We start from the raw sequence: 144,179 nt of genomic DNA on the forward strand, positions 1-144,179 counted from the left end.
CATATTAGCTACATAACTGTTTCAATAAATGCGTGTATTGCCATGCTATTCATTAATTTTCCTGTATGTGCACAACTGTAGACCGGGGGTTCTTTAACGTAATCCTCTTCGCCATTAGCTTAGCTAGCTAATAAAGCTAAGCTAGTTAGCCAGCCTAGCTAACTAACTGATATGTTTCAATGTGGAGACGCAGTAAGAGTGTCTCTAATAATTTGAGTTTGTTTTCAGTCGGTACGTACACTCAAACGGTGTCATACAGTTATTGAATAAATCAGCAGAAGCTGTTGTTAAAATAATTTTCTGCGTCCTTTTGAGGTCTTACCTTGACAGTGGTGAAGCTTAGCAGTGGTAACCTACATACGATTCGCATTCAAGAAATTAAATACAAAAAAAAACATCTTTCTACGGTCAACTGAGAAGTCCATGTCTTTGCGAAATTTATTCTATGAGAATAATTTAAAACTACTTGCTTTGGAAAAAGCAAACACTTCATGCCAAACTTAAAGTGTGCACGGCACAGTAATTGCTGTAGAAGACACATACATGTATTTTCACAATACACAGGCTGTTCATGTCTGTTCAGTACATATACATCATAAAATCAAACACAATGGGTCGTGTGTTGTTTGATATTTGTTTATTTTTTAAAGAACTGTACATGCGGGCGTTTTCATAATCTTCATGGAGAGGTGTCCGTTTTAAAATCAGGTGCGGGACTCGAATTTCCTCCGTTGTTCCAGGCGACCAGGGTGCGGTTCTGCTCACAAATCACTGCACCAGGTAGGTACCAGTCAAAATACGTGGTTGCAGATACCGTGAAGTTGTTGGTTTTTGACGGTACTGATGGAAAGGTCAACATGGCACCCGGAATAATGGCGTTTTCCTCCACAGGTGTTCTTATTAGGCCTCTTGGAGAATTAATTGTAGAAGTGCCTGATCTTCGTGCTGCGAACCTCCAGCTTTGGACACGTTCTGCCCAGAAATCTATCCGCTTCAAGATTGGTCTAATGGGCCAGTCATTGCTCATCCTCCGCCGCTCTTGTTCAGTCGGCAGAGGGTGGATTTTCGTCCTGCTCTGTCTCTGTCCCATTGTCAAATGCGCTAACATTTGCTGAACTTGAATGTTATTAATTCGGATGTCAGCAGGGGTAACATTTCAGAACTGTTGTCAGTGTAGATCATTTGAATAAACGACTGTCCTGTTTGTATGCTACGAGCTGCCATAGCTGCAGGTGTTTGGTGACTAGACCAGTCAGCATGCAGGAGTCTGCCTATGTTCAGTTAGAACAGGCATCAGTAAGACAAGACTCGCTGTACTCACTCATTATCTTAATACTGTTCATTAAATTAAGTCAGCGGTTTATATTGAGTTTACGTCATTTGGTACGACGAATCTACAGCCTTGAATTGATTTCTGCAGTGTAATATGGATATAAATGTTAAAATGTTCTATTACAGAACACGACACCTGTTGCGTTTTATATTGGTAAATCTCTGATATGACCGCTGTAACATAAAGTTGCGGTTATAAGTGCGTGAAACATTTTGATCGACTGAAATGTAGATGTATGTACATGTAATATATTTGTGATTGTGTAAATCATACAGCTATTCTTATTCTTATGGCTAGCTAAATAGATTGCAATTTCGTCGTCTTCAAGGCATGGCATGGTGTTTATTCATTCGTTGGCATACAAAATGACGCCTTTTCACGTTGTGGAACTACAAATATGGCGGCCTTTTTTCTTTAGCGTTTTAATGACGTAAAAGCAGAGGCTCACCGTAAAGTCGGGCAGGAGGATCTGGACTCATTTATTTTTTCGTATCTTCCGCCATCTAGCGGTCAATAACGGGTAGTCTTGAATTGATTTCTATCGCGTAATACTTTGGATATAAATGTTTACATTTCCTGTTGCAGAACAGACAAAGTATAGTCAACCAGTTCTAACCTTTTGATAAAAACTTGAACTTCAAAGTAGGTGAATCTATTTCCTTAAACCAATCAGATCACAGTTCATTTACATAACATCAATGCTTTGAGTGCTTTAGATATGAGAACATCACAGTGATCTTTCTGCTCACACTTCAGTCAGTCTATAATTCTGTATTATGTGTTTCTATAGCTTCCAACTTTCATGAGTTCCTTGAATCTGTGGAGAAAAGTGCAGACCAATGTAGTTTCTTATTTGTGAACATTTATACATTTTATGTAATTTATTTATCATTTAAATGTTTTATTACTTTTAGTTTATAGACATAAGGACAGAGAAAACAGTTCATATACTGAATGAATTGTTACAAGGTAATATTTTCTAGACTGTGTTTACCATATGTTTTTATTTCTAAACGTTAATGCAGTGTGTTAATCTGTCACTCCGAGGCAGAAGGGGTGAATCTGTTATACCCCTCGTCCATTGTCAACTATTCAGAGTCCTCCAGTGGAGCTCATACAACTAAAGATACACATACAGAGGTCACTGGAGGTTCTAAGTTACATCTAAAGTGGTCTAGTTGTGACGTTGCGAGGATAAGCAGGATGCGGGAACGAGGCACGATGAAACGCACTTTTATTTTTGCAAACATGCAAAACATACAACAAAGCTCAAACACTATGCACATCTCAAACACCAACACACGTACTATGACACACGAGACATATATACACCCAAGCCTATTACACATAACAGAGAAGAGGTGAACGACACGAGAGGGTGTGGCAACACAGACGAACACACACACACCAAGATGTTTGAGGAGGGGGCGGGGCCACAACATGACACTAAGCCTGTACACACTGTTCCAACACTACACTGTAGGGCACCATCTCCATGGAAGTATATTTTTAAAAGCATGTTTGATAACCATATTTATACTGGAACAATTTAATCAAATGTGTTGTGTTTTTTGTTCCTCTCTAAGACCTTTCGGACGCCGATATTCAGATTTGAGTCTGAGCAAGTTGAGAAACCCACTATGAGGGTTTCTGGGTGCTCTGGAGGAGCATCCAGAAGTTGTACACCTGCAGCAAGCCTGAGACCCCTCTGGCACTGACACAATTGCCCAGGAATTTGGGCATGTACCTAGACTATGAGAATGGGCAGCTATCTTTCTATATTGTGCTAACATATCTACATATTTATCGGAAACCTCCAGGAGAAGAAGCTGTATCTCCTCTTTGCACTGCTGGACAGACACACTCATGACACTGTACTCATCAAAAGCAGCACCGGAGATGCACTGAGTCATATCCCGCTACACACCTCTCAGGCCAGCTTGTTTGCACATTTTGTCATAAAACTTAAGATGTCAGTTGTTGCTGTTATATATAAAATTACCAAATTAAAAAATAAATAAATAAAAAAGTACTTGTGGCTAGAGAAACACAGTCAATCACATAAACAAGATATAATGTCAGTAATGTTTGCGGCAGGTGTTTCAAATGTGCCCAGACTCATATTCAAAAATATCCATGTTTCAACAGTTTGAAGGTGGCCATGACACTAACAGTCTGGTGGAAATTCCACAAGATATCAAACTCCACACTCACACAAACTATTCATTCTCCCATTTGGAACAATCCAGGCTTTACCATGAACAAAAATATTAAACTTTACATCTTGGATAGAAAAGGGCATTACACACCTTAAACATATTTATCATAAGACTTCTTTCATGTCACGCCCACAACTAGCCCCAAAATACGGTATAGAAAGCACCCAGTTCCTATAATACCATCAGCTAAGATCGCCTATGTGTTCAAAAATCAATTCCGATACCTATATCCATATCAGAATTTATAAACAAACATTCTTATTACAAAAACCTATTATCTAAGATATACAAAATAATAGTGAAATCAAATCTCACAATTACCCTACCATCGAGACAATGGGAGGAAGATTTATTACCAGCCCCCGGCGCCGCAGTTTGGATTAATCATTACCACATGACAGCAACACTAACCTACAATGCATTCAGTACAAAATAATACAGAGTACATTATACTACACATTGGATGTTTAAAATTGGTTTCACAAGCTCAGCAATCTGTACATACTTTACTCAAAACACAGCTAACGATTACATTCACACCACTCGGCAGAGCACACCTATCAAGCAATTTTGGCAAGTCGTCATCACCAACATATCCCATGCTTTAAATAACCATATCCATCCAACACCATCTTTATGTCTCCTAGGAGACATATCATCAACCAATATGACAGGATATTATGTATAACATTATTATATTGATATAATAAAAATATTATTGCAAAAAAACAACAAACAAAAAAAACATACTCAAGAACTGGAAAACAAAAAATTATGTTATGTAAAAATCTATTGATAGACTATATATCAATAGAATAATTCTCAGAATTAATCAATAACAGAACCAATAATGTAGACTGGACACCTTTGATAAAATCCATACAGAGCGAATCAATAAACGATAAATATCACACTCTAATACGTGTACATATACAATCCAACATACATGTACTCGCACATAACCACACATATATATATACATACATACATATATATACATACATACATACATACATACATACATACATACATACACACACGCACACACACACACACATCATTCCTGTAATGGTGCAGATGGCGAATACTTAAAAAATATTCTATATACATTTTGCGTTTGTCTGTTCATCTGTCTGTCTTATTTTTAATAATAAAGCTCTAAAGGTCCTCTGATGGGGGGTAATAAATTAATATATTTATTTCTCCAGATTTCTATCTCTGAGAGAAAAAAAAATATCCTTTTACAAATTGCACCTCGTTGTGGACCTCGGCTAGGTTTACATTCCAAGTGATTATTTTAGAATTCAAGGGGAGGAGCTGCAGGAGTTGGAAGAATTAATTAGAAAAAAAGAAGTTATCAGAGCAATAGAGGAATTAAACATACGCAAGACTCCAGGAGCCGATGGTTTACCTGCTAAATTTCATAACGTGTGCGTTAGTGAAATTGCTGATCTTCTAGCTGATGTTTTTAATGAAGCATTAGATGGGGGGCAATTGCATGATTCATTTTATCATAGTGTGATATCATTAATATATAAAAAAGGAGATCCTTGTAAGTTGGATAATTGGAGACAGGTCAGCCTATTGAACTTGGAGTACAAAATTTGTGCAAAAATAATTGTTAATAGGATGTCAGAAATATTGAATGATATCATAGAGTTGGAACAGATATGTGCAATAACAGGAAGATACATGTGGGATAGTTTAGGAGTAATAAGGAGTTTGGTTACTGAAGGATTATATGTCTGCATTATATGTCTTGCTGCATTATATGTCATCGCTATTAGCCCACTATTATATAAAATTAAAAATGATCAGCAATTACAAGGTGTTCAAATGTTAGTTATGGAAAGATGGAAAATATCTGCGTACGCAGATGATGTGACGGTTTATGTCAAGAATCAAAATGAGTTTCATATAGTTAAGAGACACTTTGAAAAGTATGAAGTTGTGGCTGAAGCGAAATTAAATGAAAGTAAAAGTGAAGGGGTATGGATAGGAGATGGGCAACCTGTACCAATAAATTTAGAAATAAAAAATGAAATTAAAATATTAGGTTTGATGGTAGTAAATGGTAGATTTAGCGAATGGAATTGGGAGAAGAAGGAGTGTGAAATTAAACTAGAATTGGGAAAATGGAGGGTGTCAAACTATAAGACTAGAAAACAGGAGGTTAAGACCATTGTTTTGTCGAAATTGTTGTTTTTGACTACGGTTTTCCCTCCGAATGAGAAATGTATTAAGAGGTTGAATAAAATGTGTGTTTGTTTTATTTGGGGAAATAACAGAGAAGTGACAACACGGGAAATTATGTACAAGTGGAAAGATAAAGGCAGATTAGGGGGAGTTGAGTTAACTCGGAAATTAGAAAATGCTTTTTGCAAAAATGTAACGAAAGCTATATTTCGGAAAGCAATTTGGGTAGGAGATGTAAATCAGTGGAAAGAAAAGAGGCAAGTCAAGGAAACATGCTCCTTATTTTAAATTAGTATATGGAGATTTTTTGTTTAAATATAGGCAGCTTAATATTGATTGGAATAAGTCCCCAAATAAAATGATAGATAAAACAATACAAGACTGTGATTTTGGGGGAATGTCAATTATAAGGGTCTGACAGTGACAGAATGTGAAACCTGTGTTAAAAATGTGCAGTCTAAAATTATCTCGGAAAATGTTCGAGATACTGCATGGCTTATATCTGTTGGAAGACTGCCTGTACGATGTATTGTCAAATGGAGTTGTTTTGTTACAACAAAGGAATGTCCGATGTATAATTGCATAGCCGATGAAACGATATAACATTTATTACTGCAGTGCACAAGGACTATTGAAATTTGGGAGAAAATGAAAGGTATTGGGTTTAAATGGGATCGTAACAGGAAAAGTATTAGGTATGGAGTGTTTAATGAGAATTTGACTGAGAATGTGAAGGACAAATGTGACAAATTCGAAGATTTGGAAAACACGATGTAAAATGATTATTGAGCAATGTATAATACCTGCAGAAATAGTTTTTAAACAGATTGTGTGTGAGTTAAAAAGGTTGAAGACGTTTGATATGGGAGGAAAAATTCCCTGGACTCTTTTGGATATATAAATGGATGATGTATACCTAATTTACAGATGTAAATTGTGTTGTTAATTATTATATGTATAGAGTGAAGGTAGTCTGTGTCCTTTGGTAGATATTGTTTGTGAGGTTTTTGTGATGGAGTGTTTGTATTGAATTGAATTGAATTTTCTTAATAAAGTCAATTTAAAAATGGAGAAAGGCGGTCCTAGAAACATTATTTATTTACGTGAGTTTCGAACGAGAGGGTGGGATCCATAACTCCAAGATCTTTAACCGTTAGATAAGATGTGATTGGGAGACCATTGAGGTTCATTGAGTAATTAGAGAGTGGGGACCTAGCTGACTCTGGGCCTAATAGAAACACCTCTGAATGTCTCTGAATGTTAGAAATTAATTAAAAATTCTAATGTCAATGTATTTACAACACATGCATTTAGGACATGTAAGTTTTTCAATCACAACAAAATATGTTGTTGTATTTTTTGCATTATGCTTACTACAGAATTAACAGTCAAAAGTTCAGTGACTTTGCATGCAGAGTTGTAACTCTGCTTATTACTAGAACTGTGGCTAGAATCAAAATCAGTGTCATTCCTAAATCCCCAATCAGCTAGTCGTGAAGTTAACATTCAAATAGAAAATAAAAATGCAGACTTCAGAATTAGTTAAATAGCTGAGGGAATAGAATAAATTATCCGTTGCTACCCCTGTCTTTTATCATCCCTCCATCCCTCCATCCCATGCCATTTTCCTCTATTATTTGCTTTTCTATTTTGTTCTGGTATCTCCTTATCTCTTTTTTAAAAAAACATTGGCCAAAAGCAGCTGCATCATTACCTGGTTTGGGAACTGCACCACCTTTGACCGCAAGACCCTCCAAAGAATAGTGAGAACAGCTGAGAAGATAATTGAGGTCTCTCTTCCCTCCATCACGAACATCTACCTAACACGCTGCATCCGGAAAGCCACCAACATTGTGAAAGACCCCACAAACCCCTCACATGAACTGTTCACCCTTTTGCCATCTGGAAGAAGGTACCGCAGCATCCGGTCCCGCACCTCCAGACTGTGCAACAGCTTCTTCCCAGAAGCCATTAGACTCCTGAACTCTGGCTAACTCCAATTCCAATTCAGATTCCAAAATGGGCACACACACACACACACACACTCACACTCACACACATACACACACACACACACATACACACACACACACATACACACACACACACACACACACACACACACACACACACACACACACACACACACGTACATACATACATACACACATATATACATATCTATACACACACTCACACATTGTTTTGCATTGGACCAGTGCTGAAGTCAAACGTCACACAAATAAACTATGCACTCCTGTTGCAGTCTTGCACATTATCCTACTTGCTGCTAGAGTACTGTACTAAACCAACACTGTACTCTGAACTGTTCTGGCTGCTACCGGTGACTGCTATGTTCAGGGTAGCATATCACTGATTGCTATGCACAAATCGCTTTACATATGCCCAGTACTGTGTACTGTAATAAATTGCACTGTCTACTCATTTTCTATTTTTTATTTGTCCTGTCCTGTGTTTATTATTGTTTATTTAATGTTTATTTAATGACATTTTGCACTATATTGGACTGTTTGCACTTGTGTAGCATGTTGTCTGTTGCACTGTTATTTTCAGGTTGCACCATGGTCTTGGAGGAACATTGTCTCGTTTTTGTTGTGTACTTCTATATAGCTGAAATGACAATAAAACCTCTTGAACTTGAACTTGAACTTAAAGTCCCTCCAGACAGGCCAAGCCCTACAGCCTTGTACTGGGCCGCAGGATCAAGCAGCGCCTGTGGGAAGCGCTCTTCTGTCCGACTCTGCGAGAGGAAGTGAAGCCTGATGGACAGTTCGACGAGACTGAGAGCTTCTCTACTCCAATTTTCAACAGCTTCGTGCCGCACTTTGAAGTGGACATGAGTGGAGAACCCATGCCTGAACAGCCTAAGAAGAAAAGCCAAAGACACTGACCATTTATTTCCACTGAATTTAAATGACCATACTCCATAATGTAAGCTTAATTATTATTATTGTGATTGTTATTGTCATCCTTGTTTGTATTATTACTATTATTCTTATTATTATTGTGATTGTTGTTATTAACTTTTTATATTCTATATGTAGAGTTTCTGTATAGTTTAAAATTGGTTTAAGCTTTTCTTAATTTTAAATTTAGTCAATCAGTCTGTCCCTTGTAAAATAATTGTGTAATAGTACATGAGGTGTCATTGTAATAACATTTTAAAATTATTTTGCATTATAATAAATTTACTGTAAATAACAATAACTTTAAATGTTTAAGGTGTGGCATCTTAAATAAACTGATAGAACTGGACATCTTTTTTCTAACGTTACAGTTCGAGTCTTAATTTACATCTCTTATCAGTGGAAGATGCATTTGCTCACACCTTTCCTTTAGATTCCTTTTGTACACACTACAGACTGTGACCATGAGATGCTTGAATGAAAATTGAACATTCACCCTTGTGTATGAGTGCCGATTGTTAGCTAATGCATCATGATGAGCCTATCCTTGTTGAGTTACTTACTGAGATCATTCTCTTAGCAAGTTCATTACACCTTGTGTACTTGTTGTAGTGCAGTGAGCAGTTTCAATCTTAGTTACAATCTTAGTTATCAAAGACTCATTCCACCCAACCACAATACATCAGAGAGCTGTTTTGCATGTCAGTGCATCTTCACCTTGAACCACAAAGTTAAATAGCTTTTAGGCCTGGTTCAGGCTTCCGTTCTTACTTCACAGTATTCTCACTGCTGAGCTGAGTATAGAATTCATTTTGTGAAAATAAATGTTTTCCCTCAGAATAGGGAGACATATCTAGAGTTGTGGGGCACAGCAGAACCACTTCAAACTGGCAGTGTTTGAGTGCTGTCATATGGCAGATTAGGTCTAGTGGAGCTCATTTGATGGTGCAGATAAGAAATTTGGGTAACATTACTGAAGGGCACTGTTCAGAGTGCTAGATGACTCCCACATAAGCCCTTAATGACAATTGACATAAACATACATAAATGTTTATGCCAAAAAGCATCAGCTGACATTAAAAGCTGCTTTTGACATCTTTGATATCAAGTTAACATAACTAAATCAAGTGGCACATTTTTGGTAAGATTAGGAGATATAATAACGCTAGGTGGGGAGAAATTACATCACACATTATAACAACTGACTTTGCAGTTATGTGGTTTTTTTTATAACTAAAATGAAATTAAATTTTAACAAAATGTTTAATTAATAAAACATTTTATTCTTTAATCCTTTAATGAGGCATCATGTTCTTCAGGTCAGTGAAGACCTGCCAAAAATACTGCGGGTCATTGTTAATCTGCAGCATCTTGCCACTCATGCGGTTAGCAATGTCCAGGGATCGGGCCCAGGAGGCCCCTTTGTTTTCCTCCACCAGCAAAGCTTTGGCTGGGTAGCTGATCTCCTCACACATGTAGGAGCAAGACACATACAAGCATGTGAGCAGCACGGCCTGCAGCTCCTCCTTGGTGGCCACCTCAGCTGAAATGATGTCACGGCACAGCATGAAGAGAAAAACCACGGTGCCTGGAATGAGGAAGCTTTGCTCCTGCCATTCTGTCAGTGTCACGTAGCGGTCCACAATGCGCAGCCACTGCACGGGCTCGTCAGCAGTCAGGTCCTTCAGCAGGCAGCAACGCCGGCACAAGAACGCACCCAGGCATGTGAGCAGCTCGCTGGTGGAGGACTGCATGAGCAGTCTAGGCATGCTTTCAGTGCTGGCCTGGCCCAGCCTTTCAGGCTTACTCGCAGTGGCGGACTGGGTTAAAGAAACATCACAAAAGACAGTTCACAACTGGAACCGGATTATGAGTGATAACAGTGGGCTCAACACCTTCCTGTCTTTTGTCCTCATGTTGGTTGATAACGGTACTCACAGTAACTCCATCCATGCCTTCGCCAGAGGCAAGCTTCATGGACCGCTTTGTCTTGGGTGACAGAGCTTTGCCAGAATGTCCTCGGAAGAGCAGGGTAAAGAACTGGCATTTCTTGACTCTGGTTTTCTTTTTCTTTTCTATCTGAGATGCTGTCAAATCCAAGACGCCATAATCCTTAACACAGATTGGTATGGACAATGCACTACCCATATTGTATGGATCAAGTGGAATGTGAACAGAAGAGAGTAAGGTGGAATTAGTATTTGCGGAGAAAAACGGTATATCGATATTATTACATCCATGGCTTATTAAATTCCATTTAATTAAATTCCATTTAAATTCCATTATGTATTCAACACTGGCTACAGATGTTATGTAACAGTCACCCCAAACGCAATCCACGCGCTGTCTTTTCCCCTTTACCGGCACGCGCGCACTTAAACGTTCCAGTGGAGCAAGGAGTAAGCATAGTTTAGAACATGCGATGCTGATCCTTGCGTTCCGTGGATCAATTACTTTGGGACAAATATGTTAAATATGTCATACCTGAAAATGTGTGTGCTGGTTTTCTAATCAAACAGCAGGCTCCAATGGATAGCAATGCTGACCACTTCAAAATGCAGCCATTCTCTTGTTTGACGGCACTTGTTAAAAGCGTTGAACTAACAGAACAAATGAGGGCTGACGTTCAGGTAGTCTGCCACATTAATGTCTAAAGAACCAGTCACAAAATGCGACAAAATCTGTTCCTCTTTGGCTAAATTGACTGACACTGAACTTTAATTTTTCTGTTGAGTTATCGTTAGCTAGCTAGCTTTGCGAATGAACCTAGCTTGACTATCATGTTAGTGTTTTATTTTCTTTATTTACTATAATTTTTTAACCAACTAATTGTAGCCAGCTTGCTGTGAGACACCAGATCTAAAATAATGGACCTGCTGCGTTGTATTTGTAGAAGCAATGGCAAATATGACAGGAAACTCGCTAGTGCACCCGGGTTACCTTGCCTACTGTTGAAAGTACAATCGACCATGGCAGAGACATAAAACTAGCAATCTAGTTAGTTATCTGATAATATAACTTTACCCCTCTAATATTAAGGGATTACCATCACAGATGCCTGTATGTTCAGAAAACCCATACCCAATTAGATAGTTTTAAGATTAAATATTTAAATAGAAAATAAAGATGCAGATTCCAGAATTAGTTGAAGAGAATAGCTGGTCCCGTCGTTTATTGCAACTTAAATATAAACATGCTTTTGAGGGACCCTCCGGAGAACGTCTGAGGGGTACACAAGAGTTTAATTCTTATAAATTTTTTCAAGGGTAATTATGGAAACAACCCTCCTTTTTTCCATTGTTCTTTGTAGTTTCCACCATTATGCTCAAATTACACATGCCATTATAAAAGCTAGTCACCTATGAACCTGCGGGCTTATATAGAAGGGAAAATAAACTATGGACTATTCCTGCTCTGCATTCTTGCGTATTTATTTATGCTAGGCTGTACATAACGCAGCCTTAAAAACATGGGATAAAAATACCCATGTAACACAATTCAGGTTCTGTCTAAATATATGGCTAGCTAGCTAGTTATTTTACAATCCCATGTAGCACATATATCGTCGCGAATGTCCTGAACAAAACGCGCTGTACCTAATCCCCATAAATGACATATCTCTCAATGAATAAAAACTTGTATGCTTCAACAGTATACAGTGGGAGAAATGGCGATCACCTTTAAAAGGAATTCTTACTGTAGGCCTATTATAAACAACATGGAGGAAATTAAAATAAAAATACTTGAGTCAGACCGTGAGCACAGGCTGCTAATAAATCAGGTAAATGAAACTGGATGGACTGCTTAATTTTGTAACAACACAACATTTATGGTGACAAGGATGTTTCACACATACACTCTTAAGTGATGCTGACCTCAATATCCATATTTCACATTGTTACTGTAACACTATAGATGAACCTAAACCTCACATTCTCGTCACGTTGATAAGCTTTTTGAAAGTTCCGCTCTGCACGTCTCTGAAAGGCAGGTGAGTTAATCTCCTGGAAACATAAAAGCATGACCCTAAATCTTTCACTTTGTTCTTATATGCGAGTTGTCAATAATTCAAAATTCTTGTTAAAACTCTGGAACTCTGTTGCAGCTCACTCTCTCTGTTTTGCATTGCCAGATCGCTGGACAGGAGTATGTCCAGCTTTGACACACGTGCCCTGCGCTGACCAGTACCACCAGCAACCACAACACGTGGAGACGTAATCCTCTTTAACTACTTGTCCTTCCTCCACGTATATACACTCAAAACTCCAGTTTAGAGTGGTTAATGGCACTTACGCCAGCACACTGTACCGGTTTGTTCACCTGTAGTCAGAGATGCACGGACCCGTTGGTGCGTATGCGTAACTCGGAGCAGGTGCTGCTCTACAAGGTTATGCTGCTGCTTATTGTCACTCTCTCACGAGCACAAGCCCTCATCTACTTTAACAAGGCTAAGTCACTGATAATATAATAACAAACATGTTTGACAAAATACTAGGTCATGGTTTGCAGTCTGAAGTACTTCTGACCTGCTGAGAGTTAGCCTGATTTGATTTAGCTTGTTCTTAACCTTTGTTTAGTATGTTACGTAAAAGCTCATTCATTAGGGTTTTTTTAATAGGCTGTAGTAATTTCAGGAGCTCAGGCAGGGGCATATTTATATTTATGAGTGGCTATGCAACACCCACTGAAATAAAAGCTGAGGATGTCATTGCAGAGGTAGGAGGAGCCAGAGCAGAATATTACATTGCTTGAATAGTGGCTCTGTCTGCCCTGGGGGTATTATTGAAACCCAAAGGCTGAAAGGATGGGGAGAGAGAGAGAGAGAGAGAGAGAGAGAGAGAGAGAGAGAGAGAGAGAGAGAGAGAGAGAGAGAGAGAGAGAGAGAGAGAGAGAGAGAGAGAGAGAGAGAGAGAGAGAGAGAGAGAGAGAGAGAGAGAGAGAGAGAGCGAGTGAGCATGTGTGAACATATTGTTGTCACGGTACGGCCCCTCCGCCCAAACGTCTCCCCGTGTGTGTTTGCTTGTGTGTGTGTGTGTGTGTGTTCATCCGTGTGGCCACGCTCCCTTGTGTTTCACGCCTGCTCTTCGTTGTGTTGTTAATGTTTGCGTATATAAGTCCTTTGTGTAAACGTTAACGTTGTCAGTGTTTGATCCCACGATAGCCTTAGTGCTACGTTGTCTTCCATGTCAATAAATAAACATCGTTGTATGCATCACTGCTCCTCTTTTGTATCCTGCCAAGCCTCCCTGCGTTACAATTATGATAAAATTTGATAAAATACTAGATCATAGTTTGCAGTCTGAAGTACTTTTGACCTGCTGAGAGTTAGCCTGATTTGATTTAGCCTGTTCCTAACCTTTGTTTAGTATGTTGCGTAAAAGCTCATGGAAATATTTCAGATGTAACATACATGTAACTAACCTAGTAGAGCAAAATTACAGAATTGTAAGGAGGAAGTGACGTTCTTGGGGCATATCATTAAGGGAAATACACACAAGCTGTCTCAAAACCGACCACAAGCCATAATTTCGCTACCTAAACCATAGTGGCATACTCCCCTCTTACTGTTTTAGTCCCACACGCAGTACACCGAATACTGCAGGACCAAAGAGTGTCACACTTATCAGCCCAGTGGTAGCTGAGATACCACACCACCCTCTTAGATATGCCTAATATAACTGTCAAAAGGTGTATAACACTGAACCCAGCTACACTCCTTCCTACGGATGAGGATGGAGATCCACAAGACTGCACAGCAGTCTTAGCTGAAGTATATATACCGTGGGTTGATCTCTTTGAAGAAGCCATAAGTAACTCAGACCTATGCCTCTATGTGGATGGGTCAGCAAGCAGGGACGACACAGGGGTCAATAGGGCAGCATACGCGGTAGTAACAGATCATGAAATACTTAAAACAGAAGTATTACCATCCTCCTATTCAGCGCAGGCTGCTGAACTAGTAGCACTGATGGAAGCATGCAAACTAGCTGCAGACAAAACTGTTAATGATTTTGGAGCCATATGGAAACATAGGCAATTCCTGACAAGCTCGGGTAAATATATTAGACATCACCATCTTGCTAGAAGCCATTTCGCTGCCAAAGACAATTGCAGTTGTAAAGTGTGCAGCTCACAGGACTACAGAAGACCAAATCAGCAAGGGGAATAATTTTGCAGATAGAGTAGCAAAGGCAGCTGCAACTAAAACCGCTGTGCAAGCAATACAGGAAACCGCTGCTACCCCACAGGCCACATTACGGGAGATTCAATCAGGGGCTACCGCCACCGAGCGCTGCAGGTGGAGACAACTAGAACCTCCTGTTAACAACCCACACTGCTGTCAAAATAGAAGAACGAGGAACCTGGGTACATCACACACACTGTAAGAAGGCTCCGACACCAGCCCCAACTCCAAGCAGCAGCACCCCAACAGACTAGGTCGGAACTGTGTTGAGTAGGGTGTTAAAGCCAAGGCCTACCCTTTCGACACTCGGAACCGTCAAGAGACGGTAGAGAAAATCAGACACAACTAACACAGTCAGAACATAGACTGCATATTAATATGGATGAAGAATCCCATGACTTATCAGAAGACTTGTTACCATTTCAGGGTCCCAACGCCACTGAGGCAGAATGATTAGCAGCTAAATGCCAACAAAATATAGCATGTATGTCAGCCATTGTGCATGCCCAACATATCGAGCAAGAGTGCCTGGTGTGCCAGCACACCAGTGTTCCAAGGACTGTAATCCCTCTGAAAAACGCAGACGTAGGAGAAGTGAATATGACAATCTCTATGTGCCAGGTTATTAACCAGACCTCAAACTGTCCCAGTCCCACTAACCCCGCACCACCGAAAATGATGCTACATGTGGCAGCTAGAAAGGGTGAGATATTTGTATAGCAGATGAAGCAGCAGGTGCCGGTAGGCTGGTCCAGATACGTCGACTATGTGCAGGTGCACAGCAATGGCACTTGCAGTGACTCCAATAGCAGTTCCCTGTGGAATTGCTCCATGACAACCCTGCAGGGGTATTGGAATGTAATGTGGGTCGGTGGTTCGGTGGTCTATGGTGAATTGCCACAGAACTGGACTGGTTGTTGTTATCCAGCTGTAGTGCGCCCAAGGACGCAGGTGTATACACTTCCCCATGCCAAGCAGCACAGGGTGAGGAGAGACATAACCAGCACAGACTATTGTGGTAGAATTCTGAGGGACCCATGGACCATTCCGGGTGAAACCATTGGTTGGTCCCTTTTCCTGGGCGGTGGCACAGTAGCAGACCTGCAAAAGATCAATGGCTTAGCTTATCAGTTACTGCAAGTAGTTAATGACACCTCAGCAGCAATAGGTGCCTTAAAGATAGAACAACAAGTGATAAGGGCAGCAGTGCTTCAACATAGAATGGTACTAGATATCCTAACCATGAAGGAAGGAGGAGTGTGATTAACACTTCCTGCTGTTTTTACATTCCAGATCTCAGTGCTAATATTACTGATTATATGAATCATATGCGATCTGCCTTCACTCCGCAGCCTACAGTTCCAGGTGGATTCTGGGACTGGCGGACGGCCTGGTTGGGCAGTTGGGCAGCGAACCTAGCAGCTGTTGCGTTGCCCATTCTGCTACCCATTCTTCTTCTTCTTCTGTGTTTACCTCCTTTTTTGTCATAGCGTGTCAGACATCTTTCTAGTGTGTTCACCATGCCAGGGCTCAGCGGCCATGCCAGTGACCAACACCAGCTCTTTGAAGATATTCTGCTCCCCAAGATGGGCGGTGCTGGTGATCCACATGAAGACATCATAGTGCTATTTGCTGAATTAATGTGTGATAATGTGTGATATAGAATAAAGGGGGGAAATGTTGTGGAAATTTACTTTGCTTCATTTTGTGGAAATTTACTTTGCTTTATTTTACTTTGCTTTATGTTTCTATAGTCACAGCATAACAGTCTGCAGATAAGCGTGTGAGTCAGGGACACCAGCTGCTCACACACCGTTCTAACCATAGAGATAGAAGAAGCCTTCAGCGCTCAGGCTAACCAAAACATGAATTAGCAGATACTCTGTAGGAGTTGTTTTTCTTTTTTTTCTCTTTCTTCTGTTCTGTGTATAAGGGGAGGGGGACCGTACTGCGGGTCAGTCCTCTTACTCTGTTATACAGGGGACAGAACTCAATAAACTTTTACTCTTTACTACTCAATGCATAAAGCTGTCTGTGTTTGATGTGCTCTCATTTTCCCACCACATCCATTTAGCAGTACTTCTGAATAACCGAAATGGCTTAAAACAGCTGAGGGGATGTTTGAAACTGAGTGATAAGATGTTTAGCAATGTATATATAATAATACAAGGCAGTAAATTAAATTTGGCTGAACTGGACAATAGTACCTGGCATGAAAAGTATGTCGTAGAGAGAGTAACAAAAAACTCAACCTCTCACCTCGCGCTCTGAGATGTCTCCGTCACTGTCTGTAGTGTCCTCTAGGATACTGCTGCCCTCACTAAAGTGTGTCACCCTGACCGGGTCAAACATCTCTTGAACATAATAACTACACAATGGAAAATCAGCTTCAAGTGCTGCATTGAGCAAGAGTGCACTGTAAATGGCCAGATATAAATGGCAATGTCAGTAGTAAATTTATATATGCAGTCATGAAACAGGACCTAGCTGTAGAGCACAGCTTTAAGGTGCATATATTAATCTGCTCTTACCAATCATCCTCCTGGCTGTGTCTTGCTCTTTTGGCCAAATGTTTCTCTTCCAAAGCAGACAGACCAGACTTGTTGCTTATTACTCCATGCACTATAAATAATGTATAATGCCTTGTAAACAATGGAACAAGGGAAATTTGAATTGTGACTACTCTGTTAAAGGGGCAGATAAGGCACACCACCCAAACCCCCCAAAAGCTGTCCTGTTATCCCTAATTGCTATGCAATAGTCCTGTGATTAACTCAAAGGCTGGAAACGTTTCACGTTTCTCTATTTGAATCCTGAAGGCTGTTCGGTTCCGTCGCCCACAATCCATCCTGTGTAATTAAACATTCACATCATAACTCGACCCCGTGTAATAGGGCAAACTCACTCGGATGGGGGAAAGGATTACAGACGACCTGTACTGCTGCCGCAACTCTGCGGCCATTTCAACAACATCCACATACATTCCAGCAACATCCTATTATAGGACACAGTGGGCTTAAGTACACCCATTTAATAGCATGTTGGACCTTCTTTGGCCTCCAGAACTGCAGCAATTCTTTTTGGCATAGTTTCCACTATGTGCTGAAAATACTCGGCAGGAATCTTGGTCCAATCTTCATAGGATATTTTCTCTCAAATTACATGGAGGGACTGACATGTTCTAAACTGCCTGTTATACTCTTACAGCTGCTTTGAAATACAAAAAAACATATTTATCTTCCACTCCACTCAAGGATGGCCACACTTGGAATTTCCCTTGGCACATTTAAAACATTGTGTGAGCCAGATAGCTTCTGTTTTCAACCTTCCAATGCTCTGAGTAGTAGTGTTCCATGCATATGAGATGCTTCAACACGTCCATGCGTGTTGTAAAGAAACACAGTGTAAGCAGTATTAATGAAAGTGCATCTCTACCTCAAACTCACCAGTGTAACAATTACAGTGTGTAGAATCTAATTTTAAATGGCGATCAGCCTTCTTAACAAATATCCAATAACAAATAAGCAGAACTCACCTTGTTGAGTGTTTGTGTTTGTTTGTGTGTGTGTGTGTGTGTGTGTGTGTGTGTGTGTGTGTAGTTTTAAGCATTGCAAGGCACTTCAGGGTTGCCAGGTGGAGCCTTCCTGAAGACCCTGATACTGAAACAGCATTAAAAGCTGCAATGGCACTGTAGTTGTATTTATCTGCACTAATACAGCTTTGAACTATTGCACTCTTACATACAATAAGTTTCTGTGTACCTATGTACATTTCTGTGTACCTTTAGTAAATAAAGGGATTCTATTCTAATATTAAAAGTGCTAGAAGTGCTGAAACTCCAAACAGTGAAGAAACCAGTGGAGCTTAATGACTGGACAGATGAAGAGAGTGAAGTGAGGAGTTTCCTTCAGTGTCTGCCATGTCCCAGCTGAGGTGAGTGTGAAGCTTTTATTAGTACTATAGGAGTTGTGTTTAACTTTGAAACTGATGGTGTCACAGCCATTTGTGCCTGGGAGTCTAAAAGAGCATAATTGGCTGTACTCTTAGGGAGAGAGAGAGTGGCATACGCTCTCTCCCTTGTTAATTACAGAGACACCGTGCAATCAAGGGCGTCTATAAGTTCATGCGTCAGAAGGGGGAGGAAAAGACTATTTTCCGAGTACTTAGAATAACATTCCGTACTTTTTGGAGAAAATTTTCTAGAGTGTTTTCATGTAGACAGAGAAATGAGCGGCTAAAATGTCAGAAACATTAAGGGGACAAATGGGGAATACTATAACAGCTCTTTTCATGTGTTAGTGACACCAGCGTTCCCTCTTTTCCCAGATGGTAAAAAAGAGCCCTGACTCTTGCAAACTTCATTTTTTTGTAGAACAAAGAGAAAGATAAATAACTCGCTTTATGGCCTTTTTCCACTCATGCATACCAAGTCCAGTATGCATCCAAACATCAGAATAGTAGGAGTGCAGACGTTGAAAATTGGTTGTCTAGTGGTTAGTAGTCAGTGCTTTCACTGCCGTGGCCCAGGTTCGATTCCCAGTCAGAGAAAAATCTTTTTTTTGCTCATATAAAATGACAGATTCTGCATTAAAACATAAAGTTGGTGGGAGTCAGAGTTGAACCGACAGCCTAAGAATGACAGTTTTAACTTCTACTCTACCAACTGAACTATTGAAAGCGACATGCAAGTAATCCCACATGTCCAAACACCAGTAGGTTGGCAAGAAACACAGCCAGTTTTGGATGTTTCAACTGTTAAGTTCATTTTACTCAAAGAAGAAAGATCGCATTGTATAAGTTGTTCAGCTACAAACAGATATATCTTTTGATGACATTTGGAATCATACTGGACTTTGTGTACATGAATGGAGAAAGGCCATAAATGGTGAGAATAACATTCAGTGCTTTTCGAGAAAAGTTTTGAGAGTTTTGTCATGTAGTGAGAGAAATGAGTGGCTGAAATATCAGGCATTAAAAGTGCAAATTGCAATCATGGAAAGAAAATTGCTTTCATGTGGACCGCATTGAGATATCAAACTGCCTGTGGAACATAACACCTCTTAAGAGGCTAGATTTGTGCTCTCAAGCTGCGATGGTGGTTTTCTCATGGCTTCTAAAAGAAGAGGCTGTCGTCAGGGTGGAGTGAGTCTTTGATAACCAAGATTGTTGTTGTTTTGGCCTTCGAATAGACAACGGCATTACCCAGTGTCAGGTCTTTCTCTGTAAACTGCAGAGAATGATATAGAAGGCAAGAAATGGTCAAGCACAGTTTTATTGGGTGTGTGTCTCTAAAAAACACTAGAGCTCTCTGATACATTTTTGGTTCAAGATTTAATCATCATGCAAATGATTGTGATTAACGCTTTGTCTGTTTAATTCAAATATTATACTATAAACCTAATATTGTAATAGGGTTGGCAACTTTCTAGATCCGATTACTACATGTGTGTGAAGTACAGGTGCTGTAGCTATATGGTATACAATTGTTCACAGTAGCCTAATTATAATATATACAACCAAAAATGCATCTAAAATAAACACCAGAAACCTGGACTAAGGGTGATGTACATAAGTGCATTAAATCTATGTAGGACTGCTCGATAGATAGGATAACAGCAGAACAATTGTCCTGCCATATAAGCAAAATGAGAGCCTGCTAGGGCCACCAAGAGGGTGCCAAAGACCATGTATTTATTTATATTTGTTTTTTTACCTATGTTATGTTATAGGGTCCCACACAGGCTTGGGCTAGCCCTGGTATAACAGTGTCGTGCACTGGAAAACCATCAAGCCTGTTGACTATGCTACCAGTGTTGTTCATGTAACTGTGCAAATAAACTGCAAACACAATTACTTTTAGAAGTATCATCCAGTTTGTTTTCACAATTGCCAAAATGTAATGAATCACAGTCAGTGTTCTAAAACAGACCTGGAATGTATTCCTGGCTGACGTTAAAAATAATTAATTGGATGAATTTTCAATGAAAGTGCTTCACTCAGCAGCCATTAATGATTCTTCTGTCCAGTATGAATAAATTGGAATTCCTATCCTTGTATCGGGTGTGGCAATTATGTGTAACAATTGTGAAGCACAAAAGCAATAGTGAAATTTTAATATAACAATATAGGTACTATAGAACATGATCTGCATCCATATTAATTAGGCTATGCAAATAACACAACTACTTCTGCAGCACATCATTCATGCCTGTTGAATAGGCAGTTTTCTGCTTTGCAGATACTTGAAATCTTTTACTAATCTTTCCCCAAATCCACTAGGAGCTGCCTTTTACATTAACATGCCAGGACACACACTGACTGGATGTTTAATCTTTCTAATGGGTAAGCTATATTCTTATAGTCAAGAAAAATATTTTTTTAATTATTAATCAGTTAATGAAGTCAAGCTATTGCATTTTGCTGAGATGAAGAAATATTACATAACCCTGTACTGGCCAAATAATTAGATTTGATGTGCTATTTTGTGGATTAATCCCATAACTGAATTATTCACATGGTTTTATAGCCATGGCTAATACTTGCTGTCAAAATGCTGAGGTTCATAAGAACCTCTTTCCTTCATAAAGAAGCTTCCTGTTTTTGAAACTGTTTCAGCATACTAGCTCTTACTGCTCTCTATCTGTTTAACAAATTTTTCGTTGGATTTAATTACTTTCTACCTGGAAACTGGCAACTTCCATGGAAAACTACTTTATCATCACAAACTATATCTAAGGAACTACCACAAACATAAGTAATGTTAACATTTTGCTTTTTCATCATGACTTATGTTCTGCTTCAGAGCACTGAATGCAGAATGTTTATTCTTCGTCATTAGTGGCAGTTTTATCTGTGAGAAGTGTAGATGAATTGCTAGTCTGACAGAGAAGACTAGCACCAGAAGTGCGCATCCAGACAGCAAGGCAAATGGGTGACGTTACGGCAAAGTAGACGAGCTTCGACCAGCTCATGGGAGTACTACACATTTCCAACATTAAGTAGCAAAACCCCAGAGACCTTCTGCCTGTACTGGCCAGACTTCAGATCAGAAGGTGAGAGAATACAGTCATGTGTTGTGTGGCTCAGATTCTTCACACAGTTTGTAACAGTCCAGACACTTAAATTATACTGTACAGCATGAGACCTGGAAATGTGTGTCTGTGTGTGTGTGTGTGTGTGTCTTCTCCCCAGGCTGAGCTCCAGCTTTGTACTGTCCATCATCAGAGAGATCTATCAGACTGGCTCAAGCTCACTGTGTGTCCAGCTTGTTGAATTCAGCAGAGAACTGCATCAACCTGAACAGCAGAGAGCTGGACTCTGTCCACTGTGCTGCCCTGTGTTTCACCCTCCAGCACTGCACAGCAGTCTCTCTCAGCCTGCTGTTCACCTCCATACCAAAGGCGGAGCTGGAGAGCATTGAGCCTCTGCTCTAACACGTCTGCCGTCTCAGGCTTGAACTTTTCTTACAATCAGAATTTTAACACAGAACTGGTCTGTTTAGGGAGTGTTATATAAACGTTTATGTATGTTTATGTGTTTTTCATGAGTTTCCTCAAAAGTCATTTTGTGCCAGTATCATTTAGGTTTTATTGAGACTCCTGTCAGGTAATCAGCAATATCCATGGATATTTACCTCAGGTGTGTTAGAACAGAATAAACTGACTTTCTGGAGGAAATTGGTCAATTTAGGTGAAATATTTATATTAATCTGAAATTAAATGCCCTGCCACTGTCTGTGTGTGTTTTGTTTCCTCCTTGTTGACAGGCTGCTGTTGCTGAGGCTGCTCCACTGCTACAGTGTCTCTGAACTACAGCAAGGGGCAGCAGCAGCAGATCTGCTCTTCGCTCTGCAGCACAGACTGGATTTCTCCTGCTGCTCTGCTCTGGAACTCACAGCAGACAAACAGACACACACACTGACTCTGAGCACTGAGGACTGCAGAGTCGTCTCCATGGTCATCCAGAGAGCGAGCTCACACACACACACACACACACACACACACACACACACACACACACACACACACACACACACACACACACACACACACACACACACACACACACACAGCTCACTCTACACGGCTGTGAGGGCAACTCTTCCCCATTTTACACACAGTCACCCTTCAGTAAGCCACTGACTCAACACCACACAAACTAGGGAAACATTCTGGAAAAGGGGAAATAATTTTATCATTTGAAACAAAATGTGTGTAAATAGCATTAATGTTAGTAGTTATGTGAGTGTGTTAGTGTTTTGTGACTCTACATGTTGGTGAATGTTGAGTGTGTTCAGCTGCAGTAAAGCCATGCTCTGGGTAAGATGGTGGACCACAGTCAGACCCGGCTGGAGCAGCAGGCCTGTAGGTCACTGGCGCTGTTTCTGGAATATTTTGAAGGGCTGTCAGAACTGGACCTTAGCCACTGTCAGCTCACTGACCACTGCCTGCAGCTGCTGTTCCCACACCAGCACAAAGCTCACATCCTGGAGTGAACACATTTTACTCTTTTTCTGACAATTTAATACAAAATCCGGCATGTGACTGAACATAGAAGCTGTGTGTGTTCATTGTAAAGCATTGTATGTTCCTTGAAAGGCTCTATATAAATGTAACTTTGTTCATTCATATCCTGTGTTCCTTCAAGGACTTATTTTTTTCAAAAGCAAACAGCAAAAAGCCTGATTTTCTTGGTGATTTTATTTGGAAATGATCACTGGCTGCCTGGTTCACTGATCACTTCCTGTACTTGGCAGGGTGGACCTCTGTGGTCTACAGAATATCCAGACTGCTTGTAGAAACACATGTTCTCATTAAAAAGAGAAATAAGGCATAACAGACTCTTTATGATTTACAGTTTCATGCCTGATAGATAACAAGTCATGTGTACAAGAACTGAAAGAAATGATATTTTGTTTAAAATGTCAAAATGCATAATTATCTGGCCATTAATGACTCAGGTCCACTGACACAAATATACTATTTATTTATTTGCTTATTCATTCATTTGCTAGTTCAGTCATTCATTTATTAATTCAATCGTTCATTAATTTAATTCATTGATATATAAATCTACAGGTGTTTGTACTACTACACGGTGATTTAGTAGAGGGAGGTGTGTTTGGGAATCCTGAACAATGTGGTAATTATAATCCATCTAATTTCAGCCTCAGTCACAATGACATCACTGATGTGTCAGCAAAGAGGATCTATGATACTGTCTCCACCAACAACAATATTCACACTGTGAGGTAACTGTGTGTGTGTGTGTGTGTTTAGGCATTTAAAATAAGGCTGTATTTATTTGAGTTTAAAATTTCAAATTTAAAAGCCTGTTTTGATTTTATAGGCTCTTCAACAACAGAATTACAGGCATACAAATCTTCCTTTCAGACAAGTGCTTTGTTTTACGTGAAAAAATTTTAGTTATCTTATGAACTTTAAGATTACATATAAAAATCAAATACTCAAAATGTATTTATAAAGTGCTTTCTAAAATTTTATTTTATTTTATTTTATTTACAACAGGTGTTGTTACAAAGCAGCTTTTCAAATGTCCAAGTCCAAGCCCCCAGTAAGCAAGCCAAGGGTGACAGTGGCAAGGAAAAGCTCCCTAGAGCATGAGGAAGAAACGTTGAGAGGAACCAAGACTCAAAGGGGGCCCATCCTCCTCTGGCTGTTAAAGAGAGACATAAATAAAAAAATTAAATAAGCATTTAATGTTTAGTCCAACTTTCTGGAGGTTCTAGTCTTGTCCCGTTAGTGTGCATGTGTCCGAGACCCAAGTCACAAGAGAACGTCCATTAAGGTCAACAGAGAGTAGTTGGTTGGGGTGGAGGTGGTGTGGGCTACAACAGGGGACATCAGGGGATGATGGGAGTAGCCAAGGCATCTGAGACAGGATGAGGCTCAGTAACATCACGACATCAGGGGTAGGCATACCTCGGCAGAGTCCACTATCAGTCCAGTGTATTAGTGCAATGATGTTTGATTCCTACTCAAAGAACATGTGACATTTCCAACATTTACTTTAGGTATCAATGAAGTTGTGACATCAAGCAAAGGAGGACAGTGAGACATGAGTAGACGAGCACAAGTTGGACTTATTAGGGACAATGAAACAAAACCTGAAGACAACAAAACAGAAATGAAGCCTGAGTGAGCTGAACTGAACTGAATCAAACTCCTACCGCTATATGGACCTAGCTCTGTAATATAGTTGAAACTGTAAGTTGCTATAGATAAGCGTGTCTGCCAGATGTGAGCAGGAGATCACATTAAGCAGTGCAGTTGTGCAGTGTGAACACGACATCTGTCTTTTACAGCAAAATCAGGGTCAAAGACCTTTATAGGCTTTATAACTTTAAAAACATTTTAAGATTATTTTATTATTCTTTAAATGTCTTCAAGGCCTAGCAACCCATGATGGCATTAGCACTTGAAAGGAAAAAAAACCCAAACAAACAACAAAACAAAAACATCTCAAAACACATTTATTGCATTGAGTTCTCTTTAGATGACTTTTGATTTTATATTAACACATCTACTGTTATCTATTTACTTTTTCCTTTTATCATTATATATGTCATTTTATTTTTTATCCTTTGGGCAATTAGTCTCTTCTCAATGCGTTTTATTTTTTGTGTGCAGAGAGAAGGGGTAAGAAGATGCATACAGAGGTCTGGACTAGCCGTGCTGTCAAAGGTTAGGGGAAATTAAATAAATAAATGTTTCAAAATGTTTTTTAAATAGTTTAGTATCCAACATTGTAAATTCTTGATGTCTACTTACAATGTTTGCATGGCTTTATGTTCCAAAAATAATCCTAATCTATTTTACACAAATATTTTCCAACCTGTTTATCTTCTAGAATTAAATAGGACATGTATTACATTACGAATAAAGAATTCTGCGCTGCATACACTTAGTCATTGGTAATATAACTTGCAGTTATATAACTTCTAGTGAAAATCCTTGAAGCAGTCAGCACCATCATCTGAGCGAGCTCCATTTAACCCTCTGAGGTTAAACAAATAATTGCAGCTAAATGTGTGAACATTATCACATGTGTCACTTCATAACAAGTTAAGTTTCATAATAGGTCACGAAGTCAAGAAAATTCATACCTAAGCATTATTTTGTTTGATGTGTTTATTTGATGTATTTGGGTATAACAAGGTCATTTGCCTGTTTTTATGTATTGATCTTTATTGCTCCAAAATACTACTCACATCTTCCAATGTTCTGGATCCCCACTTCTAAGAAATAGTAAATAGTAAATCCTAGTTGTGGATAAGTATAAGACTAAACAGCTGTGAACTAATTCCACATGAGGGGAGGCATCACTGGAAACGTGTCCTGGTGTGAGGCGTGCAGTGGTCCCTGTCCTGCGAACACAGTGAGACACAGAGGCGAGATATTAGTTAAAAAGGTTTGAGAAAGTACATCCTCCACTGACAAGATTCTGCTGTTAAAATGTAAATGGATCTGTGACTTGAACAGGTCTGCTCCTTCCCTCAGCCAATATTGAAACAGTTATGAGAATGATCTCAGTAAGTAACTCAAAAAGGATAGGAGCTTCTCCTTCCTGTTTTCTTTGTTCTCTTCTTGTTAGTGTTTGCTATTTCAAAACACTCCTGCACTCATTCCTAATACTAAAACATGAACCTGGTGTTGTTTACACAGTGACCTGGTGTGAGGTATCTGATCCATGATTTCCCCCTGGGGTCACAGGTCTCGTTTGTTGCCTTTTTTTTCTCCTTAAGACAAAAACAAATTAAAATAAGAGCAGAAAAACTGAGCAGAAATAAACAGCTATTAAAATTCTAGATGCACTGTGGAATGTTCAGAGAAAAACAAGACACTCCAGTCTCTAATGTATTTAATATGTGATATTTAACTGTCAATATGGGGACATTACGAGAAGGGAGTGGACTCAGCTGACCTGTCTATGATTTTATTATTATTATTATTATTTTAATCCTAGTCTTTGATTAAGTTAAGGCATTTTCCTTTCAAAAAGAAAAAAGAAAAGGAATGATACATCTGAAACACAAACATAAAAATATGTATGCATTTATCTAATAAACTGATGACTACGATTTGGTGAGACAAGTTTTAGGATATAATAATACGTGTATAATTTCCATCACACTTTTCACCTGAGTCTCCCGTGTTTCTGAATAAAAGAAAGTAATATAACACACGCAGTTATACAATTTCCGAAAGGCATATTATTTAGAAATAAAGAAGAACTTGGTTATTAGGACACATGAGGAAAGCATTTTAGTTGCATTCATTTTGCCAAAGACATCCATGACTGAAACAAGCTTCCTGTCACCACTGACCACCCTCCTAGCGTCCATGTCTCCACGGTTTCCCTGTCTAGTGTCTTTGTTTTGATTTACTCCCTTGTTGTGGTTCCATTCCTTCGTTTCGTTTTCTGCACCCCTCATAATTTGCACTTGTGTCTGGTTTAATGCTCATTTGACCATGTTTTTAAGCCCTGTTTTAGTTTAGTCTTGTTGCTATTTATTGTAAATCCAGCTGCTGTTTGTTAATCGAGTCTTCCGTGCATGTGAATATAAGCCTGAATGTTTATCCTCGCCCCAATGTTATAGCCTGCATCCCTGGTTTGTCTTCGTGCGCTTTTCTTTACTTTAGTTTATCATGAATTCTCGGACTCTCCATGTTAATAATTTGACACTGGACTTTGGATTTGCCCCTAATAAATCTCACTCTTTTCCACACACTGCTCATCGTTACACTTCCCCAACCTACTATATTTACATTAAAACTCCGTCAACAGTAGTCGTTATGGGTTGGTTTTTTTTTTCAATCTGTGTAAAATTACGTAATTTCTGCTGTTTCAGAAGTGAAGGATTTGCGTGCTCTAAATTTTCATCATGCCAATGCACAGAGGTTTTGGTATGGAGATTTTATCCCGATCTATAGGAGCAGGTGTAATGGACTATAAAGTTGACGAGAAAGAAACCATCCGTTTCGCCGCCGTTTATGTCCATAGATGCTGCTATTACCAAAAATACTACTGCGCTGATTCTTAGAGGACAGTTGATTTGACCGGATGTCGCAGCAGTATGGCCGACTACTCCTGATCATAACGTATTCATGACAACTCAGCCCTTTTTACGACTGAGGTGCTCACACGACAACGCGTGATCTTGCACCTTATATGTGTTTTAAGAAAAACGCTCAGTGTTTTAAAGAGCAGCAGCGAATTTTCCTCTAACGCGTTACTGAGCTCTGTGAGCAGAGTAATTTCTCCCATTGTGTTGAAATGAACAGGTGTCTGTTAAACTCATTCATGAGCGTATTTTAACGCGCGTTCAATATCGTCCGAGCTGTAATCTTTTGAATTCTGTCATACGTATAACATTCTAGTCGCGTGGTGTGATAGCAACTGCTAGTCAGAATAAACAGAAGACAAACAGTAGTACAAACATTTCAAATAGATAAGATTACAAAAGTGAGATGCATTTTTGGCAGAACAGCGTTCATCCTTTGGAAGTTAGTTGCAGCAATTCTCCCACTTTAGATCCGACCTACATTGTAAGACATCCTCCTGTTGAGCTGGATATCAGTGTTTTAAGCAGGTTTCTGTTTTGTAGGAGGACGGAAAGCAGCTGGAAGATTCCACCGTGTCAGCGCATCGTAGAGTGAGTTATCAACACAGCTGGCGACTGCTACAACTAACACACCACTTTAAATTTTGATATGAGCCCTTTTTAGATAGAGATTGCCTGTTAGGGATTAGAATGAGGCTCTGCAGCATCTCAGATTGAAAAAGAAAGAAAGAACGCAGAGAATAACAGAATAACTATATATATATATATATAAATAGAATCTTTGTTGGCTGAAGATCTCTAGGGACCGAATACACATTGCTGGGTCATATGTCTCTGCATGTTCCAAATGGGAAACCATAAGGTGGAGGAGGAGTTGAGCAAAGAGACCCTGGGTGAATGTCGGAGAAAGACATGGGAGGACAACCGACAGAAGGCTGCACGTGTGGGGCGGTGTCTTGGAGGTCTAGACCTCGAGCTAGCAGTGCGAGAACTGCAGAGGGAGAATGTGGAGATCAAAGCTGAACTGAGAAGGCTGAGAGCACAGCTTGAGAAAGTAGGAAAAGTGAAACACTTAGTTACACTGCAGTGCACATCCAATGAAGCAATGTTCTGCTATACACAGGAGATGATTTTAGATTGAAATAAGGAACTATAATTAAAGTCCAGGTAAATACTGAGCATAAATGTGTTAGGGCATATCAACAAATGGATTGCCTATGGCACTACAATATCACTTACATTATATTTTTGATAATATATCAAAGTGTGTGCACATGCATGTATTTAATAGTGATGCTAAATTAAATGCTTTTTTCACAGTTGGAAAGCGCAAGGCCCAGTTTCCCCCTGGAGTCTCCCAAACCACGAGACAACAGGTTTCCCTCACTCTCCCTCAGACAGCCTACCAGATTTGCACCTGGTGAGCCTCACTGGCTCCAAGAAGCCCCATCATCCAGACCCTACAGGCCTTGCCGTCCACTACTGCCTCCCCTGTCCTTTCACTCAGATGTGAGGGCAACACCAAATGCACAGGAGAAGCTGTTCAAGGAGACACATGAGAAGACACATGAGAAGAAGAAACTGAAACGTCAGCAAAAAGACATAGAGCAGACAACGAAAGAAGCGAATGGAGCCTCGGAAGCAAGAAAATGTGAGAAGAAAAGATTTCGAATTAGGATTGTATGGAAAGGATTTAAAGGAATTAAGTCTTTCTTTCAAAAATAGCTGTGGTATAGAATTTCATGTCCTTTCCATATTAACATAACTTTACTCCTATACTGTATGCAATAAGCCTGCCAAAATAATTTTCCAGGCATTTTTCATAGATTTTGAATTGATTTAAATATGAATGTCTTATTTCAAAATGTGCTTATTAGTTCATGTCTGTTTTATAATATAAATAAAGATATTTTATTAAATAAGTGAAAAGTCTGGCATCAGCTTAATAGGTACAGTTGGACCATTTAAGTCCATTTAAGTGTTCCAAGTAAGATCATGTCATGATTTATTGACAAAATATTAAAAATGTATAGTTTTGAAAGAATTAACAGCCCAACATTTATTCAGTAAGAAGTTCAGGAGTAGAAAAAATGTTAAGACGCCCTCTAGTCCCCCAGTCCCAGAGTCATGCAAGGTTTAACCATCAAATATTAAAACCCTGAGAAATGTTCAGTCTGAGATCTGAGTGAATAGTTTAAGGAAGAGATTTGTCCAACCATCCATGTTCTGTTACAAAAATGGGGTTGCGGTCTGGACCTCCTTGACACCAAGAATTGTACAACCGTTTCCCTTTGTAGATGATGAATCTGCCCAACAACATTCCCAGTGATGTGGACTGTTATCTGTTCCCTCCCACTTCCACCTGTAGTCTGGTACATAATCTTACAGGATTTGTCATGGACCAGTGACAAATCCTGTCTCATCTACATTGTAGATATTCTGGGAATTTGTTGTGAAATCTGTGAGATAAGCATATCAAAGCAGTGGGTGAATATGCCAGTATCAGCTGAGGTCCTCACTGTAGCCACAGGAAACTGTTCTGATTTGTGAATGGTCTGCTCAGGATGATCTCACATAAAACAATAAAATCATTTTCTCCCATTGGGGAAAGGGCTCTGAATTCCACTAGCCAGATTATAATCCAGAACAAGATGTAAAACATCTGTTTCAGTGAAGCTCAAACCCCAGTCACACATGACCTGCCAGGATTGTAAGAACACATGGACACATTAGCCTAAGCCATTTTATGATCACATCGTAAATTCATATTTGTCATTCATTTATTCCATCAAACAGCATTTATTTTGCATATCACAATTTCTTACTTGCAGCCAGTACAGTGAAAACTGATGCAAGTTTGTACTTGAAGGAACTCCTCATTAAAACACTCTAAGCTCATCTTAAATGGAGTGTAGTGGGCTTGAATGGTTTCAAAGTGACTAGTCGTGAAAAAAGACAATGTGTTCATTTTTAAATAAAAGATATATTTACATGCATGGAGCCTAAATATAACGTGGACTAAGAATCATATTATTATTTTGCCCACGTACAGAAATATTAAATTATTCTAATTCAAGGATTGCTTGTTGCCTGTGGTTGTCATGCTTTTTGTAGTGCTGTATCATTTAAACCCACCTTTTAAAGAATCTAATTTTTGAAAATATTCCGATGTCCAGAAACTAGATGTCTGCTTATTTGTTAATATGTAAATGTAATTAGAAAACTGTGTACATACGTGGTAATGCTTAAATATAGTTGTATCTGCCAGTGTAGTTTATGCTTTGACCTTTAGATTAGCTGTAATGCTGAGACAGGCAGGGCAAGACACAAGCCTGTTGTCGAACTTTGTTTATTAGGAGGAGCAGAAACATTATCCAAGAGCAGGTTACCAGAATACATGTTAAACAAAAAACAAAGTGAGGCTAACCAGGAAGAAGAAAACACAGAGGTAAAAGTAAGATAACACAGATATTAAGAACACAGGAACGGAGAAGAATATGGAAAATGAACAGGCAGAGCAAGAATACATATGGTAGAACTCCACTGTAGTGATGGGATGTTAGATACTGAGGCATCAAAGCTCACTATTGAAAAGCACATTGATTCAACACTGTATTGAAGATTGTACCAAAGATACTATTAGCATATGACTAATGAGGTCTAAGCATCAAACCTCATCTAAACACTGGATGAAGTGGCACTGTTTCACAGGTCTGGCACTGTCCTATAACTTGCAAGCTATAAGAGAGTGTAAAATCTCCAGACATCTTTTTCCCACAAAATTTGAAATATGGAAAATATGGAAGCAAATCTTTCCATATGAGGATAAATAACATAAATTGATCAAGCACCATTTCTTAATACACAGAAATTAAAGCATTAAAATCTCATTTGACATAATATAAATGCAGTTACCAAAAAGTGGCTGAAAATAAGCAGGAAGCCCAGTGAATTTAAATGAAAGAAGTTACACCGAGTTGAGATTTTATTTTATTTTTTTTATGTAACACTAAACAAGTTTGATAATTAAACAAGTTTGCCGTGTTGTCCATTTGGTTGGAAACCAAAACACTGTCTAACTGGCATATTGATCCCCTTTTTCTGATCAAGCTCGTCCATTCTCACTGTCTACTGGAGAGGAGGTCACTGGTACCAGAGTCTCTGCTTCATCTGCACAGACTGCAGCATGCTTTGCCAGACTGAAAAATCTGTTATGTCTTTAAGTTTCTTTTTAAGAAATGTATCAATTTTGTGTTGGTGTGGACTATAATCAAATGCAATATTTTCTACTGTATACATGTTAACTAGCCACAGATGAAAAAGCTTGTACAAGAAAATGATTAAATAAAGGCAAAATCTTTAAAAAGTGGTCTTGATATGACCAGGTGAATTAATTTACTTTACCTAGCAGATAGTTAACACAGTGATAATCATGTAGTGTAAGCAGGATAGGTGACATGAATTTGATGTGATGAAACTATATTGAGGTTTCTGTAGCTTGTCACCCCTGAATAATGATAAATCGGCTTATAGAAGGAAAGTGATTGTTGTTTGGTGCTGCACACTTAAGATGAGTTAAAACTTTTTGTTTTGTTTTAGCCATTTGACAGTTTTTCAGTGTCAGGTCTGCCCTCATTCATCAACCTGGATGCACCACCAGCTATAACCGCCAAAGATCCTCTGAATTCTAACCGTTTCCAGAACTGCTTCAGAGGTGAGTCTACCTATTAGTCTACAGTCATTACCCAGGCCTAAACCCCTATCTTTGTGGAGTCTTGCCATCCTTTCATTGTGGGCATTTCTGAAACTTTTTTTCCCGGTGTTTTGTTTGCTACCTGTTTTTTTTGTCTCTGTCTGCTTTTGATTTTAGACTTGCTTCATTTTAGTACTGTTGCTGTCTCCAATTATTTCCTGACCCTTTTGGTCTGTGCCTCTGATGGCGTTTTGCTGAGGGTTTGTATTAATAATAGGTTCTATACCATTAGGTCTAGTGGGTTTGTATTAATAATAGGTTCTGTACCATTAGGTCTAGTGGGTTTGTATTAATAATAGGTTCTGTACCATTAGGTCTAGCGAGTTTGTATTATCTACATGAGGGATAATGTTTGTCTCTGAAAATGTATTATCAGTATGTGCCTAACGCTCCTCTCTATTCCAAAGATGATCCGATTTCCATAATTCTCGTATTGCATAAAACATTTATTTCCATTAAATGTTTTAGCATTCAGGTGGTTGTTTTTCTTTGCAACAGTTATTGGCGTGAAATCTACTGTGCCATATACTCAAGATCCAAAGTCAAACGAGTCCGCACATCAGGTGTTGAACCCATTCGTAGTATTTTTCTGCTTATCTAATATGCCAATATTTTCTCGTAACCATCCCACCAAGTCCTAAAAACACTGAAACCTAAATGCTTAGTAACTACAGTAAAGCTTGTGTCACTGTCTTAATTTATATTCTGCATTAGTTCATCAAATGGTTATTTATTGAGAGTGAGTCTGTATTTTTTAATTGAAAAAAATAAAACTTTGTCAGAACTAAACAGATTTGTTGTCTGGTTTGAAGGCGGTGGTTGTGCTATTTTTCTGGCCTTTCTGCCCTTCCAACTAGTTTCTGTACCCAGTCATTCCATCAAGGGAGGTGTGTTGCTATTGAAATGTCTAATTTCCTTTATCTGTAGAATTCATAACATACATTAGAATTACATTTATTATAGCTGCAGGTGGCAATTAAGGGGTCCAATCATTTTATCACAGCTGCACAACTTGGTTTCTGATCACATCCCACATTAAGTTCACCAGCCTCTGTGGTTGGTTTTGAGGTTTTGTTCCCAGGAATGTTGTAGTTTAAATCTAATCTCTCAATTTTCTCTGCTGAATTGCTTTATATAAATATATTTTTTTCTGATTTGACATGAGTAAGAAATATAGTTCCCCCAGAAGGTCAGTTCACCCCAAATGTACTTGCATTCACAGTATGTTCATATACACCATTGAAGTTTGGTGATAATCTAACACTCTATGGCTAAGTTTTATGCTATTAATTAAGAAAAATCCTGCTCTTGGGGATTGACAGTTAAATACACATATTTTTGAGCATTATTTACGAGAAGATCTGCATTTTTTACATTTAAAGGGTATCTCTAGATCAAAAGGTCACTGACTTGTTTGAAAGGTACATTTGACAAACTAATTTAGGTATCAAAAACAGGCTAAAAAAAGGTTTACGAAACGTATTGAATTTATTTGTGGAATGGTCACAAAGTATTGTACCACATTTCTCATGCACAATTTGAACACAATGAGATTGACTCATTTTTCTGTTTTTAAATACCTTTTCATATGTCAGAGGGGCTCTATTGGCAAAAATGTCCTATAATTGCCATGCTAGCTCAAAGTCCATAAATCGGTACTCATGTCAAGTTTCATAAGAATTACTCAAAGAAGTATTAATTTTTTTCAGCTGTTTTGAATGAATCAGTACACCTTGGAAGGATTGATAGGTATGTAGGGGCCATATACCATACAAATATCAACATGTTTCAGTCTCATCAACATTTTGATACCAAATTTGTGAAGATTGGAGAAAGATCCTACGACTAGTGTTACAGTTCATCAGCAACATACAAAGCAGTAGGATATTTAAATTCAAAGTAATTTCTACAAGAATCAATGTTATAGCAGTCCACTGAAGCCAGTTCTATGATTAGCCAATTACCTGAAAAACATTAGCCAATGTTTGAGTCATCCTTAGGAATCTTCCAGCTTGCTTACAGAAGCAGTATGCAAAATTTCATCTTGATCAGAAGAACAGTTGTTGAGAAACAGTTATTTGCATATTATAATGCCCCATATTGACAAAACTGCTACATTTGGTAAGCTACCTCAAAGTCAATACTGGTATAAGTCTTTTAAATTTCATGAAATCTGAACATGTCCTTCAGGAGTGACAGCTAGTTAAAGTTAAAGCCTGACCTTTGTACTACTACTTTGTACTACTATTAGACTGGAATAGGACAGCTGTATTTTTTATGTCAGGTTTTTGTTTAAATAATTATTGAGATTCAGACTCAGATTCAGATTCAAATATTTTGACACAAATTTCACTCAGATTGTGTGAAAATCCTAGGACTGGTATGAAATTAGCAAAAACAAACAAACAAACAAACAAAAAAAGTTAAATCTAATGGGCAGAGCCTATCTGAATTCAGGAAAAGCCAAGGAAGAATAAAATAAAAATAAATAATAATATTTCTATATTCATCTCTGCCTTTTGTTTGGAACATCTGCAAATGTTACATTTAGTTTTAACTGCAGTTCATAAAGGAAAAAGCAAAAATACATTAGAGTCAGAACTTTTGTTTCTTTGTCACACAGTTTTATTATTGTTTTGAATTATTGTATTGTCTTTTAGCACACGTTGGCAAATGTGTCCATCCTTCTGTCAATTGTCCTTGGACCTGTCCTCGGCCTCACACAGCCAGGTGAAAAAGGCTGTCACGGATTTGAGGGCCACACCTTTGCCTCTTGTTTTGCTTGGACAGCAGCTGCTGGTGCACCTTCCTCTGCTCCTCCTGCTCCTCAAGTTTGGCCTCCTTATGGATTTGCTCGATGGTCTTGGGCCCGTGGTCAGCTCGCCGCGACACCCAGTTATGCTAGAAAAGCAAAATCAGCAGATGCATTCTTTTGCATCACCATGCGCTGGAATGGCAAACACAAACACACAAACACAGGCAGAGTCTCTAACCAGTCAAGGTCGATGACGTCCCGGAGCAGGAACCGAATGCGTGAGGAAGCCCTCCTCTCCTTCATTGTCTTTTCTATATATTTAAAGTAGTGATCCATTTTTGGCTGGGAGAGAGAGAGAGAGAGAGAGAGAGAGAGAGTGTGAGAGAAAAGTCGACAAATTTCAGGTATTCTTCCCCTTTCGATTCGATCAGGTGTGCTCTCAGCTGAACTCATGTCGCAAGACGTTTATGACTCTTATGTAAACCCTGCTGCCTTGCACGTTGGTCAGTGCTGTAAAGCAGTTCACTGCCACTGTGGGTGTAGCTGTGCTGTCATCAGCTGCACTTGGCTTTGGGGAATCCAGGGTGCAGCAGCAGGAGGCGGCAAACGTGGAGGAGGCTGTGAGAGCAAAACCTTCTAACAGCTGACCAGTCCTGAATAAAAGCCTTTCATTTTGTCAGCTGCAGTAGGAGCAGAGCTAACAACCACACTGACAACTTCTCTAAACAACATGAACTTGGACACTTTTAAAATCATTGCCAAGGCCTAATAATACACTGATATCAGCACAGCATGCTAGTCGCACTATAGATGATGATCCTAATTAGTTGGCTACCCTGTAGTCAGAGTGCAGGCAACAGGCAAGCAACAGAAAACACTGACAGCAAAACTTTTATAGACAACATTTCAACATGCTTGTTTTTTGGTTAAAAGCGTGCATGGAGAAAAAAATATACAATAAAAAAGACCAGGAAAATGAAACACAAATAACTGTCACACTAGGTGGTGACTGAACTGTCAACATTACAACTGTTGTTCCTACCAGAGACAAAATGGACAGTCAAGATACAATATTCAAAACATCTTCATTCAGTTTTGTTGTGTAAAGTACTTGCTGTGAAAAACACATCATGGACAAAATCCGGAAAAATGTGCACAGACGCTGCACTGCAGACTAGCACTCATCTACACATGCACCGTAAACCTTTACATGACATATTAAAGATAATCCGATGCAAGTGCTGAGCATCTGCTGAGAATATTAAATCAATCCAGACCAGGCCCGCGGCCTGCTTACCCTGGCCTTCTCCAAGTCCAGGTCTTTGCCGATGGCTGTGAGGAAGTGGCACAGATGCTCCAGGCTCTCCTCGTTGTGGTTCATGAATAATTTGACCACGCAGTCGTGCATGATGGCCTCCGACAGCATGTGCAGCTTGAACAGCTCCCCGATGAACTTGATGTTGCCGATGGACCTCCTGTGGGCCTTGTCCTTCGCCTCCTCCAGATCCTCCTCCAGCCTCTCCTGCTCGCTGGCCTTGCGAGGAGTAACCAGAACAAAGACAAAAGCAAGAAACAGCGCGTTTGGACCCGATAACGACCTGGCCGCCTCCCAGCACTGCTGCCGATTTCAGTCCCCTTTCTCCTGATCTGTGGGTTGGTGAGTCGGGTAAACTAGACAGGAGTGCTGCTTACTGAAGTGGCCGCTTCCAGCTGGTGCCGCAGCTTCTCCAAAACATCATCGTTGACCTTGTCCTTCTCAAACTCCTTCTGACAGCGGTTCAGCAGCAGCTTTTGAAAACTCACAGTGCTGGTGGGCTTGTCTGCCATGGGCACTTTTAACTACACAGGAAAGACATGTAGGAGAAACACTTGGGTATAAGATAGAACTCTCAACACTGTTACTAAACAGAAGCTGATTAAAGCTCCATGTCCGTTTAGAGTGGTTCAAACAGAGTTCACTTCTGTGTGGCATTTGCTTTTGTATGGAACTTCAGCAGCAATGTATGGGAACATGTTACTCACCATAGCCAGGCAGCTGCACATATTGCCATAGGCCATAGAGAAGCTGGGCTCATCGATGGCTTTTTCAAAAACCAGGTCAACCACGCCTTTAAGGCGCTCCTCCGTGTCGATGGTGAGGTCCATCACCTGCTTCATCAGCTGGTTAAACATCTGTGGTGTCAGTTTGTTCAAGATACTGCGCACCTTCTGGAAAAGCTCCTGGAGAGGAAAACAGACTACCAACTAAGCTTTCCATTACAAAGAACCCAATCTTTTGTTAAATTCAGCAGTTCTTCCACATAATGACTAACTCCTCACTTTCACCAAATATTTACTCTGCCATTTGGAACTTTGTCATGAACAAAAATCACTCAGCTTTACTATATAGACCGATAAAGGCATCATACATCAATCACACTTTCCGAGAAGCGTAGCACCGGCAGCAAACAGTTTATCAAATCTTATCAACTAAAACCCCTCATGTGCTCCAAATTCAAATTAAAAGAAAACCCATTAGAACTACCTACAAGAATTTCAGATTTAATCAACATATAACTCCTACAAACAAAATAATATATACATGATAACCAAATCTGATCCAATAATAACCCTACCGACCAGACAATGCATTGAAGATCTGTCAATCTCTCCCAATGCTGAATTGCGCACAAATTTGCAAGAATATTTTAAACACAACCACTGGGCGCTAACCTATAATATATACAAGATCATCCACAGAATACACTACTGTTCACACATAACACCGTAGATAACTATGCATGCCATATGGCACAGTACACCCATAAAACATTTTTGGCAGGAAGCTGCCAACCTTTTATCACACTCTCTAAATATCCTTCGGTCCTCATCTCCAGCAGTGTCTGCTAGGAGACACATCAGCAATCACTGGGACAGAGAGGGCCTCCAAAGCATATACCATTAATCCAAGAAAACCATACTTCTGAACTGACAAACAAGAAAGCACCATTACTCACTAGAGAAACTTACTACTGAATTGCAATGGCAAAAGTTTTATGCATGCATCAAAAACAAAACTACTCTTTTTTAACTCAAGTCTGAACACCTCACTTCAATAATCTACAATACTCTCTCACCAAAATCAACACCACAATCAACAAAAGGAACAACAAGCACACAAGATCTGGCCCTCAGTATCATCACACCCCCTGTTTACACTAGAAACCAATGTCCCCCTGCATAGCTACATTCGTGCACACTCCCCACACACCCACCCAATTAAACAACGACTCTATAATTTAAATATCCAATTCTTGAAGAGCATATCGCAAAAAAAATTAAGTAGCTTTCAAGCCAACCATAACAGGCTGTGACTCTGAAATCTGAAAACAGGGCATGGCGGAGTGAGGTGCTGACCTGAGTTTTCTGGGTCTCGGGGTTCTGGGTGTTCTCCCTTTTCCTGCCAGGTTTCCAGGCATTCTCGGCCTTCTTCAGCTGCACCTCGTCGTTCATGGACACGTTGGTGATGATCTTGCGGGGAGACGGCTGTCTCGGGCCTACACTGAGCAGCTGAAGCAACGAATGGGTGCTCTTTATTATGGGCGGTAACAATGTCACAAAGACCTCGGTCACATAAGATGACCAGGCGCTCATTAATTTGTGACAGAAGAGAAGGGACGAGCGGAGAGACCCACCGGTGCACCCCTGCCTCCAGGAATTGCCCTGCTGAAGTCTGCAGAGGCTGGGTTGAAGCCTGGGTCTCTGGCGATAAGGCGAGGGTCCACCTGCTGCAGGGGCAGCTTGTTTTGTTTGATCTAGAAAACAACAGAGTCAAGTCGAAGTCCATCAGCCCCTCTCCATGGAATGGTTTTAAAGGTCCCCTAAGGCCAATGTTTTAGCAGGCTAACCTTGTCCAGTACCACATCAGAGATGGGAGGAAGCCCCTCTGGCTTCTGCATGCAGGCAGGCATGAACTGGAAGGCCAACAGGAAGTCTCTATCATACTGCCTCTTCCCATCCTTCAGCTCTGGCTCTGCATGCAGAGAGGGGTACAGTGAGCACCTGGAGAGAGGAATCACCTCTCTGTCAGGACACTGGGCCTGCCCCACAGGAGTGTCCTCTTTTGGCTTCTTCCAGGTGTTGGATAAACTAATAGCTGTAAAACATAACAAATCAGTCTGGTGTCTTTTTAGTGTTCTAACATAGCATGTCATGCATGTGGTTATTTACCTTGACTCAAGCTTTGCCTAAGCTTGGACTGTAAGATGGGCCCCACTTTATCCTCCAGCAAGACCTCTGGATCCTTCCCAGTCTCTTTCAGCTCTGCCCCAGTGGAGGCTCCACAGGCCTGGACTGCCTCTATAACAGCCTGGCCTGGGAGAGTGAGGCCTGAAGGAGCAGCAGTGCTGGAAGGCAATGAGGGCGTCAGCGTGCCTGAGGCAACCGCCTCTCCGGCTGCTGGACTTGCAACCTTCGCCAGACAGTGGGCCTCCAGGGCCAGGCCGACACTGACATTCCCCTGCTCTGCTACCTGGCTGTTCAGCTGCTGGGATTTGAGGTATAAAATGTGAGGATAATGAGGGTGTGGACATAAAAACTAGCAAAAGACAGAAAAGATGGAGAGAGAGAGAGAGAGAGAGAGAGAGAGAGAGAGAGAGAGAGAGAGATACTGCACACACATGCAGAAGAAGGGGAATGGCAACGAGGGTGGGGGGGTGAGCACAGCACAGCACAGCACAGCATAATTAGAGAAGTGAGTAGAGCAAGAGGCAAAGAGAGAGAGAGAGGAAATGAGAAAGCACAAGAGGGCAAAAGATCCAGCTGCAAAGGCACAAAATGTGTGTGTGTGTGGAGGGTGAAGACACAAAGACAGCAAGAGACAGCAGACAAGCATGGGGTGCTTAAATAAATGGGCAGGAGAAATAGAGAAAGAGAGGAAAGAGGAACACTTTTAGGGAAAGAGGACACAAAGTAAGTGCAACAGCGCAGTAGTGAGTGTTCCCTTTACAGAGAGGCCTTTCCTCAGAGGAGCTGAGGTGCTCAGGGTTTGGCTGAATCCTTCTTACAGGGCCTTTATGTGGGCTGTCTGTGTAGAGGGAACACGAGGGAAGATCAGGAGGATTCGAGTGGCTGTGAGGGAGAACTAAGATGGAGGCAGACGAAAGAATAGGCACGGCAAGTCGGAACATCAAAACACATCTGAGAAGCCTTCTGAAATCAGAACAGCCACAATCACACAAGCTACTGGAACAAGTCAAATATGACGGAGGAGGGTCAACGGTGCGACCGAATCACTGAAGAAGGAAGAGAGAATGGCCGGAAATCAAACTACACCATCAGATATTGTTGCTGATTGTATGATGCTTTTAACAGGACAAGACAATGAAAGCCAGCCAAACAACCAAACAATCAGCTCAGAGCTCATTATGAGGGAGGACTAGATGAGAGAGTACTTTGACCTGTGGAGTGGATCACGCGAAGCAGCAGTCTGCAGCCGATCAGGGGCTCGGGCTGTGGGACTGAATGGCTTACCTGTGGAGCAGTAAGGGTAGTGCAGGGACGTCCCACTGGTGGGCTTGTGTTCTGGCTAATGCCTACTCCTGACATGATCTCCTCTGTGATATCCTTGCCATCCTGGTTAGGGTCTCGGATACGGATCTTAGCGAACAGCAAGTTATTGCATCTATTAAGTCAAGCTACAATTAAATTAATTTCACCTCTGAGGCAGGGGGAATACTCACTGTTTTCTTTACCCTCTTAGTGGGTGGAGGCTGCTGAGCTGTATGCACTATTATGGATGGAGATTTGGTGTATATGGTCTGGCCAGGATAGTATGAAGGCCCTGCCACTAGTGGTGACCAAAAAAAGCACTTGTTTCAGTAAGAGAGCAAAAGACAAAACAGTTTCAGCCAGCGGGAATACCCAGAAGAAAGGTCTCTTTATCGGTGAGAGCACGCATGTGTGTTTCCCAGGTGGGGGTAGAGAAAGGGAAGTCCAAACTCACCATATGCTAGTGGGCAGTCTGCAGGAAAGAGCCCAGGGTAGAATGTACTGGGTCCTGTGGGCTGGACGGAGTACTGCTGGGGATGTCCCACGTAGGGAAGGCCACTGTGGCGATACTGAGAATGAAACAGAACAGCAGAGGTAAAGGGCCTAGCACCAGACATGGCCATTCATATAGGACACTCCTAAAAGAGATATTCGAAGCAGTAAACAAACAAAAAATACAAAAACATTTAGTTTTTACACTGAAAAAAAAACTAAACTAGAACTTCTCATTTCTGCTTCCAAGATAAAACATATTTTTATCTACACATTTTAGGAGCAGTTTATTTATTGCTGGCCAACCTGTTTATAGACAGATTTTCAACCCATTTGCTACACTGTGTACATATTTGCACAGGCGCTTTTCTCTGCTCTGGGTACCTGAGGCACGTAATACTGGAGTACGTAGTACTGGGCGGTCTGGGATGAGGTGAAGGGCATGGGCATCAGGAACATCATGATGGGCTGGCTGGACACGGGTCGAATGGAAGGGCTGTTACTTGGAATGGCAGGCTGGGCTGTCTGCATCTGAGGGATCTGGAAAAGCTGGGAGAGGAGAGGAGCGGAGAGTGAGGGTCACAGAGCAGCGTGGCGTATGCCGCAGCAGCCGGCTCAGACGCTCGGAGTGAAGACTTTAGTCAAGAGTTGAGTTGTGGACTCTACAGCAGTTGTACTGGGAATGTTGAGGAGATATATACATAAAAAAAAAAAGTTTAATATTTTCAAGGGATTTTGAATGTCCTATTATGCTAGGCATGCAAGATACAAAAAGAAAACCTTTCAAGAGTCTGTTTCACATGCATGGCACTACAAGGGTGCAAGGGTGACTGAACTAGCATGAAAAATTAAACAATTACAATGACGGATGCAGCTAATTAGCCATGATTGCAGGAGAGGGGATATATATGTAAAAGACAACTAATCTTGAATGTAAATTTGTACTGATAACCTGAGTCTATCAAAGCCAATGCTGACAAAATATGACATGAGCTAGAATTCAGAATGTGACAAACCCCCATCCCAGTTGGCTTTGATGCTCAGAATGGGAACATAGTGAGGGAATTCCTTCTACATGAGAAACAGTAAAATGAGCCTAAGAGGTGATTCTCACATACTGTCTCCCACCGAGCTGTTGCCATCTTAACATTTTCTGGACATAAAATCCTCCCTCCAGCAGTTATGCAGGCAGGCAGAAATGAACCTTTGTATGGGCTCCTGGGTAATGGAGCAGCCATACCATGTCCAAAACAGATTATTAAAAAGCACTGGAGTCCAAAGGAAATAAAGAGAAACAGACTAAAAAAGACTAAACATAAAAGACTAAACAGAGGTGCTGGCATCCTCCGAACTGGGGAGCAGAGTGGAGCGCAGGTGCACCACTGAGCTACTGGAATGTCTTTCAATGCATTTTTTGAAGACTGCAAAATTACCTGAATGGATCTCAATCCTCCCTTGAATATTGAAGCAGGAACGAGAGAGAAGCTAGTGGAAGAACGCACTAATGGGTGTGGAGGGTCAGAGAGACTGTAACACGCTCACATACACTGGCACACACAATTTAAACAAATCTTTAAACAAATTTAAACCAAACCAAGTTTTTTTTTTTTTTTTTAAATGACGGAATTGAACACTGTTGTTACAGTGGAATTGTGAGGTCAGAGGCAGAGCAAATGTGTTCCACTAACCTTCCTGGCCCTTTAAGTGCACTACTGCAGATAGACTGAAAACAAATTTCACCTAAATAAAATCACACTGTAACACTGAAAACATAAACACAGACAAGCACTGAATGAGTGGTAAAGGGCATTAAAGCCTAAGTATTACATGGAGATCACCGCTCACATTTTCAATTCTTTCCTTTGACAAAACAACTCACCAACAGCCAAGGCACTGCACTGGCTTTCTAAAAGGAGATGGCAGATGGCACTATCAATTAGCTTCACTCAAAAATGGGAGAAAACAAGGAATGCGGCATGTTATGCGCTCGTGCACATAGTTCGGTGACACATCTCTGCTATGGTCTTCCAACATACACTGCCCTTGATATGAGGCAATATGGCCACCTCCTGTAAGCTCAACCTTGGGTCACGATATCATGCAGAGCCTTCATAATACCCTATGCTTCTGTGCATGTGCTAGTCAGATTCAAGCTCAAATATCGTCTCTCTCAGCTAGCACAGCCCGGCCTCATCTGTCTACAAAACTTCCAAGAGGTCTCCGGTACACTAGACAAATGTTGCTGTTTGGTATTCACAGAGAACATTTATCCAAGTATGTGTACTGGTCAAAAAGTTGGGATGCGGATGGGAGACAGGAATCCATCTGCCTCTGAGATTGATGTGTGAGTTGGGGAGGGGAGTGCAGTGGCTAGAACACTAAACTTGGCGAGGTTTTAGCACAGGCACACAGAGGAGCATGCAGCATACAGTGGGAGGTGCTGCGCTGCGGCGGCGGACATTAGCTGCTGGTGGGCAGTACGAGAGAGCAAACTGGGGGTGGAGGAGGGTGGGGGGAGCCAGGCAGAGACTGTGGGGGCAGGATGCGTGAAAACGCATGTCACATGCTGCAGGAATCTGGACCATGTTGCTGACAAGTTCATTGAATGTTTTGAAGCCAACTACAGCACATGCATGTCTGTGTTGTATCTGGGCTTGGTGGATTAGGGTCAAGAAAGACTTATTTTTAGCTGAAGATGTCTATCAATAGCAACACACTTAACTGCAGATAAGCATATTTACTGCTAAACTTTGGCTGACATCTCAAGTGAGGCGCACTTCATACATAATGAATGCAAGAGTTAATTTACTGTCTTGTGCAGTTCAATATAACAAGCTCATGGTTCATTGCAGGTGGAGCCACCGTCCTTGTTGATTGAAAACCTTAAGAAGCAGAAGCAACAGTCCTATTCCAAGCTAGAGAAAAAAGGCACAGGACTCTCACACAGCAGACTCTGAAATGGAGGATCTCTCACATTAAGGTATAGCTATGCAGCCTTGAATTTTTACCTCCAGACATTCTTGTGCGGTTCCTAGATTTTTCCCACATTCCAGTCCTTTTCTCAAGTACACTTTAAATAGAAAATAAAGATATAGACGCAGTAATTAATTGAAGAGAATAGCCGGTGCCATCTTTATTCTGAGCTCAATGTTGCATACAGACGAGGTATTGTCCACAGAATGTCTAACAGTCTCAGGTGGGTTCAATCTTTATACATTTTCATCAAGTTACAAAACCATTTTTTATTAAATTTGTATCTTTAGGTGGTATCCTGGTTTCAATCCTGGACTTGCCACAGAGGCCATATTTGTTCATTCTCACTTCCTGCTTACTTCCGAAGCCTAATTTGGTCTTTTACAATTCCTGCCATCATATTATTACATTAATAATTTCATTTTATTACCTCACTTGAGTACACCTCTGGCTGGATATTGAACCACTTGGTTGTAATCCTAAATGAATCATGAATGATGCAATCAAAGGATCACTGCTTGAAGCCAAGCAAAAAAGTTAGATTTTTCACATTCACAGACATCAAGAACCAGCAGGACGAATCAAGACTCATGTGAACTGTGTGGGAAAGTAGACTTTGCACATACTGTAGAACAAAACCGCTTTGATGAAGTTGTAAGCAAAGAGGTATTAAGAACATAAGCCTGTGTAAATCCTGATAAGCAATTGTAGTTCAGAAGTGTTTGAATATGTGTATTGTTTGTTTGTATTTTCACAGGCCAAAAACAAGTACTGATTAGTAAGATTTACTACCTCCCAGTACACCATTTTTTTTTACGGCCTGAGTAGATGTTGATGGAAGTCAAAAGGCCAACAGAAGCAACAGCCATCTGGTGGTTGCTTCCAGACTACCAGATCAGCTTGATATTCTCTATTGCCTCTCTCTGGCAGAATACCCACCAGGTCATTCCACATTTGCATAGTTTTGGTGCTCTTTGCTTTGGCTTCAATGTCACTTTGGTGGGCTTCTTTGGGTGGGATAATTCCCCCGCTGAGAGTGTGCGGGCTGTTGTGGAGAGAGGATGTGTCACCAGAGTCACATCCAGACCCACATATGGCCACCGCAACCAGAAAAGCACAGGTGAGGAAGGCAAGGCTTCTGAGAGCTACCAGCCAAGCAGGTGTGGACAGAAAAGAGGTGCTCTGTAGCAAAGAGAAAGGAAGCTGATTGCTTGGTATGTAAAAGGAGAGAAACCTGGAAGCTGGTGTGGATAGTATGAAACCCACCAAAAATGAAAACAACAGCTTCATTTGGAAAAAAAACCAAAAAACCCAACAAAATGCAGCAAGAGAGAACAGGTCTTTGCTTATCTTAGATAAATCAGAGTTTGATATAATCAATGCTTAAAAAAGCATGGTAGTCAGGAACAAAAAAGTAACCAAAAGTATTCAAGGTAAAATGTGCAGTGTATTGGCTCAGTCATTTCAACTGTTCCCCATTTTTTTTATATCAATTTTTATCTCTGACAAGGAAGATGTGGAGGGGAACCTGGGAGCCGGTTGGACAGGGTAATGAACTGGATTGCAGGCTCAAACACTGTATGCACTTATATGCACTTGAAGGACAGTGTACCAGTTCCGTGTACGCCTTTTTTTCTATCGTCACTTTGTATCAACCGGGAAGGAGCAACTGTCATTCACACCCAACAGAAATGCAGCTAGTTGTGACCTTGAGAATTCTTGGCTATGGAATCGCCAAAAAGTATCTTAAGCACTTCAGCACCATTGTAAGAAACCATTGACAATAATTACTCACCTTAATGAATGCTTTGTCCGCATCTTGGCTGCATCTGAGCTGGTGGTTGAAAAGCAGGGCCCACAGCTGTCGGTTCTGGTGCTGGATGTCACACTGCTCAGCGCTCTGACAGGCACGCACAACTCGTAGGTCTGTTCAAGGTGGCGCTTGTACACCTCAATTTCCATCGTAATTGTCCTGTACAACCATTAAAAATTTGACAGAAGTTAAAAAAACAGCAGAACGGTTTGTTACAACTGGAAAAAAATAAATAAGAAAAGATTGTTTGTTGTTGAACATGAAAGTCAGTGAGCCATGAGGATAAGCCCTCTTGTCCAAAGTTTTGATCAGCAGTTATGACCTCCTAACACTGCAATCAAAATGCACGGGCAAAAGATGCATTACTGAAAAAAACACTCTGCAGATCTGGAATTCATGTCACCACAGTCAAGGTTGAAGGCTTTGTTCGGTGAAAAGAAAACAAATGCATCAAAGTTGGCGTTATACTCAGTAAGAACTCAGTACAGTAAGAAACTGCAAAATACTCAGAAAACTCTGTGCATGAGTCAGTGGCTCAATAGTCCAACTAAAATCAGCCAGGACCACAGTTTAGTTGGGCTAAACATGAGTCAACTAAATCCTTAGTCAGAGAATGATATTCTGTCTTTGCTGCTTACATGATCAGCTTCTTTTAAATAGCCATGTCAAATTAGTTATTTAGGAATAATATCAAACTACATGTGGGCCATCAGATCCTGTTTGCCCTTGAAGACCCACTCACAATCTCTGCCCAAGTCAGAGACTATTTACAGCTATGATCTTAATTCCAGCACTGGACATGCATTACCTTTCATAGTTTCACAACTCTGGCACTGCAATCAACCCTGCATATGTCTTAACTAAGAAGGCAACAGTTCAAATGGAAAACCTACTTCCTTTCTGGGAGTGAAGGAAGCCAGCTGCTTGATCTTCAGTGTCTGGTTGAGTCTTGGATGCATCAAGCACAGGGACACCAGCTGATACCCCATGGTTGAGGTGCTCCATATATTGTGCAAGGATCGGTTCGTTATAATCACCATTCTGCATTTTTTTAACAGCAGCAACAACATAAAATGGTTCAGTTAATGGTTCAGTCTTCATTGGAAGACTTTCACTAAAATATGTCCTCACCATGTCTCAAATACAGCAATACCTCTTAGAAGCCATTGTACTGCACACAAAATGGACAGTCCCAGCAGTTTCTGTTCCCATATGGAACCTCAGTGTTTTGATTACACAACCAGCAATTCACAATGAGATGAACTGGTTTCTTCCCATTGAATAGGGAGTTTATATATATAATATATATATATATATATATATATATATATATATATATATATATATATATATATATATATATATATATATATATATATATATATATATATATATATATATATATATATATATATATATATATATATATATATATATATATATATATATAATATATATATAATTGTGAGCAAGGAGCTTTCATTTTACAGCCTAAAAATGAAAGTGACAAATAAATGTGTGACAAATAAACCAAACTTGAAACTTGAAACTTTATATAAATAGCTTCATGTTAAATATACACAGTTAATCAGTCATTAAAAAAACACATTCTATTAATTAAGAATGTTTATGAAAGTTAATTTAATCTAATTAACAATAAATGAACAGTCGAATATTGTAGTTCAAACAGTCCGATAGCTGTAGTAATGGCTTACCTCATTTTGCTTATTTAGAGAGAACGATAAATTTGAAAACCCACAGGTTTGTGAATTTGGGTCTCTAAATCATACAAAAGTAGGTTTTCTCTTTCTGAACAGTTAGCTAGCTAACAAACTACCAGCACCTAAACGATCAAAGTTGAAAGATGAACAATGAAATGGTTCCACAAGGAATGGTTTATAGCCCCGAGTTAGACACTCGCTGACCTGAACTATTAGCTTGCTAACTAGCTGATCGCTGTGATAAAGCGATACAACAATGAGGACATGAATAAAGTATCCTTTACAATTTTCACAATGTTAACGTAACTGTAATATCTGAAAACGGACCACACAGGAAGGTGTAAAAATGAACAACTGCAAACACCCCGTTCCTTATCTTACCTCGTTAGGTAGCTAAAATAGCTAACCTAGGTTAGACCCTTTAACCATTTAGAGGTCTGAACTGTCAAACTGCGTTTCCGTCAGGCAGATAAATAGTTTGACGCCGTTTGGTGAAACTTATGCAGCCATAAGAATGATTTGATCGCCGATACCTTTAGACATCATGGAATAAAAGAGGCTTATTTTAGCTGATGTGTACGTGGAGTTGTTTGGGGGCAGCTATGAGCTGGAAGCTAAGCGTTGGTTCAGTGGCTTCTAGCATGGACTAGCTACGATCATAATTCTGCTACAAAATGTATAAATGAAGAAATATACAATTATTTACAGCATTACAGCATTTACAGTATTAAAAGCGTGATTTAATGGGATGAATAGTTAACTAGCTAACGTTAGCTATCCTAGCTTGATGGCTATCTTTGCTCACTAACGGTTACTGCATCTTAGGGCTAACTTTATGCTGCACTTCGCCCCCTAGCGGGCCCGCGGGAGAATCCACACTGGCATACTCAAATAAATCACTATCACATCCAATATTCTTAAAGTACAGTGCATATTAGCTACATAACTGTTCCAATAAATGCGTATTACCATGCTATTCATTAATTTTCCTGTATGTGCACAACTGTAGACCGGGGGTTCTTTAACGTAATCCTCTTCGCCATTAGCTTAGCTAGCTAATAAAGCTAAACTAGTTAGCCAGCCTAGCTAACTAACTGATATGTTTCAATGTGGAGACGCAGTAAGAGTGTCTCCAATAATTTGAGTTTGTTTTCAGTCGGTACGTACACTCAAACAGTGTCATACAGTTATAATAAATCAGCAGAAGCTGTTATTAAAATTATTTTCTGCGTCCTTTTGAGGTCTTACCTTGACATTGGTGAAGCTGAGCAGTGGTAACCTACATACGATTCGCATTAAAGAAATTAAATACAAAAAAAACATCTTTCTACGGTCAACCGAGAAGTCCATGTCTTTGTGAAATTTATTCTACAGTTTATTTTTTGTAGAAATTTATTCTACAAAAATTGTAGAAAATTGTAGAATTCTACAAAAATTGTAGAAATTTATTCTACAATTTATTCTACAGTAGTAATTTAATACTACTTGCTTTGGAAAAAGCAAACACTTCATGCCAAACTTAAAGTGTGCACGGCACAGTAATTGCTGTAGAAGACACATACATGTATTTTCACAATACACAGGCTGTTTATGTCTGTTCAGTACATATACATCATAAAATCAAACACAATGGGTCGTGTGTTGTTTGCTATTTGTTTATTTTTAAAGAACTGTACATGCGGGCGTTTTCATAATCTTCATGGAGAGGTGTCCGTTTTAAAATCAGGTGCGGGACTCGAATTTCCTCCGTTGTTCCAGGCGACCAGGGTGCGGTTCTGCTCACAAATCACTGCACCAGGTAGGTACCAGTCAAAATACGTGGTTGAAGATACCGTGAAGTTGTTGGTTTTTGACGGTACTGATGGAAAGGTCAACATGGCACCCGGAATAATGGCGTTTTCCTCCACAGGTGTTCTTATTAGGCCTCTTGGAGTATTAATTGTAGAAGTGCCTGATCTTCGTGCTGCGAACCTCCAGCTTTGGTCACATTCTGCCCAGAAATCTATCCGCTTCAAGATTGGTCTAATGGGCCAGTCATTGCTCATCCTCCGCCGCTCTTGTTCAGTCGGCAGAGGGTGGATTTTCGTCCTGCTCTGTCTCTGTCCCATTGTCAAATGCGCTTACACTTGCTGAACTTGAATCTTATTAATTCTGATGTCAGCAGGGGTAACATTTCAGAACTGTTGTCAGTGTAGATCATTTGAATAAACGACTGTCCTGTTTGTCTGCTACGAGCTGCCATAGCTGCAGGTGTTTGGTGACTAGACCAGTCAGCATGCAGGAGTCTGCCTATGTTCAGTTAGAACAGGCATCAGTAAGACAAGACTCGCTGTACGCACTCATTATCTTAATACTGTTCATTAAATTAAGTCAGCGGTTTATATTGAGTTTACGTCAATTGGTACGACGACTCTACAGTCTTGAATTGATTTCTGGAGTGTAATATGGATATAAATGTTAAAATGTTCTATTACAGAACAAGACACCTGTTGCGTTTTATATTGGTAAATCTCTGATATGACCGCTGTAACATAAAGTTGCGGTTACAAGTACGTGAAACATTTTGATCGACTGAAATGTAGATGTATGTACATGTAATATATTTGTCTAAAAGTCTAAAAGTATCTCGGAAAATGTTCGAGATACTGCATGGCTTATATCTGTTGGAAGACTGCCTGTACGATGTATAGTCAAATGGAGTTGTTTTGTTACAACAAAGGAATGTCCGATGTATAATTGCATAGCCGATGAAACGATAGAACATTTATTGCTGCAGTGCACAAGGACTATTGAAATTTGGGAGAAAATGAAAGGTATTGGGTTTAAATGGGATCGTAACAGGAAAAGTATTAGGTATGGAATGTTTAATGAGAATTTGACTGAGAATGTGAAGGACCTTTATTGGATGATTGTTTGTGTGACAAATTCGAAGATTTGGAAAACATGATGTAAGATGGTTATTGAGCAATGTATAATACCTGCAGAAATAGTTTTTAAACAGATTGTGTGTGAGTTAAAAAGGTTGAAGACGTTTGATATGAGAGGAAAAATTCCCTGGACTCTTTTGGACATATAAATGGATGATGTATACCTAATTTACAGATGTAAATTGTGTTGTTAATTATTAATGTATAGAGTGAAGGTAGTCTGTGTCCTCTGGTAGATATTGTTTGTGAGGTTTTTGTGATGGAGTGTTTGTATTGAATTGAATTGAATTTTCTTAATAAAGTCAATTTAAAAATGGAGAAAGGCAGTCCAAGAAACATTATTTATTTACATGACCTTCGAACGAGAGGGTGGGATCCATAACTCCAAGATCTTTAACCGTTAGATAAGATGTGATTGGGAGACCATTGAGGTTCATTGAGTTATTATAGAGTGGGGACCTAGCTGACTCTGGGCCTAATAGAAACACCTCTGAATGTCTCCGAATGTTAGAAATTAATTAAAAATACTAATGTCAATGTATTTACGACACATGCATTTAGGACATGTAAGTTTTTCAATCACAACAAAATATGTTGTTGTATTTTTTGCATTATGCTTACTACAGAATTAACAGTCAAAAGTTCAGTGACTTTGCATGCAGAGTTGTAACTCTGCTTATTACTAGAACTGTGGCTAGAATCAAAATCAACGCTAGTGTCATTCCTAAATCCCCAATCAGCTAGTTGTGAAGTTAACATTCAAATAGAAAATAAAAATGCAGACTTCAGAATTAGTTAAATAGCTGAGGGAATAGAATAATTATCCATTGCTACCCCTGTCTTTTATCATCCCTCCATCCCTCCATCCCATGCCATCTTCCTCTATTATTTGCTTTTCTTTTCTGGTATCTCCTTATCCCTTTTTAAAAAAAACATTGGCCAAAAGCAGCTGCATCATTACCTGGTTTGGGAACTGCACCACCTTTGACCGCAAGACCCTCCAAAGAATAGTGAGAACAGCTGAGAAGATCATTGAGGTCTCTCTTCCCTCCATCACGAACATCTACCTAACACGCTGCATCCGGAAAGCCACCAACATTGTGAAAGACCCCACACACCCCTCACATGAACTGTTCACCCTTTTGCCATCTGGAAGAAGGTACCGCAGCATCCAGTCCCGTACCTCCAGACTGTGCAACAGCTTCTTCCCAGAAGCCATTAGACTCCTGAACTCTGGCTAACTCCAATTCCAATTCAGATTCCAAAATGGGCACTTTTATACATGCTTATAGACAGTCACACACACACACACACACACACACACACACACACACACACACACACACACACACACACACACAAACACACACACGTACATACCTACATACATACATACATATATACATATCTATACACACACTCACACATTGTTTTGCATTGGACTAGTGCTGAAGTCAAACATCACACAATTAAACTATGCACTCCTGTTGCAGTCTTGCACATTATCCTACTTGCTGCTAGAGTACTGTACTAAACCAGCACTGTAGCATGTTGTCTGTTGCACTGTTGTTTTCAGGTTGCACCATGGTCCTGGAGGAACATTGTCTCGTTTTTGTTGTGTACTTGTATATAGCTGAAATGACAATAAAACCTCTTGAACTTGAACTTGAACTTAAAGTCCCTCCGGACAGGCCAAGCCCTACAGCCTTGTACCGGGCCGCAGGATCAAGCAGCGCCTGTGGGAAGCGCTCTTCTGTCCGACTCTACGAGAGGAAGTGAAGCCTGATGGACAGTTCGGCGTGACTGAGAGCTTCTCTACTCCAATTTTCAACAGCTTCATGCCGCACTTTGAAGTGGACATGAGTGGAGAACCCATGCCTGAACAGCCTAAGAAGAAAAGCCAAAAACACTGACCATTTATTTCCACTGAATTTAAATGACCATACTCCATAATGTAAGCTTAATTATTATTATTGTGATTGTTATTGTCATCCTTGTTTGTATTATTACTATTATTCTTATTATTATTGTGATTGTTGTTATTAACTTTTTATATTCTATATGTAGAGTTTCTGTATAGTTTAAAATTGGTTTAAGCTTTTCTTAATTTTAAATTTAGTCAATCAGTCTGTCCCTTGTAAAATAATTGTGTAATAGTTCATGAGATGTCATTGTAATAACATTTTTAAATTATTTTGCATTATAATAAATTTACTGTAAATAACAATAACTTTAAATGTTTAAGGTGTGGCATCTTAAATAAATTGATAGAACTGGACATCTTTTTTCTAACGTTACAATTCGAGTCTTAATTTACATCTCTTATCAGTGGGAGATGCACTTGCTCACACCTTTCCTTTAGATTCCTTTTGTACACACTACAGACTGTGACCATGAGATGCTTGAATGAAAATTGAACATTCACCCTTGTGTATGAGTGCCGAATGTTAGCTAATGCATCATGATGAGCCTATCCTTGTTGAGTTACTTACTGAGATCATTCTCTTAGCAAGTTCATTACACCTTGTGTACTTGTTGTAGTGCAGTGAGCAGTTTCAATCTTAGTTACAATCTTAGTTATCAAAGACTCATTCCACCCAACCACAATACATCAGAGAGCTGTTTTGCATGTCAGTGCATCTTCACCTTGAACCACAAAGTTAAATAGCTTTTAGGCCTGGTTCAGGCTTCCGTTCTTACTTCACAGTATTCTCACTGCTGAGCTGAGTATAGAATTCATTTTGTGAAAATAAATGTTTTCCCTCAGAATAGGGAGACATATCTAGAGTTGTGGGGCACAGCAGAACCACTTCAAACTGGCAGTGTTTGAGTGCTGTCATATGGCAGATTAGGTCTAGTGGAGCTCATTTGATGGTGCAGATAAGAAATTTGGGTAACATTACTGAAGGGCACTGTTCAGAGTGCTAGATGACTCCCACATAAGCCCTTAATGACAATTGACATAAACATACATAAATGTTTATGCCAAAAAGCATCAGCTGACATTAAAAGCTGCTTTTGACATCTTTGATATCAAGTTAACATAACTAAATCAAGTGGCACATTTTTGGTAAGATTAGGAGATATAATAACGCTAGGTGGGGAGAAATTACATCACACATTATAACAACTGACTTTGCAGTTATGTGGTTTTTTTTATAACTAAAATGAAATAAAATTTTAACAAAATGTTTAATTAATAAAATATTTTATTCTTTAATCCTTTAATGAAGCATCATGTTCTTCAGGTCAGTGAAGACCTGCCAAAAATACTGCGGGTCATTGTTAATCTGCAGCATCTTGCCACTCATACGGTTAGCAATGTCCAGGGATCGGGCCCAGAAGGCCCCTTTGTTTTCCTCCACCAGGAAAGCTTTGGCTGGGTAGCTGATCTCCTCACACATGTAGGAGCAAGACACATACAAGCATGTGAGCAGCACGGCCTGCAGCTCCTCCTTGGTGGCCACCTCAGCTGAAATGATGTCACGGCACAGCATGAAGAGAAAGACCACGGTGCTTGGAATGAGGAAGCTTTGCTCCTGCCATTCTGTCAGTGTCACGTAGCGGTCCACAATGCGCAGCCACTGCACGGGCTCGTCAGCAGTCAGGTCCTTCAGCAGGCAGCAACGCCGGCACAAGAACGCACCCAGGCATGTGAGCAGCTCGCTGGTGGAGGACTGCATGAGCAGTCTAGGCATGCTTTCAGTGCTGGCCTGGCCCAGCCTTTCAGGCTTACTCGCAGTGGCGGACTGGGTTAAAGAAACATCACAAAAGACAGTTCACAACTGGAACCGGATTATGAGTGCTAACAGTGGGTTCAACACCTTCCTGTCTTTTGTCCTCATGTTGGTTGATAACGGTACTCACAGTAACTCCATCCAGGCCATCGCCAGAGGCAAGCTTCATGGACCGCTTTGTCTTGGGTGACAGAGCTTTGCCAGAATGTCCTCGGGAGATCAGGGTAAAGAACTGGCATTTCTTGACTCTGGTCTTCTTTTTCTTTTCTATCTGAAATGCTGTCAAATCCAAGATGCCAGAATCCTTAACACAGATTGGCATGGACAATGCACTACCCATATTGTATGGACTATTTCGGATCAAGTGGAATGTGAACAGAAGAGAGTAAGGTGGAATTAGTATTTGCGGAGAAAAACGGTATATCGATATTAGTACATCCATGGCTTATTAAATTCCATTTAACTAAATTCCATTACATCCATGGCTTATTAAATTCCATTTAATTAAATTCCATTTAAATTCCATTATGTATTCAACACTGGCTACAGATGTTATGTAACAGTCACCCCAAACGCAATCCATGCGCTGTCTTTTCCCCTTTACCGGCACGCGCGCACTTAAACGTTCCAGTGGAGCAAGGAGTAAGCATAGTTTAGAACATGCGATGCTGATCCTTGCGTTCCGTGGATCAATTACTTTGGGACAAATATGTTAAATATGTCATACATGAAAATGTGTGTGCTGGTTTTCTAATCAAACAGCAGGCTCCAATGGATAGCAATGCTGACCACTTCAAAATGCAGCCATTCTCTTGTTTGACGGCACTTGTTAAAAGGGTTGAACTAACAGAACAAATGAGGGCTGACGTTCAGGCAGTCTGCCACATTAATGTCTAAAGAGCCAGTCAGAAAATGCGACAAAATCTGTTCCTCTTTGGCTAAATTGACTGACACTGAACTTAAATTTTTCTGTTGAGTTATCGTTAGCTAGCTAGCTTTGCGAATGAACCTAGCTTGACTATCATGTTAGTGTTTTATTTTCTTTATTTACTATAATTTTTTAACCAGCTAATTGTAGCCAGCTTGCTGTGAGACACCAGATCTAAAATAATGGACCTGCTGCGTTGTATTTGTAGAAGCAATGGCAGATATGATGGGAAACTCGCTAGTGCACCCGGGTTACCTTGTCTACTGATGAAAGTACAATCGACCATGGCAAAGACAGAAAACTGATAATATAACTTTACCCCTCTAATATCAAGGGATTACCATCACAGATGCCTGTATGTTCAGAAAACCCATCCCCAATTAGATAGTTTTAAGATTAAATATTTCAATAGAAAATAAAGATGCAGACTCCAGAATTAGTTGAAGAGAATAGCTGGTCCCGTCCTTTATTGCAACTTAAATATAAACATGCTTTTGAGGGACCCTCCGGAGAACGTCTGAGGGGTACACAAGAGTTTAATTCTTATAAATTTTTTCAAGGGCAATTATGGAAACGACCCTCCTTTTTTTCCATTTTGTTCTTTGTAGTTTCCACCATTATGCTCAAATTACACATTAAATTATAAAAGCTAGTCACCTATGAACCTGCAGGCTTATATAGAAGGGAAAATAAACTATGGAGAGAGAGAGCGAGAGAGAGAGAGAGCAAGCGAGCATGTGTGAACATATTCTTGTCACGGTACGGCCCCTCCCCCCAAACGTCTCCCCGTGTGTGTTTGCTTGTGTGTGTGTGTGTATGTGTGTGTGTTCATCCGTGTGGCCACGCCCCCTTGTGTTTCACGCCTGCTCTTCGTTGTGTTGTTATTGTCTGCGTAAATAAGTCCTTTGTGTAAACGTTAACGTTGTCAGTGTTTCATCCCACGATAGCCTTAGTGCTACGTTGTCTTCCATGTCTCTAAATAAACATCGTTGTATGCATCACGGCTCCTCTTTTGTATCCTGCCAAGCCTCCCTGCGTTACAATTATGATAAAATTTGATAAAATACTAGGTCATAGTTTGCAGTCTGAAGTACTTTTGACCTGCTGAGAGTTAGCCTGATTTGATTTAGCCTGTTCCTAACCTTTGTTTAGTATGTTGCGTAAAAGCTCATGGAAATATTTCAGATGTAACATACATGTAACTAACCTAGTAGAGCAAAATTACAAAATTTTAAGGAGGAAGTGACGTTCTTAGGGCATATCATTAAGGGAAATACACACAAGCTGTCTCAAAACCGAGCACAAGCCATAATTTCGCTACCTAAACCATAGTGGAATACTCCCCTCTTACTGTTTTAGTCCCACACGCAGTACACGGAATACTGCAGGACCAAAGAGTGTCACACTTATCAGTGTGACACTAGACTGCACAGTGTACGATGGTGCTTGGACACAGACACCTACGGGCAAACCTTGCCTACCCAAATCATACATGCAGGGCCTAATCGGAATTGCTCATGGGCGTAGCCATATGAGCAAAGGGGGAATCGTGGACAGCATATTAAAGTACTGGTTTGCGCCAGAACTCATAATACTTACCCAAAACTTTTGTTCCAGCTGTCTTGTTTGTGCGCAGCACTCCCCAAAGGGAACCAAGCACGGTGGACAGGACCACACCAAGTCCTGTTAACAACCCACACTGCTGTCAAAATAGAAGGACGAGGAACCTGGGTACATCACACACACTGTAAGAAGGCTCTGACACCAGCCCCAACAAATCCTGTCACAACACAACGGAAATGCTGTTTCCGGAGGACACGGAAAGGGGTGGACTTCTATGAGATTAGCGTGAAGTCTTTTGGAAGTAGTGACAACTGAATAAAAAGGGTTGGTTTTTCCAGTTACCACGGTGTTATCAAGGGTAGGTATGTGATACAGAATGGAAGACTGACCTATTCATGCTCTGCATTCTTGCATATTTATTTATACATAAGGCAACCTTAAAAACATGGGATGGAAATCCCATTTAACACAATATGCACTGTTTTACATTCAGAGTGAAATAAGTAACATTCACCTTTTAATATATATATATATGTGTGTGTGTGTGTGTGTGTGTGTGTGTGTGTGTGTGTGTGTGTGTGTGTGTGTGTTTATGTATTTATTTATTTATTTATTTATTTATTTATTTATTTGAAATGTTAAAATTCTTAACTAGGTCAGTGTTTTAGTTAGCTGCAAAAATGCCCTCATATTGAAATTTGTATTTCTAATGTCACAAGAACACTTTATTTACCTATCTCTGCCTAGTCAGCCTATAGAGGTTTAGCACACCCACTTAAATTGCCTTTCTCAGGCATTTCAGATCTGAGTACCTTTTGAATGAAGCACAATACAGGGCAGCCAATCATAAAGGAGCTCATTTATCTTACATCCGTCTTAAAGGTGCAGTAGCAACAGGTGTCTGTTGAATTCCGAGCGATATATATAGAGGTTGGAAATTGGTTGTGTAAAAATGAATTGTGATTGTTAAGTCACATAGATGTAAGTGGACATGAAGGGAAAAAATAGTGTGGGTGCGAAGTATGGTGATTGTATCTTAAAAGCTCTAGGAAATGTTACATTCAGAATGTTTGTGAGACAAAAAAAAAAAGATATAATTACTATCCATGGTTTAATTGACTGTGTTGCAGACAACATAGGCAAGGATTAGACTGAAAAATGTCAGAGTATTTTTAATGCTGTTTATTGCTGTCATCAGAGGTTATGCAGTCATATCCTCCCTAGCAAGTACGGCGTCTAATACCTGCAGACACAAATACCGTGTTGAGCAATATTTAATTACATCTACTTGAAATGCATATTTAATTGCATTGTTAGTATTTATGGAAAACAAGTGTTAGGATTGCTCTGCTGCATTGCAGACTTTCTCACTCTAACAACTGTGGATTCCATCTCCTCAATCAGTTGGTCCATATCATGTTCACAGGAATCATGTTGCATCTTTATGAAATAATTCAGTTTCAGTTCCAACTATGAAGAGAAACAGTGTTAAGCAATATTTAATTACATCTACTTGAAATGCATAGTTCATAGCATTGTGAGAATTTATGGAAAACAAGTGTTAGGTTTGCTCTGCTCCACTGCAGACTTTCTCACTCTAGCAAACATGGCTTCCAGGTCCTCAAGACATTCATCCCAGTCATTGTCATCGTAAATCTGATTCAAAGGAGTCTTTTCAGGAAACATCATCTTGAAATTCATATCTGGAGGTTCTATCTTTTTGAAAGACTTCAGTTCCACCTGTAGATATAAGTAGAAATATTGTTGAACAGTATTTAAATACATTTAATTGAAATATGACTTTAATTACATTTTGATACATTTGTAATTTATAATTTGTATTGGACTGGAAAGGAAACAAATACAATTTTTAGCGCATAGCCGTTATCACATAGCCTGCAGGCCTAATGATGTAAGAATGTGCCCCCAAACATCAAATGTTCAACAGAAATAACAGGACCTGACACACTAAGGTACCGTAGACCCATTCAAATTGTGCTATTGGAATAATAAATTCCATTGCATTCAGTCATTTTAGCTAGTGTTGATTTTGTTTTTCGCCACAATTATACTAATAATCAGTGTTACAACTCAGCATGCAAAGTCACCGAACAGTCGACTGTTAATTCTATAGTAAGGAGAATGTAAAACAAACAAACAAAAACCCCACCAATAGTATTTTTTTTTCCCTGTAACTGACAAAGATTGCATATGCTAAATGTATGTGTCCTAAATATATTCTCAATAAATTTACATTAGTGTTTTTAATTAATTTCTCCAACATTTGTTGAAATGCATTTGTAATTTATATTCAAAGACATTTCAGTGTACTTAAGTACAAGCATTAAATTAGCATTACTGTTCACCATAGCTGTTTTTCCCTTTTTTGTGGCTTTTGTCCCTTGCCTCAGTATGGCTTTAAATCATTTGTCTTGGTTCTACTTTACTTACCATGGCTGATTCAGTTCTCTGAGTAGGCAAGTCATTCTTCATTAAATACTTTGTTCTAGTATCTGTTTAAAAAGTAACAGAAAATGTCTTATTAGCGTTGTATAGATACTTAGAACACTTCTACGTAGATGTCTCTCTCTCAGACACACACACACACAGTTCATCCAAGTGGTGGCTGTGGTCAGAACTTACCCTTAATGAAGTCATTATCTGAGGTCGTGTTCCTTCTCTTAACACCCTTCCGACAACAGCAAGTGAACAACAGCACAAGCTGCGTGAACATTCTGGCAGGGATCTGGGCTCGTGTCTTTTCTTTCTTCTTTTTCCCATGTTTACCAAATATCCCATGCTTTTCCTTTTCATATTTCTCAGAAGGACCATGTTCCTTGCGTCTTGGATTGCAATCGTAACTACCGGACTGACCCATGATAAATTTAGTTTTGAAAATCCAAGTGTAACCGTTATCTGTGATCTGTAGACTAAAAATGGTTCACAGAAATTGTTCATTTGAAAAATCTGTTCTTTGACTACATCATAATGGCATAACTGATGCGGCTGCATTATGATATCACACGTCACGTCTGCAATAGTTTTCAATTTACACCAACTTTAAAGAGAAAATGATTAGCAAATGTAGTTGCTAGTGATTGTTTAGTGATTGCAAGCAAAGACTATTCGTGCTCTGCATTCTTGCGTATTTATTTATGCTAGGCTGTACATAACGCAGCCTTAAAAACATGGGATAAAAATCCCCATGTAACACAATTCAGGTTCTGTCTAAATATATGGCTAGCTAGCTAGTTATTTTACAATCGCATTTAGCACATATATCGTCGCGAATGTCCTGAACAAAACGCACTGTACCTAATCCCCATAAATGACATATTTCTCACTGAATAAAAACTTGTATGCTTCAACAGTATACAGTGGGAGAAATGGCGATCACCTTTAAAAGGATTTCTAGGCCTATTATAAACAACATGGAGGAAATTAAAATAAAAATACTTGAGTCAGACCGTGGGCACAGGCTGCTAATAAATTAGGTTAATGAAACTGGATGGACTGCTTAATTTTGTAACAACACAACATTTATGGTGACAAGGATGTTTCACACATACACTCTTAAGGGAGGGGAAATTATGTTAAAATGCTATTTGTCGACTACAGTTCAGCATTTAACACTATCATCCCCTCTCTACTCACTACTAAGTTGGGAGATCTAGGACTGCATACATCCCTGTGCGACTGGATCTCCAACTTCCTAACAGACAGACCACAATCAGTACGGGTGGGCAACTGCGCCTCATCCATCCTCACCCTCAGCAGAATATTCCAGAATATGACATTGTTTGAATAATGGTTCTGTCTGCCCTGGGGGTATTATTGAAACCCAAAGGCTGAAAGGATGGAGAGAGAGAGAGAGAGAGAGAAAGAGAGAGAGAGAGAGAGAGAGCGAGAGAGAGAGAGAGAGAGAGAGCATGTGTGAACATATTCTTGTTACGGTACGGCCCCTTCCCCCAAACGTCTCACCGTGTGTGTTTGCTTGCTTGTGTGTGTGTGTGTGTGTGTGTTCATCCGTGTGGCCACGCCCCCTTGTGTTTCATGCCTGCTCTTCATTGTGTTGTTATTGTTTGCGTATATAAGTCTTTTGTGTAAACGTTAACGTTGTCAGTGTTTGATCCCACGATAGCCTTAGTGCTACGTTGTCTTCCATGTCTCTAAATAAACATCGTTGTATGCATCACGGCTCCTCTTTTGTATCCTGCCAAGCCTCCCTGCGTTACAATTATGATAAAATTTGATAAAATACTAGGTCATAGTTTGCAATCTGAAGTACTTTTGACCTGCTGAGAGTTAGCCTGATTTGATTTAGCTTGTTCCTAACCTTTGTTTAGTATGTTGCGTAAAAGCTCATGGAAATATTTCAGATGTAACATACATGTAACTAACCTAGTAGAGCAAAATTACAGAATTTTAAGGAGGAAGTGACGCTCTTAGGGCATATCATTAAGGGAAATACACACAAGATGTCTCAAAACCGAGCACAAGCCATAATTTCGCTACTTAAACCATATTGGCATACTCCCATCTTACTGTTTTAGTCCCACACGCGGTACACCGAATACTGCAGGACCAAAGAGTGTCACACTTATCAGCCCAGTGGTAGCTGAGATACCACACCACCCTCTTAGATATGCCTAATATAACTGTCAAAAGGTGTATAACACTGAACCCAGCTACACTCCTTCCTACGGAGGAGGATGGAGATCCACAAGACTGCACAGCAGTCTTAGCTGAAGTATATATACCGCGGGTTGATCTCTTTGAAGAAGCCATAAGTAACTCAGACCTATGCCTCTATGTGGATGGGTCAGCAAGCAGGGACGACACAGGGGTCAATAGGGCAGCATACGCGGTAGTAACAGATCATGAAATATCTAAAACAGAAGTATTACCATCCTCCTATTCAGCGCAGGCTGCTGAACTAGTAGCACTGATGGAAGCATGCAAACTAGCTGCAGACAAAACTGTTAATGATTTTGGAGCCATATGGAAACATAGGCAATTCCTGACAAGCTCGGGTAAATATGTTAGACATCACCATCTTGCTAGAAGCCATTTCGCTGCCAAAGACAATTGCAGTTGTAAAGTGTGCATCTCACAGGACTACAGAAGACCAAATCAGCAAGGGGAATAATTTTGCAGATAGAGTAGCAAAGGCAGCTGCAACTAAAACCACTGTGCAAGCAATACAGGAAACCGCTGCTACCCCACAGGTCACATCACGGGAGATTCAGTCAGGGGCTACCGCCACCGAGCGCTGCAGGTGGAGACAACTAGAACCTCCTGTTAACAACCCACACTGCTGTCAAAATAGAAGGACGAGGAACCTGGGTACATCACACACACTGTAAGAAGGCTCTGACACCAGCCCCAACTCCAAGCAGCAGCACCCCAACAGACTAGGTCGGAACTGTGTTGAGCAGGGTGTTAAAGGCAAGGCCTACCCTTTCGACACTCGGAACCGTCAAGAGACGGTAGAGAAAATCAGACACAACTAACACAGTCAGAACATAGACTGCAAATTAATATGGATGAAGAATCCCATGACTTATCAGAAGACTTGTTACCATTTCAGGGTCCCAACGCCACTGAGGCAGAAGGATTAGCAGCTAAATGCCAACAAAATACAGCGTGTATGTCAGCCATTGTGCATGCCCAACATATCGAGCAAGAGTGCCTGGTGTGCCAGCACACCAGTGTTCCAAGGACTGTAATCCCTCTGAAAAACGCAGATGTAGGAGAAGTGAATATGGCAATCTCTATGTGCCAGGTTATGAACCAGACCTCAAACTGTCCCAGTCCCACTAACCCCGCACCACCGAAAATGATGCTGCATGTGGCAGCTAGAAAGGGTGAGATATGTGTATGGCAGATGAAGCAGCAGGTGCCGGAAGGCTGGTCCAGATGCGTCGACTATGTGCAGGTGCACAGCAATGGCACTTGCAGTGACTCCAATAGCAGTTCCCTGTGGAATTGCTCCATGACAACCCTGCAGGGGTATTGGAATGTAATGTGGGTCGGTGGTTCGGTGGTCTATGGTGAATTGCCACAGAACTGGACTGGATGTTGTTATCCAGCTGTAGTGCGCCCAAGGACACAGTTGTATACACTTCCCCCTGCCAAGCAGCACAGGGTGAGGAGAGACATAACCAGCACAGACTATTGTGGTAGAATTCTGAGGGACCCATGGACCACTCCGGGTGAAACCATTGGTTGGTCCCTTTTCCTGGGCGGTGGCACAGTAGCAGCTCTGCAAAAGATCAATGGCTTAGCTTATCAGTTACTGCAAGTAGTTAATGACACCTCAGCAGCAATAGGTGCCTTAAAGATAGAACAACAAGTGATAAGGGCAGTAGTGCTTCAACATAGAATGGTATTAAATCTCCTAACCATGACGGAAGGAGGAGTGTGCAAAATGATTAACACTTCCTGCTGTTTTTACATTCCAGATCTCAGCGCTAATATTACTGATTATATGAATCATATGCGATCTGCCTTCACTCCGCAGCCTACAGTTCCAGGTGGATTCTGGGACTGGCTGACGGCCTGGTTGGGCAGTTGGGCAGCGAACCTAGCAGCTGTTGCGTTGCCCATTCTGCTACCCATTCTTCTTCTTCTTCTGTGTTTACCTCCTTTTTTGTCATAGCGTGTCAGACGTCTTTCTAGTGTGTTCACCATGCCAGCGCTCAGCGGCCATGCCAGTGACCAACACCAGCTCTTTGAAGATATTCTGCTCCCCAAGATGGGCGGTGCTGGTGATCCACATGAAGACATCATAGTGCTATTTGCTGAATTAATGTGTGATAATGTGTGATATAGAATAAAGGGGGGAAATGTTGTGGAAATTTACTTTGCTTCATTTTGTGGAAATTTACTTTGCTTTATTTTACTTTGCTTTATGTTTCTATAGTCACAGCATAACAGTCTGCAGGTAAGCGTGTGAGTCAGGGACACCAGCTGCTCACACACCGTTCTAACCATAGAGATAGAAGAAGCCTTCAGCGCTCAGGCTAACCAAAACATGAATTAGCAGATACTCTGTAGGAGTTGTTTTTCTTTTTTTTCTCTTTCTTCTGTTCTGTGTATAAGGGGAGGGGGACCGTACTGCGGGTCAGTCCTCTTACTCTGTTATACAGGGGACAGAACTCAATAAACTTTTACTCTTTACTACTCAATGCATAAAGCTGTCTGTGTTTGATGTGCTCTCATTTTCCCACCACATCCATTTAGCAGTACTTCTGAATAACCGAAATGGCTTAAAACAGCTGAGGGGATGTTTGAAACTGAGTGATAAGATGTTTAGCAATTTATATATAATAATACAAGGCAGTAAATTAAATTTGGCTGAACTGGACAATAGTACCTGGCATGAAAAGTATGTCGTAGAGAGAGTAACAAAAAACTCAACCTCTCACCTCGCGCTCTGAGATGTCTCCGTCACTGTCTGTAGTGTCCTCTAGGATACTGCTGCCCTCACTAAAGTGTGTCACCCTGACCGGGTCAAACATCTCTTGAACATAATAACTACACAATGGAAAATCAGCTTCAAGTGCTGCATTGAGCAAGAGTGCACTGTAAATGGCCAGATATAAATGGCAATGTCAGTAGTAAATTTATATATGCAGTCATGAAACAGGACCTAGCTGTAGAGCACAGCTTTAAGGTGCATATATTAATCTGCTCTTACCAATCATCCTCCTGGCTGTGTCTTGCTCTTTTGGCCAAATGTTTCTCTTCCAAAGCAGACAGACCAGACTTGTTGCTTATTACTCCATGCACTATAAATAATGTATAATGCCTTGTAAACAATGGAACAAGGGAAATTTGAATTGTGACTACTCTGTTAAAGGGGCAGATAAGGCACACCACCCAAACCCCCCAAAAGCTGTCCTGTTATCCCTAATTGCTATGAGATGCTTCAACACGTCCATGCGTGTTGTAAAGAAACACAGTGTAAGCAGTATTAATGAAAGTGCATCTCTACCTCAAATTCACCAGTGTAACAATTACAGTGTTTGAAATCTAATTTTAAATGGCGATCAGCCTTCTTAACAAATCTCCAATAACAAATAAGCAGAACTCACCTTGTTGAGTGTTTGTGTTTGTTTGTGTGTGTGTGTGTGTGTGTGTGTGTGTGTGTGTGTAGTTTTAAGCATAGCAAGGCACTTCAGGGTTGCCAGGTGGAGCCTTCCTGAAGACCCTGATACTGAAACAGCATTAAAAGCTGCAATGGCACTGTAGTTGTATTTATCTGCACTAATACAGCTTTGAACTATTGCACTCTTACATACAGTAAGTTTCTGTGTAGCTGTGTACATTTCTGTGTACCTTTAGTAAATAAAGGGATTCTATTCTAATATTACAAGTGCTAGAAGTACTGAAACTCCAAACAGTGAAGAAACCAGTGGAGCTTAATGACTGGTCAGATGAAGAGAGTGAAGTGAGGAGTTTCCTTCAGTGTCTGCCATGTCCCAGCTGAGGTGAGTGTGAAGCTTTTATTAGTACTATAGGAGTTGTGTTTAACTTTGAAACTGATGGTGTCACAGCCATTTGTGGCTGGGAGACTAAAAGAGCATAAATGGCTGTACTCTTAGGGAGAGAGAGAGTGGCATACGCTCTCTCCCTTGTTAATTACAGAGACACCGTGCAATCAAGGGCGTCTATAAGTTCACGCGTCAGAAGGGGGAGGAAAAGACTATTTTCCGAGTACTTAGAATAACATTCCGTACTTTTTGGAGAAAATTTTCTAGAGTGTTTTCATGTAGACAGAGAAATGAGTGGCTAAAATGTCAGAAACATTAAGGGGACAAATGGGGAATACTATAACAGCTCTTTTCATGTGTTAGTGACACCAGCGTTCCCTCTTTTCCCAGATGGTAAAAAAGAGCCCTGACTCTTGCAAACTTCATTTTTTTGTAGAACAAAGAGAAAGATAAATTACTCGCTTTATGGCCTTTTTCCACTCATGCATACCAAGTCCAGTATGCATCCAAACATCAGAATAGTAGGAGTACAGATGTTGAAAGTTGGTTGTCTAGTGGTTAGTCGTCAGTGCTTTCACTGCCGTGGCCCAGGTTCGATTCCCAGTCAGTGAAAAATCTTTTTTTTGCTCATATAAAATGACAGATTCTGCATTAAAACATAAAGTTGTTGGGAGTCAGAGTTGAACCGACAGCCTAAGAATGACAGTTTTAACTTCTACTCTACCAACTGAACTATTGAAAGCGACATGCAAGTAATCCCACATGTCCAAACACCAGTAGGTTGGCAAGAAACACAGCCAGTTTTGGATGTTTCAATTGTTAAGTTCATTTTACTCAAAGAAGAAAGATCGCATTGTATAAGTTGTTCAGCTACAAACAGATATATCTTTTGATGACATTTGGAATCATACTGGACTTTGTGTACATGAATGGAGAAAGGCCATAAATGGTGAGAATAACATTCAGTGCTTTTCGAGAAAAGTTTCGAGAGTTTTGTCATGTAGTGAGAGAAATGAGTGGCTGAAATATCAGGCATTAAAAGTGCAAATTGCAATCATGGAAAGAAAATTGCTTTCATGTGGACCGCATTGAGATATCAAACTGCCTGTGGAACATAACACCTCTTAAGAGGCTAGATTTGTGCTCTCAAGCTGCGATGGTGGTTTTCTCATGGCTTCTAAAAGAAGAGGCTGTCGTCAGGGTGGAGTGAGTCTTTGATAACCAAGATTGTTGTTGTTTTGGCCTTCGAATAGACAACGGCATTACCCAGTGTCAGGTCTTTCTCAGTAAACTGCAGAGAATGATATAGAGGGCAAGAAATGGTCAAGCACAGTTTTATTGGGTGTGTGTCTCTAAAAAACACTAGAGCTCTCTGATACATTTTTGGTTCAAAATTTAATCATCATGCAAATGATTGTGATTAACGCTTTGTCTGTTTAATTCAAATATTATACTATAAACCTAATATTGTAATAGGGTTGGCAACTTTCTAGATCCGATTACTACATGTGTGTGAAGTACAGGTGCTGTAGCTATATGGTATACAATTGTTCACAGTAGCCTAATTATAATATATACAACCAAAAATGCATCTAAAATAAACACCAGAAACCTGGACTAAGGGTGATGTACATAAGTGCATTAAATCTAGGTAGGACTGCTCGATAGATAGGATAACAGCAGAACAATTGTCCTGCCATATAAGCAAAATGAGAGCCTGCTAGGGCCACCAAGAGGGTGCCAAAGACCATGTATTTATTTCTATTTGTTTTTTTACCTATGTTATGTCAGTGGCAGCTCAGATTTCTTCATAGGGCCCCACACAGGCTTGGGCCAGCCCTGGTATCACAGTGTCGTGCACTGGAAAACCATCAAGCCTGTTGACTATGCTACCAGTGTTGTTCATGTAACTGTGCAAATAACCTGCAAACACAATTACTTTTAGAAGTATCATCCAGTTTGTTTTCGCAATTGCCAAAATGTAATGAATCACAGCCAGTGTTCTAAAACAGAGCTGGAATGTATTCCTGGCTGACGTGCCCTGTTTCTGGTTACAAAAAAAAAATAAAAATAATAATTGGTGGATGAATTTTCAATGAAAGTGCTTCACTCAGCAGCCATTAATGATTCTTCGGTCCAGTATGAATAAATTGGAATTCCTATCCTTGTATTGGGTGTGGCAATTATGTGTAACAATTGTGAAGCAAAAAAGCAATAGTGAAATTTTAATATAACAATATAGGTACTATAGAATATAATCTGCATGCATATTAATTAGGCTATGCAAATAACACAACTACTTCTGTAGCACATCATTCATGCCTGTTGAATAGGCAGTTTTCTGCTTTGCAGATACTTGAAATCTTTTACTAATCTTTCCCCAAATCCACTAGGAGCTGCCTTTTACATTAACATGCCAGGAAACACACTGACTGGATTTTTAATCTTTCTAATGGGTAAGATATATTCGTATAGTCAAGAAAGATATTTTTTTAATTATTAATCAGTTAAGGAAGTCAAGATATTGCATTTTGCTGAGATGAAGAAATATTGCATAACCCTGTACTGGCCAAATAATTAGATTTGATGTGCTATTTTGTGGCTTAATCCCATAACTGAATTATTCACATGGTTTTATAGCCATGGTTAATACTTGCTGTCAAAATGCTGAGGTTCATAAGAACTTCTTTCCTTCATAAAGAAGCTTCCTGTTTTTGAAACTGTTTCAGCATACTAGCTCTTACTGCTCTCTATCTGTTTAACAAATTTTTCGTTGGATTTAATTACTTTCTACCTGGAAACTGGCAACTTCCATGGAAAACTACTTTATCATCACAAACTATATCTAAGGAACTACAACAAACATAAGTAATGTTAACATTTTGCTTTTTCATCATGACTTATGTTCTACTTCAGAGCACTGAATGCAGCATGTTTATTCTTCGTCATTAGTGGCAGTTTTATCTGTGAGAAGTGTAGATGAATTGCTAGTCTGACAGAGAAGACTCTAGCACCAGAAGTGCGCATCCAGACAGCAAGGCAAATGGGTGACGTTACGGCAAAGTAGACGAGCTTCGACCAGCTCATGGGAGCACTACACATTCCCACCATTAAGTAGCAAAACCCCAGAGACCTTCTGCCTGTACTGGCCAGACTTCAGATCAGAAGGTGAGAGAATACAGTCATGTGTTGTGTGGCTCAGATTGTTCACACAGTTAGTAACAGTCCAAACACTTTAATTATACTGTACAGCATGAGACCTGGAAATGTGTGTCTGTGTCTGTCTGTCTGTGTGTGTGTGTGTCTTCTCCCCAGGCTGAGCTCCAGCTTTGTACTGTCCATCATCAGAGAGATCTATCAGACTGGCTCTGCTCACTGTGTGTCCAGCTTGTTGAGTTCAGCAGAGAACTGCATCAACCTGGACAGCAGAGAGCTGGACTCTGTCCACTGTGCTGCCCTGTGTTTCACCCTCCAGCACTGCACAGCAGTCTCTCTCAGCCTGCTTTTCACCTCCATACCAAAGGCGGAGCTGGAGAGCATCGAGCCACTGCTCTAACACGTCTCCCGTCTCAGGCTTGAACTTTTCTTACATTCAGAATTTTAACACACAACAGGTCTGTTTAGGGAGTGTTATATAAACGTTTATGTATGTTTATGTGTTTTTCACGAGTTTCCTCAAAAGTCATTTTGTGCCAGTATCATTTAGGTTTTATTGAGACTCCTGTCAGGTAATCAGCAATATCCATGGATATTTACCTCAGGTGTGTTAGGACAGAATAAAATGACTTTCTGGAGGAAATTGGTAAATTTAGGTGAAATATTTATATTAATCTGAAATTAACTGCCCTGCCACTGTCTGTGTGTGTTTTGTTTTCTCCTTGTTGACAGGCTGCTGTTGCTGAGGCTGCTCAACTGCTACAGTGTCTCTGAACTACAGCAAGGGGCAGCAGCAGCAGATCTGCTCTTCGCTCTGCAGCACAGACTGGATTTCTCCTGCTGCTCTGCTCTGGACCTCACAGCAGAAAAACAGACACACACACACTGACTCTGAGCACTGAGGACTGCAGAGTCGTCTCCATGGTCATCCAGAGAGCGAGCTCACAGACACACACACACACACACACACACACACACACACACACACACACACACACACACACACACACACACAGCTCACTCTACACGGCTGTGAGGGCAACTCTTCCCCATTTTACACACAGTCACCCTTCAGTAAGCCACTGACTCAACACCACACAAACTAGGGAAACATTCTGGAAAAGGGGAAATAATTTTATCATTTGAAACAAAATTTGTGTAAATAGCATTAATGTTAGTAGTTATGTGAGTGTGTTAGTGTTTTGTGACTCTACATGTTGGTGAATGTTGAGTGTGTTCAGCTGCAATAAAGCCATGCTGCTCCAGTTCCTGTCTCTTCTCTGTGTGTGGACTGATATGGAGTGTGTGAGATGCGCTGTGGCTCCCTCCCGGGCTCTGGGTAAGATGGTGGACCTCAGTCAGACCCGGCTGGACCAGCAGGCCTGTAGGTCACTGGCGCTGTTTCTGGAACATTTGAAGGGCTGTCAGAACTGGACCTTAGCCACTGACAGCTCACTGACCACTGCCCGCAGCTGCTGTTCCCACACCAGCACAAAGCCCACATCCTGGAGTGAGTGGACAAGCGGGAGGAGGGATGTGTAGAGAGTCTTGATTGTTGAGTCCACAGTGAACACTAACATAGATATAACACATTTTACTCTTTTTCTCACAATTTAACACAAAATTCGGCATGTGACTGAACATAGAAGCTGTGTGTGTTCATTGTAAATCATTGTATGTTCTTTGAAAGGCTCTATATAAATGTAACTTGGCTCATTCAGTCATATCCTGTGTTCCTTCAACGACTTATTTTTTTCAAAAGCAAACACCAAAAAGCTTGATTTTCTTGGTGATTTTATTTGGAAATGACAACCTCTCTCACTGGCTGCCTGGTTCACTGATCACTGCCTGTACTTGGCAGGATGGATCTCTGTGGTCTACAGAATATCCAGACTGCTTGTAGAAACACATGTTCTCATTAAAAAGAGAAATAAGGCATAACAGACTCTTTACGATTTACAGTTTCATGCCTGATAGATAACAAGTCATGTGTACAAGAACTGAAAGAAATGATATTTTGTTTAAAATGTCAAAATGCATAATTATCTGGCCATTAATGACTCAGGTCCACTGACACAAATATACTATTTATTTCTTTGCTTATTCATTCATTTGCTAATTCAGTCATTCGTTTATTCATTCATTCGTTCATTAATTTAATTCATTGATATATAAATCTACAGGTGTTTGTACTACTACACGGTGATTTAGTAGAGGGAGGTGTGTTTGGGAATCCTGAACAATGTGGTAATTATAATCCATCTAATTTCAGCCTCAGTCACAATGACATCACTGATGTGTCAGCAAAGACGATCTATGATACTGTCTCCACCAATAACAATATTCACACTGTGAGGTAACTGTGTGTGTGTGTGTTTAGGCATGTAAAATAAGGCTGTATTTATTTGAGTTTAAAATTTAAAATTTAAAAGCTTATTTTGATTTTATAGTCTCTTCAACAACAGCATTACAGGCATACAAATCTTCCTCTCAGACAAGTGCTTTGAAGTCTGGTGATGTTGATGTGTTGTTGGCACTGTAATGATGAGATTTGATTTTACTAGATTATTGGGACTATCCAAATTATATTTTTGGTTTAAGTGAAAAAATGTTATCATTAAAATTTTTTTTTAGTTATTTTATGAATTTTAAGATTACATATAAAAATCAAATATTCAACATTTATTTATAAAGTACTTTTTAAAATTTTATTTTATTTTATTTTATTTACAACAGGTGTTGTTACAAAGCTGCTTTTTTAAATGTCCAAGTCCAAGCCCCCAGTAAGCAAGCCAAGGCTGACAGTGACAAGGAAAAGCTCCCTAGAGCATGACGAAGAAACGTTGAAAGGAGCCAAGACTCAAAGGGGGCCCCATCCTCCTCTGGCTGTTTAAAGAGAGACATAAATTAAAAAAAATAAATAAGCATTTAATGTTTAGTCCAACTTTCTGGAGGTTCTAGTCTTGTGCCGATAGTGTGTATGTGTCCGAGACCCAAGTCGCAAGAGAATGTCCATTAACCATGTACGGCTCACCGGAGACTGTGATACATATAACATCCCAAAGTGTACTTAATTCTGAGCAAAATCTAACTAGCCTCATTACTGCTGAACTATGAGGGGCCATTTAGGGAGAAATCAGGGAAACACTACTTGTACATACATATGAAACATTTTCACATAAATAGCCTACTACTTACATTTGTGTATAATAATTTAAACGTGCATATATACGCACTTGCCCACTCAATCTCTGGTGCGTAAACATAGAGTTGCACTATGCTTATGTTGGTATGGGGGTGTCTGTGTGTATATAACAATTTTCAGTGCGCCCGGAAGTCATTTCATTGTAATTTCAAGGCAGATATTTCACATGTGTACAGTGCGTATAATAGACAGAGGAAGACTGTTGAACTATTAATATTAGGACAGTTATTGACATTTATGTAATAAGTAGTGCTTGTCTTAATGACAAATGTAACTATTTTCCCATATAGAATTGTGTGCTTTATATTGTTTGGAAGAACTTTTTCTTCTCATTTAGAAATATGTGGACTAAGTGCTCAGATTGTCTTATTATTTATTATGCTCAGTCTCACCATTTTTGGCAGATTTCACCACGTTATTACGAACGTGGATATGTTATCTTATAATTATAAGCAGTGTGAGCTGTGAAGCTAAGCGAAGCACATGTGCAGAATTTCTAACAATAGCCTGTTTTGTATAGCCTGGCTAACTGACCAATCAGTGAAATTAAATGTGGTTGCTGAGATTGTTGCAGCTGGGTCAATTTAATTTGATTTCATTGTGTTTCATTTTAAACTCAGCTGCGTGCCATGAGACACAAGTTAATCTGAGCATTTTTTGTTTTAACGCCGACTTAACCTAGCCATGTTTTAAAGTTATCTTGAAATAATTGAGGTTCATCGCTAGAAGGTGCTGTTCATCTTTTTTTCTTTTCTTTTTTTTGTATTATTGATCAGGAAAAAACTAAAATAGATGAGGTGGACGTTTTCTATGTATCATATGGAATTTGAGTATATGAGTGAATGTTACTATGTAAATGTAATAGAATTTGTGGATAAGATTATTATGAGATTATTTATAATCAAACGACTACACTATACAACCAAATCTTCCTTTTATTTACATATACAGATATTTATATTTTATTTACAGGGCAGCTCCTCATTGGTTCGGCTCAGAAGCTTCTTTCGATGTCCTCTTTGTCCAGGTACTCCTGCAGAATTTGTAGATAAGATTATTATGAGATTATTTATAATCAAACGACTACACTATACAACCACATCTTCCTTTTATTTACATATTATACAGATATTTATATTTTATTTACAGGGCAGCTCCTCATTGGTTTGGCTCAGAAGCTTCTTTCGATGTCCTCTTTGTCCAGGTACTCCTGCAGAATTTGTAGATAAGATTATTATGAGATTATTTATAATCAAACGACTACACTATACAACCACATCTTCCTTTTATTTACATATTATACAGATATTTATATTTTCTTTACAGGGCAGCTCCTCATTGGTTCGGCTCAGAAGCTTCTTTTCGATGTCCTCTTTGTCCAGGTACTTCTGCAGGTTAGGCATCTCCTCTGCCAACCGCCTGAGGGTAGAAGAGACGTGGTGTGAAGCGTAGCCTGCTGTTAAAGGCTACAGATATAGTACATCTGTGAGGCTAACAGCGCTTATTATATGAAGCCTTATAGAGGTCATATGGAATTATCTCATTCGATCAACCCTAATGTAACCCTTACAAACTTTCATGAACTCATTTGAATAACACTTCCATAGCCCTTAAGAACTTTCTTAAAATGTTTTAGGATGTTCTGAACAGATTATCTCTTAAAGGTTAAATCCCTTGCAGGTCTTAGTCCTGCTCATCCCACATGCTGATGTGTGAGTAAAACAGTGCATAGGTGTAGAGACCTGGACTTGGCGAGATGCAGGCCTATCCTCGCATTTTGGTGCTATTCTGTTACTAGAGGACCTGAACACGCTTCTCCAACAGCACGTTCTTCTGGGCCTGATGACAACGCACACACACATGCACACGCACACACACGGGCACACATACAGACATACAGATACTGTTTAATTTCTTCACATCTGTAGATACACTAGCATAAGTTGATATATATGTTTATGAGTTTGATTATGAGCTGATTTCAACTTGACACGTAAAGAGTATATAGTATACATAGAGAGCGCATTGTTTTACCAGATTGAGTGCTACAGATTCTTGTGATGAAAGGTGTCAAACCCAGCCATATGAAGAAAACAAGTACTAGGTTAGTCCCTTAAAGGTTTAAAGGAGTCTCCCTTAAAGGTCTTAGTCCTGCTAACACCACATGCTGATGTGTGAGTGAAACAGTGCAGAGGTGTAGAGACCTGGACTTGGCGACATGCAGGTCTTTCCTGGCAATTAGTGCTGCATTCTGCTGCAGGAGAACCAGAACATGCTTCTCCACACACACACACACACAGGGGCACACATACAGGTGCGCACATATACACAGATACACATTCTGTTTAATTTCTTCACATCTGCAGACTAGAGTAAGCTGAGGATATAGTGTTAAATCAGGTACTACATAAACAGTATATAGTATATATACAGAGGATATTGTGTTAAACCAGGTACTACATACAGAGTATATAGTATATAAACAGAGTATATAGTTTTACCAGATGATCGTGCTGATCTTTGATCTCCTGGTTCTTTATCTCCAGAGCCACTTTCAGACTCATAATGTCCTCCTCTATGGGCTGGTATAACACACACACACACACACACACACACACACACACACACACACACACACACACACACACACGCACACACACGTGCACACGCGCACACGCACACACACGAATCATCACTAGAGCCAGTACAATGGAAAGGTGGGAATGTGTACTGAATGTGTACTGCTGCTATAAGTGAAAGGTGGAGGTACTGGTGGATGTGTACTGACACTATAAGGGATCTCTACCTGCAGTGACAGTCTGAGCTTCTCAAGTTCTTCCTCCAGAGATTTCTTCTCCTGTTCACAGGCCATTTTCATATCTGCCAGAGCAAGTATCATTACTGCTGGATATATATATATATATATATATATATATATATATATATATATATATATATATATATATATATATATATATATATATATATATATATATAGAACACAGATTCTATATACCACATAATTCCTACAGGATCTATAAAATATAATATATATAGTACTATACATATATTAGTATCACTTTTATTGGAGCCTAAAGGCTAACATTCATTATTAGTTATGTTAGTATTATTGCATTTTCATAGTACTTACTCTTGATGGACCTGTTATGCTCCTCCTCCTCCTGCTGTTTCTGCAGGAGCTCTGTCTCCTCCTGCTGCTTGTGTTTTAGCATCTCCTGAAGAACCTGCAGCTCCTTCTGCTTCTGCCACCTGAACTCCTTCAGCTGCTCCAACAAACTGTTCTCCAACTCCTCCTTCTCACACCGCAAACACTCCAATCGGGCCACAGGCCCCACTACTGACACAGAACCACACACACACACACACACACACACACACACAGAGACAAACAGAAAGACAGACAGACATATGAAATTAGAAAGCCATATAGTGTAGAAATAGATTGATGTTATTCACGGACCTCATTTATAACACTTTGTGGATTCCAAAGTGAAAGTGTGTGTATTCTGCACAAATAACAGGAAATGGCATATACCCCCCCAAAAATTAGATTTCTAAAGCCTCGACTATGAATTATTGGGAGATAGAGGCGACAATGCAGCGCTAAAGACAAAAAAGGAATTTTAACCACAGGTATGAGTGGCAGCAGCAGCAACCGCAGGTGTGACTGGCATTATATTTACATTTACCCTCCACATCCTTTGTGTCTGTGTATTCGTCCTCGATGCGTCCAGCACACCATCTCCAGAAACGCCTCATTTTTCCTCTGTCCTCTTCAGTGTCTTTCCACAGACTGATCTGTAGAGGTGTTGATGGGATTCCCCTCACGTGTGACATTGGGCCACAGGACATATGGGGTTCTAAAGTTCCAAGAGTGTAGATGAGTTGTTTTTCTTTGAATTTCCTAATTTCATTGCTGCCATAGCAACAACTGGCAATGCAAACAGATGTGTCATTAATGCAGTGACTCTACCTCAACCTGGATTGATTAACCATGTACGGCTCACCGGAGACTGTGATACATATAACATCCCAAAGTGTACTTAATTCTGAGCAAAATCTAACTAGCCTCATTACTGCTGAACTATGAGGGGCCATTTAGGGAGAAATCAGGGAAACACTACTTGTACATACATATGAAACATTTTCACATAAATAGCCTACTACTTACATTTGTGTATAATAATTTAAACGTGCATATATACGCACTTGCCCACTCAATCTCTGGTGCGTAAACATAGAGTTGCACTATGCTTATGTTGGTATGGGGGTGTCTGTGTGTATATAACAATTTTCAGTGCGCCCGGAAGTCATTTCATTGTAATTTCAAGGCAGATATTTCACACGTGTACAGTGCGTATAATAGACAGAGGAAGACTGTTGAACTATTAATATTAGGACAGTTATTGACATTTGTGTAATAAGTAGTGCTTGTCTTAATGACAAATGTAACTATTTTCCCATATAGAATTGTGTGCTTTATATTGTTTGGAAGAACTTTTTCTTCTCATTTAGAAATATGTGGACTAAGTGCTCAGATTGTCTTATTATTTATTATGCTCAGTCTCACCATTTTTGGCAGATTTCACCACGTTATTACGAACGTGGATACGTTATCTTCTAATTATAAGCAGTGTGAGCTGTGAAGCTAAGCGAAGCACATGTGCAGAATTTCTAACAATAGCCTGTTTTGTATAGCCTGGCTAACTGACCAATCAGTGAAATTAAATGTGGTTGCTGAGCTTGTTGCAGCTGGGTCAATTTAATTTGATTTCATTGTGTTTCATTTTAAACTCAGCTGCGTGCCATGAGACACAAGTTAATCTGAGCATTTTTTGTTTTAACGCCGACTTAACCTAGCCATGTTTTAAAGTTATCTTGAAATAATTGAGGTTCATCGCTAGAGGGCGCTGTTCATTTTTTTTCTTTTCTTTTTTTTGTATTATTGATCAGGAAAAAACTAAAATAGATGAGGTGGACGTTTTCTATGTATCATATGGAATTTGAGTATATGAGTGAATGTTACTATGTAAATGTAATAGAATTTGTGGATAAGATTATTATGAGATTATTTATAATCAAACGACTACACTATACAACCAAATCTTCCTTTTATTTACATATACAGATATTTATATTTTGTTTACAGGGCAGCTCCTCATTGGTTCGGCTCAGAAGCTTCTTTCGATGTCCTCTTTGTCCAGGTACTCCTGCAGAATTTGTAGATAAGATTATTATGAGATTATTTATAATCAAACGACTACACTATACAACCACATCTTCCTTTTATTTACATATTATACAGATATTTATATTTTATTTACAGGGCAGCTCCTCATTGGTTTGGCTCAGAAGCTTCTTTCGATGTCCTCTTTGTCCAGGTACTCCTGCAGAATTTGTAGATAAGATTATTATGAGATTATTTATAATCAAACGACTACACTATATAACCACATCTTCCTTTTATTTACATATTATACAGATATTTATATTTTCTTTACAGGGCAGCTCCTCATTGGTTCGGCTCAGAAGCTTCTTTTCGATGTCCTCTTTGTCCAGGTACTTCTGCAGGTTAGGCATCTCCTCTGCCAACCGCCTGAGGGTAGAAGAGACGTGGTGTGAAGCGTAGCCTGCTGTTAAAGGCTACAGATATAGTACATCTGTGAGGCTAACAGCGCTTATTATATGAAGCCTTATAGAGGTCATATGGAATTATCTCATTCGATCAACCCTAATGTAACCCTTACAAACTTTCATGAACTCATTTGAATAACACTTCCATAGCCCTTAAGAACTTTCTTAAAATGTTTTAGGATGTTCTGAACAGATTATCTCTTAAAGGTTAAATCCCTTGCAGGTCTTAGTCCTGCTCATCCCACATGCTGATGTGTGAGTAAAACAGTGCATAGGTGTAGAGACCTGGACTTGGCGAGATGCAGGCCTATCCTCGCATTTTGGTGCTATTCTGTTACTAGAGGACCTGAACACGCTTCTCCAACAGCACGTTCTTCTGGGCCTGATGACAACGCACACACACATGCACACGCACACACACGGGCACACATACAGACATACAGATACTGTTTAATTTCTTCATATCTGTAGATACACTAGCATAAGTTGATATATATGTTTATGAGTTTGATTATGAGCTGATTTCAACTTGACACGTAAAGAGTATATAGTATACATAGAGAGCGCATTGTTTTACCAGATTGAGTGCTACAGATTCTTGTGATGAAAGGTGTCAAACCCAGCCATATGAAGAAAACAAGTACTAGGTTAGTCCCTTAAAGGTTTAAAGGAGTCTCCCTTAAAGGTCTTAGTCCTGCTAACACCACATGCTGATGTGTGAGTGAAACAGTGCAGAGGTGTAGAGACCTGGACTTGGCGACATGCAGGTCTTTCCTGGCAATTAGTGCTGCATTCTGCTGCAGGAGAACCAGAACATGCTTCTCCACACACACACACACAGGGGCACACATACAGGTGCGCACATATACACAGATACACATTCTGTTTAATTTCTTCACATCTGCAGACTAGAGTAAGCTGAGGATATAGTGTTAAATCAGGTACTACATAAACAGTATATAGTATATATACAGAGGATATTGTGTTAAACCAGGTACTACATACAGAGTATATAGTATATAAACAGAGTATATAGTTTTACCAGATGATCGTGCTGATCTTTGATCTCCTGGTTCTTTATCTCCAGAGCCACTTTCAGACTCATAATGTCCTCCTCTATGGGCTGGTATAACACACACACACACACACACACACACACACACACACACACACACACACACACACACACACACGCACACACACGCACACACACGTGCACACGCGCACACGCACACACACGAATCATCACTAGAGCCAGTACAATGGAAAGGTGGGAATGTGTACTGAATGTGTACTGCTGCTATAAGTGAAAGGTGGAGGTACTGGTGGATGTGTACTGACACTATAAGGGATCTCTACCTGCAGTGACAGTCTGAGCTTCTCAAGTTCTTCCTCCAGAGATTTCTTCTCCTGTTCACAGGCCATTTTCATATCTGCCAGAGCAAGTATCATTACTGCTGGATATATATATATATATATATATATATATATATATATATATATATATATATATATATATATATATATATATATATATATATATATATATATATATATAGAACACAGATTCTATATACCACATAATTCCTACAGGATCTATAAAATATAATATATATAGTACTATACATATATTAGTATCACTTTTATTGGAGCCTAAAGGCTAACATTCATTATTAGTTATGTTAGTATTATTGCATTTTCATAGTACTTACTCTTGATGGACCTGTTATGCTCCTCCTCCTCCTGCTGTTTCTGCAGGAGCTCTGTCTCCTCCTGCTGCTTGTGTTTTAGCATCTCCTGAAGAACCTGCAGCTCCTTCTGCTTCTGCCACCTGAACTCCTTCAGCTGCTCCAACAAACTGTTCTCCAACTCCTCCTTCTCACACCGCAAACACTCCAATCGGGCCACAGGCCCCACTACTGACACAGAACCACACACACACACACACACACACACACACACAGAGACAAACAGAAAGACAGACAGACATATGAAATTAGAAAGCCATATAGTGTAGAAATAGATTGATGTTATTCACGGACCTCATTTATAACACTTTGTGGATTCCAAAGTGAAAGTGTGTGTATTCTGCACAAATAACAGGAAATGGCATATACCCCCCCAAAAATTAGATTTCTAAAGCCTCGACTATGAATTATTGGGAGATAGAGGCGACAATGCAGCGCTAAAGACAAAAAAGGAATTTTAACCACAGGTATGAGTGGCAGCAGCAGCAACCGCAGGTGTGACTGGCATTATATTTACATTTACCCTCCACATCCTTTGTGTCTGTGTATTCGTCCCCGATGCGTCCAGCACACCATCTCCAGAAACGCCTCATTTTTCCTCTGTCCTCTTCAGTGTCTTTCCACAGACTGATCTGTAGAGGTGTTGACGGGATTCCCCTCACGTGTGACATTGGGCCACAGCACATATGGGGTTCTAAAGTTCCAAGAGTGTAGATGAGTTGTTTTTCTTTGAATTTCCTAATTTCATTGCTGCCATAGCAACAACTGGCAATGCAAACAGATGTGTCATTAATGCAGTGACTCTACCTCAACCTGGATTGATTAACCATGTACGGCTCACCGGAGACTGTGATACATATAACATCCCAAAGTGTACTTAATTCTGAGCAAAATCTAACTAGCCTCATTACTGCTGAACTATGAGGGGCCATTTAGGGAGAAATCAGGGAAACACTACTTGTACATACATATGAAACATTTTCACATAAATAGCCTACTACTTACATTTGTGTATAATAATTTAAACGTGCATATATACGCACTTGCCCACTCAATCTCTGGTGCGTAAACATAGAGTTGCACTATGCTTATGTTGGTATGGGGGTGTCTGTGTGTATATAACAATTTTCAGTGCGCCCGGAAGTCATTTCATTGTAATTTCAAGGCAGATATTTCACACGTGTACAGTGCGTATAATAGACAGAGGAAGACTGTTGAACTATTAATATTAGGACAGTTATTGACATTTGTGTAATAAGTAGTGCTTGTCTTAATGACAAATGTAACTATTTTCCCATATAGAATTGTGTGCTTTATATTGTTTGGAAGAACTTTTTCGTCTCATTTAGAAATATGTGGACTAAGTGCTCAGATTGTCTTATTATTTATTATGCTCAGTCTCACCATTTTTGGCAGATTTCACCACGTTATTACGAACGTGGATACGTTATCTTCTAATTATAAGCAGTGTGAGCTGTGAAGCTAAGCGAAGCACATGTGCAGAATTTCTAACAATAGCCTGTTTTGTATAGCCTGGCTAACTGACCAATCAGTGAAATTAAATGTGGTTGCTGAGCTTGTTGCAGCTGGGTCAATTTAATTTGATTTCATTGTGTTTCATTTTAAACTCAGCTGCGTGCCATGAGACACAAGTTAATCTGAGCATTTTTTGTTTTAACGCCTACTTAACCTAGCCATGTTTTAAAGTTATCTTGAAATAATTGAGGTTCATCGCTAGAGGGCGCTGTTCATTTTTTTTCTTTTCTTTTTTTGTATTATTGATCAGGAAAAAACTAAAATAGATGAGGTGGACGTTTTCTATGTATCATATGGAATTTGAGTATATGAGTGAATGTTACTATGTAAATGTAATAGAATTTGTGGATAAGATTATTATGAGATTATTTATAATCAAACGACTACACTATACAACCAAATCTTCCTTTTATTTACATATACAGATATTTATATTTTGTTTAGAGGGCAGCTCCTCATTGGTTCGGCTCAGAAGCTTCTTTCGATGTCCTCTTTGTCCAGGTACTCCTGCAGAATTTGTAGATAAGATTATTATGAGATTATTTATAATCAAACGACTACACTATACAACCACATCTTCCTTTTATTTACATATTATACAGATATTTATATTTTATTTACAGGGCAGCTCCTCATTGGTTTGGCTCAGAAGCTTCTTTCGATGTCCTCTTTGTCCAGGTACTCCTGCAGAATTTGTAGATAAGATTATTATGAGATTATTTATAATCAAACGACTACACTATACAACCACATCTTCCTTTTATTTACATATTATACAGATATTTATATTTTCTTTACAGGGCAGCTCCTCATTGGTTCGGCTCAGAAGCTTCTTTTCGATGTCCTCTTTGTCCAGGTACTTCTGCAGGTTAGGCATCTCCTCTGCCAACCGCCTGAGGGTAGAAGAGACGTGGTGTGAAGCGTAGCCTGCTGTTAAAGGCTACAGATATAGTACATCTGTGAGGCTAACAGCGCTTATTATATGAAGCCTTATAGAGGTCATATGGAATTATCTCATTCGATCAACCCTAATGTAACCCTTACAAACTTTCATGAACTCATTTGAATAACACTTCCATAGCCCTTAAGAACTTTCTTAAAATGTTTTAGGATGTTCTGAACAGATTATCTCTTAAAGGTTAAATCCCTTGCAGGTCTTAGTCCTGCTCATCCCACATGCTGATGTGTGAGTAAAACAGTGCATAGGTGTAGAGACCTGGACTTGGCGAGATGCAGGCCTATCCTCGCATTTTGGTGCTATTCTGTTACTAGAGGACCTGAACACGCTTCTCCAACAGCACGTTCTTCTGGGCCTGATGACAACGCACACACACATGCACACGCACACACACGGGCACACATACAGACATACAGATACTGTTTAATTTCTTCACATCTGTAGATACACTAGCATAAGTTGATATATATGTTTATGAGTTTGATTATGAGCTGATTTCAACTTGACACGTAAAGAGTATATAGTATACATAGAGAGCGCATTGTTTTACCAGATTGAGTGCTACAGATTCTTGTGATGAAAGGTGTCAAACCCAGCCATATGAAGAAAACAAGTACTAGGTTAGTCCCTTAAAGGTTTAAAGGAGTCTCCCTTAAAGGTCTTAGTCCTGCTAACACCACATGCTGATGTGTGAGTGAAACAGTGCAGAGGTGTAGAGACCTGGACTTGGCGACATGCAGGTCTTTCCTGGCAATTAGTGCTGCATTCTGCTGCAGGAGAACCAGAACATGCTTCTCCACACACACACACACACACAGGGGCACACATACAGGTGCTTACATATACACAGATACACATTCTGTTTAATTTCTTCACATCTGCAGACTAGAGTAAGCTGAGGATATAGTGTTAAATCAGGTACTACATAAACAGTATATAGTATATATACAGAGGATATTGTGTTAAACCAGGTACTACATACAGAGTATATAGTATATAAACAGAGTATATAGTTTTACCAGATGATCGTGCTGATCTTTGATCTCCTGGTTCTTTATCTCCAGAGCCACTTTCAGACTCATAATGTCCTCCTCTATGGGCTGGTATAACACACACACACACACACACACACACACACACACACACGCACACACACGTGCACACGCGCACACGCACACACACGAATCATCACTAGAGCCAGTACAATGGAAAGGTGGGAATGTGTACTGAATGTGTACTGCTGCTATAAGTGAAAGGTGGAGGTACTGGTGGATGTGTACTGACACTATAAGGGATCTCTACCTGCAGTGACAGTCTGAGCTTCTCAAGTTCTTCCTCCAGAGATTTCTTCTCCTGTTCACAGGCCATTTTCATATCTGCCAGAGCAAGTATCATTACTGCTGGATATATATATATATATATATATATATATATATAGAACACAGATTCTATATACCACATAATTCCTACAGGATCTATAAAATATAATATATATAGTACTATACATATATTAGTATCACTTTTATTGGAGCCTAAAGGCTAACATTCATTATTAGTTATGTTAGTATTATTGCATTTTCATAGTACTTACTCTTGATGGACCTGTTATGCTCCTCCTCCTCCTGCTGTTTCTGCAGGAGCTCTGTCTCCTCCTGCTGCTTGTGTTTTAGCATCTCCTGAAGAACCTGCAGCTCCTTCTGCTTCTGCCACCTGAACTCCTTCAGCTGCTCCAACAAACTGTTCTCCAACTCCTCCTTCTCACACCGCAAACACTCCAATCGGGCCACAGGCCCCACTACTGACACAGAACCACACACACACACACACACACACACACACAGACAAACAGAAAGACAGACAGACATATGAAATTAGAAAGCCATATAGTGTAGAAATAGATTGATGTTATTCAGGGACCTCATTTATAACACTTTGTGGATTCCTAAGTGAAAGTGTGTGTATTCTGCACAAATAACAGGAAATGGCATATACCCCCCAAAAAATTAGATTTCTAAAGCCTCGACTATGAATTATTGGGAGATAGAGGCGACAATGCAGTGCTAAAGACAAAAAAGGAATTTTAACCACAGGTATGAGTGGCAGCAGCAGCAACCGCAGGTGTGACTGGCATTATATTTACATTTACCCTCCACATCCTTTGTGTCTGTGTATTCGTCCTCGATGCGTCCAGCACACCATCTCCAGAAACGCCTCATTTTTCCTCTGTCCTCTTCAGTGTCTTTCCACAGACTGATCTGTAGAGGTGTTGATGGGATTCCCCTCACGTGTGACATTGGGCCACAGGACATATGGGGTTCTAAAGTTCCAAGAGTGTAGATGAGTTGTTTTTCTTTGAATTTCCTAATTTCATTGCTGCCATAGCAACAACTGGCAATGCAAACAGATGTGTCATTAATGCAGTGACTCTACCTCAACCTGGATTGATTAACCATGTACGGCTCACCGGAGACTGTGATACATATAACATCCCAAAGTGTACTTAATTCTGAGCAAAATCTAATTAGCCTCATTACTGCTGAACTATGAGGGGCCATTTAGGGAGAAATCAGGGAAACACTACTTGTACATACATATGAAACATTTTCACATAAATAGCCTACTACTTACATTTGTGTATAATAATTTAAACGTGCATATATACGCACTTGCCCACTCAATCTCTGGTGCGTAAACATAGAGTTGCACTATGCTTATGTTGGTATGGGGGTGTCTGTGTGTATATAACAATTTTCAGTGCGCCCGGAAGTCATTTCATTGTAATTTCAAGGCAGATATTTCACGTGTACAGTGCGTATAATAGACAGAGGAAGACTGTTGAACTATTAATATTAGGACAGTTATTGACATTTGTGTAATAAGTAGTGCTTGTCTTAATTACAAATGTAACTGTTTTCCCATATAGAATTGTGTGCTTTATATTGTTTGGAAGAACTTTTTCGTCTCATTTAGAAATATGTGGACTAAGTGCTCAGATTGTCTTATTTATTATGCTCAGTCTCACCATTTTTGGCAGATTTCACCACGTTATTACGAACGTGGATACGTTATCTTCTAATTATAAGCAGTGTGAGCTGTGAAGCTAAGCGAAGCACATGTGCAGATTTTCTAACAATAGCCTGTTTTGTATAGCCTGGCTAACTGACCAATCAGTGAAATTAAATGTGGTTGCTGAGCTTGTTGCAGCTGGGTCAATTTAATTTGTTTTCATTGTGTTTCATTTTAAACTCAGCTGCGTGCCATGAGACACAAGTTAATCTGAGCATTTTTTGTTTTAACGCCGACTTAACCTAGCCATGTTTTAAAGTTATCTTGAAATAATTGAGGTTCATCGCTAGAGGGCGCTGTTCATTTTTTTTCTTTTCTTTTTTTTGTATTATTGATCAGGAAAAAACTAAAATAGATGAGGTGGACGTTTTCTATGTATCATATGGAATTTGAGTATATGAGTGAATGTTACTATGTAAATGTAATAGAATTTGTGGATAAGATTATTATGAGATTATTTATAATCAAACGACTACACTATACAACCAAATCTTCCTTTTATTTACATATACAGATATTTATATTTTATTTACAGGGCAGCTCCTCATTGGTTCGGCTCAGAAGCTTCTTTCGATGTCCTCTTTGTCCAGGTACTCCTGCAGAATTTGTAGATAAGATTATTATGAGATTATTTATAATCAAACGACTACACTATACAACCACATCTTCCTTTTATTTACATATTATACAGATATTTATATTTTATTTACAGGGCAGCTCCTCATTGGTTTGGCTCAGAAGCTTCTTTCGATGTCCTCTTTGTCCAGGTACTCCTGCAGAATTTGTAGATAAGATTATTATGAGATTTATAATCAAACGACTACACTATACAACCACATCTTCCTTTTATTTACATATTATACAGATATTTATATTTTCTTTACAGGGCAGCTCCTCATTGGTTCGGCTCAGAAGCTTCTTTTCGATGTCCTCTTTGTCCAGGTACTTCTGCAGGTTAGGCATCTCCTCTGCCAACCGCCTGAGGGTAGAAGAGACGTGGTGTGAAGCGTAGCCTGCTGTTAAAGGCTACAGATATAGTACATCTGTGAGGCTAACAGCGCTTATTATATGAAGCCTTATAGAGGTCATATGGAATTATCTCATTCGATCAACCCTAATGTAACCCTTACAAACTTTCATGAACTCATTTGAATAACACTTCCATAGCCCTTAAGAACTTTCTTAAAATGTTTTAGGATGTTCTGAACAGATTATCTCTTAAAGGTTAAATCCCTTGCAGGTCTTAGTCCTGCTCATCCCACATGCTGATGTGTGAGTAAAACAGTGCATAGGTGTAGAGACCTGGACTTGGCGAGATGCAGGCCTATCCTCGCATTTTGGTGCTATTCTGTTACTAGAGGACCTGAACACGCTTCTCCAACAGCACGTTCTTCTGGGCCTGATGACAACGCACACACACATGCACACGCACACACACGGGCACACATACAGACATACAGATACTGTTTAATTTCTTCACATCTGTAGATACACTAGCATAAGTTGATATATATGTTTATGAGTTTGATTATGAGCTGATTTCAACTTGACACGTAAAGAGTATATAGTATACATAGAGAGCGCATTGTTTTACCAGATTGAGTGCTACAGATTCTTGTGATGAAAGGTGTCAAACCCAGCCATATGAAGAAAACAAGTACTAGGTTAGTCCCTTAAAGGTTTAAAGGAGTCTCCCTTAAAGGTCTTAGTCCTGCTAACACCACATGCTGATGTGTGAGTGAAACAGTGCAGAGGTGTAGAGACCTGGACTTGGCGACATGCAGGTCTTTCCTGGCAATTAGTGCTGCATTCTGCTGCAGGAGAACCAGAACATGCTTCTCCACACACACACACACAGGGGCACACATACAGGTGCGCACATATACACAGATACACATTCTGTTTAATTTCTTCACATCTGCAGACTAGAGTAAGCTGAGGATATAGTGTTAAATCAGGTACTACATAAACAGTATATAGTATATATACAGAGGATATTGTGTTAAACCAGGTACTACATACAGAGTATATAGTATATAAACAGAGTATATAGTTTTACCAGATGATCGTGCTGATCTTTGATCTCCTGGTTCTTTATCTCCAGAGCCACTTTCAGACTCATAATGTCCTCCTCTATGGGCTGGTATAACACACACACACACACACACACACACACACACACACACGCACACACACGTGCACACGCGCACACGCACACACACGAATCATCACTAGAGCCAGTACAATGGAAAGGTGGGAATGTGTACTGAATGTGTACTGCTGCTATAAGTGAAAGGTGGAGGTACTGGTGGATGTGTACTGACACTATAAGGGATCTCTACCTGCAGTGACAGTCTGAGCTTCTCAAGTTCTTCCTCCAGAGATTTCTTCTCCTGTTCACAGGCCATTTTCATATCTGCCAGAGCAAGTATCATTACTGCTGGATATATATATATATATATATATATATATATATATATATATATATATATATATATATATATATAGAACACAGATTCTATATACCACATAATTCCTACAGGATCTATAAAATATAATATATATAGTACTATACATATATTAGTATCACTTTTATTGGAGCCTAAAGGCTAACATTCATTATTAGTTATGTTAGTATTATTGCATTTTCATAGTACTTACTCTTGATGGACCTGTTATGCTCCTCCTCCTCCTGCTGTTTCTGCAGGAGCTCTGTCTCCTCCTGCTGCTTGTGTTTTAGCATCTCCTGAAGAACCTGCAGCTCCTTCTGCTTCTGCCACCTGAACTCCTTCAGCTGCTCCAACAAACTGTTCTCCAACTCCTCCTTCTCACACCGCAAACACTCCAATCGGGCCACAGGCCCCACTACTGACACAGAACCACACACACACACACACACACACACACACAGACAAACAGAAAGACAGACAGACATATGAAATTAGAAAGCCATATAGTGTAGAAATAGATTTATGTTATTCAGGGACCTCATTTATAACACTTTGTGGATTCCTAAGTGAAAGTGTGTGTATTCTGCACAAATAACAGGAAATGGCATATACCCCCCCAAAAATTAGATTTCTAAAGCCTCGACTATGAATTATTGGGAGATAGAGGCGACAATGCAGCGCTAAAGACAAAAAAGGAATTTTAACCACAGGTATGAGTGGCAGCAGCAGCAACCGCAGGTGTGACTGGCATTATATTTACATTTACCCTCCACATCCTTTGTGTCTGTGTATTCGTCCTCGATGCGTCCAGCACACCATCTCCAGAAACGCCTCATTTTTCCTCTGTCCTCTTCAGTGTCTTTCCACAGACTGATCTGTAGAGGTGTTGATGGGATTCCCCTCACGTGTGACATTGGGCCACAGGACATATGGGGTTCTAAAGTTCCAAGAGTGTAGATGAGTTGTTTTTCTTTGAATTTCCTAATTTCATTGCTGCCATAGCAACAACTGGCAATGCAAACAGATGTGTCATTAATGCAGTGACTCTACCTCAACCTGGATTGATTAACCATGTACGGCTCACCGGAGACTGTGATACATATAACATCCCAAAGTGTACTTAATTCTGAGCAAAATCTAACTAGCCTCATTACTGCTGAACTATGAGGGGCCATTTAGGGAGAAATCAGGGAAACACTACTTGTACATACATATGAAACATTTTCACATAAATAGCCTACTACTTACATTTGTGTATAATAATTTAAACGTGCATATATACGCACTTGCCCACTCAATCTCTGGTGCGTAAACATAGAGTTGCACTATGCTTATGTTGGTATGGGGGTGTCTGTGTGTATATAACAATTTTCAGTGCGCCCGGAAGTCATTTCATTGTAATTTCAAGGCAGATATTTCACACGTGTACAGTGCGTATAATAGACAGAGGAAGACTGTTGTACTATTAATATTAGGACAGTTATTGACATTTGTGTAATAAGTAGTGCTTGTCTTAATGACAAATGTAACTGTTTTCCCATATAGAATTGTGTGCTTTATATTGTTTGGAAGAACTTTTTCGTCTCATTTAGAAATATGTGGACTAAGTGCTCAGATTGTCTTATTTATTATGCTCAGTCTCACCATTTTTGGCAGATTTCACCACGTTATTACGAACGTGGATACGTTATCTTCTAATTATAAGCAGTGTGAGCTGTGAAGCTAAGCGAAGCACATGTGCAGAATTTCTAACAATAGCCTGTTTTGTATAGCCTGGCTAACTGACCAATCAGTGAAATTAAATGTGGTTGCTGAGCTTGTTGCAGCTGGGTCAATTTAATTTGATTTCATTGTGTTTCATTTTAAACTCAGCTGCGTGCCATGAGACACAAGTTAATCTGAGCATTTTTTGTTTTAACGCCGACTTAACCTAGCCATGTTTTAAAGTTATCTTGAAATAATTGAGGTTCATCGCTAGAGGGCGCTGTTCATTTTTTTTCTTTTCTTTTTTTTGTATTATTGAACAGGAAAAAACTAAAATAGATGAGGTGGACGTTTTCTATGTATCATATGGAATTTGAGTATATGAGTGAATGTTACTATGTAAATGTAATAGAATTTGTGGATAAGATTATTATGAGATTATTTATAATCAAACGACTACACTATACAACCAAATCTTCCTTTTATTTACATATACAGATATTTATATTTTATTTACAGGGCAGCTCCTCATTGGTTCGGCTCAGAAGCTTCTTTCGATGTCCTCTTTGTCCAGGTACTCCTGCAGAATTTGTAGATAAGATTATTATGAGATTATTTATAATCAAACGACTACACTATACAACCACATCTTCCTTTTATTTACATATTATACAGATATTTATATTTTATTTACAGGGCAGCTCCTCATTGGTTTGGCTCAGAAGCTTCTTTCGATGTCCTCTTTGTCCAGGTACTCCTGCAGAATTTGTAGATAAGATTATTATGAGATTATTTATAATCAAACGACTACACTATACAACCACATCTTCCTTTTATTTACATATTATACAGATATTTATATTTTCTTTACAGGGCAGCTCCTCATTGGTTCGGCTCAGAAGCTTCTTTTCGATGTCCTCTTTGTCCAGGTACTTCTGCAGGTTAGGCATCTCCTCTGCCAACCGCCTGAGGGTAGAAGAGACGTGGTGTGAAGCGTAGCCTGCTGTTAAAGGCTACAGATATAGTACATCTGTGAGGCTAACAGCGCTTATTATATGAAGCCTTATAGAGGTCATATGGAATTATCTCATTCGATCAACCCTAATGTAACCCTTACAAACTTTCATGAACTCATTTGAATAACACTTCCATAGCCCTTAAGAACTTTCTTAAAATGTTTTAGGATGTTCTGAACAGATTATCTCTTAAAGGTTAAATCCCTTGCAGGTCTTAGTCCTGCTCATCCCACATGCTGATGTGTGAGTAAAACAGTGCATAGGTTTAGAGACCTGGACTTGGCGAGATGCAGGCCTATCCTCGCATTTTGGTGCTATTCTGTTACTAGAGGACCTGAACACGCTTCTCCAACAGCACGTTCTTCTGGGACTGATGACAACGCACACACACATGCACACGCACACACACGGGCACACATACAGACATACAGATACTGTTTAATTTCTTCACATCTGTAGATACACTAGCATAAGTTGATATATATGTTTATGAGTTTGATTATGAGCTGATTTCAACTTGACACGTAAAGAGTATATAGTATACATAGAGAGCGCATTGTTTTACCAGATTGAGTGCTACAGATTCTTGTGATGAAAGGTGTCAAACCCAGCCATATGAAGAAAACAAGTACTAGGTTAGTCCCTTAAAGGTTTAAAGGAGTCTCCCTTAAAGGTCTTAGTCCTGCTAACACCACATGCTGATGTGTGAGTGAAACAGTGCAGAGGTGTAGAGACCTGGACTTGGCGACATGCAGGTCTTTCCTGGCAATTAGTGCTGCATTCTGCTGCAGGAGAACCAGAACATGCTTCTCCACACACACACACACACAGGGGCACACATACAGGTGCGCACATATACACAGATACACATTCTGTTTAATTTCTTCACATCTGCAGACTAGAGTAAGCTGAGGATATAGTGTTAAATCAGGTACTACATAAACAGTATATAGTATATATACAGAGGATATTGTGTTAAACCAGGTACTACATACAGAGTATATAGTATATAAACAGAGTATATAGTTTTACCAGATGATCGTGCTGATCTTTGATCTCCTGGTTCTTTATCTCCAGAGCCACTTTCAGACTCATAATGTCCTCCTCTATGGGCTGGTATAACACACACACACACACACACACACACACACACACACACACACACGCACACACACGTGCACACGCGCACACGCACACACACGAATCATCACTAGAGCCAGTACAATGGACAGGTGGGAATGTGTACTGAATGTGTACTGCTGCTATAAGTGAAAGGTGGAGGTACTGGTGGATGTGTACTGACACTATAAGGGATCTCTACCTGCAGTGACAGTCTGAGCTTCTCAAGTTCTTCCTCCAGAGATTTCTTCTCCTGTTCACAGGCCATTTTCATATCTGCCAGAGCAAGTATCATTACTGCTGGATATATATATATATATATATATATATATATATATATATATATATATATATATATATAGAACACAGATTCTATATACCACATAATTCCTACAGGATCTATAAAATATAATATATATAGTACTATACATATATTAGTATCACTTTTATTGGAGCCTAAAGGCTAACATTCATTATTAGTTATGTTAGTATTATTGCATTTTCATAGTACTTACTCTTGATGGACCTGTTATGCTCCTCCTCCTCCTGCTGTTTCTGCAGGAGCTCTGTCTCCTCCTGCTGCTTGTGTTTTAGCATCTCCTGAAGAACCTGCAGCTCCTTCTGCTTCTGCCACCTGAACTCCTTCAGCTGCTCCAACAAACTGTTCTCCAACTCCTCCTTCTCACACCGCAAACACTCCAATCGGGCCACAGGCCCCACTACTGACACAGAACCACACACACACACACACACACACACACACACAGAGACAAACAGAAAGACAGACAGACATATGAAATTAGAAAGCCATATAGTGTAGAAATAGATTGATGTTATTCACGGACCTCATTTATAACACTTTGTGGATTCCAAAGTGAAAGTGTGTGTATTCTGCACAAATAACAGGAAATGGCATATACCCCCCCAAAAATTAGATTTCTAAAGCCTCGACTATGAATTATTGGGAGATAGAGGCGACAATGCAGCGCTAAAGACAAAAAAGGAATTTTAACCACAGGTATGAGTGGCAGCAGCAGCAACCGCAGGTGTGACTGGCATTATATTTACATTTACCCTCCACATCCTTTGTGTCTGTGTATTCGTCCTCGATGCGTCCAGCACACCATCTCCAGAAACGCCTCATTTTTCCTCTGTCCTCTTCAGTGTCTTTCCACAGACTGATCTGTAGAGGTGTTGATGGGATTCCCCTCACGTGTGACATTGGGCCACAGAACATATGGGGTTCTAAAGTTCCAAGAGTGTAGATGAGTTGTTTTTCTTTGAATTTCCTAATTTCATTGCTGCCATAGCAACAACTGGCAATGCAAACAGATGTGTCATTAATGCAGTGACTCTACCTCAACCTGGATTGATTAACCATGTACGGCTCACCGGAGACTGTGATACATATAACATCCCAAAGTGTACTTAATTCTGAGCAAAATCTAACTAGCCTCATTACTGCTGAACTATGAGGGGCCATTTAGGGAGAAATCAGGGAAACACTACTTGTACATACATATGAAACATTTTCACATAAATAGCCTACTACTTACATTTGTGTATAATAATTTAAACGTGCATATGTACGCACTTGCCCACTCAATCTCTGGTGCGTAAACATAGAGTTGCACTATGCTTATGTTGGTATGGGGGTGTCTGTGTGTATATAACAATTTTCAGTGCGCCCGGAAGTCATTTCATTGTAATTTCAAGGCAGATATTTCACACGTGTACAGTGCGTATAATAGACAGAGGAAGACTGTTGAACTATTAATATTAGGACAGTTATTGACATTTGTGTAATAAGTAGTGCTTGTCTCAATGACAAATGTAACTGTTTTCCCATATAGAATTGTGTGCTTTATATTGTTTGGAAGAACTTTTTCGTCTCATTTAGAAATATGTGGACTAAGTGCTCAGATTGTCTTATTTATTATGCTCAGTCTCACCATTTTTGGCAGATTTCACCACGTTATTACGAACGTGGATACGTTATCTTCTAATTATAAGCAGTGTGAGCTGTGAAGCTAAGCGAAGCCCATGTGCAGAATTTCTAACAATAGCCTGTTTTGTATAGCCTGGCTAACTGACCAATCAGTGAAATTAAATGTGGTTGCTGAGCTTGTTGCAGCTGGGTCAATTTAATTTGATTTCATTGTGTTTCATTTTAAACTCAGCTGCGTGCCATGAGACACAAGTTAATCTGAGCATTTTTTGTTTTAACGCCGATTTAAGTAATCCTCTTTGCCATTAGCTTAGCTAGCCAATAAAGCTAAGCTAGTTAGCCAGCCTAGCTAACTAACTGATATGTTTCAATGTGGAGACGCAGTAAGAGTGTCTCTAATAATTTGAGTTTGTTTTCAGTCGGTACGTACACTCAATAAATTTGTATGCAAAACATACAACAAAGCTCAAACACCAACACACGTACTATGACACAAGAGACATATATACACCCAAGCCGATTACACATAACAGAGAACAGGTGAACGACACGAGAGGGTGTGGCAACACAGACGAACACACACACACCAAGTTGTTTGAGGAGGGGGCGGGGCCACAACATGACACTAAGCCTATACACACTGTTCCAAAACTACCCTGTAGGGTACCATCTCCATGGAAGTATATTTTTAAAAGCATGTTTGATAACCATATTTATACTGGAACAATTTAATCAAATGTGTTGTGTTTTTTGTTCCTCTCTAAGACCTTTCGGACACCGATATTCAGATTTGAGTCTGAGCAAGTTGAGAAAGCCACTGTGAGGGTTTCTGGGTGCTCTGGAGGAACACCCAGAAGTTGTACACCTGCACCATGCCTGAGACCCCTCTGCCCCTGACACAACTTCCCAGGAATGTGGGCATGTACCTGGACTATGAGGATGGACAGCTGTCTTTCTATATCGTGCTAACATATCTACATATTTATCGGAAACCTCCGGGAGAAGAAGCTGTATCCCCTCTTTGCACTGCTGGACAGACACACTCATAACACTGTACTCATCAAAAGCAGCAGCAGAGATGCACTGAGTCATATCCCGCTACACACCTCTCAGGCCAGCTTGTTTGCACATTTTGTCATAAAACTTAAGATGTCATTTGTTGCTGTTATATATAAAATTACCAAATTAAAAAATAAATAAATCAAAAAGTACTTGTGCCTAGAGAAACACAGCCAATCACATAAACAAGATATAATGTCAGTAATGTTTGCGGCAGGTGTTTCAAATGTGCCCAGACTCATATTCAAAAATATCCATGTTTCGACAGTTTGAAGGTGGCCATGACACTAACAGTCTGGTGGGAATTCCACAAGATATCAAACTCCACACTCACACAAACTATTCATTCTCCCATTTGGAACAATCCAGAATTTACCATGAACAAAAATATTAAACTTTACATCTTGGTTAGAAAAAGGCATTACACACCTTAAACATATTTATCATAAGACTTCTTTCATGTCATGCCCACAACTAGCCCCAAAATACGGTATAGAAAGCACCCAGTTCCTACAATACCATCAGCTAAGATCACCTATGTGTTCAAAAATCAATTCCGATACCTACATCCATATCAGAATTTCTAAACATTCCTAATACAAAAAATCTATTATCTAAGATACACAAAATAATAGTGAAATCAAAACTCACAGTTACCTTCCCAACGAGACAATGGGAGGAAGATTGATTACCAGCCCCCGACGCCACAGTTTGGATTAAAATGTGTAATAATCATTACCACATGATAGCAACACTAACCTACAATGCATTCAGTACAAAATAATACAGAGTACATTATACTACACATTGGATGTTTAAAATTGGTTTCACAAGCTCAGCAATCTGTACATACTTTACTCAAAACACAGCTGACGATTACATTCACGCCACATGGCAGAGCACACCTATCAAGCAATTTTGGCAAGTCGTCATCACCATCATATCCCATGCTTTAAATAACCATATCCATCCAACACCATCTGTATGTCTCCTAGGTGACATATCATCAACCAATATGACAGGATACTATGTATAACATTATAATATTGATTTAATAAAAATATTGCAAAAAAACAACAAACAAAAAAACATACTCATGAACTGGAAAACAAAAAATAACGTTAGTGTCACCCAATAGAAAAATCTATTGATAGACTGTATAGCAATAGAATAATTCTCAGAATTAATCAATAACAGAACCAATAATCTAGACTGGACACCTTTGATAAAATCCATACAGAGCCAATCCATAAACGATAAATATCACACTCTAATACGTGTACATATACAATCCAACATACATGTACTTGCACATAACTATACACATATATATATATACATACATACATACATACATACATACACACACGCACACACACACACACACACATCATTCCTGTAATGGTGCAGATGGCGAATACTTAAAAATATTCTATATACATTTTGCGTTTGTCTGTTCATTTGTCTGTCTTATTTTTAATAATAAAGCTCTAAAGGTCCTCTGATGAGGGGTAGTAAATTAATATATTTATTTCTCCAGATTTCTAACTCTGAGAGAAAAAAAAAATGTCCTTTTACAAATTGCACCTCGTTGTGGACCTCGGCTAGGTTTACATTCCAGGTTATTATTTTAGAATTCAAGGGGAGGAGCTGCAGAAGTTGGAAGAATTAATTAGGAAAAAAGAAGTTATCAGAGCAATAGAGGAATTAAACACACGCAAGACTCCAGGAGCCGATGGTTTACCTGCTGAATTTCATAAGGTGTGCGTTAGTGAAATTGCTGATCTTCAGGCTGATGTTTTTAATGAAGCATTAGATGGGGGGCAATTGCATGATTCATTTTATCATAGTGTGATATCATTAATATATAAAAAAGGAGATCCTTGTAAGTTGGATAATTGGAGACAGGTTAACCCTATTGAACTTGGAGTACAAAATTTGTGTAAAAATAATTGTTAATAGGTTGTCAGAAATATTGAATGATATCATAGAGTTGGAACAGATATGTGTGATAAGAGGAAGATACATGTGGGATAGTTTAGGAGAAATAAGGAGTTTGGTTACTAAAGGGTCTGAGAGGGATTTTTATATAATAGGACTGGATCAGAAAAAGGCCTTCGATTATATTTCTAGAGACTACTTATGGTGTACATTGGAACATTATGGTTTTCCAGAGAGGTTTGTAAATATGATTACATTATTGTATAGTAAATCAAAAGTACAAATTAATGTTAATGGTGTGTTAACTGAAGATTTTGAAATACATAGAGGGGTTAAACAAGGATGCCCATTGAGTGCTGCATTATATGTCATCGCTATTAGCCCACTATTATATAAAATTAAAAAATGATCAGCAATTACAAGGTGTTCAAATGTTAGTTATGGAAAGATGGAAATGATGTGACGGCTTATGTCAAGAATCAAAATGAGTTTCATATAGTTAAGAGACACTTTGAAATGTATGAAGTTGTGGCTGGAGGGAAATTAAATGAAAGTAAAAGTCAAGGGGTATGGATAGGAGATGGGCAACCTGTACCAATAAATGTAGAAATAAAAAATGAAATTAAAATATTAGGTTTGATGGTAGTAAATGGTAGATGTAGCGAATGGAATTGGGAGAAGAAGGATTGTGAAATTAAACTAGAATTGGGAAAATAGAGGGTGTCAAACTATAAGACTAGAAAACAGGAGGTTAAGACCTTTGTTTTGTCGAAATTGTTGTTTTTGACTACGGTTTTCCCTCCGGATGAGAAATGTATTAAGAGGTTGAATAAAATGTGTGTTCATTTTATTTGGGGAAATAACAGAGAAGTGACAAAACGGGAAATTATGTACAAGTCGAAAGATAAAGGCGGATTAGGGGGAGTTGAGTTAACTCGGAAATTAGAAAATGCCTTTTGCAAAAATGTAACGAAAGCTATATTTCGGAAAGCAATTTGGGTAGGAGATGTAAATCAGTGGAAGAAAAGAAACATGCTCCTTATTTTATTATTATTATTGTGCAATGTATAATAACTGCAGAAATAGTTTTTAAACGGATTGTGTGTGAGTTGAAAAGGTTGAAGACGTTTGATATGAGAGGAAAAATTCCCCGGACTCTTTTAGACATATAAATGTATGATGTATACCTAATTTACAGATGTAAATTGTATTGTTAATTATTAATGTATAGAGTGAAGGTAGTCTGTGTCCTCTGGTAGATATTGTTTGTGAGGTTTTTGTGATGGAGTGTTTTTATTGAATTGAATTGAATTTTCTTAATAAAGTCAATTTAAAAATGGAGAAAGGCGGTCCTAGAAACATTATTTATGTACATGAGCTTCGAACGAGAGGGTGGGATCCATAACTCCAAGATCTTTAACCGTTAGATAAGATGTGATTGGGAGACCATTGAGGTTCATGGAGTAATTAGAGAGTGGGGACCTAGCTGACTCTGGGCCTTATAGAAACACCTCTGAATGTCTCCGAATGTTAGAAATTAATTAAAAATACTAATGTCAATGTATTTACGACACATGCATTTAGGACATGTAAGTTTTTCAATCACAACAAAACATGTTGTTGTATTTTTTGCATTATGCTTACTACAGAATTAACAGTCAAAAGTTCAGTGAGTTTGCATGCAGAGTTGTAACTCTGCTTATTACTAGAACTGTGGCTAGAATCAAAATCAATGCTAGTGTCATTCCTAAATCCCCAATCAGCTAGTTGTGAAGTTAACATTCAAATAGAAAATAAAAATGCAGACTTCAGAATTAGTTAAATAGCTGAGGGAATAGAATAAATTATCCGTTGCTACCCCTGTCTTTTATCATCCCTCCATCCCTCCATCCCATGCCATCTTCCTCTATTATTTGCTTTTCTATTTTGTTCTGGTATCTCCTTATCTCTTTTTAAAAAAACATTGGCCAAAAGCAGCTGCATCATTACCTGGTTTGGGAACTGCACCACCTTTGACCGCAAGACCCTCCAAAGAATAGTGAGAACAGCTGAGAAGATCATTGAGGTCTCTCTTCCCTCCATCACGAACATCTACATAACACGCTGCATCCGGAAAGCCACCAACATTGTGAAAGACCCCACACACCCTTCACATGAACTGTTCACCCTTTTGCCATCTGGAAGAAGGTACCGCAGCATCCAGTCCCGCACCTCCAGACTGTGCAACAGCTTCTTCCCAGAAGCCATTAGACTCCTGAACTCTGGCTAACTCCAATTCCAATTCAGATTCCAAAATGGGCACTTTTATACATGCTTATAGACAGTCACTCACACACACACACACACACACACACACACACACAACACACACACACAAACATACATACGTACATACATACATACATACATACATACATATATACATACATATCTATACACACACTCACACATTGTTTTGCATTGGACTAGTGCTGAAGTCAAACGTCACACAAATAAACTATGCACTCCTGTTGCAGTCTTGCACATTATCCTACTTGCTGCTAGAGTACTGTACTAAACCAGCACTGTACTCTGAACTGTTCTGGCTGCTACCGGTGACTGCTATGTTCAGGGTAGCATATCACTGATTGCTATGCACAACTCGCTTTACATATGCCCAGTACTGTGTACTGTACTAAATTGCAGTCTACTCATTTTCTATTTTGTATTTGTGCTGTCCTGTGTTTATTATTGTTTATTTAATGTTTATTTAATGACATTTTGCACTATATTGGACTGTTTGCACTTGTGTAGCATGTTGTCTGTTGCACTGTTGTTTTTAGGTTGCACCATGGTCCTGGAGGAACATTGTTTCGTTTTTGTTGTGTACTTGTATATAGCTGAAATGACAATAAAACCTCTTGAACTTGAACTTGAAGTCCCTCCAGACAGGCCAAGCCCTACAGCCTTGTACTGGGCCGCAGGATCAAGCAGCGCCTGTGGGAAGTGCTCTTCTGTCCGACTCTGCGAGAGGAAGTGAAGCCTGATGGACAGTTCCACGTGACTGAGAGCTTCTCTACTCCAATTTTCAACAGCTTCGTGCCGCACTTTGAAGTGGACATGAGTGGAGAACCCACGCCTGAGCAGCCTAAGAAGAAAAGCCGAAGACACTGACTTTATTATTATTATTGTGACTGTTATTGTCATCCTTGTTTGTATTATTACTATTATTCTTATTATTATTGTGATTGCTGTTGTTAACTTTTTATATTCTATATGTAGAGTTTCTGTATTGTTTAAAATTTGTTTAAGCTTTTCTTAATTTTAAATTTAGTCAATCAGTCTGCCCTTTGTAAAATAATTGTGTAATAGTTCATGAGATGTCATTGTAATAACATTTTAAAATTATTTTGCATTATAATAAATTTACTGTAAATAACAATAACTTTAAATGTTTAAGGTGTGGCATCTTAAATAAATCGATAGAACTGTACATCTTCTTTCTAACGTTACAATTCGAGTCTTAATTTGCATCTCTTATCAGTGGAAGATGCACTTGCTCACACCTTTCCTTTAGATTCCTTTTGTACACACTTCAGACTGTGACCATGAGATGCTTGAATGAAAATTGAACATTCACCCTTGTGTGCCGAATGTTAGCTAATGCATCATGATGAGCCTATCCTTGTTGAGTTACTTAGTGAGATCATTCTCATAGCAAGTTCATTACACCTTGTTTACTTGTTGTATTGCAGTGAGCAGTTTCAATCTTAGTTACAATCTTAGTTATCAAAGACTCATTCCACCCAACCACAATACATCAGAGAGCTGTTTTGCATGTCAGTGCATCTTCACCTTGAGCCACAAAGTTAAATAGCTTTTAGGCCTGGTTCAGGCTTCAGTTCTTACTTCACAGTATTCTCACTGCTGAGCTGAGTATAGAGTTCATTTTGTGAAAATAAATGTTTTCCCTCAGAATAGGGAGACATATCTAGAGTTGTGGGGCACAGCAGAACCACTTCAAACTGGCAGTGTTTGAGTGCTGTCATATGGCAGATTAGATCTAGTGGAGCTCATTTGATGGTGCAGATAAGAAATTTGGGTAACATTACTGAAGGGCACTGTTCAGAGTGCTAGATGACTCCCACATAAGCCCTTAATGACAATTGACATAAACATACTTGAACATTTATAAATGCTTATGCCAAGAAGCATCAGCTGACATTAAAAGCTGCTTTTGACATCTTTGATATCAAGTTAACATAACTAAATCAAGTGGCACATTTTTGGTAAGATTAGGAGATGAAATAACACTAGGTGGGGAGAAATTACATCACACATTATAACAACTGACTTTGCAGTTATGTGTTTGTTTGTTTTTTTTAACTAAAATTAAATTACATTTTAACAAAATGTTTAATTAATAAAATATTTTATTCTTTAATCCTTTAATGAAGCATCATGTTCTTCAGGTCAGTGAAGACCTGCCAAAAATACTGCGGGTCATTGTTAATCTGCAGCATCTTGCCACTCATGCGGTTAGCAATGTCCAGGGATCGGGCCCAGAAGGCCCCTTTGTTTTCCTCCACCAGGAAAGCTTTGGCTGGGTAGCTGATCTCCTCACACATGTAGGAGCAAGACACATACAAGCATGTGAGCAGCACGGCCTGCAGCTCCTCCTTGGTGGCCACCTCAGCTGAAATGATGTCACGGCACAGCATGAAGAGAAAGACCACGGTGCTTGGAATGAGGAAGCTTTGCTCCTGCCATTCTATCAGTGTCACGTAGCGGTCCACAATGCGCAGCCACTGCACGGGCTCGTCAGCAGTCAGGTCCTTCAGCAGGCAGCAACGCCGGCACAAGAACGCACCCAGGCATGTGAGCAGCTCGCTGGTGGAGGACTGCATGAGCAGTCTAGGCATGCTTTCAGTGCTGGCCTGGCCCAGCCTTTCAGGCTTACTCGCAGTGGCGGACTGGGTTAAAGAAACATCACAAAAGACAATTCACAACTGGAACCGGATTATGAGTGATAACAGTGGGCTCACCACCTTCCTGTCTTTTGTCCTCATGTTGGTTGATAACGGTACTCACAGTAGCTCCATCCAGGCCATTGCCAGAGGCAAGCTTCATGGACCGCTTTGTCTTGGGTGACAGAGCTTTGCCAGAATGTCCTCGGGAGAGCAGGGTAAAGATCTGGCATTTCTTGACTCTGGTCTTCTTTTTCTTTTCTGTCTGAGATGCTGTCAAATCCAAGACGCCAGAATCCTTACCACAGATTGGCATGGAACATGCACTACCCATATTGTATGGACTATTTCAGATCAAGAAGAATGTGAACAGAAGAGAGTAAGGTGGAATAAGTATTTGCGGAGAAAAACGGTATATCGATATTAGTACATCCATGGCTTATTAAATTCCATTTACAGAACGCTGAACTAAACAGGTTACGTTTATTGACATTGTAACATAAAATAGATTACAAAACGAAAATCAATTAACAGTTCGGAAAGTAACATAAGCTACACTACTCACGTGTAGAATTTGTACTCAAATCTGAGAAGAATATCCTATTTTAAAACAGTTGGGATCAGGCCTACAGTGAGAATGCCAACAGTAAATGATTTTTTATATGCCTCTTTGTTGTTCTTATATAATGTTTGGCGTCTATCATTATGATGTAACAATAAAGTTACTATCGCTGCATCAGAATCGTGCATAATTAATCCTATAAGAATAGGAGACCACACAGATAAATATTTCAGGGTTGATTCTATGTATTCAACACTGGCTACAGATGTTATGTAACAGTCACCCCAAACGCAATCCACGCGCTGTCTTTTCCCCTTTACCGGCACGCGCGCGCTTAAACGTTCCAGTGGAGCAAGGAGTAAGCATAGTTTAGAACATGCGATGCTGATCCTTGCGTTCCGTGGATCAATGCCTTTGGGACAAATATATTGGATCGTACATGAAAATATGTGTGCTGGTTTTGTAATCAAACAGCAGGCTCCAATGGATAGCAATGCTGACCACTTTAAAATGCACCCATTCTCTTGTTTGACGGCAATTGTAAAAGGGTTGAACTAACTGAACTAAGTTGAACTAATGAGGGCTGACGTTCAGGTAGTCTGCCACATTAATGTCTAAAGAGCCGACCACAAAAATCTTTTCCTCTCTTTGGCTAAATTGACTGACACTGAACTTCAATTTTTCTGTTGAGTTATCGTTAGATAGCTAGCTTTGCGAATTAATCTAGCTTGACTATCATGTTAGTGTTTTATTTTCTTTATTTACTATAATTATTTAACCAACTAATTGTAGCCAGCTTGCTGTGAGACACCCGATCTAAAATATTGGACTGTGAGGTCCTGATAAGGGCTGGGAGAACCCGGGATGTACAGAAGGTTGCATGTTAGCTAGGACAGCTAGCTGGCTCATTCGCTTTCTACGCCAGGCGCACATAATACAAATGCATATTAGCTACATAACTGTTCCAATAAACGCGTGTATTGCCATGCTATTCATAAATTTTCCTGTATGTGCACAACTGTAGACCGGGGGTTCTTTAACGTAATCCTCTTCGCCATTAGCTTAGCTAGCTAATAAAGCTAAGCTAGTTAGCCAGCCTAGCTAACTAACTGATATGTTTCAATGTGGAGACGCAGTAAGAGTGTCTCTAATAATTTGAGTTTGTTTTCAGTCGGTACGTACACTCAAACGGTGTCATACCGTTATTGAATAAATCAGCAGAAGCCGTTATTAAAATAATTTTCTGCGTCCTTTCAAGGTCTTAAGTTGATAGCGGTGAAGCTTAGCAGTGGTAACCTACATACGATTCGCATTAAAGAAATTCAATACAAAAAAACCCCCATCTTTCTATGGTCAACCGAGAAGTCCATGTCTTTGTGAAATTTATTATATGAGAATAATTTAATACCACTTGCTTTGGAAAAAGCAAACACTTCATGCCAAACTTAGTGTGCACGGCACAGTAATCTGCTGTAGAAGACATACATGTATTTTCAGAATACACAGGCTTTTTATGTCTGTTCAGTACATATACATCATAAAATCAAACACAATGGGTCGTGCGGTTTGCTATTTGTTTATTTTTAAAGAACTGTACATGCGGGCGCTTTCATAATCTTCATGGAGAGGTGTCGTTTTAAAATCAGGTGCGGGACTCGAATTTCCTCCGTTGTTCCAGGCGACCAGGGTGCGGTTCTGCTCACAAATCACTGCACCAGGTAGGTACCAGTCAAATTACGTGGTTGAAGATACCGTGAAGTTGTTGGTTTTTGACGGTACTGATGGAAAGGTTAACATGGCACCCGGAATAATGGCGTTTTCCTCCACAGGTGTTCTTATTAGGCCTCTTGGAGAATTAATTGCAGAAGTGCCTGATCTTCGTGCTGCGAACCTTCAGCTTTGGTCACGTTCTGCCCAGAAATCTATCCGCTTCAAGATTGGTCTAATGGGCCAGTCATTGCTCATCCTCCGCCGCTCTTGTTCAGTCGGCAGAGGGTGGATTTTCGTCCTGCTCTGTCTCTGTCCCATTGTCAAATGCGCTAACATTTGCTGAACTTGAATCTTATTAATTCGGATGTCAGCAGGGGTAACATTCCAGAACTGTTGTCAGTGTAGATCATTTGAATAAACGACTGTCCTGTTTGTCTGCTACGAGCTGCCATAGCTGCAGGTGTTTGGTGACTAGACCAGTCAGCATGCAGGAGTCTGCCTATGTTCAGTTAGAACAGGCATCAGTAAGACAAGACTCGCTGTACTCACTCATTATCTTAATACTGTTCATTAAATTAAGTCAGCGGTTTATATTGAGTTTACGTCATTTGGTACGACAACTCTACAGTCTTGAATTGATTTCTGCAGTGTAATATGGATATAAATGTTAAAATGTTCTATTACAGAACACGACACCTGTTGCGTTTTATATTGGTAAATCTGATATGACCGCTGTAACATAAAGTTGCGGCTATAAGTGCGTGAAACATTTTGATCGACTGAAATGTAGATGTATGTACATGTAATATATTTGTGATTGTGCAAATCATACAGCTATTCTTATTCTTATGGCTAGCTAAATAGATTGCAATTTCGTCGTCTTCAAGGCATGGCATGGTGTTTATTCATTCGTTGGCATACAAAATGACGCCTTTTCACGTTGTGGAACTACAAATATGGCGGCCTTTTTTCTTTAGCGTTTTAATGACGTAAAAGCAGAGTCTCACCGTAAAGTCGGGCAGGAGGATCTGGACTCATTTATTTCTTCGTATCTTCCGCCTTCTAGCGGTCAATAACGGGTAGTCTTGAATTGATTTCTATCGCGTAATACTTTGGATATAAATGTTTACATTTCCTGTTGCAGAACAGACAAAGTATAGTCAACCAGTTCTAACCTTTTGATAAAAACTTGAACTTCAAAGTAGGTGAATCTATTTCCTTAAACCAATCAGATCACAGTTCATTTACATAACATCAATGCTTTAAGTGCTTTAGATATGAGAACATCACAGTGATCTTTCTGCTCACACATCAGTCAGTCTATAATTCCGTATTATGTGTTTCTATAGCTTCCAACTTTCATGAGTTCTTTGAATCTGTGGAGAAAAGTGCAGACCAATGTAGTTTCTTATTTGTGAACATTTATACATTTTATGTAATTTATCATTTAAATGTTTTATTACTTTTAGTTTATAGACATAAGGACAGAGAAAACAGTTCATATACTGAATGAATTGTTACAAGGTAATATTTTCTAGACTGTCTTTACCATATGTTTTTATTTCTAAACGTTAATGCAGTGTGTTAATCTGTCACACCGAGGCAGAAGGGGTGAATCTGATATACCCCTCTTCCATTGTCAACTATTCAGAGTCCTCCAGTGGAGCTCATACAACTAAAGAAACACATACAGAGGTCACTGGAGCTTCTAAGTTGCATCTAAAGTGGTCTAGTTGTGACGTTGCGAGGATAAGCAGGATGCGGGGACGAGGCACGATGAAACGCACTTTTATTTTTGCAAACATGCAAAACATACAACAAAGCTCAAACACTATGCACATCTCAAACACCAACACACGTACTATGACACACGAGAGATATATACACCCAAGCCGATTACACATAACAGAGAACAGGTGAACGACACGAGAGGGTGTGGCAACACAGACGAACACACACACACCAAGTTGTTTGAGGAGGGGGCGGGGCCACAACATGACACTAAGCCTATACACACTGTTCCAAAACTACCCTGTAGGGTACCATCTCCATGGAAGTATATTTTTAAAAGCATGTTTGATAACCATATTTATACTGGAACAATTTAATCAAATGTGTTGTGTTTTTTGTTCCTCTCTAAGACCTTTCGGACACCGATATTCAGATTTGAGTCTGAGCAAGTTGAGAAAGCCACTGTGAGGGTTTCTGGGTGCTCTGGAGGAGCATCCAGAAGTTGTACACCTGCACCAAGCCTGAGACCCCTCTGGCACTGACACAATTGCCCAGGAATGCGGGCATGTACCTAGACTATGAGAATGGGCAGCTGTCTTTCTATATCGTGCTAACATATCTACATATTTATCGGAAACCTCCGGGAGAAGAAGCTGTATCTCCTCTTTGCACTGCTGGACAGACACACTTATGACACTGTACTCATCAAAAGCAGCACCAGAGATGCACTGAGTCATATCCCGCTACACACCTCTCAGGCCAGCTTGTTTGCACATTTTGTCATAAAACTTAAGATGTCAGTTGTTGCTGTTATATATAAAATTACCAAATTAAAAAATAAATAAATCAAAAAGTACTTGTGGCTAGACAAACACAGTCAATCAAATAAACAAGATATAATGTCAGTAATGTTTGCGGCAGGTGTTTCAAATGTGCCCAGACTTATATTAAAAAATATCCATGTTTCAACAGTTTGAGGGTGGCCATGACACTAACAGTCTGGTGGAAATTCCACAAGATATCAAACTCCACACTCACACAAACTAGTCATTCTCCCATTTGGAACAATCCAGAATTTACCATGAACAAAAATATGAAACTTTACATCTTGGATAGAAAAAGGCATTACACACCTTAAACATATTTATCATAAGACTTCTTTCATGTCCACAACTAGCCCCAAAATACGGTATAGAAAGCACCCAGTTCCTACAATACCATCAGCTAAGATCACCTATGTGTTCAAAAATCAATTCCGATACCTACATCCATATCAGAATTTCTAAACATTCCTAATACAAAAAATCTATTATCTAAGATACACAAAATAATAGTGAAATCAAATCTCACAGTTACTCTCCCATCGAGACAATGGGAGGAAGATTTATTACCAGCCCCCGACGCCACAGTTTGGATTAAAATGTGTAATAATCATTACCACATGACAGCAACACTAACCTACAATGCATTCAGTACAAAATAATACAGAGTACATTATACTACACATTGGATGTTTAAAATTGGTTTCACAAGCTCAGCAATCTGTACATACTTTACCCAAAACACAGCTGACGATTACATTCACGCCACATGGCAGAGCACACCTATCAAGCAATTTTGGCAAGTCGTCATCACCAACATATCCCATGCTTTAAATAACCATATCCATCCAACACCATCTTTATGTCTCCTAGGAGACATATCATCAACCAAAATGACAGGATACTATGTATAACATTATTATATTGATATAATAAAAATATTATTGCAAAAAAACAACAAACAAAAAAAAACATACTCATGAACTGGAAAACAAAAAATAATATTAGTGTGACCCAATAGAAAAATCTATTGATAGACTATATATCAATAGAATAATTCTCAGAATTAATCAATAACAGAACCAATAATCTAGACTGGACACCTTTGATAAAATCCATACAGAGCCAATCCATAAACGATAAATATCACACTCTAATACATGTACTTATACAATCCAACATACATGTACTTGCACATAACCACATATATATATATATATATATATATATATATATATATATATATATATATATATACATACATACATACATACACACACACATCATTCCTGTAATGGTGCAGATGGCGAATACTTAAAAATATTCTATATACATTTTGCGTTTGTCTGTTCATCTGTCTGTCTTATTTTTAATAATAAAGCTCTAAAGGTCCTCTGATGAGGGGTAGTAAATTAATATATTTATTTCTCCAGATTTCTATCTCTGAGAGAAAAAAAAAAAGTCCTTTTACAAATTGCACCTCGTTGTGGACCTCGGCTAGGTTTACATTCCAGGTTATTATTTTAGAATTCAAGGGGAGGAGCTGCAGAAGTTGGAAGAATTAATTAGGAAAAAAGAAGTTATCAGAGCAATAGAGGCATTAAACACACACAAGACTCCAGGAGCCGATGGTTTACCTGCTGAATTTCATAAGGTGTGCGTTAGTGAAATTGCTGATCTTCTAGCTGATGTTTTTAATGAAGCATTCGATGGGGGGCAATTGCATGATTCATTTTATCATAGTGTGATATCATTAATATATAAAAAAGGAGATCCTTGTAAGTTGGATAATTGGAGACAGGTTAACCCTATTGAATTTGGAGTACAAAATTTGTGCAAAAATAATTGTTAATAGGATGTCAGAAATATTGAATGATATCATAGAGTTGGAACAGATATGTGCGATAAGAGGAAGATACATGTGGGATAGTTTAGGAGTAATAAGGAGTTTGGTTACTGAAGGGTCTGAGAGGGATTTTTATATAATAGGACTGGATCAGAAAAAGACCTTCGATTATATTTCTAGAGACTACTTATGGTGTACATTGGAACATTATGGTTTTCCAGAGAGGTTTGTAAATATGATTAAATTATTGTATAGTAAATCAAAAGTACAAATTAATGTTAATGGTGTGTTAACTGAAGATTTTAAAATACATAGAGGGGTTAAACAAGGATGCCCATTGAGTGCTGCATTATATGTCATCGCTATTAGCCCACTATTTTTATAAAATTAAAAATGATCAGCGATTACAAGGTGTTCAAATGTTAGTTATGGAAAGATGGAAAATATCTGCTTACGCAGATGATGTGATGGCTTATGTCAAGAATCAAAATGAGTTTCATATAGTTAAGAGACACTTTGAAATGTATGAAGTTGTGGCTGGAGCGAAATTAAATGAAAGTAAAAGTGAAGGGGTATGGATAGGAGCTGGACAACCTGTACCAATAAATGTAGAAATAAAAAATGAAATTAAAATATTAGGTTTGATGGTAGTAAATGGTAGATGTAGCGAACGGAATTGGGAGAAGAAGGAGTGTGAAATTAAACTAGAATTGGGAAAATGGAGGGTGTCAAACTATAAGACTAGAATACAGGAGGTTAAGACCTTTGTTTTGTTGAAATTGTTGCTTTTGGCTACGGTTTTCCCTCTGGATGAGAAATGTATTGAGAGGTTGAATAAAATGTGTGTTCGTTTTATTTGGGGAAATAACAGAGAAGGGACAAAACGGGAAATTATGTACAAGTCGAAAGATAAAGGTGGATTAGGGGGAGTTGAGTTAGCTCGGAAATTAGAAAATGCCTTTTGCAAAAATGTAACGAAAGCTATATTTCGGAAAGCAATTTGGGTAGGAGATGTAAATCAGTGGAAAGGAAAGAGGCAAGTCAAGGAAACATGCTCCTTATTTTAAATTAGTATATGGAGATTTTTTGTTTAAATATAGGCAACTTAATATTGATTGGAATAAGTCCCCAAATAAAATGATAGATAAAACAATACAAGACTGTGATTTTGGGGGAATGTCAATTATAAGGGTCTGACAGTGACAGAATGTGAAACCTGTATTAAAAATGTGCAGTCTAAAAGTATCTCGGAAAATGTTCGAGATACTGCATGGCTTATATCTGTTGGAAGACTGCCTGTACGATGTATTGTCAAATGGAGTTGTTTTGTTACAACAAAGGAATGTCCGATGTATAATTGCATAGCCGATGAAACGATAGAACATTTATTACTGCAGTGCACAAGGACTATTGAAATTTGGGAGAAAATGAAAGGTATTGGGTTTAAATGGGATCGTAACAGGAAAAGTATTAGGTATGGAGTGTTTAATGAGAATTTGACTGAGAATGTGAAGGACCTTTGTTGGATAATTGTTTGTGTGACAAATTCAAAGATTTGGAAAACACGATGTAAGATGATTATTGAGCAATGTATGTTACCTGCAGAAATAGTTTTTAAACAGATTGTGTGTGAGTTGAATAGGTTGAAGACGTTTGATATGAGAGGAAAAATTCCCTGGACAATTTTAGGCATATAAATGGATGATGTATACCTAATTTACAGATGTAAATTGTGTTGTTAATTATTAATGTATAGAGTGAAGGCAGTCTGTGTCCTCTGGTAGATATTGTTTGTGAGGTTTTTGTGATGGAGTGTTTGTATTGAATTGAATTGAATTTTCTTAATAAAGTCAATTTAAAAATGGAGAAAGGCGGTCCTAGAAACATTATTTTAACATTACAAATTGTTATTTTTATCACAGTAATGGAGAAGAAAAGGCGATTTACAGTTTCAGATGTCCATGATGAGCTATTTAGGCTTAGCGACGAGGAAGGTGAGAGCGATGACGGTTCCATGGCTGCTAGCATGGATTCTGCTGAGCAAGACGCTTTTGAGTTTGGAATCGACGCCGTGCTCGATGTACCGTAAGTATAAAATTCATATAGCATGCGTGATTCTTTATTGTAAAAGTTCAGTGTTGATTACGTAATATTTAAATGTCCATTGAATTTGCTCCTATGTTGACTGAAACTCTAGTACTTGTTGTTCTGTTTATCGCACTGATTGTGTAAAAGTCGTAACTCGCTCTGGAGAAGCATGTCTGCTAAATGCCCTAAATGTAAAGGTAAATTATTGTTGTTTGAGATAGAGCTTATGTATATTTTGCACTAGGCACTGATTAGCATTAGCATTGATTAGCATTAGCACTGGTTAGCATTAGCATTGTTTAGTATTAGCATTGATCATCATTCTGAGGCACTATAGTGATGTTCAAGTTCAAGTTCGGTTTATTCGTCACATACATAGTCATACACAGTATAACACGCAGTGAAATGATGGAGAGTGCTCTGTCCAAACTGAGGAAGAGAACCAGGGGTGCATAGAGAAAAAAAATATATATATACAGATATATATATATATATATTCTATGTATGTACAAAAATATATTAACAATGTATGTACAATATATGTATATTATGATTATATACACAACGTACAATGTATATGGTTGGGTATATATGTACACAATCTACAGAATGTACAGATCCATTTTGTATAATACCATATCTACAGTTGTTGTGTAACAGGGTAATTGAGTATAAATCTAAATCTATATATACAGATGTACAGATATACAGTCATGTTACATGGTGGTGGTCCCCACAGTTTATCAGTTTCCCTGATTCAGGGCCCGAATGGCCTGTGGGAAGAAGCTCCTCTTCAGCCTCTCTGTCTTGGCCGTCAGGGAGGCGCTTCCGCTCCCTGAAGGCCCTCAACAGAGAGAAGAGTCTATTGTTGGGATGGGTGGGGTCCTTCACAATTTTCCTGGCCTTGGTCTGGCACCGCTTGTAGTAGGTGGTCTGCAGGTCAGGAAGTTCCGAGTGAGTGATGCGCTCTGCTGAACGCACTACCCTTTGGAGTGCTTGTCTGTCCTGCTTGGTGCTATTCCCAAACCAGACTGTGATGTTCCCCGTGAGGATGCTCTCGATAGTGCAGGTGTAGAAGTTCCGCAGTACCTTGGAGGGCAGTCTGAAGTCCCTTAGGCGTCTGAGGTGGTAAAGACGCTGACGAGCCTTCTTTGCCAGGGAGCTGGTATGGCGGGACCAGGACAGGTCCTGCGAGATGTGAACACCAAGGTACCTGAAACTATCTACTCTCTCCACCGTGGTTCCACTGATCCTCACAGGTTGGTAGTGCCGCTCCTGCTTCTTGCTGCAATCCACGATCAGCTCCTTTGTCTTACTGATGTTTAGGAGGAGATTATTTTCCTGGCACCAGTTTTCCAGGTGTTTAATCTCCTCCAGGTAGGCCCTCTCGTCGTTGTCCGAGATCAGACCCACGACAACGGTGTCGTCAGCAAACTTGACAATGATGTTAGAGCTGGAAGTGGCTGTGCAGTCGTAGGTGTACAGTGAGTAGAGCAGGGGGCTTAGGCTCCAGTGCTGAGGGTGAGGGTGGATGAGGCGCAGTTGCCCACCCGTACTGATTGTGGTCTGTCTGTTAGGAAGTTGGAGATCCAGTCGCACAGGGATGTATGCAGTCCTAGATCTCCCAACTTAGTCGTGAGTAGGGAGGGAATGATAGTGTTAAATGCTGAACTGTTGTCGACAAATAGCATTTTAACATAATTTCCCCTCCCTTCGTCCAGGTGAGTCAGTGTAGTGTGGAGCAGATGTGCAATCGCATCGTCAGTGGAGCGGTTGTGGCGGTATGCAAACTGCAGTGGGTCCATGGAAGCTGGCAGTGAAGATGTGATGAAGTCTCTGACTAGCTTTTCAAAGCACTTCATCACGACTGATGTGAGGGCGACAGGGCGGTAGTCATTGAGGTCGGAGGAGGGTCGAGGAATTCTTCTGGACGGGGACGATGGTGGACCGCTTGAAGCTGGACGGGACAATACCGAGCATCAGGGAGAGGTTGAAGATGTCGGTGAATACCGGGGCTAGCTGATCTGCGCAGGCTTTGAGGACCCTCCCGCAGATACCGTCTGGTCCCATCGCCTTCCTGGTATTCACCCTTTTAAACACTCTCCTCACGTCACTCTCCGTGATGATGAGAGGGCGCTGTTCTGTGGTGGGCCCCGCGCATGTGCCATTGGCTGCGCCGATAGTGCCATTGGCGCTGTTAGCACTAGCACCGTTAGCATTTGTGCTGCTAGCATTAGCGCTGCTAGATGTAGCCTCGAAGCGAGCAAAGAATGTATTCAGCTCGTTCGCCAGAGACTCATCCGCACTCATCAGTCCGGAGGGTGGGCTCCTGTAGTCCGTGATCATCCGTAGTCCCTGCCACAGGGATCTAGAGCCACTCTGCTGGAACTGTGTCTCTAGTTTCTTCCCGTAACGCCGCTTCGCCTCCCTCACCGCCCTGCGCACTCCGTATGCTGCGGACTTGTACTCGTCCATGTTCCCGCTGATGATCCCCACATTGTAGGCAGCAGTTCGAGAGTTCAGAGCCTCGCGGATGGTTCTGTCCACCCAGGGCTTCTGGTTGGAAAACTTCTTGATGGTGATTCTTGGGATCGTGTCGTCCACCAGTTTCCCAATAAATCCTACTACTGCCTCCGTAAACAGTAATTGTAATTGTAAATGTATGTAGTAAATGTAATAAATTTTCTTATTTACTATGACAATTTGCAATTTGTATTTATTTTCATCTTCATATTTTACTCATTTGGCTGTTATCCTGTCTTTTTCTTGCAGTGAAGAAAATGCACCCTCCCCTCCCCCATCTGAGAGATTTCACACCTCTTCTGGCCCACCCCCAGAGCCATCAGCTTCTACCCCCTGCCGATCTGTGGACACTCCTCACACCTCAGGACTGCGTAGTCCCATTTCCTCCTTCAGTTATGACTGGGAAGCTGTATGAGGCCATCAGTGCAAACCTGCACGAGTGACCCAGCAGCAGATGCCGTCAATGATCAGCTTAGAGGTCAACCTGCCTATGACTGTCTCTTCCGCCTCAAGCCACTTATGGAACAGATCCTAACTGCCTGTCAAGCATATTATCAGCCACATCAGAACATTGCCGTAGACGAAAGGATGGTGGCCACCAAGGCAAGGATATCAATGAAGCAGTACATAAAGGACAAGCCGACCAAGTGGGGATACAAGCTGTTTGTACTGGGGGACAGCGCCAACGGTTACACGTGGAATTTCAGCGTGTATGAGGGGAAGGCAAGGAAACCATCAAAACCAGAGTTTTGATGCTGTGGTCAACCTAATACACGTTCATTCTCTGGGCACAGGATACACTGTATACATGGACAACTTTTATACAAGTTCACTGCTATTCCGTCACCTGCACGGAATTGGTTTTGGGGCTTGTGGAACCATCCAGCACAATAGGATAGGTTTTCCTAAGACATCTGCCAATGACCTGCCCAAAAAAGCTGCCCGTGGCGAGATGAGATGGATCAGGGATGGCCCGTTGATGTTTGTAAAGTGGAAGGACACGCGAGATGTCACAATGTGCTCCACTGTCCACAAAGCGTACAGTGGGAAAACTGTACAGCGACGGGTGAGAAATGAAAGCAGCACCTGGTCCATCCAACAGATCCCTGTACTGGACACTGTCAAGGCATACAATAAGTTCATGGGAGGAGTTGACCTGTCTGATGCCCTCATAAAGTACTTTTCTGTGACACAGAAGTCCAGGCGGGGGTATATGAAGCTGTTCCTGCATTTCATAGACATTGTGGTGGTGAACAGCTTCATCATTCAGAATGAGATGGCACTGGCAAAAAAGAAGAAGCCCCTCAACCAAAAACAATTCAGGGAGGTGTTATGTTCAGAGCTGGCTGGTGTTGTAAGAACGCAGGAATCCCCACCGGTAGAAGCTACAAGTGCCTCTTCGTCGGCTCCTCGTGTCCCAGAGCGGAGACCACAGGCGTGCCTCCCTGTTACTGTATGTGAGCCATCGACAGATATTAGACAGAAAGCCACAAAAGGGAGGAGAAAGTGTGTGAAATGTAAAAACAAGACAATGTTCATGTGCAGCTCTTGTGGTATTCCACTGTGTGTTAAACCCGCTCATTAGGGGTATAATACTACGAGTGCTGTACCTCAATAAGAATACTTCAGACTGTATCTTGAAACCATAATATTGAGATTACATTAGATAGTAGGCTGATGTTCTTACATGACTTTGCACTTCAGTTAAAAAAAAAAAATACAAAGAGAATCTACAAGCCAAGCCATATCCCTCAAGGATGAATGAGGGAGAATGGACAGACAAAGTTACAATGTTCCATATGTATGAAAATTGTACATTATAAATTTGGAGATCGGTGCCCTGTAAATAATATCACTGGACAAAAAGAATTTAGCATTATCTAATAAAAATCTAGAGCTGAGGAACAGTGCTATATTACGCACAGTGATTCTTGTAGTTGGTCTGATGCTTCTTTATAGTGAAGTGCCTGGTGCTTCCATGTAGAACCTGAATAAAGGAAAACATAGACCAAGACTTTATTAAGACTAAAACAATGAAACAGCACATTGGCCATCTCTTGGGGCCCTTGCAATTCTCACTAGGCTGGATGTCATGACATAGATGTAAAATCTAATAATACTAAGGATTCATTTAAATTTAAATTAAAAACTTAAAAATTACATTCTAGTACACCTGCTTCATTATGACTAGTGGAGATGAGAAAAGGAAAAGCACAGTTCATGTTGTGGTTAGTAAACTTCCTGTGCCTAACAAAAAATAAATCCAAAGAAGCAGTGCAATCACTTACACGGATCGTCAGGAAAAAGAAGATCCCCCCCCCCCCTTTACATTTGTAAGGATATTTTAATGCACATATTGCAACAACCGACATTCAAGTTGCTTATTTTTTGATGATCTCATGTTTTTATGAAGGAAAACATAGGAAGATACAGTAATCAGCAACAGAAAAACATCTGCCTAAAAGTGAGTTTATATCTGTTCTTCTAACTTCATGACAGACTGCATTTAATATATTTAAATACAAATAAAAGCTACAAAGCACTGCAAACTTTAAGTCTGCTTTGCTGAGAACTTACCCATCTATGGTGTCTGCTTTATAAAAACTGACCAGAACCATTTCTTGGTCTCAACATGCAAATGCAGTGATTTCTCTGATGCATGAGTGTGGAGTACTTTCTCAGTACAAGCGTACTGCCCCTGCAAGGTCTTGTGAAGTCTTTCATACAGTAAAAGAATATTGTAAAAGGATATTGATGAACCATGTAAATGTATTTATTTCTTTGATATTTATTTTTATTAGTTTAAGAAAGAAGATGCACTAATCAGTGGAGGCTGCTAAAAAATGTACTGCGTACGACTGTTGTCATTTTCTGCAATCATTCCAATACAACCTAACACATACTACTAAGGGTCTGTGAAATAGCCAATCATTATTTAATTTGCATTAAAAATCAACAGAATAATAAATGACAATTATCTCTAGTTGCAGCTCTAATTTGTTCTGATAGAAGGGACAGTATGCATAATTAGAAAAATATTTGAATCTTTTGTTTACTGTAAAAGGCTTGCATTTTAAAAGTTAATGCAGTGGCCTTTTATTATCTAGCTATACATTGGGTATCAAAAATTACACATTACAACTGCTTAAACTTCATAACTGGAAAGCGAGCTCAACATAGCTGTTCGCCAGAACCACCACTAAAACACACAGCTAGCTAGCTAACGTTCACAAGCTACTAGCTAAACAAGATAGCGAGCTAACAATTAGGGAACGCTCGCCAGTTCAATTCCCTACAACCACTAATCTAAACCACCAAGTTAGCTAGACGTTAACTAGCACTAGCGAAACCTAGGTTTCACTATCTTAACTAATTCATTGGTACTATAAATGAAAAACTAACACAAAATACACAGTACACAACTTGACTAGCTAGCTACGCGGCCACCTCAGGAAGCTCCACAGTAAAGGGCAGTTCACCAAAGTTCTCTTGGGTGGATCAATGACGCGCCATTAGGCTTCAGATTCGAGGACGCTGATTGGCTACATTTATGTTGCTGTGCGCGTGTCTGGTGTCAGCAAGTGAAAATGCACAAAGTTTCACACAATGTTTAGCATGACTAACGACTAAACATTAAAAAATAAAATGAAATAAAAATTATATATATATATATATAAGCTGTATACGATCAATATTCAATTTTTATGTTAACTGTGTGTGTTAATATTAGGCTAGTAATATCCTGTGATTTAGTCTACTATCTAGCAGGCTTTCGAATCCTCTTAAATGATCATTTAAGATGGGACGAGGCACGATGAAATAGTTTTATTTCTCTTACTAACACACAACACATACAACAACCTCGCAACTCAAACACCAACAACACGCACTACAACACAGGAGACATATATATACACACAAGATGATTACACCTAACACAGAACAGGTGAACGACACGAGAGGGCGTGGCCACAGAGACGAACACACACGAAAACATTTGAGGAGGGGGCGGGGCCGTGACGTGCCAACAGGTTACTACTGGGATAACTCTAAAGGTAAAGTGAAATGATCTATCTGTATATTGATGCTTTAATTAGTCCAGTGGAAACTGGTTTTGTGTACATTTAAATAAGATCAACATTCAATTTGCCAGTGTTTTATTTCCAGTGCATATTGTGGCTATGTATACATTTGAAATTTTGACTCATTCTGCAGGGCCTTATGATTGGTTTAATGCTATTCTAGAATTTTTACCAGCATTCAGCAGAATATTGGTAACAGCAACCAACTGTAAACAAAACATCAGGCAATTTTCAACAAGATATCAATCGTGGTTTCAGAACTTTGCTACAAAAATATTCTTCTAAAACCATCTTCAGAAATGGTAATGTTTTTCTTAGGATACAGAACTTTTGATTTAGGTTAATGATTTAAAGTGTGACAGCATGAAAAAATTTTAAAATGTTCTTTGGTTCATGAGCCTAACAAGTGATGTTTAATCTGTTGTCTCAGAACAATAGGAAACGTACCTCTACAGGTCCATATGGCCTCCGAAGGGACATAATACCTTCAGAGCGACTGAGGGATTACTTGGTGGGGGGAGTTTTAGCATCAACATGTAAAGGTACTGAGAATGTAGGCACAGAGTTCTCAGTACAGGTGCTTAGCTCCAGACTGGACCACACTTACAGCTGCATCTCCAAGTCCATGAAAACTCCTCAGATGAGGGTGGGCCCTGAGCCTGTCTCTGAGAGGCTTGTGTCTGACTGCAACAGTGGGCAGCTAAGCAAGGACGAACCCCTGCTGATCCACGGTCACAGAGAGCAGGAGTACCAGAAAATGTACAACTCTGTGGTGGAGCCTATGCTCAGAAGTTCCTCCGGTCAGGCCAAGCCCTACAGCCTGGAACTGGGCCGCAGGATCAAGCAGCGCCTGTGGGAGGCGCTCCACTGTCCAACTCTGCACGAGGAAGTGAAGCCTGATGGACAGTTCCACGTGACTGAAAGCTTCTCCACTCCAGTTTTCAACAGCTTTGTGCCGTGCTTTGAAGTGGACATAAGTGAAGAACCCATGCCTGAACAGCCTAAGAAGAAAAGGCCAAGATACTGACTTTATTATTATTATTGTGATTGTTATTGTCATCCGTGTTTGTATTTTTACTATTATTCTTATTATTCTTGTTCTATCAATATCTATATTATTGTTGTTGTGATTATTATTATTATTGTGATTGTTGTTATTAACTTTTTATATTCTATATGTAGAGTTTCTGTATTGTTTAAAATTTGTTTAAGCTTTTCTTAATTTTAAATTTAGTCATTCAGTCTGTCCCTTGTTAAATAATTGTGTAATAGTTCATGACATGTCATTGTAATAATATTTTTAAATTATTTTGCATTATAATAAATTTATTGTAAATAACAATAACTTTACATGTTTAAGGTGTGGCATTTTAAATAAATTGTTAGAACTGTACATCTTTTTTCTAATGTTACAATTTGAGTCTTAATTTACATCTCTTATCAGTGGAGGATGTACTTGCTCACACCTTTACTTTAGATTCCTTTTGTACACACTTCAGACTGTGACCTCGAGGTGCTTGAATGAATGTTGAACATTCACACTTGTGTATGAGTGCTGACTGTTAGCTAATGCATCATGATGACCCTATCCTTTTTGAGTTACTTACTGAGATCATTCTCATAGCAAGTTCATTACACCTTGTGTACTCGTTGTAGTGCGGTGAGCAGTTTCAATCTTAGTTACAATCTTAGTTATCAAAGACTCACTCCACCGACCAAAGCCTCTTCTCTTAGACAACATGACAAAACCATCGCAGCTTGAGAACAAAAATCGAGCCTCTTAAGAGGTGTTATGTTCCACAGGCAGATTGACATCTTAATGCGGTTCACATGAACTCAATTTTCTTTGCATACATGTATATTGCACTTGTAATGTTTCTGATATTTCAGCCTTTCATTTCTCTCTTTACATGACAACACTGTAGACATTTCCTCCAAAAGCACTGAATGTTATTCTGAACAGTTATAGCTTTTCTCCATTCATGTACACAAAGTCCAGTATGTATCGAAATGTCATCAAAAGAGATATCTGTTGGTAGCTGAACATCTCCAACTTGTACAATGTGATGTTTCTTCTTTGTGTCAAATGAACTTAAATATTGAAACATCCAAAAAATACTGGTGTTTGGACCAATGGAAGTACTTTCATGTTACCTCTGATAGCTCATTTGGTACAGCAGAGAACTGCAGAAGTTAAGACTGTAATCCTTGGTCTGCCCGTTCAAATGCGGCTCGAAGGAAGTTTGTGTTTTCACCTAAAATCTTCCATTTTACATGAGCGAAAGAAGAGGACTTTCCAGGACCTGGAATCGAATCAGCCGCGGCGGTCAGACCGCTGAATCCTAGCCACAAGACCACCACGAACAAAGCTGCATGTTTCTCCTGACACAAATATTTTTCAAAGTCTGCAGTCCTACTATACTGATGACATTTGGATGCATACTGGACTGGGTATGCATGAGAGGAAATGGGCCATTAAGCGAGTTATTCATCTTTCTTTTTGTTTTACAAAAAAGATGAAGTTTGTAAGAGTCAGGAATTTTTTTACCCTCTGGAATCACTCAAGAAAAGTGGGAATGCTAGTGTCACTAAAACATGGAAAGAGCCATTATTGGCATTTCTTGTACACACAGGGACAAATCTTCAGGCAGAAATAAAGGGGTTAGGTGCTGTTGGCATGATAACTTCAGAGTTTCAAGAGGGTGGGGATGGCATTCCATTATACATACACACACACACACACACACACACACACACACACACACACACACATATTTATATATATATGGCTGGATCTCAAATGTAACACAACAGCCTGCTGCCAATGTGATATTTTAGAAATGTTTTAGCATCTCCCACTTGTCCTGATCAGGCAGACCACCAGACAAAGTGGGCCTTTGTAAGAGGATGTTGCCATCAGAGCTAAAGAGTTTTAAGAGGAGAGGAAGAACATTCATTATATGCAAACTGACTGGATCTCACATGATACTTAGCATGCTTTAACACTACACTGCCAAAGGAGTTAGCTGACAGATGTGTCATCATTCCCTGCTCACTGAAGGAGTTCACTGTTGGAAAGCTCTTAACATGTCATGTCAGTTACGATGTCCTGGATTGGGGAGGATGACCAAACCAGACCATTTGGGCCTTTGTCTCGCTTGAGAAGACTGGCACACAGATACCATATCAAAGCTTGAGACTTATTTTTCGTGTCCTGAATCCTCTCTGAAGTAGCTAGGAAGCTTTGCTTCTATCCTGAATAGCTCAGTCAGTAGAGCATCAGACTTTTAATTGGAGGTCCCTGTTCAAGTGAAAATATTGTTCTTTGCCACTAAAGTGTGCTTGAGAAGTTTCTTGAAATACCTCTAGATCAACCTAAGTCAAGGGACAGGACCCTGTTGCCTTGAGCCTTGCCGATTAAACTGACATGTCACATCAGTTTTCCACAGCTGTGATTCTGTGCATTGGCTGTTATCCCAGGTTAGGCTAGCTAGTTCTCCTGGCAAGGATGAAAATTCAAAATCCTTCCTACTTTAAAAAATCAACACTTCTGAGCCTATCCTTTTTGAGTTAATTACTGAGATCATTCTCATAGCAAGTTCATTACACCTTGTGCACTTATTGTAGTGCGGTGAGCAGTTTCTATATTAGAGCAGACTTATTCAAGTCATAGAATCCATTTACACTTGAATGAAAGTTGAACATTAACACTTGTGCACGTGTGTCGACTATTAGCTAATGCATAAGGGAAGTCATTTCGGAACAAACCTCTTATAAACATTTTCAAGGGCAATTATGTAAACAACCCTCCTTTTTTTCCATATTGTTCTTTGAAGTTTCCACCATTATGCTCAAATTACACATGACATTATAAAAGCTAGTCACCTATGAACCTGCGGGCTTATATAGAAGGGAAAATAAACTATGGACTATTCGTGCTCTGCATTCTTGCGTATTTATTTATGCTAGGCTGTACATAACGCAGCCTTAAAAACATGGGATAAAAATCCCCATGTAACACAATTCAGGTTCTGTCTAAATGCATGGCTAGCTAGCTAGTTATTTTACAATCCCATTTAGCACATATATCGTCGCAAATGTCCTGAACAAAATGCGCTATACCTAATCCCCATAAATGACATATCTCTCACTGAATAAAAACTTGTATGCTTCAACAGTATACAGTGGTAGAAATGGTGATCACCTTTAAAAGGATTTCTTACTGTAGGCCTATTATAAACAACATGGAGGAAATTAAAATAAAAATACTTGAGTCAGGTGTCTGTTGAATTCCGAGCGATATATATAGAGGTTGGAAATTGGTTGTGTAAAAATGAATTGTGATTGTTAAGCCACATAGATGTAAGTGGACATCAAGGAAAATAATAGTGTGGGTGCCAAGTATGGTGATTGTATCTTTAAAGCTGTAGGAAATGTTACATTCAGAATGTTTGTGAGACAAAAAAAATAAGATATATTTACTATCCATGGTTTAATTGACTGTGTTGCAGACAACATAGGCAGGGATTAGACTGAAAAATGACAGAGTATTTTTAATGCTGTTTATTGCTGTTGTCAGAGGTTATGCAGCCATATCCTCCCGAGCAAGTATGGCGTCAAATCCTAACAGTTTGGCTGCCTGCAGACACAAATACCGTGTTGAGCAATATTTAATTACATCTACTTGAAATGCATATTTAATTGCATTGTTAGTATTTATAGAAAACAAGTGTTAGGATTGCTCTGCTGCATTGCAGACTTTCTCACTCTAACAACTGTGGATTCCATCTCCTCAATCAGTTGGTCCATATCATGCTCACAGGAATCATATTCCATCTTTATAAAAGAATTAAGTTTCACCTCCAACTATGCAGAGAAACAGTGTTAAGCAATATTTAATTACATCTACTTGAAATGCATAGTTCATAGCATTGTGAGAATTTATGGAAAACAAGCGTTAGGATTGCTCTGCTCCACTGCAGACTTTCTCACTTTAGCAAACATGGCTTCCAGGTCCTCAATACATTTATCCCTCTCACTGAAATTCAAATCTTTAGGTTCCACCTGTAGATATGAGTAGAAATATTGTTGAACAGTATTTAAATACATTTAATTGAAATATGACTTTAATTACATTTTGATACATTTGTAATTTATAATTTGTATTGGACTGGAAAGGAAACAAATACAATTGTTATCGCATAGCCGTTATCACATAGCCTGCAGGCCCAATGATGTAAAAATGTGCCCCCAAACATCAAATGTTCAACAGAAATAACAGGACCTGACACACTAAGGTACCATAGACCCATTCAAATTGTGCTATTGGAATAATAAATTCCAATGCATTCAGTCATTTTAGCTAGTGTTGATTTTAATTCTTGCCACAATTATACTAATAATCAGTGTTACAACTCAGCATGCAAAGTCACCGAACAGTCGACTGTTAACTCTATAGTAAGGAGAATGTAAAACAAACAAACAAAAAACCCACCAACAGTATTTTTTTTTTCCTGCAACTGACAAAGATTACATATGCTAAATGTATGTGTCCTAAATATATTCTAAATACATTTACATTAGTGTTTTTATTTAATTTCTCAAACATTTGTTGAAATGCATTTGTAATTTATATTCAGAGACATTTCAGTGTACTTAAGTACAAACATTCAATTAGCATCACTGTTCACCATAGCTGTTTTTCCATTTTTTGTGGCTTTTGTCCATTGCCACAGTATGGCTTTAAATCATTTGTCTTGGTTCTACTTTACTTACTATGGCTGATTGAGTTCCCTCAGTAGTGAAGTCATTCTTCATTAAAGACTTTGTTCTAGTATCTGTTTAAAAAGTTAAATGTCTTATTAGCGTTCTATAGATACTTAGAACACTTCTATGTAGATCTCTCTCTCTCAAACAAACACACACACACACACAGTTCATCCAAGTGGTGGCTGTGCTCAGAACTTACCCTTAAAGAAGTCATCCTCTATTCTTGCAGGGATCTGGATACTTTTGACCTGCTGAGAGTTAGCCTGATTTGATTTAGCCTGTTCCTAACCTTTGTTTAGTATGTTGCGTAAAAGCTCATGGAAATATTTCAGATGTAACATACATGTAACTGACCTAGTAGAGCAAAATTACAGAATTGTAAGGAGGAAGTGACGTTCTTGGGGCATATCATTAAGGGAAATACACACAAGCTGTCTCAAAACCGAGCACAAGCCATAATTTTGGCATACTCCCCTCTTACTGTTTTAGTCCCACACGCAGTACACCGAATACTGCAGGACCAGAGTGCCACACTTATCAGCCCAGTGGTAGCTGAGATACCACACCACCCTCTTAGATATGCCTAATATAACTGTCAAAAGGTGTATAACACTGAACCCAGCTACACTCCTTCCTACGGAGGAGGATGGAGATCCACAAGACTGCACAGCAGTCTTAGCTGAAGTATATATACTGCGGGTTGATCTCTTTGAAGAAGCCATAAATAACTCAGACCTATGCCTCTATGTGGATGGGTCAGCAAGCAGAGACGACACAGGGGTCAATAGGGCAGCATACGCGGTAGTAACAGATCATGAAATACTTAAAACAGAAGTATTACCATCCTCCTATTCAGCGCAGGCTGCTGAACTAGTAGCACTGACGGAAGCATGCAAACTAGCTGCAGACAAAACTGTTAATGATTTTGGAGCCATATGGAAACATAGGCAATTCCTGACAAGCTCGGGTAAATATATTAGACATCACCATCTTGCTAGAAGCCATTTCGCTGCCAAAGACAATTGCAGTTGTTAAGTGTGCAGCTCACAGGACTACAGAAGACCAAATCAGCAAGGGGAATAATTTTGCAGATAGAGTAGCAAAGGCAGCTGCAACTAAAACCGCTGTGCAAGCAATACAGGAAACCGCTGCTACCCCGCAGGCCACATTACGGGAAATTCAGTCAGGGGCTACCGCCACTGAAGGCACCAGGTGGAGACAACTAGAATCTCCTGTTAACAACCCACACTGCTGTCAAAATAGAAGGACGAGGAACCTGGGTACATCACACACACTGTAAGAAGTTTCTGACACCAGCCCCAACTCCAAGCAGCAGCACCCAAACAGACTAGGTCGGAACTGTGTTGAGTAGGGTGTTAAAGGCAAAGCCTACCCTTTCGACACTCGGAACTGTCAAGAGACGGTAGAGAAAATCAGACACAGCTAACACAGTCAGAACATAGACTGCATATTAATATGGATGAAGAATCCCACGACTTATTAGAAGACTTTTTACCATTTCAGGGTCCCAACGCCACTGAGGCAGAACGATTAGCAGCTAAATGCCAACAAAATATAGCGTGTATGTCAGCCATTGTGCATGCCCAACATATCGAGCAAGAGTGCCTGGTGTGCCAGCACACCAGTGTTCCAAGGACTGCAATCCCTCTGAAAAACGCAGACGTAGGAGAAGTGAATATGACAATCTCTATGTGACAGGTTATTAACCAGACCTCAAACTGTCCCAGTCCCACTAACCCTGCACCACCGAAAATGATGCTGCATGTGGCAGCTAGAAAGGGTGAGATATTTGTATAGCAGATGAAGCAGCAGGTGCCGGTAGGCTGGTCCAGATGCGTCGACTATGTGCAGGTGCACAGCAATGGCACTTGCAGTGACTCCAATAGCAGTTCCCTATGGAATTGCTCCATGACAACCCTGCAGGGGTATTGGAATGTAATGTGGGTCAGTGGTTCGGTGGTCTATGGTGAATTGCCACAGAACTGGACTGGTTGTTGTTATCCAGCTGTAGTGCGCCCAAGGACGCAGGTGTATACACTTCCCCATGCCAAGCAGCACAGGGTGAGGAGAGACATAACCAGCACAGACTATTGTGGTAGAATTCTGACGGACCCATGGACCATTCCGGGTGAAACCATTGGTTGGTCCCTTTTCCTGGGCGGTGGCACAGTAGCAGACCTGCAAAAGATCAATGGCTTAGCTTATCAGTTACTGCAAGTAGTTAATGACACCTCAGCAGCAATAGGTGCCTTAAAGATAGAACAACAAGTGATAAGGGCAGCAGTGCTTCAACATAGAATGGTACTAGATCTCCTAACCATGCAGGAAGGAGGAGTGTGATTAACACTTCCTGCTGTTTTTACATTCCAGATCTCAGTGCTAATATTACTGATTATATGAATCATATGCGATCTGCCTTCACTCCACAGCCTACAGTTCCAGGTGGATTCTGGGACTGGCTGACGGCCTGGTTGGGCAGTTGGGCAGCGAACCTAGCAGCTGTTGCGTTGCCCATTCTGCTACCCATTCTTCTTCTTCTTCTGTGTTTACCTCCTTTTTTGTCATAGCGTGTCAGACGTCTTTCTAGTGTGTTCACCATGCCAGCGCTCAGCGGCCATGCCAGTGACCAACACCAGCTCTTTGAAGATATTCTGCTCCCCAAGATGGGCGGTGCTGGTGATCCACATGAAGACATCATAGTGCTATTTGCTAAATTAATGTGTGATAATGTGTGATATAGAATAAAGGGGGGAAATGTTGTGGAAATTTACTTTGCTTCATTTTGTGGAAATTTACTTTGCTTTATTTTACTTTGCTTTATGTTTCTATAGTCACAGCATAACAGTCTGCAGATAAGCGTGTGAGTCAGGGACACCAGCTGCTCACACACCGTTCTAACCATAGAGATAGAAGAAGCCTTCAGCGCTCAGGCTAACCAAAACATGAATTAGCAGATACTCTGTAGGAGTTGTTTTTCTTTTTTTTCTCTTTCTTCTGTTCTGTGTATAAGGGGAGGGGGACCGTACTGCGGGTCAGTCCTCTTACTCTGTTATACAGGGGACAGAACTCAATAAACTTTTACTCTTTACTACTCAATGCATAAAGCTGTCTGTGTTTGATGTGCTCTCATTTTCCCACCACATCCATTTAGCAGTACTTCTGAATAACCGAAATGGCTTAAAACAGCTGAGGGGATGTTTGAAACTGAGTGATAAGATGTTTAGCAATTTATATATAATAATACAAGGCAGTAAATTAAATTTGGCTGAACTGGACAATAGTACCTGGCATGAAAAGTATGTCGTAGAGAGAGTAACAAAAAACTCAACCTCTCACCTCGCGCTCTGAGATGTCTCCGTCACTGTCTGTAGTGTCCTCTAGGATACTGCTGCCCTCACTAAAGTGTGTCACCCTGACCGGGTCAAACATCTCTTGAACATAATAACTACACAATGGAAAATCAGCTTCAAGTGCTGCATTGAGCAAGAGTGCACTGTAAATGGCCAGATATAAATGGCAATGTCAGTAGTAAATTTATATATGCAGTCATGAAACAGGACCTAGCTGTAGAGCACAGATTTAAGGTGCATATATTAATCTGCTCTTACCAATCATCCTCCTGGCTGTGTCTTGCTCTTTTGGCCAAATGTTTCTCTTCCAAAGCAGACAGACCAGACTTGTTGCTTATTACTCCATGCACTATAAATAATGTATAATGCCTTGTAAACAATGGAACAAGGGAAATTTGAATTGTGACTACTCTGTTAAAGGGGCAGATAAGGCACACCACCCAAACCCCCCAAAAGCTGTCCTGTTATCCCTAATTGCTATGCAATAGTCCTGTGATTAACTCAAAGGCTGGAAAAGTTTCACCTTTCTCTATTTGAATCCTGAAGGCTGTTCGGTTCCGTCGCCCACAATCCATCCTGTGTAATTAAACATTCACATCATAACTCGACCCCGTGTAATAGGGCAAACTCACTCGGATGGGGGAAAGGATTACAGACTACCTGTACTGCTGCCGCAACTCTGCGGCCATTCCAACAACATCCACATACATTCCAGCAACATCCTATTATAGGACACAGTGGGTTTAAGTACACCCATTTAGTAGCATGTTGGACCTTCTTTGGCCTCCAGAACTGCAGCAATTCTTTCTGGCATAGTTTCCACTATGTGCTGAAAATACTCTGCAGGAATCTTGGTCCAATCTTCATAGGATATTTTCTCTCAAATTACATGGAGGGACTGACATGTTCTAAACTGCCTGTTATACTCTTACAGCTGCTTTGAAATACAAAAAAACATATTTATCTTCCACTCCACTCAAGAATGGCCACACTTGGAATTTCCCTTGGCACATTTAAAACATTGTGTGAGCCAGATAGCTTCTGTTTTCAACCTTCCAATGCTCTGAGTAGTAGTGTTCCATGCATATGAGATGCTTCAACACGTCCATGCGTGTTGTAAAGAAACACAGTGTAAGCAGTATTAATGAAAGTGCATCTGTACCTCAAACTCACCAGTGTAACAATTACAGTGTTTGAAATCTAATTTTAAATGGCGATCAGCCTTCTTAACAAATCTCCAAAAACAAATAAGCAGAACTCACCTTGTTGAGTGTTTGTGTTTGTTTGTGTGTGTGTGTGCGTGTGTGTGTGTGTGTGTGTGTGTGTGTGTGTGTGTGTGTGTGTGTGTGTGTGTGGTTTTAAGCATAGCAAGGCACTTCAGGGTTGCCAGGTGGAGCCTTCCTGAAGACCCTGATACTGAAACAGCATTAAAAGCTGCAATGGCACTGTAGTTGTATTTATCTGCACTAATACAGCTTTGAACTATTGCACTCTTACATACAATAAGTTTCTGTGTACCTATGTACATTTCTGTGTACCTTTAGTAAATAAAGGGATTCTATTCTAATATTAAAAGTGCTAGAAGTGCTGAAACTCCAAACAGTGAAGAAACCAGTGGAGCTTAATGACTGGACAGATGAAGAGAGTGAAGTGAGGAGTTTCCTTCAGTGTCTGCCATGTCCCAGCTGAGGTGAGTGTGAAGCTTTTATTAGTACTATAGGAGTTGTGTTTAACTTTGAAACTGATGGTGTCACAGCCATTTGTGGCCGGGAGTCTAAAAGAGCATAATTGGCTGTACTCTTAGGGATAGAGGGAGTGGCAGACGCTCTCTCCCTTGTTAATTACAGAGACACCGTGCAATCAAGGGCGTCTATTAGTTCACGCATCAGAAGGGGGAGGAAAAGACTATTTTCCGAGTACTTAGAATAACATTCCGTACTTTTTGGAGAAAATTTTCTAGAGTGTTTTCATGTAGAGAGAGAAATGAGTGGCTAAAATTTCAGAAACATTAAGGAGACAAATGTGGAATATATAACAGCTCTTTCCATGTGTTAGTGACACCAGCGTTCCCTCTTTTCGCAGATGGTAAAAAAGAGCCCTGACTCTTGCAAACTTCATTTTTTTGAAGAACAAAGAGAAAGATGAATAACTCGCTTTATGGCCTTTTTCCACTCATGCATACCAATTCCAGTATGCATCCAAACACTGTCAGAATAGTAGGAGTGCAGACTTTGAAAAATGGTAGTGTCAGGTAATCTCTGCGGCTTTGTCCCTGGTTGTCTAGTGGTTAGGATTCGGCGCTTTATCAAAAAATCTCTTTTTTTTGCTCATATAAAATGACAGATTCTGCATTAAAACATAAAGTTTGTGGGTGTCAGAGTTGAACCGACAGCCTAAGGATGACAGTTTTAACTTCTACTCTACCAACTGAGCTATTGAAAGTGACGTGCAAGTAATCCCACATGTCCAAACACCAGTATGTTGGCAAGAAACACAGCCAGTTTTGGATGTTTCAATTGTTAAGTTCATTTTACTCAAAGAAGAAAGATCGCATCGTATAAGTTCTTCAGCTACAAACAGATATATCTTTTGATGACATATGGAATCATACTGGACTTTGTGTACATGAATGGAGAAAGGCCATAAATGGTTAGAATAACATTCAGTGCTTTTGGAGAAAAGTTTCGAGAGTTTTGTCATGTAGTGAGAGAAATGAGTGGCTGAAATATCAGGCATTAAAAGTGCAATTTGCAATCATGGAAAGAAAATTGCTTTCATGTGGACTGCATTGAGATATCGAACCGCCTGTGGAACCTAACACCTCTTAAGAGGCTAGATTTGTGCTCTCAAGCTGCGATGGTGGTTTTATCATGGCTTCTAAAAGAAGAGGCTGTGGTCAGGGTGGAGTGAGTCTTTGATAACCAAGATTGTTGTTGTTTTGGCCTTCAAATAGACAACGGCATTACCCAGTGTCAGGTCTTTCTCAGTAAACTGCAGAGAATGATATAGAGGGCAAGAAATGGTCAAGCACAGTTTAATTGGCTGTGTGTCTCTAAAAAACACTACAGCTCTCTGATACATTTTTGGTTCAAGATTTAATCATTATGCAAATGATTGTGATTGACGCTTTGTCTGTTTAATTCAAATATTATACTATAAACCTAATATTTTAATAGGGTTGGCAACTTTCTAGATCCGATTACTACATGTGTGTGAAGTACAGGTGCTGTAGCTATACGGTATTCAATTGTTCACAGTAGCCTAATTATAATATATACAACCAAAAATGCATCTAAAATAAACACCAGAAACCTGGACTAAGGGTGATGTAAATAAGTGCATTAATTCTAGATAGGACTGCTCAATAGGTAGGATAACAGCAGAACAATTGTCCTGCCATATAAGCAAAATGAGAGCCTGCTAAGGCCACCAAGAGGGTGCCAAAGACCATGTATTTATTTCTATTTGTTTTTTTACCTATGTTATGTCAGTGGCAGCTCAGATTTCTTCATAGGGCCCCACACAGGCTTGGGCCAGCCCTGGTATCACAGTGTCGTGCACTGGAAAACCATCAAGCCTGTTGACTATGCTACCAGTGTTGTTCATGTAACTGTGCAAATAACCTGCAAACAGAATTACTTTTAGAAGTATCATCCAGTTTGTTTTCGCAATTGCCAAAATGTAATGAATCACAGCCAGTGTTCTAAAACAGACCTGGAATGTATTCCTGGCTGACGTGCCCTGTTTCTGGTTACAAAAAAAAAAAAAATAATAATAATAATTGGTGGATGAATTTTCAATGAAAGTGCTTCACTCAGCAGCCATTAATGATTCTTCTGTCCAGTATGAATAAATTGGAATTCCTATCCTTGTATCGGGTGTGGCAATTATGTGTAACAATTGTGAAGCAAAAAAGCAATAGTGAAATTTTAATATAACAATATAGGTACTATAGAACATGATCTGCATGCATATTAATTAGGCTATGCAAATAACACAACTACTTCTGTAGCACATCATTCATGCCTGTTGAATAGGCAGTTTTCTGCTTTGCAGATACTTGAAATCTTTTACTAATCTTTCCCCAAATCCACTAGGAGCTGCCTTTTACATTAACATGCCAGGAAACACACTGACTGGATTTTTAATCTTTCTAATGGGTAAGATATATTCGTATAGTCAAGAAATATATTTTTTTAATTATTAATCAGTTAAGGAAGTCAAGCTATTGCATTTTGCTGAGATGAAGAAATATTACATAACCCTGTACTGGCCAAATAATTAGATTTGATGTGCTATTTTGTGGATTAATCCCATAACTGAATTATTCACATGGTTTTATAGCCATGGCTAATACTTGCTGTCAAAATGCTGAGGTTCATAAGAACCTCTTTCCTTCATAAAGAAGCTTCCTGTTTTTGAAACTGTTTCAGCATACTAGCTCTTACTGCTCTCTATCTGTTTAACAAATTTTTTGTTGGATTTAATTACTTTCTACCTGGAAACTGGCAGCTTCCATGGAAAACTACATTATCATCACAAACTATATCTAAGGAACTACCACAAACATAAGTAATGTTAACATTTTGCTTTTTCATCATGACTTATGTTCTGCTTCAGAGCACTGAATGGAGCATGTTTATTCTTCGTCATTAGTGGCAGTTTTATCTGTGAGAAGTGTAGATGAATTGCTAGTCTGACAGAGAAGACTCTAGCACTAGAAGTACGCATCCAGACAGCAAGGCGAATGGGTGACATTACGGCAAAGTAGACGAGCTTCGACCAGCTCATGGGAGCACTACACATCCCCAACATTAAGTAGCAAAACCCCAGAGACCTTCTGCCTGTACTGGCCAGACTTCAGATCAGAAGGTGAGAGAATACAGTCATGTGTTGTGTGGCTCAGATTGTTCACACAGTTAGTAACAGTCCAAACACTTCAATTATACTGTACAGCATGAGACCTGGAAATGTGTGTCTGTGTCTGTGTGTGTGTGTCTTCTCCCCAGGCTGAGCTCCAGCTTTGTACTGTCCATCAACCGAGAGATCTATCAGACTGGCTCTGCTCACTGTGTGTCCAGCTTGTTGAGTTCAGCAGAGAACTGCATCAGCCTGAACAGCAGAGGGCTGGACTCTGTCCACTGTGCTGCCCTGCGCTTCACCCTCCAGCACTGCACAACAGTCTCTCTCAGCCTGCTGTTCACCTCCATACCAAAGGCAGAGCTGTAGAGCATTGAGCCACTGCTCAAACACGTCTCCCGTCTCAGGCTTGAACTTTTCTCACAATCTGAATTTTAACACAGAACTGGTCTGTTTAGGGAGTGTTATATAAACGTTTATGTACGTTTATGTGTTTTTCACGAGTTTCCTCAAAAGTCATTTTGTGCCAGCATCATTTAGGTTTTATTGAGACTCCTGTCAGGTAATCAGCAATATCCATGGATATTTACCTAGAATAAAATGACTTTCTGGAGGAAATTGTTAAATTTAGGTGAAATATTTATATTAATCCGAAATTAACTGCCCTGCCACTGTCTGTGTGTGTTTTGTTTTCTCCGTGTTGACAGGCTGCTGTTGCTGAGGCTGCTCCACTGCTACAGTGTCTCTGAACTACAGCAGGGGGCAGCAGCAGCAGATCTGCTCTTCGCTCTGCAGCACAGACTGGATTTCTCCTTCTGCTCTGCTCTGGAACTCACAGCAGAAAAACAGACACACACTGACTCTGAGCACTGAGGACTGCAGAGTCGTCTCCATGGTCATCCAGAGAGTGAGCTCACACACACACACACACACACACACACACACACACACACACACACACACACACACACACACACACACACACACACACACACACACACACACACAGCTCACTCTACACGGCTGTGAGGGCAACTCTTCCCCATTTTACACACAGTCACCCTTCAGTAAGCCACTGACTCAACACCACACAAACTAGGGAAACATTCTGGAAAAGGGAAAATAATTTTATCATTTGAAACAAAATGTGTGTAAATAGCATTAATGTTAGTAGCTATGTGAGTGTGTTAGTGTTTTGTGACTCTACATGTTGGTGAACGTTGAGTGTGTTCAGCTGCAATAAAGCCATGCTGCTCCAGTTCCTGTCTCTTCTCTGTGTGGGGACTGATATGGAGTGTGTGAGACGCACTGTGGCTCTCTCCCGGGCTCTGGGTAAGATGGTGGACCTCAATCAGACCCGGCTGGACCAGCAGGCCTGTAGGTCACTGGCGCTGTTTCTGGAACATTCTGAAGGGCTGTCAGAACTGGACCTTAGCCACTGTCAGCTCACTGACCACTGCCCGCAGCTGCTGTTCCCACACCAGCACAAAGCCCACATCCTGGAGTGAGTGGACAAGCGGGAGGAGGGATGTGTAGAGAGTCTTGATTGTTGAGTCCACAGTGAACACTAACATAGATATAACACATTTTACTCTTTTTCTCACAATTTAACACAAAATCCGGCATGTGACTGAACATAGAAGCTGTGTGTGTTCATTGTAAATCATTGTATGTTCCTTGAAAGGCTCTATATAAATGTAACTTTGCTCATTCAGTCATATCCTGTGTTCCTTCAAGGACTTAATTTTTTCAAAAGCAAACAGCAAAAAGCTTGATTTTCTTGGTGATTTTATTTGGAAATGATGACCTCTCTCACTGGCTGCCTGGTTCACTGATCACTGCCTGTACTTGGCAGGATGGACCTCTGTGGTCTACAGCATATCCAGACTGCTTGTAGAAACACATGTTCTCATTAAAAAGAGAAATAAGGCATAACAGACTCTTTATGATTTACAGTTTCATGCCTGATAGATAACAAGTCATGTGTACAAGAACTGAAAGAAATGATATTTTGTTTAAAATGTCAAAATGCATAATTATCTGGCCATTAATGACACAAATATACTATTTATTTCTTTGCTTATTCATTCATTTGCTAATTCAGTCATTCGTTTATTCATTCATTCGTTCATTAATTTAATTCATTGATATATAAATCTACAGGTGTTTGTACTACTACACGGTGATTTAGTAGAGGGAGGTGTGTTTGGCAATCCTGAACAATGTGGTAATTATAATCCGTCTAATTTCAACCTCAGTCACAATGACATCACTGATGTGTCAGCAAAGAGGATCTATGATACTGTCTCCACCAACAACAATATTCACACTGTGAGGTAACTGTGTGTGTGTGTGTTTAGGCATTTAAAATAAGGCTGTATTTATTTGAGTTTAAAATTTCAAATTTAAAAGCCTGTTTTGATTTTATAGGCTCTTCAACAACAGAATTACAGGCATACAAATCTTCCTCTCAGACAAGTGCTTTGAAGTCTGGTGATGTTGATGTGTTGTTGGCACTGTAATGATGAGATTTGATTGTACTAGATTATTGGGACTCTCCAAATTATATTTTTGTTTTACGTGAAAAAAATGTAATGATTAAAAAACAAATTTTAGTTATCTTATGAATTTTAAGATTACATATAAAAATCAAATACTCAAAATTTATTTATAAAGTGCTTTTTAAATTTTTATTTTATTTTATTTTATTTACAACAGGTGTTGTTACAAAGCAGCTTTTCAAATGTCCAAGTCCAAGCCCCCAGTAAGCAAGCCAAGGGTGACAGTGGCAAGGAAAAGCTCCCTAGAGCATGAGGAAGAAACGTTGAGAGGAACCAAGACTCCTCTGGCTGTTAAAGAGAGACATAAATTAAAAAATTAAATAAGCATTTAATGTTTAGTCCAACTTTCTGGAGGTTCTAGTCTTGTCCCGATAGTGTGCATGTGTCCGAGACCCAAGTCACAAGAGAACGTCCATTAAGGTCAACAGAGAGTAGCTGGTTGGGGTGGAGGTGGTGTGGGCTACAACAGGGGACATCAGGGGATGATGGGAGTAGCCAAGGCATCTGAGACAGGATGAGGCTCAGTAACATCACGACATCAGGGGTAGGCATACCTCGGCAGAGTCCACTATCAGTCCAGTGTATTAGTGCGATGATGTTTGATTCCTACTCAAAGAACATGTGATACTTTCAACATTCACATTAGGTATCAATGAAGTTGTGACATCAAGCAAAGGAGGACAGTGAGACATGAGTAGACAAGCACAAGTTGGACTTATTAGGGACAATGAAACAAAACCTGAAGACAAGAAAACAGAAATGAAAGTCTGAGTGAGCTGAACTGAACTGAATCAAACTCCTACCGCTATATGGACCTAGCTCTGTAATATAGTTGAAACTGTAAGTTGCTATAGATAAGCGTGTCTGCCAGATGTAAACAGGAGATCACATTAAGCAGTGAAGTTGTACAGTGTGAACATGACATCTGTCTTTTACAGCAAAATCAGATTATTTTATTATTCTTTAAATGTCTTTAAATGTCTTCATGGTCTAGCAACTCATAATGGCATTAGCACTTGAAAGCAAAAACAAAAAAAAAACAAAAAAAACAAACCAACAGCAAAACAAAAACATCTCAAAACACACTTATTGCATTGAGTTCTGTTTAGACGACTTTTGATTTTATATTAACACATCTACTGTTATCTATTTACCTTTTCCTTTTATCATTATATATGTCATTTTATTTTTTATCCTTTGGGCAATTAGTCTCTTCTCAATGCGTTTTATTTTTTGTGTGCAGAGAGAAGGGGTAAGAAGATGCATACAGAGGTCTGGAAAAGCTGTGCTGTCAAAGGTTAGGGGAAATTAAATAAATAAATGTTCCAAAATGTTTTTTAAATAGTTTAGTAACCAACATTGTAAATTCTAACATTTATGGTTGCCCCCAGCAGTGATCAGTGGTAGCTCAGTGGTTAAGGTACTTGACATGTAGTCAGAAGCTTACCAGTTCCAGCCCTACTGCTGCCAAGTTGCCACTGTTGGTTCTCTGAGCAAGGCCCTTAACCCTCAATTGCTCAAGATATACTCACTCGTAAGTCACTTTGGATATAAGTATCAGGTAAATGTATGATTGTGTTTTTTATAATCTTGTACACATAAATGTCATATTCAACCAGAATATGTAAAACACACTGTCAAATCGTGTTTATAAAAATACGTTTTAGTTTTCTATAACTTGAATTTGTATAGTTTTCTATAACTTGAATTTCTATAACTTCATGTCACTTATGTTGATATGGTTGTTGGCTAAGACAACAATGGCCACAAGAGGGAGACAAAGAGCTTCCCTAGCAATCAATGAAAACAGGCATACCCTGTAACTGTATGCTATACTATTCTTTTATTTTATATTTTTCCTTGATGTCCACTTACAATGTTTGCATGGCTTTATGTTCCAAAAATAATCATAATCTATTTTACACAAATATTTTCCAACCTGTTTATCTTGTAGAATTAAATAGGACATGTATTACATTACAAATAAAGAATTCTGCGCTGCATACACTTAGACATCGGTAATATAACTTGCAGTTATATAACTTCTAGTGAAAATCCTTGAAGCAGTCAACACCATCATCTGAGCGAGCTCCATTTAACCCTCTGAAGTTAAACAAAGAATTGCAGCTAAATTCTACTCTCTTTGTTTTGATTTACTCCCTTGTTGTGGTTCCATTCCTTCGTTTCGTTTTCTGCACCCCTCATAATTTGCACTTGTGTCTGGTTTAATGCTCATTTGACCATGTTTTTAAGCCCTGTTTTAGTTTAGTCTTGTTGCTATTTATTTTAAGTCCAGCTGCTGTTTGTTAATCGAGGCTTTCGTGCATGTGAATATAAGCCTGAATGTTTATCCTCGCCCCTTTATTATAGCCTGCATCCCTAGTTTGTCTTCGTGCACTGCACTTTACTTTAGTTTATCATGAGTTCTCGGACTCTCCATGTTAATAATTTGACCCTGGACTTTGGATTTGCCCCCTAATAAATCTCACTCTTTTCCACACACTGCGTCCGCCTCCTTACCGCTCATCGTTACACTTCCCCAACCTACTATATTTACAGGTTTTTTTGAGGTTTTTTTCAATCTGTGTAAAATTACATAATTTCTACTGTTTCAGAAGTGAAGGATTTGCGTGCTCTAAATTTTCATCATGCCAATGCACAGAGGTTTTGGTATGGAGATTTTATCCCGATCTATAGGAGCAGGTGTAATGGACTATAACGTTGACGAGAAAGAAACCATCCGTTTCGCCGCCGTTTATGTCCATAGATGCTGCTATTACCAAAAATACTACTGCGCTGATTCTTAGAGGACAGTTGATTTGACCGGATGTCGCAGCAGTACGGCCGACTTCTCCTGATCATAACGCATTCATGACAACTCAGCCCTTTTTACGACTGAGGTGCTCACACGACAACGCGTGATCTTGCACCTTTTATGTGTTTTAAGAAAAACGCTCAGTGTTTTAAAGAGCAGCAGCGAATTTTCCTCTAACGCGTTACTAAGCTCTGTGAGCTGAGTAATTTCTCCCTTTGTGTTGAAATGAACAGGTGTCTGTTAAACTCATTCATGAGCGTATTTTAACGCGCGTTCAATATCGTCCGAGCTGTAATCTTTTGAATTCTGTAACCATGCGGCGTCATACGTATAACATTCTAGTCGCGTGGTGTGATAGCAACTGCTAGTCAGAATAAACAGAAGACAAGCAGTAGTACAAACATTTAAAAAAGATAAGATTACAAAAGTGAAATGCATTTTTGGCAGAACAGCGTTCATCCTTTTGAAGTTAGTTGCAGCAATTCACACAATTCTCCGACCTACATTGTAAGACATCCTCCTGTTGAGCTGGATATCAGTGTGTTAAGCAGGTTTCTGTTTTGTAGGAGGACGGTAAGCAGCTGGAAGATTCCACCGTGTCCGCGCATCGTAGAGTGAGTTATCAACACAGCTGGCGACTGTTACAACTAACACACCACTTTAAATTTTGATATGAGGCCCTTTTTAAATAGAGATTGCCTGTTAGGGATTAGAATGAGGCTCTGCAGCATCTCAGATTGAAAAATATATATATAGAATCTTTGATGGCCGAAGATCTCTAGGGACCGAATACACATTGCTGGGTCATATGTCTCTGCATGTTTCAAATGGGAAACCATAAGGTGGAGGAGGAGTTGAGCAAAGAGACCCTGGGTGAATGTCGGAGGAAGACAAGGGAGGACAACCGACGGAAGGCTGCACGTGTGGGGCGGTGTCTTGGAGGTCTAGACCTCGAGCTAGCAGTGCGAGAACTGCAGAGGGAGAATGTGGAGATCAAAGCTGAACTGAGAAGGCTGAGAGCACAGCTTGAGAAAGTAGGAAAAGTGAAACACTTAGTTACACTGCAGTGCACATCCAATGAAGCAATGTTCTGCTATACACAGGAGATGATTTTAGATTGAAATAAGGAACTATAATTAAAATCCAGGTAAATAGTGAGCATAAATGTGTTAGGGCAAATCAACAAATGGATTGCCTATGACACTACAATATCACAGTCTAACTTATATTATATTTTTGATAGTATATCAAAGTGTGTGCACATGCATGTATTTAATAGTGATGCTAAATTAAATGCTTTTTTCACAGTTGGAAAGCCCAAGGCCCAGTTTCCCCCTGGAGTCTCCCAAACCACGAGACAACAGGTTTCCCTCACTCTCCCTCAGACAGCCTACCAGATTTGCACCTGGTGAGCCCCACTGGCTCCAAGAAACCCCATCATCCAGACCCTACAGGCCTTGCCGTCCACTACTGCCTCCCCTGTACTTTCACTCAGATGTGAGGGCAGCACCAAATGCACAGGAGAAGCTGTTCAAGGAGACACATGAGAACACACATGAGAAGAAGAAACTGAAACGTCAGCAAAAAGACATAGAGCAGACAACGAAAGAAGCGAATGGAGCCACGGAAGCAAGAAAATGTGAGAAGAAGAGATTTCGTATTACGATTGTATGGAAAGGATTTAAAGGAATTAAGTCTTTCTTTCAGAAATAGCTGTGTGGTATAGAATTTCATGTCCTTTCCATATTAACATAACTTTACTCTTTTCCTTTATGCAATAAACCTGACAAAATCATTTTCCAGGCATTTTTCATAGATTTTGAATTGATTTAAATATGAACGTCTAATTTCTCATTTCAAAATGTGCTTATTAGTTCATGTCTGTTTTATAATATAAATAAAGATATTTTATTAAATAAGTGAAAAGTCTGGCATCAGCTTAATAGGTACAGTTAGACCATTTAAGTCCATTTAAGTGTTCCAAGTAAGATCATGTCATGATTTATTGACAAAATATTAAAAATGTATAATTTTGAAAGAATTAAGCGCCCAACATTTATTCAGTAAGAGGTTCAGGAGTAGAAAAAATGTTAAGAAGCCCCCTAGTCCCCCAGTCCCAGAGTCACATGCGAGGTTTAACCATCAAATATTAAAACCCTGAGAAATGTTCAGTTTGAGATCTGAGTGAATAGTTTAAGGAAGAGATTTGTCCAACCATCCATGTTCTGTTACAAAAATGGGGTTGCGGTCTGGACCTCCTTGACACCAAGAATTGTACAACCGTTTCCCTTTGTAGATGATGAATCTGCCCAACAACATTCCCAGTGATGTGGACTGTTATCTGTTCCCTCCCACTTCCACCTGTAGTCTGGCACATAATCTTACAGGACTTCTCATGGACCAGTGACAAATCCTGTCTCATCTACATTGTAGATATTCTGGGGTTTTGTTGTGAAATCTGTGAGATAAGCATATCAAAGCAGTGGGTGAATATTCCAGTATCAGCTGAGGTCCTCACTGTAGCCACAGGAAACTGTTCTGATTTGTGAATGGTCTGCTCAGGATGATCTCATAAAACAATAAAATGATTTTCTCCCATTGGGGAAAGGGCTCTGAATTCCACTAGCCAGATTATAATCCAGAACAAGATGTAAAACATCTGTTTCAGTGAAGCTCCAACCCCAGTCACACATGACCTGCCAGGATTGTAAGAACACATGGACACATTAGCCTAAGCCATTTTATGATCACATTGTAACTTCATATTTGTTATTCATTTATTCCATCAAACAGCATTTATTTTGCATATCATAATTTCTTACTTGCAGCCAGTACAGTGAAAACTGATGCAAGTTTGTACTTGAAGGAACTCCTCATTAAAACACTCTAAGGTCATCTTAAATGGAGTCTAGTGGGCTTAAATGGTTTCAAAGTGACTAGTGGTGAAAAAAGACAATGTGTTCATTTTTAAATAAAAGATATATTTACATGCATGGAGCCTAAATATAATGTCGACTAAGAATCATATTATTATTTTGCCCACATACAGAAATATTAAGTTATTCTAATTCAAGGATTGCTTGTTGCCTATGGTTGGCATGCTTTTTGTAGTGCTGTATCACTTAAACCCACCTTTTAAAGAATCTAATTTTTGAAAATATTCAGATGTCCAGAAACTAGATGCCTGCTCATTTGTTAATATGTAAATGTAATTAGAAAACTGTGTACATACGTGGTAATGCTTAAAAATAGGTGTATCTGCCAGTGAAGTTTATCCTTTGACCTTTAGATTAGCTGTAATGCTGAGACAGGCAGGGCAAGACACAAGCGTGTTGTCGAACTTTGTTTATTAGGAGGAGCAGAAACATTATCCAAGAGCAGGTTACCAGAATACATGAAAAACAAAAAACAAAGTGAGGCTAACCAGGAAGAAGAAAACATAGAGGTAAAAGTAAGATAACACAGATATTAAGAACACGGGAATGGAGAACAATATGGAAAACGAACAGGCAGAGCAAGAATACATATGGTAGAACTCCAATGTAGTGATGGGATGTTAGATACTGAGGCATCAAAGCTCACTATTGCAAAGCACATTGATTCAACACTGTATTGAAGATTGTATCAAAGTTACTATTAGCATATGACTAATGAGGTCTAAGCATCAAACATCATCTAAACACTGGATGAAGTGGCACTGTTTCACAGGTCTGGCACTGTCCTATAACTTGCAAGCTATAAGAGAGTGTAAAATCTCCAGACATCTTTTTCCCACAAAATTTGAAATATGGAAAATATGGAAGCAAATCTTTCCATATGAGGATAAATAACATAAATTGATCAAGCACCATTTCTTAATACACAGAAATTAAAGCATTAAAATCTCATTTGACATAATATAAATGCAGTTACCAAAAAGTGGCTGAAAATAAGCAGGAAACTGGGCGTGTTATAAAAACATATATACATTTACATACACTTATATATACATTTATGTGTGTTTTGGAAAGTTTCCAAGATGTCATTTTGTGCCAGCATTGTTTAGGTTTTATTGAGACGCCTGTGTCAGGTAATCAACATATTACAGTCCATGGTAATTGGTAAATTCAGGTGAAATATTTATATTAATCTGAAATTAACTGCCCTGCCACTGTGTGTGTGTGTGTGTGTGTGTGTGTGTGTGTGTGTGTGTGTGTGTGTGTGTGTGTGTGTTTTGTTTTCTCAGTGTTGACAGGCTGCTGCTGAGGCTGCTCCACTGCAGCAGTGTCTCTGACCTCCAGCAGGGGGCAGCAGCAGCAGATCTGCTCTCTGCTCTGCAGCACAGACTGGACTTCTCCTGCAGCTCTGCTCTGGACCTGACAGCAAACACACAGACACACACTCTGACTCTGAGCACTGAGGACTGCACAGTCATCTCCATGGTCAACCAGAGAGTTCACACATACATACACACACACACACACACACACACACACACACACACACACACACACACACACACACACACACACAGCTCACTCTGCATGACTGTGAGATAGAGGAGGCTGGAGTAGAGCTACTCTTCCCCATTTTACACACAGTCACCCTGCAGTAAGCCACTGACTCACAACATCACACAAACTACGGAAACATTCTGGAAAAGGGGAAATAATTTTATCATTTGAAACAAAATGTGTGTAAATAGCATTAATGTTAGTAGTTATGTGAGTGTTTTAGTGTTTTGTGACTCTACATATTGGTGAATGTTGAGTGTGTTCAGCTGCAGTAAAGCCACGCTGCTCCAGTTCCTGTCTCTTGTCCGTGTGGGTACTGATTTGGAGTGTGTGAGACGCGCTGTGGCTGTCTCCCGGGCCCTGGGTGTGATGGTGGACCTCAGTCAGACCCGGCTGGACCAACAGGCCTGTAGATCACTGGTGCTGTTTCTGGAACATTCTGAAGGGCTGTCTTTCTTGGTGATTTTATTTCTGTCACTGGGTGCCTGGATCACTGATCACTGCCAGTCCTTGGCAGGATCTTAACCTTTGTTAGCTCACTGACCACTGCCTGCAGATGCTGTTCCCACACCTGCACAAAGCCTGTTGAGTCCACAGTGAACACTAACATGGATATAACACATTTTACTCTTTTTCTAACAATTTAACACAATATCCAGCATGTGACTGAATGTAGAAGCTGTGTGTGTTCATTGGAAAGCATTGTATGTTCCTTGAAAGGCTCTATATAAATGTAACTTTGCTCATTCAGTCATATCTTGTGTTCCGTCAAGGACATCTTTTTCAAAAACAAACAGCAAAAAGCCTGACTTTCTTGGTGATTTTATTTCTCTCACTGGCTGCCTGGTTCACTGATCACTGCCTGTACTTGGCAGGATGGACCTCTGTGGTCTACAGAAAATCCAGACAGCTCGTAGAATCACATGTTCTCATTAAAAAGAGAGATAAGGCATAACAGACCCTTTACGATTTGCAGTTTCATGCCTGATAGATAACAAGTCATGTGTACAAGAACTGAAAGAAATGATATTTTGTTTAAAATGCCAAAATGCATAATTATCTGGCCATTAATGGCTCAGGTCCACTGACACAAATATACTATTTATTTCTTTACTTATTTATTCATTTGCTAATTCAGTCATTCATTTATTAATTCATTTGTTCATTAATTTAATTCATTGAAATGTAAACCTACAGGTTCTTGTACTACTACATTGAAATTTAGTAGAGGGGTGTGTGTATTGTGGTAATTATAATCCATCTAATTTCAGCCTCATTCACAATGACATCACTGATGTGTCAGCAAAGAGGATCTATGATACTGTCTCCACCAACAACAATATTCACACTGTGAGGTAACTGTGTGTGTGTGTGTGTGTTTGTGTGTTTAGGCATGTAACATAAGGCTGTGCTTGGACTCAGTCGGTTTCTCATTTTGGAAATAACCTCTCCGGCTTTGGAGAAAACTCTTTCACATGGTACTGAGGAGGCACAAGTATCCCACAGCAAGCCTGTAGAGGTTTGGATATATGCACCTCTGCCTATCCCAGTACTGGAGGGGATCCTGTGTTCTGCTGATGTTCTGTTCTGCCAGGTATCTCTGTACTTCAACTGTGGCATCAGCAGTGACATGGTGAGTTTTTTCTGGCCTACATGAGCATGGCATCAAAATGACACCACAGTTTGTTTCCTGAGAAGCAAAAACAGATCATATGAATGAGGTCATAACTCTACAATGGACTTTAAACCAATGCAAAAATACTAACCAGGTCTTTCAGTTACAGCATCCTGTGATGTTGAAGCTGCAGCTGGGGTTGAATGTGACTGTCTAGATCCTATTGCATTGGCATATTCAAAGGCGAGTCGTTTTATTGCTTCATCTGCCTTTGTTGGGCAGCACAGATAGCACAGCACTCCAGAATCATGTACTAGAGTATGGTGTGTCCACTGGGAGTAGGTGGGGTGGTTGGAAGAGCATAAAAGACTGTTGTTACTGTAAGGATTCATTTAGACCTTTCATTAGGACTGTTATTCTTTTTTTTTTAGGTGGGGGGTGTATTTAATGAAATAATAATGAAAAATTAATAGATGAATTCATACCAACTCAAATTTCCTGGAAAAAAATAATTTGTAAGGTAAAAGTTATTTTGAGAGTGATGTTAAGGAATTTTTTAAAAATGTTAATTATAATTTCAAATTAGAATAATTCTAATATCTACAGGATGATCTGAGGGTTAAAGAAACAAGAGGTGGATCTTATGGGCAATATTGCAAAAGTCATTATTGTAGTACAAGACCCTTTCTTCTAGCTAAGTGATCTGCTGCGTCTCAGTTTGAGTCATGTAGAATTCTAAAGACAGAAAGTCTTAATTCTGGCATAAAACAAAACTGAAGGGGGAAACATACTTTGAGTTAGCACCAGTAGCTATTGACTTTTTTAACAACAAAAAAGACAAACAATGTTTTAGTGGTGCTGGTTTAGACAAAAACATCTTGCTATAATCATCAACCATTTAACTTGCTGTAACGTTGTGCAGAGAGGAGCGAGATTTATTATGGGCAAATCCAAAATCAGAGTCGTTTATATGGTCCGGGGTCATAGAGCCGACACGGAGAGTACTGGGATACATTACAAAACAAAAACACACGAAGGCAAACTAGGGAAACAGGCTATAACTAAGACAAGGGAACACTCAGGACTGGGAAACACGAAGGCATGAAGTACAAAGAAACGACCTTCAAACAGTCAAACATTCATTCAACAGTTAAACAAACAATGAAACGATGAACAGCCATGACCAAGGCACACAAGAGGGTTTAAATACATGAAATTCACAAAACTAGAAATGAAGGACAGGTGTAAGCAATCAATGTGAGGACAAAACAAAACTATGGAATGGAACAAAACACAAGACATGGAACAAAACAAATTACATGGAAGGGACTGATCATGACACTTGCCCAGTGAATTTAAATGAAAGAAGTTACACCGAGTTGAGATTTTATTTATTTTTATTTTATGTAACACTAAACAAGTTTGATAATTAAACAAGTTTGCCGTGTTGTCCATTTGGTTGGAAACCAAAACACTGTCTAACTGGCATATTGATCCCCTTTTTCTGATCAAGCTCGTCCATTCTCACTGTCTACTGGAGAGGAGGTCACTGGTACCAGAGTCTCTGCTTCATCTGCACAGACTGCAGCATGCTTTGCCAGACTGAAAAATCTGTTATGTCTTTAAGTTTCTTTTTAAGAAATGTATCAATTTTGTGTTGGTGTGGGCTATAATCAAATGCAATCTTTTCTACTGTATACATGTTAACTAGCCACAGATGAAAAAGCTTGTACAAGAAAATGATTAAATAAAGGCAAAATCTTTAAAAAGTGGTCTTGATATGTGACACAAATCAACAGAACAATCATTTGCATTATATTGTCACAAATTTAAAAATTATGACAATATTCAATAATGTCATTTATCAGCCCAAGTTAAATTGGTGACCAGGTGAATTAATTTACTTTACCTAGCAGATAGTTAACACAGTGATAATCATGTAGTGTAAGCAGGATAGGTGACATGAATTTGATGTGATGAAACTATATTGAGGTTTCTGTAGCTTGTCACCCCTGAATAATGATAAATCGGCTTATAGAAGGAAAGTGATTGTTGTTTGGTGCTGCACACTTAAGATGAGTTAAAACTTTTTGTTTTGTTTTAGCCATTTGACAGTTTTTCAGTGTCAGGTCTGCCCTCATTCATCAACCTGGATGCACCACCAGCTATAACCGCCAAAGATCCTCTGAATTC

This window comes from Electrophorus electricus, chromosome 10 (assembly GCF_041902795.1).
Source record: "Electrophorus electricus isolate QZ-2024a chromosome 10, ASM4190279v1, whole genome shotgun sequence".
NCBI lineage: Eukaryota > Metazoa > Chordata > Actinopteri > Gymnotiformes > Gymnotidae > Electrophorus > Electrophorus electricus.